This window comes from Leucoraja erinacea, chromosome 26 (assembly GCF_028641065.1).
Source record: "Leucoraja erinacea ecotype New England chromosome 26, Leri_hhj_1, whole genome shotgun sequence".
NCBI classification, from domain to species: domain Eukaryota; kingdom Metazoa; phylum Chordata; class Chondrichthyes; order Rajiformes; family Rajidae; genus Leucoraja; species Leucoraja erinaceus.
In genome coordinates this window covers 9,207,139-9,351,317 of record NC_073402.1, presented here as the reverse complement: position 1 = coordinate 9,351,317, position 144,179 = coordinate 9,207,139, and the positions used below count along the sequence as shown (strand labels likewise).

The following is a 144,179-nucleotide window of genomic DNA, read 5'->3' as shown; positions in this document are numbered from 1 at the left end:
GTTTTGCACACCGCTCTCTCTCATCTTGACAGCCAGAAGGGGGGCTACGTGAGGATGCTGTTCATAGACTTCAGTTCAGTCTTCAACACGATAGTCCCCACCAGACTGGCCGAGAAGCTACTGGAATTATGTGTGCCTGGGATACCTGGACTTTCTCACCACCAGGCCCCAGGTAGTCAAGATGGAGGGAATACATCGAAGTCCCTCATCTTGAGAACAGGATCGCCCCAGGGTTGCGTCATCAGCCCCCTATTGTACTCCCTGTACACACATGACTGTGTGGCTAGGTTCAGCTCCAACTCAATAATCAAGTTTGCTGATGACACTGTGGTGGTGGGCCTGATCTCAGACAACGATGAGAAGGCCTACCAGGAGGAGGTGGCTGATCTAGCACTCTGGTGCCAGGATAACAGCCTCCTCTTGAACATCAAAAAAAACGAAGGAGCTGATCGTGGACTTTAGGAGGGCACATCATCCGAGGACGTACACTCCATTGAGGAGAAATGGGGATACTGTGGATAGGGTGAACTGTTTTAAATATCTGGGAGTCCATATCTCTGAGGATATGACATGGACATCACACGCCACAGCACTCGTGAGTAAGGCAAGGCAGCGCCTTTACCACCTAAGGCAATTGAGGAAATTCAGAGTGTCTCCGAGGATCCTCCAGTGCTTCTACTCAGCGGTTGTGGAAAGCATCTTGTCCGAAAATATTAAAATCTGGTTTGGGAATTGCTCTGCCCAGGACAAGAAGGCTCTGCAGAGAGTAGTGCGTTCGGCCGAATGCACTATGGGAACTTCACTCGCTCCCCTGCAGGAACTATACATCAGGAGGTGCAACTCCAGAGCCAATAAAATCATGGGACACCCCTTCCACCCCTGCAATGGACTGTTCCAGCTGCTATGGTCAGGCAAATGCCTCCGTTGCCATGCTGTGAGAACGGAGAGGTTGAGAAGGAGTTTCTTCCCAGTGAGGCCATTAGGACTGTAAACTCCTATCTCACCAGGGACTAACTTTTATTGTACAACTATTGCTTTTTTTAAAAGTGCTGTTTTTTTACCCTATTTCCTTCCGCCCACAATATTTAATATGGAAAAGAATATGTGATTCTGTTCCATTCTGTTTGTAGTTTGTTTGGTTGTTTGTCTTTTTGCACAAAGTCCGCGAGCATTGCCACTTTTTATTTCACTGCACATCTCGTATGTGTATGTGATGAATAAACTTGACTTGACTTGACTTGAGAGACTGCACAACAGGAGGCGAGTACACTTTGCTTGGAAATGAGCATTATAAGGCCGCAACACTTTTTTAATTCCCAGGTACTTTTTTAATTTCAAAAATAAACTTCACTCAGAATTTTTTTTAATGTATACAACACAAAAACTGCAAAAAGTATTCAGATATTCTCAACGTCTATACAATTACTAGTGTCTTACTCAGTAGTGTTTGCACCTATCTTTAACCAAACAAAGCACTCTTGCCATTCATGTCTCTACTGGGGTGTTATGCCTTCCCCTGTTTGAGGTGTGTCCCCACCAGACTCTGCCCTTCAATGTCCAGCAGGGGAAGGACCCTAGACTGTGGACCACCCTCGCAGTGCCTTGGCGATGGCTGCACCGAGCTTCAGTGAGTCCCGCAGCACCTACTCCTGCAGTCTGGAATGGGCCAGTGGGCAACATTCCCTGACGGTCATCTCACTGTGCTGGGAGACCAACAGGTTTGAGACCGACCAGAGAGCATCTTTCTCTGAGTTGACGGTCTTCCAGCAGCACCCGATATCTGTCTCTGAATGTGTCCCAGGGAAAGGTCTGGCATGGATGATGATAGTTAATCCACCTTAAGGTCAATAAGGCCAATATCACAACCTTCATCTCACTTTGGGTCGTTACCTTGTTGCCTGGTTTGTTTTGGCCAGGTTGTTATCACAGACCAAATCCAATGGTGGAATGGGATAACAACTGTTGTCTGTGCTTCACTGGTTAATGCCATGATTTTCAGCGACTGTCCATGACTGATGATGGACATACATCACCAGCTCCCCACCACCATCACTCCCGGAATGGCACTCCTCCACAAACTATGCTTGGAATACACTAAATGCCAATCCCAATGACTAACCTGAAACTGTACACGGCTGAAATGCCAACCTGTCATATTAGAGCACACGGCAAAGACACAACATATTTGAACAGCATCTTCCGTTCACCCAACATCCACACTCAGAAAACACAGGGACATACACACACACACACAGGAGACACACACACACACACACACACACATACAGGAGACACACACACACAGGAGACACACACACACACACAGGGACATACACACACACACAGGAGACACACACACACACAGGAGAGACACACACACAGGAGACACACACACACACACACACACAGGAGACATACACACACACAGGAGAGACATATACACACACACATACACACACACACACACACACACACGGGGGACACACATGAGACACACACACACGCGCACACGTATACATATCCTGCACTGAATTGACTAAATTTACTTTTTTTAAAGTACCAGATTAGGCAACGGCATTTCAGGTTAATGAGGGATTTGGAATTGAGGAGGGTGAACAAATAATTCAATAAAATAAGTCCAGGGATGAAAGTAGTTGGTTCCATGGACAGACTGGAGAAGTTGGAGTTGTTCTCCTTGGAACAGCAGATTTGATTGTGCTGTTTTACTTACAATTTTCCCTCTGGGGATGAATAAAGTTCTATCGTATCGAATCGTAAAATCGTGAAGGCGATACAATATAGATAGGGAGAGACTGGCTCTCTGACAACAAGAGTTAGAGGACATAGAACAGAGGTGATTGACATTTCTCTGCCTATTTACATGGTTCAATTATATTTATGTTCATATCTATGTTTTATATCCCATAACCTGCGATTTCAAGCAAGTTTTACTTTCTGAGTGGAAGATGCATCAAGACAGTGTTTGATTGCGTACCTCTGAGATACAATCAGTGCAGCACTGCGGAGAGGTCTGTCCACAGTTTGTGCATAGCAAGCTCTCACTGGCTACAAGATAGCCTGGTTTAGTACTGTTAAATCAGCAATGAATATTGGCCAAGATGCCAGCAGAACTTCTCAGCTGATTTGCAAAAATAAAGTGCATTGATTGAAAAACAATTAAAACATTTCTACAATTTCACATTTTTATTATCGATGTTGGATTTTGCTAAAATTGCATCAGATCCTGCTGTGCATGTTGCTGAGACGTCACGTGGCCCAACTGAGCGGCTTTATAGTGGTCAGAGAGTCGACACACAACACAAGGGGAAGGCAGCTGCCTTTCCAACGCACACATGCAGTGTTCACCTCCTGCAGCACACTACATTATTGTGCACAGTACTGATCTTAGAAGCAAATATCTAAATAGATAACAAAATTGTGGTTCAGTCAGATTTTAGTTGAAATTCAAAAGTTTAACTTTGCCGTACTTTATATCACTGATGTAATCCCACTCATGGCCAGCTTTGATCTCCACAAAGCATTTTACAGCATAGAAACAGGCCCTTCGGCCCACTAGGTCCACACTGACCATCGATCACCAGTCCATGGTTATCCCACTTTCCCATCCACTCCCTATATACCAGGGGCAATTTGCAGCGACCAATTAACCAACGGATATATTCATGGTTTAGAAAAAGGGATAAAGTGTATCAGAGCCATATTTACTCGTGTAATCGAAATGGTAGATCTAAGGGGCTGTCCCACTTGGGCGACTTAATCCGCGAGTTAAGAAAAGTGTCTTCGACCTTCAATCTCGAGGGCACTCGCCTGGAAAGCCCCGAGCTGGATCGACCGACCGCACACACACACACACACACACACACACACACACACACACACACACACACACACACACACACACACACACACACACACACACACACACACACACACACACACACACACACACACACACACACACACACACACACACACACACACACACACACACACACACACACATCGCAAAGGCAGGGGTCAGGGAAAGTGGGGGAGCGCTGTCTGAAATTCACACCCGTGATGAAGAGGAAGGTAAAAGGCGGCAGCACAGTAACGGAAAGTCCTTTAGAGAGTGCGGAGGGGGAGGTGCGAGAAGGGAAGAGAGGGGGTGAGAAGGGGAGAGGAGGGGAGAGGAGGGAAGAGGAGGGAAGAGGAGGGGAGAGGAGTGGAGGGGAGTGGGTGGAGACACTTTTAAGAAGTATAATAATGTTTAGCGGGCATTTTACCTACCAGTCGGTTTTCCTTGGTCCTGAAAACTCCAATGAGCCAATCAAAATGCCCGTTCAGCGAAGGAGATTGCCTACGGCTGCCCTCGACTGCCTGTAACTACATAGCGACCCCACTCCAGTGCATTACGAGTTCAAAAGAACTATGCCGACCAAATTTTACTCACGGAAAATGTTTCAACATGCTGAAAACTTATTCGCGACCCAGCTGAGGCCACGAGTATACGGGAACTTCCCTCGAGCATGAAGGAGAGTTCAAGCGACCTCATATGACCTCCTAGGACCACGTGTTGACCATGCTGCGAGTTTGAAGGTCGAAGACACTCTTCTAAACTCGCACATTAGGTCGTCCAAGTGGGACAGCCTCTTTAGAGTTCCAGCATTGAAGCAGGCCCTCAGATCACCAGGTCCACAGCAACCATTGATCAACTGTTCACACTAGTTCTTTGCTATCCCACTGTCTCATCCACTAGGGGCAATTTACAGAGGCTAAATAGCATACAAACCCACATTGTGATGTGGGAGGAAACCGGAGCACCCGGAGAAAACCCATCCAGTCACAGGGAGAATGTGCAAACTCCTTAAAGATAGCACCCGAGGTAAGGATTGAACCTGGATCTCTGGTGCTGAGAGGCAGCAGCTCTGTCAGCTGCACCACTGTGCTGCCTCTTCTACATCCCAATACCATATTCACCAAACACAAATGCCAGATGTCTACCACAGCAACGTGGTGAACAATCAGGCAGCATGAATCACCGGACGTCTGGCCGACAGGGCAGTGTGAAACGGTGCAAGGGGCTCACACTACAAACACAGAGGGGCAGTTTAAAGTACATCAGCTGGGCCACATCATTGATCAGCTAGCCGCGTGCAAGAAATAAAAGAACTATCATGGGAAGAGTAGACAGACACGTCACTTGAAGCCAACAGCGGGAACATTGAGCACCTTCTGCCAATTGATGCTTCCTGCAAGGTACAATGAACTGGGTCAATTATGAGTAAATTCTTTAATGGACATTACGTAGGATCATTAAAGAGGGCCATTAAAGCAACTACGGGATGAAACAAGGCCACTAAACAAATCAATAAGGCCTGGAAGGTGCTCAGTAAACCACTCAAGACAACATTGAAGAAGCTTGTTAAACCCATTAAGGGGGCGTGGAAGGAGTTGGGTAAACTACTTGAAGACATGAAGAGGGTTTGTTAAACTGTCATTAGTATTGGAGACACCCATTAAACCATCACCAGGGTTTTGGTAGCTTTAAAGCACCTCTTCAGCAGAGCATTGGAGGGGAACCTCAAATCTACCCATAGGAATGATGGAGTCATGAAACCCAACAGGTCTATTAAACCCAACAGTGGGGCATTCTCCAGAGCCATTAAACTCATTCAGCAACACCTTAAGAGGGTCATTGACGGGACAACTTAATGGAGCGACAAAATAATCAGTAAATCCTTTAGACGGCCTATTTAGAAGGGATAATTAAGCAACAATATGGCAATAAACAGATGGATATTCATGGTCACTAATGTAGAATATATTCTGAAAGTCTTCTCGGAGTATGTATGAAGCGAGGGGGAAAGAAGAGTAACGCTGGGCTGATTATGAGTAAAGGGTCCGGTGTTTAGAGGCAGAAGGTATCACTGGAGAAAGAAATAGGAGCTGCCAAAATCTCAGTGGAAGGGGAGGTTGTGGAAATGATGGATGGGATGAAATCAATGAGAAAATGCTACAAAGGTCGGCTGTGCCTAAACGTCACCAGGAACTGTGGTTCGGAAGCATCTTGACCCACTCAGTGCAATGAGAGGGGGAGTTGCAAATACGCTTATCCAATACTTCTAACTCTCTCCGGATACAGGGAAAGTGGCAGAGGGCTGGGAAGTAGCAAACGTAGCAGCCTTTCTTCTGAAAGAGTCATCGGACGTGTCCGACAATTACACTTTAACAAATTGTGGGAAGTTTTTAAGAATAATAATCAAGGAAAACAGTGAAACGCACCTGGAAATCATTAGGTTTGATATTAGAGAGGCAGCGCAGACTTGTTACATGCACAAAAGGCACAAAGTGCTGGAGTAAAGGGCCTGTCCCACAGGCGATTTTTTCGGTGACTACAGGCGACTAGTCAGTCGCCACATGGTCACTTAGTGATGCCTGTATGATCATAGAAACATAGAAACATAGAAATTAGGTGCAGGAGTAGGCCATTCGGCCCTTCGAGCCTGCACCGCCATTCAATATGATCATGGCTGATCATCCAACTCAGTATCCCGTACCTGCCTTCTCTCCATACCCCCTGATCCCCTTAGCCACAAGGGCCACATCTAACTCCCTCTTAAAATATAGCCAATGAACTGGCCTCAACTACCCTCTGTGGCAGAGAGTTCCCGAGATTCACCACTCTCTGTGTGAAAAAAGTTCTTCTCATCTCGGTTTTAAAGGATTTCATCCTTAAGCTGTGACCCCTTGTCCTGGACTTCCCTAACATCGGGAACAATCTTCCTGCATCTAGCCTGTCCAACCCCTTAAGAATTTTGTAAGTTTCTATAAGATCCCCTTTCAATCTTCTAAATTGACCCCAAGTCTATCCAGTCTTTCTTCATAAGACAGTCCTGACATCCCAGGAATCAGTCTGGTGAACCTTCTCTGCACTCCCTCTATGGCAATAATGTCCTTCCTCAGATTTGGAGACCAAAACTGTACACAATACTCCAGGTGTGGTCTCACCAAGACCCTGTACAACTGCAGTAGAACCTCCCAGCCTATACTCAAATCCTTTTGAAAGAAAGTAACATACCATTTGCTTTCTTTACTGCCTGTCCGGCAATTACACTGGTGTACCATGACACCCAGGTTGTGGGAAGTTTTTAAGAATAATAATAATAGTCTGAAAACCGTTTTTGCCAAAAATGCACCTGGAATTCATTAGGTTATACTGATAAACATTTGAGGCACCCAGCCTATCCAAGTCACTTGTTCCTAGCATGCACAAACACTGCACAAAGTGCATCCGCAAACTTAGATATTGCCTGTTCCCACAGGCGATCATTTATATATTGTAAATAGCTGGGGTCCCAGCACGAGCCTTGCGGTACCCCACTAGTCACTGCCTGCCATTGTGAAAAGGACCCGTTTACTCCTACTGGCTTCCTGTTTGCCGCCTGTTCTCTATCCATCAATGATCGTGAGTTGTCTCCTCAAGTCGCCTAAAGAGTCGTAACGTTTTTCTTGTCGCCACTGGATTTTGAAATGTTCAAAACCTTTCGGCGACTGTGGGTTTGACGTAGCTTGTTGTCTCCTGACGCAGGTTATCGCCAGGTGACGCAGGATATCGCCAGGTGATACAGGATGTCGCCAGGTGACGCAGGATGATGCCAGGTGATGACTTTGGTGAATTTGATTGGCAACTACGACAGGTTGATACTGAAGTGGCGACTGAATTGTCTTCAGTTGCCGCTGACAGGGTCGTAGTTTGTCGTAGCTTGTCGTGGGTGGACGTAGGTTGACCGGCTATCGTAGGTTGTCGCCTGTGTGGTCATAGTTGTGGTCACAGGTGGACGTCCTAATGGGTCGCCGGTTGTCGGTAGCTTGCCGTAGCTTGCCGTCCACTAGGTTGTAGGTTGTTGTAGACATTGTCGTGGGGGGGGGAGGGGGTCCAGCCGCCGGTTTTTCGGCGAGCTGCTACAACTGTGACTGTCGCCAGCAGTTGCTGAAAAAAATCGTCTATGTGGGACAAGCCCTTAACTCAGTGCATTAGGGAGCATCCCTGGAGAACATGGACTGGTGAAATTTTGGGTCAGGACCCCTCGGCACCAATTAACCTCTGTCATTTATTGCTTTGTTATCCCTTTTCAGTAAGAAAGGCACGTTTTGTTCTTAAGCTCAAACTAATTAATGAATGAGCATAAATAGAGATTCTTAGTGCAGCATTCTTTAGTCTCATTTGTACACGTCTAAGGAACTCTGGTGGAGCTGGACTGAGTGGGCACTGTGTCCTCATCGCTAACACTGTGATGTAATTTATTACCTTACAAGCGTTTAGTAACAAAGCACAAAAATAATTCCCACCTAACCATCTTTCTCATGCCTTCTCCGCAAACACTAATTAGCTTGGTTTAGGAGTTTTCCATGCAAACGATATCATTAGAGGGGTAATCTGATCATTATTACATTCAGAATTTTGGGAGCTTATCAGAACATAAAAAATAGAACAGTACAGTGCAGGTCCTGGCCATTCGGCCCACAATGTCCATACCGAACATAATATCAATTTATACTAAGCTCCGTATCTCTCATTCCCAGCCTATCTATGTTTAGTTTAATTTGGAGATATAGAATGGAAACAGGCCCTTTGGCACACAGAGTCCGCACCGACCGCCGATCACCACTACACTAGATCTATCCTACAAACTAGGGATGATTTACAGAAGCCAATAAACCTGCAAACCTGCATGTCTTTGGAATGTGGAAAGAAAGTGGAGCAGTGGGAGAAAACCCATGTGGTTCTCCCACAGGGAGAACATGCAAACACTGCACAAACAGCACCCATGGTCAGGATCGAACCAGGGCCTCTGGTGCAGTAAGGCAGAAATTCTACCACTGTGCCACCCTAGTGCATTTATCCAAAAGCTTCTGAAATGCCACTATCATGTCTGCCTCCACCACCATCCCTGGCAGTGTGTTCCAAGCCCTCACCACTCTGTGTAAAGAACTTGTCCCACACATTGCCTTTAAATTAAAGCCGGATTTGCGGCTGTATCAGTGCAAGGTACATCATTCATTTCCAAGACCACGAGTGGGTAGAATGTGAGGGCGGGCAAGCACGAGTTCCTAATTCAGACCCCAGATAGACATAAAGTGCTGGAGTAAATCAGCCGGTCAGGCAGGGCCGGATTTAGATGAAGAGCGGCCCTAAGCTGTTCCACTTGTGAGACCCCGGGTCAGGCAGCATCTCTGGAGAAAAGGAATAGGTAACATTTCAGGTTGGAATCTTTCTGCAGATTGAAGAAGGTTGTCAGTCTGAAGAAGGGTCTGACCCGAAGCGTCACCTATTCCTTTTCTCCAGAGATGCTGACCAACCTGCTGGGTTACTCCAGCCCCTTGTGTCTATCTTCAGTACAAACCAGCATCATGCAGTTCTTTCCTACACAGGTGGGGCCCCCAGCCCTGGCTTTCTCCCTGGTCTCTTCCCCCAACCTGACACTAACAACCCACTACCGTCCTGTGTGTTGTTTAACACAAACACAAGATGCACAGAAGGCTCAGACACTAAAAAGAGGTGATAGGCATGGAGAATGAAGCAAAAGCAAGCTTACTCTTGCAAATCAGGCACAGTGCAACCATTGGATAGAAGGAATGGGTGACATCTCGACCCAAAATGTCACTATTCCTATCCAGAGATGCTGTCTGTACCACTGAGTTACTCCAGCATTTTGTGTCTATCTTCAGTGTAAACCAGCATCTGCAGTTCCTTCCTACACAGTGCAACCACTGTTGTACAATACCCTGGACACACTGGTCTATGTGCCTCCTGTGTATGTTCCAGTGGTCAGCTCTTTTGAGTTGGATTATTATTCACTGGCTTTCGACACTGGCTGAGACATTGTTCCTGTTTTAGTGCTTTTAATGTCTTTTAATTTTTACTGTTTTTATAGTCCTGTCGTCTTAATGGTTTTAGTAGTTTGTAATAACTTTTTGTTGACTTCCCATGTACAGCACTTTGTGGTAACTGATGTTGTCTAAAAGCGCTTTATAAATAAAGTTATTATTATTATTATTATTTGCAAGCCTTTATTAAATTCTGATGCACCAATTAGTCTTTTGGTCGTACATTTCCCTTCAAACATCCCCAGAAAGGAGAAGTATAAATGATACACAATTATGACAAAAGATCCTTCATCAACACTGACCCAAATTCAGCAAAGTATCTCAAATATTTCCTTGTGAGCACCAGTTGTACCAAGGCCTGTCTGAGAGGTTCTGCCAAACATTGTACTGGAACAGTTTGTAACCACTGTACACCACAGAAACTTTACTGAAACTATCCAGAAAGCATTTATGCATTAATTAGCCATTAGTTTTGTTGGGAACGCAATCGCAGAGCCAATGGCATTACTAATACGGAGAGGGTGTTCAGAGATTACCGTCTCACCGCCTGCGCAGATTTACAGCCCTGTTTACAGTCATTCTCCCTCTTTTGGCAACCTAACAACTTCCAGCTCCTGCACTTCACAGGCACAAGTCCCGCAATAGGTAATGGTGATCAATGGTGCCAAGTTTAAACCCTGATGTACCAATTAGTTTCTTGGTCATACAGTCCCTTCAAACACCCCAAGTAAGGAGAAGTATGTGTTAAGCAAATGATATTCAAACATCTTATGTCTCTACACTGATGCAAATTTCGTAAAGTATCCCTTAGATCCACTGAAGTAAGAAATCATCTTCAGCCTCTCATGGAATCATTTCCTCAACGTGAGTGTTTGCTGTTATAGACATCCCTTCTCCCTCCCTTCTTCCTGTCACCCAATGCCTTGCTAACTTCACGCCATCTGAATCTTCATCAGATCCATTCATTTGTGGGTTTTGTGGAAGAGTAAAGCAATGGCTGTGAGAGAATAGGTCCTTCGGCCCATCATGTCCACACTGTTCTCTAACAAATCCCACACTAATCCCATTTTATTCCCCCCCCCCCCCCCCCATAAATTCCCACCAACTCCACCCCAAATTCTACCACTCCCTACACATGACGGACAATTTACCGGGTAGTTATCCCACCAACCTGCACACCTTTAGGATGTGGTAATGGTTCAGGTGGCAAAACTAAAATACCGCAGAAACTGCAAGACTGAAATAAAACCAGGAAACTTTGTACATATTCAGAAGGTTGGGCAGCATTCATGGAGGGGAAAGTGGTTACCATCTTGAGTCAATGACTCACACAAGAACTGTTCTTACTAAATTGCACGGGAACTAGTATTTCCGCCCTCTCTTCACAGCATATCCTGCTGAGTCTTTATTTATGATTCAAATTTCCACTTTCAAAATTAAAACACAAAGTCACCCATGCACCCCGCACATTATTTTTACTTTAAGGTAAATTAGTTATTCCCTGGTGCTTATTTATACCTGGTAACACAGTGCAGTTTTTTGTTTGTTTTAAAAACAGCTGAATCAGTGCATCCCAACCAAGGAACGTTTATTCAGCAACTTTTGCACATTGTCCTTCCCTGTTTAGTTTTGTTTATGATTGTCACGTGTACTGAGGTACAGTGGAAAGCTTTTGTTGTGTGCTATCCAGTTAGCAGAAAGATAGTACATGAGCACTCTCCCGGCAGCCGTTGTCGGAGGCTGCCCAACATTTGGTCAAATCCCCAAGCCCTGAGCAACTTTTGAAGAGGTGGAGTTGGGATAAACATGGAACACAGAACAGTACAGGAACGGGCCTTTCAGCCCACAATATCTGTACCGAACATGATGCCAAGCTTGGGTCAGTTTAGTTTAGAGATAGTAGACCCCCTCGGTCATGACTGACCATGGGTGATGCATCCCGGTCGGATGCAAGCCTGGGCGATGTCACATGGAGGACAGGCTGTTCCCCCTCTCCACGTCGCTGATCGATCCAAAGGAACTGCAGGGTCGTTACAGTTTGGCACCAGCGCCATCGCAGGAGCTGCCAGAACGAGGTTGTAGACAACGACGAACTGCCTTAGGGGCTCCGACTCCGGATTTTCTTGAGGTTTACTCCTGGAGCCTTTTCCATGACTGGATATGGCTACAAGGCACTGGAGGTTTTAAATCAGAGTTTTCCCTCTCCTAGATGGACTGCCTTCCCAGGGTTGACGAGCCCCATCTGCCCGGGACTCATGAGGGCAGGAGCGTCTACCTCCCCGTGCAGGTCTATAGCACCTGCCCACTGCCCAAAGTTTAGAGATACAGCATGGAATTATGCCCTTTGGCCCACCGAGTCCACGCTGACCATTCACACTAGTTCTATGTTATACCGAGTTTCTCATCCACTCCCTACACATTAGGGGCAAATTAATTTGCAGAGGTTAATTAACTTACAAACCCATGTATCTTTGGGATGTGGGAGGAAGCCCATGCAGTCACGGGGAGTACATGCAAACTCCACATAGACAGCAGAGGCCAGGATGAAGCCCCGGTATCTGGTGCTGTGAGGTGGCAGCTCTACCTGCTGTACCACTGTTTTGCCCTTAAAGGTAAACTAATCCCAGCATATCCATGTGCCTATCTGAAAGCCTCTTACTCACTATTGTCGCAACTGCCTCCACCACCACCCCTGGCAGTGCGTTCCAGGTACCCACCAGGTACCCTCTCTGTAAAAAGCTCTGCTCCGCACATCTTCTTTGTACTTTGCTCCCTTCACCTTTATGCTGTGTGCTTTAGTCTTTGACATTTTCACCCCGGGGAACTGGTCGGAGATGTAGCTAGATTTACCAGAGCTTTGGGTTCAAGCTGTGATGGGCATGGCCTCCAAAGGTGAAGCAGATAAATTAACATTGTAATAAATAAGCGGTTTTCTGAACAAGGTGTAATCACCAGCTGCCGGTAAATCCATGTTAACTAACTCAGCGTGACCTGTAAACCCAAAGGGGCGCGTGGTTGTAAATTAACAGAGTTGCCATCTCAATTATAATTTTAATATCATTTTGCTGGTTCTCCTGTGGTGCCGTTCACAGGTCAATGACTATCTGAGCTGCCCACAGCGAATAGTGCCCTGCTGGTTAAACACAGCGCACAGTGAACAGGGCTGAATGAATGGCAGGGGTAATAACGTTAAATGGAGCCACAATGAGCTGCAGATGCTGGAGTCTGGAGCACAAAACCAACTGCTGGAGGCACGCTGAGGGCCAGGCAGCAATCCAAAGAAAGATGTTCTACCTGAAATGTCATCTGTTCATTTACCTCCACGGTGCTGCCTGACCTGCTGAGTTCCTCCAGCAGTGAGTTTTACGCAATAACATTGAAGTGTTCTGTGGGAAATGAGTCTAGTTTGGGATCTTCCTGCTCCTGGTGTAGGCATAGGATATTGTCCATAAACCATTTCTGATTCTGGTCTGAAGGGTTGCCTGTCCATTCTCTCTCTGCCCAACTCATTGTGTTCCTCCAGCACTTTTTACTCCAGATTCCAACATCTGCAGTTCCTTGTTTATCCATCCCGGTTCCCATTGCTTCATATTCCATCTCCTCCCAGATTCCTCAGACTTCCCTCAGGATGGGTGGAATCAATTCATAGCTCGGCCCCAAATTGTGCCTGCAGTGGAATGCAGAACACCTCACAGTGTTGCCTGCAACAGGGAGGAGGCAGGGAGCGCTTCACTCCCCTGTTCCTGAACCGACATCTCAGCTATCCTGGCAGAAGCAACCCAGTATGTTCAGGGGTGGAAATCAGAGGACAAGAACAAAATGTAAAGAGGGAACAAACAAAGAAAATGAAAGTTAAAAAGAAAGAGAGAGAATGGGGAAACCTGGGCAAGAGAGTAAAGCAGTAGAGCAATCTGAGAGGTAACCACCAGTAGCTTTAATGGCTGCGGGATAATCTCGCCAGCCGGGGGCTTTGACTTTGACTCTGATTCGGGGGGGGGGGTGAATTCTGCTGATAAGTTTTTTTGGCCTTCCATTATGTGATGGATGTGTTATGTAAAATGTATTCCTGGGTCTTTGTGTGTCTGAGAAACGGCATTTCGTTTGGTTCTAGGGATATAGGGGTCCAATACAAATAAATTCAGACTCTTGATTCTGATTCTGACTCTGATTCCCAATCTGCTGATTCTGATTCGATTCTGCTGATTCCGATTCTTCTGATTCTGATTATACTAATTCAGCTGATTCTGATTCTGCTGATTCCCAATCTGCAGATTCCGATTCTGCTGATTCTGATTATACTAATTCAGCTGATTCCGATTGCTGATTGTTTCTGCTGATTCTGATTATACCAATTCAGCTGATTCCGATTCTACTGATTAAGATTTTGCTGATTCCCATTTTGCTGCTTCTCATTCTGCTGATTCCAATTGTACTAATTCTGCTGATTCTGATTCTGCTGGAATCCATGAACTGTGAATCTGGGACATTTGTGTTTCAAAACTATGTTGTTGTTCTGTAAGTTTCCAGTTCTGATGAAAAGATAGAGACACAAGAAACTGCTGATGCTGGAACCTTGAGCAAAACTCAATGTGCTGGAGGAACTCAGCTTGTGGAGGACATGGACAGGCAACATTGTGGCTCGGTCCCCTTCGCACTGATTGTAGTGGGGGGGAGAAAGCTGGAAAAGAGAGGAGAGGGAAGGGGTGGGACAGAATAGTGATAGGTGAATACAGGTTGGGCAAGGGGGAGGGGGGAGTTGGCAGAGTAGTTGGGTGGAGGTGAGAAGGGTGGAGATAATAACCAAGGTGAGAGGTGAGAAATGAGAAAGGCAAAAGGGTGCAGATGGTGAGAGATAGGCTGGGGTGACAAGAGATGGCTGCAGGAAAGGTGAGCGGGAGGAGTGAGGGTCATGGAAGATGGCTATCTGGTGGCGAGGCGATGCGAGTGCTCTCCGCTTGCTCGGGAGACTGCGAAGGCAAGGTGTGGACAGTGACAATGGCTGTGACTTCCTCATTGAAAAGCCTTATAAAAATGATGAGAGGCAGAGATAATGCAAGTAGCCACAGTCTTGTCCCCGTGGTAGGGGAGTCTAAAACTAGAGGAGATGTGTTTGAGGCAAGAGGGGAAATATTTACTTTTTTTTCCCCACACAGAGGGTGATGCATACACGGAACCAACTGCCACAAGAAGTGGTGGAGGAGGGTATAATTACAACATTTGTACAGGTACGTGGATATGAAAGGTTAGGAAGGAGCAGGCAAATGGGACTGGATCGATTAGGTCCAGCATAGGCACATGGTCAACATAGACACGTTGGGCTGAAGGGCCTGTTTCCGTGCTGCAAGACCACGTAACAATTGGAGCTGGAACAGAGTTAGACTGGGTGGGAGGCTGCTGTACACAGGGCAGCTCCCCGAGAACCTGCCCAATATATAGTGCCAGGGACCAGCCACCACCCTTCACAGGCACCTGCAACCACCCCCACCCATACCCACAGCTTAGTGTTCCCAACACTACCCTCTCCCAGTGACAAAACTCCCCAGAAGGCAGCAGAAGACCATCAACTCAGACCCAGGGTCAATACAGCCCCACACCACCAGGGTCCCAAACCTCCAACCCAAACCAACAGCCGAGTCCCTGCAAAAGACCGGTCTTGTTGCCCTTCTCCTTGCCCACTGGGAGCCATGCACAGGGGTTCCCAAACGCCTGCTTCATCCATGTCCATTGACACACCTGCCATCTCCTGCAGCCAAACACAAACTGCTTGGGGAACTCAGCGAGTCGAGCAGCATCTGTGAAGGCAGAGAGGTGGTCTTGATGCTTGGTCTCGACCCCAAACGTCGATCATCACTTTACCTTCACAGATGCTGCTCGGCCCGCTCAGTTCTTCCCCAGGCAGTTTGTATGTTGTTGCAGATTCTGGCATCTGCAGTCTCTTGTGTGTCCACTTCCACATCCGGCTCCACACCAAACTTCAATTCACGACTTCACTCTGGACCAATATTTGTATCAGCAACCATGCCGAGATCTAACGGAGCAGCTCCCAGCTCCCCAGCCGGGATACATCGGAAAAACTACTGGCCGAGTTGTGGGCAGTGATGAAAGGCGCTGAAGTAGAGTAGTGGGGATGGTTGAAACCTTTACTGGAATTTACCTTGCACTACATTCCATTTATCAGGTGTTTGCACACTGTGGACAGCTCGATTGTAATCATGTATAGTCTTTCTATTGACTGGATAACATGCAACAAAAAAACTTTTCACTGTACCTCGCTACCACGGAAACTAAACTGAGAAATGTGTGACGAGCTGAGATGTCTGCCTGGAGATGAATGGGACTGTTTCTCTTGTGCGTCTATTCCCCTCAACAGAGGGTCACAACGCAGGGAGCAAAGATGCAATGAGTCTGTTGGAAGATGAGCGGATGGATGAAGCAAAGCCCGTTTGGGAGTGGGAGTGTGGCGAGGTCTGGTCCTCGGTCCCACCCTGGGGCTGACAGCTAGCTACCTCTTCGCCACAGCTGGGATATGGTCGCCCTGAGCCGTGAGCTGCGGGCCCACAGTTCCAGCGCTGGGAGGGGGGAGGTTTGAGAGCTGATGAGTTGTTTAGAACAGGATAGAACAGGTGCAGGCCCTTCGGCCCACAATGTCCGTACCTACCACGATGCCAAACTAATCCACTCTGTCTGCACAAGATCCATGCCCCCTCCATGTCCATTCTCAAACAGTACGAGCAGAATGGGCCACATGTTATCCCCAGTATTATACATTTTCTCTAATCCTATAAAGAGTAGCAAGTCGTGGAGACAGTCAGCAACCCCGGTGGCTCTAAGCCTGAGCAGCCGTGGGCATGAGACGGGGGTTGGGGGGCATTCTTACCATGACTCCAACCCCCCCCCCCCCCCCCCCCCCCCCCCCCCCCCCCCCCCCCATCACTGAACGTGTAACTATACTCCTGAGGTCTGGTAGGTCCACACTCAGCAGCTCCTAATCCCTATCCCCACACTCCTTTCCCCAAACTCAGACACGCTCTGCCACCCGCCTCTTCCCATTCAACACTCCCCACACATCCATCCTCGTCCCCGAACCTCGCCATCAGAACAACCTCACCTCTTCTCATCTGTTCCAGAAAAGGTCTTGGGTTGTGCCCGCCCACCGACACAGCCCCACCAGTAACCCACCCCACTCCCATTCCCCTCTCACTGTATCTCATAGATTCATATGTTCATCAATTATGGGTGCACGATTAGGCTATTCGGCCCATCAAGTCTACTCCGCCATTCAATCATGGTTGATCCATCTCTCCCTCTCAGCCCCATTCTCCTGCTTTCTCCCAATGAGTCCAGTACTAATCAAGAATCTATCAATCCCCTCCTTAAAAATATCCATTGACTTGGCCTCTACATCCATCTGTGGCAATGAATTCCACAGATTCACTGCCCTCTGACTGTATCTCCCCACCCTTCACTCCCACATAACCCACGTCTCAATCCCACTTCCCTCACATCATCAACTCACCACATCCCCTACTCCTCCCGCCAAACTGTCCCATATCAGCAATTATCCCCACACCCTAACTCCCCATTAATAACCTCCCGTGCCTGCAACTCCACCACCCAGTCACACAACCACACACACACACACACACACCACTGCTCCCTCGCCCAGCCTGGGTACTGGCTTCACGGTGAATACAGCCCTCCGCCCCACCCCCGTGTCTTTGAAAGATTCCTGGCTCATTCTGTCCTCTACAACTTGACAACTGCCCAAAGGCCGTTGATAAACCAGGGGGAGGGTGGAGTGGGGAGCTCAGAATCTGGACATGGCTGAGAATCACGGGTGGGTCTTGCGGCGAGGATGGAACGGGGACTGGGGGGTGACTGGGTGGGAGAGCGGGTATGGGGCAGGTTAAATGATTGAGAGTCAGCTGGAGATAATCCTGCCCTTCAGGCCAGAGGTCATGCCTGATAATCCCCTCCTGCCCCAGCATCCATAACCCCTGAAGACCATCCGTGTTCAGGTGGTGAAGACCAACCACGTTATTCCCTTTATTGTTCATGTATCTGTACACTGTGTTTGGCTCAAGATTCAAGAGAGTTTATTGTCATGTGTCCCAGATGGGACAATGAAATTCTTGCTTTGCTTCAGCACAACTGAATATAGTAGGCATAAATAAATACAGAACAGATCAGTGTGACCATAAACTATTGAATATATATATATATATATATATTCATATATATATATACACACACACACACACATATATAAATAAGCAGATAAAGATAAAGTGCAATAGGCTATTAATGTTCAGAGTTTTGTTTGAGTTGAGTTTAATAGCCTGATGGCTGTGGGGAAGTAGTTATTCCTGAACCTGGATGTTGCAGATTTCAGGCTCCTGTACCTTCTACCTGAAGGCAGTGGGGAGATGAGTGTGTGGCCAGGATGTTGTGGGTCCTTGATGATGCTGGCAGCTTTTTGAGGCAGCGACTGCGATAGATCACCTCGATGGTAGGGAGGTCAGAGCCGATGATGGACTGGGCAGTGTCTACAACTTTTTGCAGCCTTTTCAGCTCCTGGGCGCTCAAGTTGCCGAACCAAGCCACTATGCAACTGGTCAGTATGCTCTCTACTGTGCACCTGTAGAAGTTCGAAAGATTCCTCCTTGACATACCAACTCTCCATAATCTTCTCAGGAAGTAGAGACGATGATGAGCTTTCTTTATAATTGCATCAGTGTTCTTGGACCAGGAGAGATCTTCAGAGATGTGCACGCCCAGGAATTTGAAGCTCTTGACCCTCTCCACCATCTCACTGCTTGTATATGTTGATATATACGGGACTGTGGGTCCCCATCCTACCCCTACCAAAGTCCACAATCAGTTCATTGGTTTTGCTGGTGTTGAGGGCCAGGTTATTATGCTGGCACCGTTTGGTCAATCGGTCGATCTCACTTCTATACTCTGACTCATCTCCATCAGTGATACGTCTCACAACAGTGGTGTCCTCAGCGAACTTGATGATGGAGTTGCACTATGACCGGCTGCACAGTCATGAGTATAGAGTGAGCACAGTCCCGCGGACTGGTTAGCACGCAACAAAAGCTTCGGAACAAGGTGACTATTAACTCAACTAAACTAAACTGTAAATGATACCCATTTCCAACTTCCCCTCTGCTTTACTCTGGTCGGTGCCACAGCACCAAGCCAGTGAACTGGTCCCAGAGGGCGGCAGGTGAAGCTCAGAGATCACCAGGCCACTAGAACGGGGCAGCGAGAGATCCAGTCTCATCTACATTCAGAGAGCATTCACTGGCTGTAATGGATAAAAGACTGGTGGAGGAACTCAGCGGGTCGGGGAGTATCCGTGGAGGCATAACGTTTCTGGTCGAGCCGCACGATCGCCGCTCCGGCCTCCACAGGTGCTGGCCGGCCCCCTGAGTTCCTCCGGCAACTTTTTTTGACACTTCTTGAAACACGAAACTACAGATGCTGGTTAGTGCACAAAATGACACGACGTACTGGAGTAACTCAGCAGGTCAGGTAGCATCTATGTCGCCTTTGTGGCAGCCATCTGCCTATCAACCCCCCCCCACCCCACGCTATGCTTTGTCATTCCTCTCCCAGCTTCCCCCCACCCCCAATAAATCAGTCTGAAGGGTTTCCACCCAAAACGTCACATATCCATGTTCTCCAGAGATGCTGCCTGATTTGCTGAGTTTCTCCAGCACTTAGAAACATAGAAACATAGAAATTAGGTGCAGGAGTAGGCCATTCGGCCCTTCGAGCCTGCACCGCCATTCAATATGATCATGGCTGATCATCCAACTCGGTATCCCGTACCTGCCTTCTCTCCATACCCCCTGATCCCCTTAGCCACAAGGGCCACATCTAACTCCCTCTTAAATATAGCCAATGAACTGGCCTCAACTACCCTCTGTGGCAGAGAGTTCCAGAGATTCACCACTCTCTGTGTGAAAAAAGTTCTTCTCATCTCGGTTTTAAAGGATTTCCCCTTTATCCTTAAGCTGTGACCCCTTGTCCTGGACTTCCCTAACATCGGGAACAATCTTCCTGCATCTAGCCTGTCCAACCCCTCAAGAATTTTGTAAGTTTCTATAAGATCCCCTCTCAATCTCCTAAATTCTAGAGAGTATACACCAAGTCTATCCAGTTTTTCTTCATAAGACAGTCCTGACATCCCAGGAATCAGTCTGGTGAACCGTCTCTGCACTCCCGTTGTGTCCGTTTGTAGATACAAAGTGCTGGAATAACCCAGCGAGTCAAGCAGCATCTGTGGAGGAAAAGGAGGGGTGAAGCTTCGGGTCGGGACCAGTCTCCGATGCCCCTTTGTGTTTGGTGTCTGGTTCGGAATGCCCGGTGCCGGCGCATTGGTGAAATGCCCGGTGCCGGCGCATTGGTGAAATGCCGACCCTGAAACGGGGTAGTGAGCGCACGGGGGTGCAATGAACCAGGTCGTGGGGACTCTGCCCGGTTCTGTACCAAGTCAACGAACGCCGCACAACCGCTGCCTGTCTCAATGGAGACCGGAGGTAGACAAAATTGCTGAAGAAACTCGGCTGGAGAAAGTCTGAAGAAGGGTTTCGGCCTGAAACGTTGCCTTCGCTCCACCCGCTGAGTTTCTCCAGCTATTTTGTCTACCTACGATTCTCCAGCATCTGCAGTTCCTTCTTGACCATCAATGGAGACCGGTCTGTGCGCGAATTCACAAAGCCCGTGGACACTTCCTCCATTTACACCTGGGCATGCCCGGCCCTGGCACTACCTTGACGGCCAAACTCCGCGTGTCAATACGATGTTTTGGCCGACGCTTCACCTCGCTACCATCACACACGGGTAGAGGAGATAGCGCTGGGGATATGACGGCGTCCCTGAGCCTGTTGAACTCAGCGGTCGGGACACTGGAGTAGTTCCCAACAGCTGAGCACTAATGTGACATAAATTACATCGTCCAGCTTGCAAACAGAACAGTGAGATGCTGGATTTATCGCCCCGCACAGTTACAACGAGGGGATTCAAGCGTCTGAATTATCACACGTGAATGTGTGAAATACTTGAAACGCTCTTCTTAATGTCTTGGGACCTTTACTTATAAACACAGGCAACTCGCGAAAAAAGTTGCTCATTAAACTTCCGAGTTTGAAACTCGTGTGATGCGGAAGGCTTCAGTCGGCGACGTGTCCCGAGTGAAGTCCCTCTCGTTGCCGGTGAACATGGACAAGTTTACAACAAGCCCCGGTACTCCACGCCGCACAGGCTGCCGCCCTCGACGGCGTTGCCACCGCGACCTACAATGTCACTCTTTACAAGCGCACTTAAAATGCTTCAATAATCATCTAAACAAACAAACCCTTGCTTTCCCTCTCTCTCCAACCCTCCCCCTCCCTCGTTCTCTCACCAGTCTGACCGTCCTCTGATTACATTTGATCGTTAACCTTCTCGATCTATTCTACATTTTCATAGAAACATAGAAATTAGGTGCAGGAGTAGGCCATTCGGCCCTTCGAGCCTGCACCGCCATTCAATATGATCATGGCTGATCATCCAACTCAGTATCCCGTACCTGCCTTCTCTCCATACCCTCTGATCCCCTTGGCCACAAGGGCCACATCTAACTCCCTCTTAAATATAGCCAATGAATTGGCCTCAACTACCCTCTGTGGCAGAGAGTTCCAGAGATTCACCACTCTCTGTGTGAAAAAGGTTCTCCTCATCTCGGTTTTAAAGGATTTCCCCCTTATCCTTAAGCTGTGACCCCTTGTCCTGGACTTCCCCAACATCGGGAACAATCTTCCTGCATCTAGCCTGTCCAACCCCTTAAGACGTTTGTAAGTTTATATAAGATCCCCTCTCAATCTCCTAAATTTTAGAGAGTATAAACCAAGTCTATCCAGTCTTTCTTCATAAGACAGTCCTGACATCCCAGGAATCAGTCTGGTGAACCGTCTCTGCACTCCCTCTATGGCAATAAGTTCCTTGAACTACATCCCATTTGATGGCTCGTTTTCACACCTTAGATTTCCTTATCTCTGTGTCTCCCCTCTCCCCCGACTCTTAGTCCGAAGAAGGGTCTCCACCCGAAACGTCACCCATTCCTTCTCTCCAGAGATGCTGCCCGTCCCGCTGAGTTACTCCAGCAACGTGTGTCTATCTTCGGTGTAAACCAGCACCTGCAGTTCCTTCCTACACAATCTGTAATTCACATTTGTGATCATTTAGATGCACTGGGCGAAATAACAGCAAGAGGGGTAAACATTTTTTTTTGCAACGCCGGCACGGTTTACACACGTTATACTGTACATCGAATAATACAAGTGTCCTTACTCTTGTAAACATCTCGTCACGCTGCACTCGTATAAACACTTCAACTTTACACAATACCAGCACAGTTTGCAACATACATGGAATGAAAACCCACTTCCCAAAGTATAGCAAACAAGATTGCAATCAATTGGAAATATGTTCCATAGACAGTGTGATGTATTTGTCTCAGTGCCCCGAGTACTTACATAAAGGCGTGATAAATGAACGCCCATCCGCGGGGTCTCTCCAACACATTGTACAGACAATTCTGCAGCTTCCTGTAGCGGGCATTCCGCTTGTTGCCGTGTTTGAGGGGCAGTGGTCTGCCGAGCAGCCCGAAGCGGGCACTGTGTGCCCCATCCCCGGGCGCCGCTGCCAGTCCCAGCCTCTCGCCGTCCCCGGGTGTCCCCGCTAACCGGAGCCGGCTACCGTGGAGGCGCTCGGCGGGGCTGCCCAGCGACCCTTCCCGGCTCTGGGGGAGACTGCTCTCCACCGCTGTCAGTCCCACGAACTCCACCCGTTTCTCGTCCGGCATGCCGCCGTTATCCGCGTGGTTCCGGGGCATGTCTCCCAGCCCGGGGAGAGGGGAAGCGGCGGGACACACAGCGCCGGACGGAGCCTGTGTGAGAGGGATGGGGAAGAGAGAGGGGAGGGGGGTAGGGAGGGGGCTGCGGAGTGTGCCGTGGAGTGCTGGGGTCGGGGAGAGAGTTTAACGGGACATGCCGCCGAGTTTGTAGAGAGTGCAGGGAGCTGTGGATCAGGCGCCGTGGATCCGCTACCTCCCGCCTCCGTCCAGACGCGCGGCTGCTGCCATCTCCGCCCCACACAACCCGGCTCTCGCCAGCGACCCGCCCCCTCGCCGCCCAGATGTGACGGCCGCTCGGCAGCGCAGCTGGCACGGCTCCGAGCGCCAGAGGGGGGGAGCATGCCGGCTGGGACGGGTCGGCCCCGCTCTCCACGAAGTTGATGGGGTGAAGTTAGTAAATAGAACATGATGCTAACTCAACTAATCCTCGCTGCCTGCACATGACCCATTCCCCGCATACCCATGTGCCTATCTAAATGCCTCTTCAACACTATTATCATATCTGCCTCCACCACCACCCCTGGCAGCGCGTTCCGGGCACCCACCACCCTCTGTGTGAAAAGAAAAAACTTGTCCCGCAATCTTCTTTAAACGTTGCCCCTCTCACCTTATAATAATGCCCTCTAGTCTTTGACATCTCCACCCTGACTATCTACACCATCTATCTATGTCCCTCATTATTGTAAATACATCTATCGTCTCCCCTCAGCCTCCGACGCTCCAGAGAAAAACGATCCACATTTGTCCAGTCTCTACTTCTAGCTAATACCCTCTGATTCAGGTCACATTCTCATAACCTCATCTGCACCTTCTCCAAATATCCACACCTCCGGGCAGATTTTAGTCTGAGTATTTGAACAAGGGGGGGGGGGGGGGGGGGTATTTAATCAAGGGGAAGAAGGAGGGGGGGGGGGGGGGGGGGGGGGGTCTGTCAAGACCACCATTTATTGCCTGTCCCGAACAGCCCCCGAGAAGGCAGTGACCATCCCGGCGCGGCTCACACCCGGGTGGAGAAAGGGTGTGTAGTGGAACTCTGAGCCTGCACGCACAACGTGACCGCTGCAACTTAGAAACATAGAAACATAGAAAATAAGTGCAGGAGGAGGCCATTCGAGCCAGCACCGCCATTCGAGCCAGCACCGCCATTCATTGTGATCATGGCTGATCGTCCCCAATCAATAACCCGTGCCTGCCTTCTCCCCACATCCCTTGATTCCACTAGCCCCTAGAGCTCTATCTAACTCTCTCTTAAATCCATCCAGTGATTTGGCCTCCACTGCCCTCTGTGGCAGGGAATTCCACAAATTCACAACTTTCTGGGTGAAAAAGTTTTTTCTCACCTCAGTCTTAAATGGCCTCCCCTTTATTCTAAGACTGTGGCCCCTGGTTCTGGACTCGCCCAACATTGGGAACATTTTTCCTGCATCTAGCTTGTCCGGTCCTTTTATAGTTTTTGTATGTTTCTATAAGATATCCCCTCATCCGTCTAAACTCCAGTGAATACAAGCCTAGTCTTTTCAATCTGTCCTCATATGACAGTCCCGCCATCCCAGGGATCAATCTCGTGAACCTACGCTGCACTGCCCCTATCACAACTCATGCTTAGACTTGGGCTGACATAAGCTGTTCACGAATTCACAAGCCTTCCCCCTCCCTCTCTCTCCGTTAAACTCTTGGATGTTACCTATTTTCAGGTGAGTATGTTTAAAAAAACAGAAAGTGCTGAGTTGGAACTAGCAGCAGGCCAGGCAGCTTGTAAGAATTATTGAGGTTTCAAGTCTACGAGCAAGGCAGAACTGTAAAAGAGAGAAACTGAGACACAATTAACTGCAGAAATAAAGATCTGCAGATGATGGTTTATGCCAAAGAAATACACAAAGTGCTGGAGTAACTCAGCGGGTCAGGCAGCATCTGTGGAGAACATGTGATCAGGTGGGTCGTTTCACAGAGTGCTGGAGTAACTCAGCGGGTCAGGCAGCATCTGTGGAGAACATCGCCCCCACCCTTACCTTCAGTCTGAAGAAGGGTCCCGGCCCGAAACGTCACCCAATCTTTTTCTCCGGAGATGCTGCCTGACCCGCTGAGTTTACTCCAGCACTTTGTCTACCCGAGGAACTGCAGCTGCCGGCATGTTGTCCAAAACACAGTGCTGCAAGAACGTAGCGGGCCAGGCGACGTTTCAGTTTCATTTTTTTCTGTCTGATTTCAGTCTGAAGAAAGGCCCCGACTTGAAACGTCGTCTTTCCATTCCCTCCACAGATGCTGCCTGACCCGCTGAGATCCTCCAGCACTTCGTATGTTTGCCCTTTGCCTGTTTTACCCGTTGCCACAATTGCGACGTCTGCGTGACTCTGTCCCCTCTGGCCGGTCTATTCTCTCTCCTCGGGTGCTGCCCGACCAGCTGGGACACGCTAGAGGCAGGAAACACGTTCCCGGTGTTGGGGGAGTCCAGAACAAGGGGCCACAGTTTAAGAATAAGGAGTAAGCCATTTAGAACGGAGATGAGGAAACACTTTTTCACACAAAGAGTGGTGAGTGTGGAATTCCCTGCCTCAGAGGCCGATTCTCTGGATACTGTCAAGAGAGAGCTAGATAGAGAGGCCTCTTAAAGATAGCGGAGTCAGGGGATATGGGGAGAAAGCAGAAACGGGTACTGGTTGAGGATGATCAGCCGTGACCACATTGAATGGCGGTGCTGGCTCGAAGGATCGAATGGCCTACTCCTGCACCTACTGTCTATTGAGTCTACCACATTCACTGTTGTATTTCAGATTTGCATCGTGTGCAGTTCTTGTTTGGAGTTTCAGTGTGTGATGTTACTCTGTACCCGAGTCCCAGGACCACGGTTCAGCTGCTGTTCTCCCCCACACACCCCTCCCCTTCTCCCACCCCGGTTACACTGAGCGAGTCCCACCTGTCCGCTGTCCGCTGTCCGCCCCCCGCTGTCCGCCCCTCGGCCTGGGGTGCAGTGTTAGTGGAGAGAGACGGTGAGATGGAACTATTCCCCGCGGGGGGAGGTTTTCTAGACAGGGGGTGGGGGGAGGTGTCTAGAGGGGGGGGGGGGGGGGGGGGGGGGGGGCAAATGTAGTATCATCGCGTTCCTTCGGCTTTAAATTTTATTTTAAAACCTCTTCTAAAATCAATTTAAATATTCGTGTCTGTTAGAGACACACAAAAACGGGTGTTTTAAGTTGGGGGTAGACAAAAATACTGGGGTAACTCAGCGGGTGAGGCAGCATCTATGGAGCGTATCTATGGAGGCAGCATCTATGGAGCATCTTCGCTCCATAGATGCTGCCTCACCCGCTGAGTTACCCCAGCATTTTTGTCTACCTTCGATTTTCCAGCATCTGCAGTTCCGTCTTAAATGTTTTAAGTTGGGCTTCGCGACGTGTGTGCTCCTCTCCAGTATCTGTCACCCCTACCCCCTCCCCGTCCCCTGCCACTTTCCTCCCTCTAGCTTCTCAATTCGCAACTCTTTAATCCTGCCGCACCCCTTCTACTTTTATCTCTGGCCTGTATTCCAACCATCTAAAGAAAAGCCATGACCCGAAACATCACCTATTCCTTTTCCACAGAGGCGCTGTCTGACCCGCTGAGTTACTCCATTGTTTTGTTACTCCATCTTTGGCTTAAACCGGCATTTGTAGTTTCTTTCTACATATACCTATCATGCCACCCCCCCCCCCCCCCCCCCCCCCCCCCCCCCCCCCCCCCCTCTTTGTCCTGCCTCTCCTCTGTTCCAGCTTTCTTATCCCCCTACAATCAGTCTGAAGAAGGATGCCGACCTGTAACATCATCTATCTTGCTGAGTTTCAGGTTTCTGGGGGTCAACATCTCTGATGACGTCTCATGAACACATAATACCTCAACACTGGTCAAGAAGCTCACCAGCGTCTCTTCTTCCTGAGGAGACTAAAGAAGGTCCATCTGTCTCCTCAGATGCTGGTGAACTTCTACCGCTGCACCATCGAGAGCATCCTTACCAACTGTATCACAGTATGGTATGGCAACTGCTCTGTCTCCGACTGGAAAGCATTGCAGAGGGTGGTGAAAATTGCCCAACGCATCACCGGTTCCTCACTCCCCTCCATTGAGTCTGTCCAAAGCAAGCGATGTCTGTGAAGGGCGCTCAGCATCGCCAAGTACTGCTCTCACCCCAGCCACAGACTGTTTACCCCCCCCCCCCCCCCCCCCCCCCCCCCCCCCCCCCCCCCCCCACACTCCTTCCTTGCCCCTACTGCTACTGTTTGTACATATTTTACTGTTCCATTATTCTATGTTCGCTCTTCTGGGTGAGATGCTAACTGCATTTCGTTGTCTCTGTACTGTACACTGCACAATGACAATAAAGATTGAATCTGAATCTGAATCTGAGTTGCTCCAGCACCGTGTGTCCCGTTGGAGTGCAGGTAAACTAATGTTTGTTGGGAAGGAGCTATTCTTGGACCTGGTGGTCACTGTTTTCAGGCTCCTGTACATTCTCCTGATGGGAGGACTGAAATGAGAGCATGGCCAGGGTGGTATGGGTCTTTAATAATGCCAGCTGCCTTCATGAGGCAGCATCTCCTATAGATCCCTTTGATGGTGAGGAGGTCAGTACCTGTGATGGACTGAGCTTGATAATCCACCTAAACTGTCTAGTTGGATTCCAACTGATGACCTACTCATGAGTCCCCATTACTCACCTGCTATATTTCAACCATCAGAACTTCACATTTAGCCTACTCTTGACATCACTTTATTCTATATTTAATGCAACCAAATCACTCACTGTGTAACTCAATCCCCAGCATTTATTATTCTATATGTAATTCAACCTAACTCAATCAGATATCAAGCTGTAATTCACTCTGGTTTCTACATTGTTTTCCACGAACCTCTCCGTTAAATTCCAAACCATAATTAGATATCCTCTAGTCCAAACATAAACCATCCACACTCTTCAATTCGATTTCAGTCAATAGATCCAGATTGTTATTGATTGATTGAAAGATACAGCCTGGAAACAGTCCCTTCAGCCCACTGAGTCCCACATCCACCATCGATCACCTTTTCACACTAGCTCTATGTTCTCCCACTTTCTCATTCACTCCCTGCACGCTCAGGACAATTTACAGATCAGATTCAGATTCAGATTCAACTTTTATTGTCATGTGCAGTGTACAGTACAGAGACACTAAAATGCAGTTAGTATCTTTCTTGAAGAGTGACATAGAATATGAGGACAATTACTCTACAAACTTGCAGGTCTTTGGGACTTGGGAGGAAACCGAGGTGATCACAGGGAGAACATGCAAACTCCACACAGACGACAACACCTGAGGTCAGGACTCAGGAGCTGTGAGGCAGCAGCTCTAACAACTGCTTATCCAGACCTGGGTATCAATAACTCTTGACGCGAGTCAGCTGATTCCTTGTATAAACCAAAATCTGTGTATCCGTTAGAGTTAATTTTAACTGTCTGAGTCCCTCCTTTAGATTCCATTTTACATCCTGCTCTGTCCTGCTTTGAAGTGAGCAAAGACTTGATTAGATTCTGAAACAGCTACTGTAAATGATGGTCTGTCCACATTAATGAAGGAATTTCTATCACTGCTTGGGAATGTAAAATATCCTAATGCAATGTAATGAGATGAGCGAGTGACCAAGTGGACCTGAGTTGTAAGTCAGGTTTGTGCATCTGATGGAAGATTTACAGGAGTCCAAGGTTAAATTTTAGGTGACTCATACAAAACTCATCTTTAGTCTTGTGGTCTATTGCGGTCAAATAACCTTATTGGATTTGCAAGCACTTTCAATTTTAAGGAAGCTGTACGATATTTAATTGCATAAAATAATTCAATAAATATGTAATATTACAAAAAAAAAACAGGGCAGCCTCAATCGTTCTAGCCCTAACACAGAGTGAAACTTGATACACTAAAAATATTGGAGTAACTCAGCGGGTCAGGCAGCATCTCTGGAGAAAAGGAATAGGTGACAGTTCGAGTCAAGACCCGCTGAGTTACTCCAACATTTTGTGTCTATCGTTGGTGTAAACGAGCATCCTTCCTCCACAGAATAAAACTTGGTCATTGTGTGAGTGTGCCACTGGGACGTTGAAACGAGACCAAGATCTCAGACTCAGGGAGAGAGCTGTCATTGCTGAGATTTATCACTCTTTATGTTTTCAATATGAGTCACACTCTTCGGAATACTATTTTACTATTTAAAGGATGCGGATTAAGATAGATGAGTGAGAGGGAACTGTTACTATTTTTATATAACATGGTGTGTCAGACTGATTGAGGACTGCGTTTATACAGAGTGTGCAGGAGTCACTAGGAAGAAGTGCTCGGTCACTACAGTACACACTGTAAATCTCTCACCGAGACGGGTGTCAGAAACAGAAGACATTAATGAGTGAGATTTAATGGGATGAAATCATCTTTGTTTTTTCACTGCAATGGAGACGAGAATAATTAGTGGTGAATTCACCATTTTTCAGGGCACGGAATAAGTCCTTTGGAAGAGAGCGTGTTGTCACGACTGCAGCACAGACAGACAGTGTGCCAGAGTCACTACAAGAGCAAAACTATTTATAGTGCATCGTCTAACAGATTAATCTCCTCTGTTCATTTATTCATTCATGAGATTTGGGCATTGTTGGACATTACTCTCCAACCTTAATTGTCCTTGAGAAGGGGATGGCGAGCTGCCCTTGAGAATATTACATTTAATCCATTCTAATGGAAACTGCACATCCAAAGTATTTCATCAGCTAAAAAGTGCTTTCGAACCTCAGTAGAAACTCTTTCTTCCTCTTTGCTCGGGTTCATCTGGTGAAGGCGCGCACTGGGTGTTTTCGGGAGGGAGTTTCCAGATTTGTCCCTGGCTTGATGGAGGAACGGTGATGCATTTCAAAGGGTTGTCTGGTGGGGAACTTAGTGTTGGGGACACTCCAAACATCTGCTGACCCATTCCATGTGGTGGTAGAGGACATGGGAAGAGGAAGTGCTTGGAAGAGCAGTCGATGCCACAGTTTGCTGGCGGAAGAGGGCATGTTAATGAAATGGACTGCTACAGCCTGTATTGTGCACCACAGAGTTATAGAGTCAAAGAGCCTTTGACAAAGAGCAATTGAGTCATCGACTCATAGAGCAATTGCCATAGTCATAGATCCATGGTCACAGTCATAGGGCCAAATTCATAGAGTGATAGAGCCATGGAGCTGTAGAGCCATAGTCATGGCCCCATTGTCACAGGGCCTTAGCGCATTAACTCATATAGCCTTTGAGCCAAAGAACCATGGATTTGAGCCATAGATCCATACAGCCAAGGAACAATAGCCATAGAGCCATATGACATTTTTACCCTGGGAAAAAGGTTCTGACTGTCTGCCTTATCTATGCCTCCCATAATTTTATATACTTTCGTCCAGTGCTTTCTAGAATTCTCTGGCACAAAATTTGAGGAACTCCACACCGGTACCCATTCTTTCTGATTGACAGATACCTTGAGAAGGTTGAAATAGACAAGCTTAATTCATAAACATTGAGCGTGGACATCAGGGGCGAGCAAGATATTGAATTGCACTGCCTAATCAGCGATGGTGATCAGCCAAGAGCACAGGCTAGAGATTGATTCTGGGAATATGCTGGTGCAGAGCAGAGCAACAAGTGCCTGTTTATGAGCATTCAAATTCATTGATCACTGCGTTAATCGGGGCCAAGTGGTTTCAGGAATTTAACCTCAATATTTATTGACAAAAACAGAGGAAGGGCCATTCTGGACCTTCCACTGATAAACAAGCCAAGGTGACTGTGTGGGAACGAACTGCAGATGCTGGTGTATACCGAGGAGAGACACATAATGCTGCAACAACTCAGCGGGTCAGGCAGCATCTCTGGAGAAAAGGAATAGGTGACATTTCTGGTTAGAACCCTTTGTCAGACTGAAAGATAAAGAAGGCCAGAACAAACAGGGCCGCAACCGATGATCTCAGTAAGGGTGGAATCCATAATGGCCCATTGTTGGCTGGGGAAATGTGCTAACAGCAGGGATACAAGGATGCTGGGAACTAGTAGAACGACTAGGGTGTGGGTGGGGGGAGAATAGGAGGGGAACAACGCAGGAATTACTTGAAATTACAGAAAGCAATGTTCATACCGCTGGGTTGTAAGCTGCCCAAGCAAAATATCAGCTGCTGTCCCTCCAATTTGCATGTGGCCTCACTCTGATGGCCCTGTTTTGTTTGGCCTTCTCTATCTTTCAATCTGAAGAAGGGTTCCGACTCAAATCGTCGCTGATTCCTTTCCTCTAGACATGCTGCCTGACCTGCTGAGTTACTCCAACATTTTTGGTCTATCATCTGGCCATGTGACTGGTGCCCCCATGGAAGAGTATTTTGGAAAAAGTGATCACAACTCCATAAGTTCTAAGATAGTTATGAATAAGGATAATTATCGACCTTGTGGGAATGTACTAAATGGGGATAAGGGAGATTACAGCATTACTAGGCAGGTGCTAAGGAGTACATTGGGAGCAGCTGTTATTGAGTAAGTCCATATCTGACATGTGTGAGCCATTTAAAGGCCAATCAGCCAAAATTCAGGACAGGCATGTTCCAGTCAAGAGGAGGGATATGGATGACAAAGTAAGTGGAGCTTGGATGACCAAAGAAGTTATAAATGTGGATAATACGAAAAATGTAAGGTTTGGGAATATGAATTCTGACAAGGCGTTTGAGGAATATAAAGTAAGCCGGAAAGAACACGTGGTCTATCAGGCCCAATAGGGGATATGAAATTTCATTGGTAAATTGGATTAAAGAAAATCCCATGGCTTTTTAGACGTACATTAAAAACAAGAGGCTAACCAGGGAGAAAGGATAAAGGAGGGAATTTGTGTTTGGAGTCTAGGGTTGTGGGCGAGGTACTAAAGAACTTTGCTTCAGGATTCACCAAGCAGAAGGACATGGAGGACACTGTGAAGAATCCTAATATGCAAGGTCAGTTTGAGATCAAGAAGGAGGTGTTGGGGCTCTTGAAGACCATTAAGGTGGATAAACCCCCAAGGCTTGAAGGGATGTATCCCATTATTGAGGGAGGCAAGAGAGCAGATTTCAGGGGCCTTGACGAAGATCTTTGCAATTTCCCCAGCTACGGGTGAGGTCCTGGAGGACTGGAGAGTAGGTAACGTTGTTCCTTTGATTAAGAAGGGAATTGGAGAATCCAGGGAATTATAGGCTGGTGAAACTCATGTCAGTCGTAGGGAAGCTTTTGGAGAGGTTTATAGGATTTACTCTCATTGAAAGAGAATGGGTTAATTAGGGATAGTCATCATAGCATTGTATGCAACAGGTTGTGTCTTACTAATGATCAAGATGTTGGCGTAGGTGATGAAGGTGATTGATGAGCATAGGGTATTGGATGTTGACCACGTGGATTTTTGATAAAGTCCCCCTTGGTAGGATGATCCAGAAAATTAAGCTGCACGGGATTATCAGTGACTTGGTCGTATGGATTCAGAATTGGCTTACTGATAGAAGACATTTAATTTAGCGAATGCAAAGTCCTTTAGCCAAGCAGTTGCCTCTTGATTTGCTGTAGGAAGGGTGACAAGTCCTCCTTTGAGTCTTTGTTGAGGGCATGCTTCAATGATGTGTTGCATTGTTTGCTGCTCTCCACAAGCACACCGTGGGGTTGGACTGCTGCCCCATTTGTGAAGGCTGGCCAAGCAGGGGCCATGTCCAGTCCTGAATCTATTCAGCGTCGTCCACTGCTTCCTTGGGAGATTGGTGCCAGGGACCGGTAGGGTGGGGTCTGACACCAGATGTTTATTTGGGACGTCCTTGGACTCCCATTCCTTTTTCCAAGCTGATTGGATGGTGAAATCAGCTGGTGGTGGGTTCTTCCAAATTGGTTGTCTAGATGGAAGTCGAGCAGTGGGTGGGTTGAAGATGTCCATGTGAATTGGCAGGTGAGGGGAGTTTTTGGTCTTTTGGAGCATCCTTTGAGTGAGGACTACTCGCCGGATGTGTGGAGGGGCTATGTTGGATAGGACAGGGAGCCAGGGGAGTGGTGTTGAGCAGATTGTTCCTGTGATGATCCTCATTGTTGAGTTCAATTGGGTGTCCACATGGTGTGTGTGGGATGACCTGGACCAAACAGGGGCACAATATTCGGCTGAAGAAAATGCAAGGGCTAGTGCTGAAATGGTCCTGCTCAGATAGATGTTTGGTTCTCTTGTGGCTTCTGCATTATGGAGGTGGAACACACTGGAGACCGTTTTTCCTGGGCTTGGTTTTAGGCGCCAGGTTTTGCAGTACTTGTCCAGTTTAGCAAGGTCTTCATTGAATGCCTGTTCCAATGTACCAAAATCTGGTGCTTGGAAGGCCAAACAGATGTCATCTGCATAGATGAATTTGCGGGATTTGGTGGTGGGTAGGTCATTTGTGTAAAGATTGAACAGGGTTGGGGCTAAGACTAGATAGAAGACAAAGGTACGATGGAAAGACAATATTCAGGCTGCAAGTCTGTGACCAGTGGAGAACCGCAGGGAACTGCGCTGGGACCACTGCTGTTTGTGATATATATTAATGACTTGGAAGTAAATGTAGATGGGTTGGTTAGTAAGTTTGCAGATGACATGAAGATTGCTGGATTATTGACTGTTGGGAAGACTGTCAAAATATACAGCCAGATATTGTGCGGCACGGTGGCGCAGTGGTAGAGTTGATGCCTTACAGCGAATGCAGCACCGGAGATCAGGGTTCTGACTACAGGTACTGTCTGTACGGAGTTTGTACGTTCTCCCCGTGACCTGCTTGGGTTTTCTCCAAGATCCTTGGTTTCCTCCCACACTCCAAAGACGTCCAGGTATGTAGGTTAATTGGCTTGGCAAATGTAAAAATTGTCTCTAGTGTGTGTCAGGTAGTGTTAATATGTGGGGATCGCTGGTCGGCGCAGACCGGGTGAGCCGAAGGGCCTGTTTCCGCGCTGTATCTCCAAAAAAATCAGCTGCAGAAATGGGCGGACAAATGGCAGAAGCAGTTTAATCCGCCAAGTGTTCGGTGTTGCAGGTTGGGCGGCTGGATCGAAGGGAAAATATACAATTAATGGCAAGACCCTGAACAGCATCACAGAGGGATCTTGGTGTCCAAGTCCATAACTCCCTGAAAATGGCAACACAAGTAGATAAAGTGGTAAAAAAAAGGCATATGGTATGCTTGCTATCATAGGTCAGGGCATTGAGTTTAAGCATCAGGAAGTCATGATGCAGTTTTATAGCACATCGGTTATGACACATTTGGAATGTTGTGTGTAGTTCTGTTCGCCCCAGTACAGGAACTATGTGGAGGCTTTGAAAAGGTGCAGAGGAGGTTTACCAGAATGGTGCCTGGATTTGAGGGTATTAGTACAAGGAAAGTTTGGACAAACTTAAAAACATAGAAACATAGAAATTAGGTGCAGGAGTAGGCCATTCAGCCCTTCGAGCCTGCACCGCCATTCAATATGATCATGGCTGATCATCCAACTCAGTATCCCATACCTGCCTTCTCTCCATACCCTCTGATCCCCTTAACCACATCTAACCCTCTTAAATATAGCCAATGAACTGGCCTCGACTACCCTCTGCGGCAGAGAGTTCCAGAGATTCACCACTCTCCGTGTGAAAAAAGTTCTTCTCATCTCGGTTTTAAAGGATTTCCCCCTTATCCTTAAGCTGTGACCCCTTGTCCTGGACTTCCCCAACATTGGGAGCAATCTTCCTGCATCTAGCCTGTCCAACCCCTTACGAATTTTGTAAGTTTCTATAAGATCCCCTCTCAATCTCCTAAATTGTAGAGAGTATAAACCAAGTCTATCCAGTCTTTCTTCATAAGACAGTCCTGACATCCCAGGAATCAGTCTGGTGAACCTTCTCTGCACTCCCTCTATGGCAATAATGTTCTTCCTCAGATTTGGAGACCAAAACTGTACGCAATACTCCAGGTGTGGTCTCACCAAGACCCTGTACAACTGCAGTAGAACCTCCCTGCTGCTATACTCAAATCATTTTGCTATGAAAGCTAACATACCATTCGCTTTTTTCACTGCTTGGATTACTTTATCTGGAATGTAATCTTTCTTGGATTATTGGATTCTTGGATTAATCAAACTTGGATTATTTTCTCTGGAATGTCGGGGTTTGAAGGAAGACCTGATAGATGTATATAAAATTATGAGAAGCAATAGGTAGACAATCCGAACTTTATTCCTAGCATGAAAATATTAAATACTAGAGGGCATGAGTTTAAGGTGAGAGACAAAGTTTAAAGGAGATATGCATGACAAGTTATTTACACAGAGGATGGATCAGGACTTTGTGTTCATCCCACCAAAATTAAAGCAGTTTTGGAGATATCCCCGCCGACAGACGTGGCTGGGATCCGGTGATTGTTGGGAATCTGTCTAGGAATATTACTTTAAATATCCACGTAGGTTTCTCTTTCATTTGTCGAACACGGTGAAGATGTTCAGAAATTTTATATGGGGAGATGCAGTGGTTCAGGAGAGAATCCAAAGAAATGGAAGTGCAAAGCCCTCATTCGCACAGTGCCTCAATATTATGTTCTTAAGGAAGAGGTAGATTTACAATGTGAGTCCAAACCTGGACCATCAATCATCTGGAATGGACAACTCATCCCCTTTTGCATCCTGGGGCATCAATAGGGATCTCTCTGCATCTTTCCCTTATAAAAAATCACAATTGAACCCAAACAAACCTTCCCTGTTGCAGAACCAGGATGTGATGCAACCAGTCAAAATGCTCTCTCCCGTACACCTGCAGAGGTTCAAGGGAGGATTCATTGACGTACCAAATGTCCTCAATCTTCTCAGAAGTAGAGTCTTTGATGGACTTTCTATATGATTGTTTCATTGGGGTGGAACGATGGAAGGAGGGAAGGATGATGGGCTCATCTCTGTGAAAGCTGCAAACAATGTCATCTGTAAAATATTTGCTTCCCTAAGTTGTAGTTGTTATTTTAAATAGAAGTCAATTTACAATTCTTGTATTCCAAATCCCGAAGATGTGATCAGAAGGGCGTAGGTCTTGAAGTGGTTGATTATTTTTACTGTCATAAATGGGCGACACAGTGGCACAGCAGTAGAGTTGCTGTCTTACAGCACCAGAGACCCGGGTTCGATCCTAACTGTGGGGTGCTGACTGTATAGAGTTTCGTATGTTCTCTCTGTGACCACGTGGGGTTTCTCCGGGAAGCTCCGGTTTCCTCCCAAACTCCAAAGATGTACAGGTTAGTATGTTAATTAGGTTTGGTAAAATAGTAAATAGTTTCCATTGGGTAGGATAGTTAGTGTGCAGGGATCGCTGGTTGGCACGGACTCGGTGGGCCGAAGGGCCTATTTCCATGCTGTATCTCTAAAGTCTAAAGTCCAAATCTCCTGTAGGGTGTGCCATCTTCCTTCTCTTTAGGCAGTCCCTGGGGATGGAGGATAACTGCGTTGTGTGGGTTCTGAGGCAACTTATGAGATCAGGTCCTGCAGACTCTGCCACAGTGAAGCAGGAAGTGCCTAAAAAGGGGGGGGGGAGGGGTGAAGGGGGGCAGTTTTTGGGAAGTGGGCTATGATTAATTATAAGGGAAAGATGCAGAGGGATCTCTGACCTCACTAACTAAATACCTTGGTGGTGGTCAGAGCGATCACATTGTCTCAGAGTTTGGGTGAATCTCTGTGAAAGCTGTTTATTAACTGCAAGTTAACTTCTTCATCAGAAGTCTTGGTTACTATCTGAGGGATTATTGTGGAGCTGATGATCTCCAAACCTTCTGAAAACTCTCTCCTGTTGCAACGGTCCACCTTGCTGATCGATATTTCCTCAAGCGTTTGTCACCTGCAATTGAACACATGACCTTCACTTCAGTTGCATCAGTATTGGAGACTGTAACCAGGGAGAATCTCTAATGGGTTCCCACCCACCAGCTATGGATAGATGTACCAACTTTAGGTGACGTTTCAGGTTGGAATCCTCTTCCTTCTTCAGAATTATATTATTTAAAAAATATTGTATTATATTCTTAAATTACGTTATATTATTACGGAATTATATTGTTAAAGAAATATTAGTCCAATGCATTACCTATTCTTTTCCTGCAGAGATGCTGCCTGACCAATTGAGTTACTCCAGCATTTTGTGTCTATCTTCAGTATAAACCAGCATCTGCAGTTCCTTGATAGACACAAAATGCTGGAGTAACTCAGCAGGTGAGGCAGCATCTATGGAGAGAAGGAATGGGCGACATTTTGGGTTGAGACCATTTTTCAGACGCATGAGCTTCACTTCAGTTGCATCAGTATTGGAAACTGTAACCAAGGGGAATCTGTAAAGGGTCTGAAAAAGGGTCTTGAAATATGCCCCTCGACCCAATGGCCAATGCTGACTGAGATGCCCCATCTATGCTAGACCCACCCACCCATGTTTGGCCTGTATCTCTCATCCTCCCACTCCAAGGAATAAGGTGCTAGCCTGCCCAGCCTCTCCCTATAGCTCAGACCCTCAAGTGCTGGAAAACCTTCAAAGGTGTAGAAGTTGGCCACTTGGTTTCTCAAGCCTGCCAGGTCTTTCAGTGTGATCATGCCTGATCTAATCTAGGCCTCGTGTCCTGGGCCCTCAATTCCCTCATCATTCAGAAAATTATCTACCCCTTCTTTACCCCCAATGATCCAGTCTCCCCAATGACTCTCTGGGGTGGCGAACTCTAGAGATTCACCACTTCTGCAAGAAAATATCCCTAAAGTCCACAAGACAGAGATGGGAGGCATACAGAGAGCGAGACAAGGTGTGCCCTACTACTGGTGTGGATTCATGGCTTTGAAACCAGAATAAAAGTGGAGACATGAGACTGTTCCTTATTTATGCAACAATCAGCCAGAACATTTTACAACAAATCACAATGAGGACATGAGTGCCTGTCCCAGTTTGCCTCTGATCTGAATCCTGTAACATTAAATAGTACGACCCCACTCTCTGACAAAGTCAACAGCGTAAACAAGCTGTGGCCCAAAACCAGCTAGAATTTAGCTTTACAGAACTGAGAGCATCGTGTGGTATGAGCTTGATATAATGTTCCAGCACGCATTTGGCTAGTTTGTGACTGGGGTTCCTTTTGTCACCTGCATCCAAAGTGAGTAACAGCAACACTCAAGAAATGCATGGATAGCACACTAGTGATGAAGAGGGATTGCTACTACTTGTGGGATAGGGTAGACAGTCAGGACATTTTTTTCCCAGGGTGTAAATGTCAAAGACTAGAGGGTATAGCTTTATGGTGCGAAGGGCAAAGTTTAAAGGAGATGCACGGGGCAAGTTTTTTACAATGAGAATGGTGGGTGTCTGGGGCGTCCTACCAGGGGTTGTGGTGGAGGTAGATACAATAGTGGTGTCTTATAGACTTTTGGATTAGCACAAGCGGACAAGGAGGGAATAGAGGGATATGGATTCTGTGCAGGCAGATATGAGTTGGTCTTGGCATTGTGTTTGGCACAGACGTGTGGCCTAAGGGTCTGTTCCTGTCCTGCACTGTTCTGTGTGAGTAACAAGAGACAGGATCCAGTGCAGTGGAACAGGAGTCCCAGCTCCTCTCAGCAGGTCCACCTGTAGATGGTGGCTGGAAACGACCGTGTAAGATGCACGTGAGGCAGAGAGCCAGTCACCCCGTGACTGAGGTTCTGAGACAGGTCATCGAAAAGAGGAGCAGGGTGGCACGGTGGTGCAGCGGTAGAGTTGTTGCCTTGCAGCGCCAGAGACCTGGGTTCGATCCTGGCCACAGGCGCTTTCTGTATGGAGTTTGTTATTGACCACATGGGTTTTCTCCGGGTGGTCCTGTTTCTTTCTACATTCCAAAGATGTACAGGTTTGTAGGTTAATTGGCTTCTGTACATTGTAAATGGCCCCCAGTGTGTAGGATAGTGCTAGTGTACAGGGTGATCGTTGGTCAGCACGGACTCGATGGGCTGAAGGGCCTGTTTCTATGCTGTATCTCTACAGTCTCAGGAATGATCCACGAGGAAATGAAAGCAATGTAGCCGTTGGTGGGGGGACATGGATATTGGTGAGTTGCTCCCACAGCCACATGTGTTTCCTCACCACTTGCCTCCACCATCATGTTATCCAATGTGGTTTCCAGCCTCGTTACCAGGTCTCCCAGTTTGGGGCCCAACCAGGATCTCATGTACCTACACTCCATCCACTACACCTGCAACAGTTCTCCCTCCATGCCCCACGATCCCCACTCTCCGCCATGCACCAGTACCTTTCAGCCCTCGCTCAGTCCCTCCAGCAGATGCAGGCCTCACTCACTCAGACCAGACACCGATCTCAGCACCACCTCATCTGCCAGACCCATGCCTTCAATCAATGCCTATTCACCTACTGACCTCCATCCAGGATCACAAGCTCACTGCCTCCAGACCAGGACCCCACCAAATCTCCATGACCCGGCCACAATCAGTTGGGCCGAAGGGCCTGTTTCCACACTGCATCTCTAAACTAAACTAAATTAAACCATAGTCAGGTTGAATCAGTGGGTAGGCCTGGGGGTAGACGTTAAGAATAAGGGGTAGGCCATTTAGGACTGAGATGGTGCAAGACCTTTTCACCCAGAGATTTGTGAATCTGTGGAATTCTCTTCCACATAAGGCAGTGGAGGGAAAGAGTTAGATAGTTGAAGAAGGATCTCGACCCAAAACATCACCAATTCCTTCTCTCCCGAGATGCTGCCTCACCCGCTGAGTTACTGCACCATTCCGAAATGGTGTCCGATTAGGAAAAGTGGAGATGCAACGAGACCTGGGTGTCATGGTACACCAGTCATTGAAAGTAGGCATGCAGGTGCAGCAGGCAGTGAAGAAAGCAAATGGTTTGTTAGCTTTCATAGCAAAAGGATTTGAGTTTTGGAGCAGGGAGGTTCTACTGCAGTTGTACAGGGTCTTGGTGAGACCACACCTGGAGTATTGCGTACAGTTTTGGTCTCCAAATCTGAGGAAGGACATTATTGCCATTGAGGGAGTGCAGAGAAGGTTCACCAGACTGATTCCTGGGATGACACGACTTTCATATGATGAAAGACTGGATAGACTCGGCTTATACTTGCTAGAATTTAGGAGATTGAGGGGGGGATCTTATAGAAACTTACAAAATTCTTAAGGGGTTGGACAGGTTAGATGCAGGAAGATTGTTCCCGATGTTGGGGAAGTCCAGGACAAGGGGTCACAGCTTAAGGATAAGGGGGAAATCCTTTAAGACCGAGATGAGAAAAACATTTTTCACACAGAGAGTGGTGAATCTCTGGAACTCTCTGCCACAGAGGATAGTTGAGGCCAGTTCATTGGCTATATTTAAGAGAGAGTTAGATGTGGCCCTTGTGGCTAAAGGGATCAGGGGGTATGGAGAGAAGGCAGGTATGGGATACTGAGTTGGATGATCAGCCATGATCATATTGAATGGGGGTGCAGGCTCGAAGGGCTGAATGGCCTACTCCTGCACCTATTTTTTATGTATCTATGTATTTTGTGTCTACATTAGATATAGCTCTTGGGGTTAATGGAATCAAGGGATATGGGGAGAAAGCAGAAACGGGATACTGATTTTGGATGATCAGCCATGATCATATTGAATGGCAGTGCTGGCTAAAAGGGCGGAATGACCTACTCCTGCATCTATTTTCTATGTTTCTATAGATCACAGCTTGGTTTGGGAACAGCTCTGCTCAGGACCACAAGAAATGCAGAGAGTTGTGAATGTAGCCCAGTCTATCACACAAACCATTGATTCCATCTACACTACACAACTCTCCATCTACACTTCCCTGCCTCAGGAAAGCAGCAACATAATCAAAGACCACTCACCCCACGGACATTACTCCTCCTCCCCTCACTTGTTCAGGAAGAAGGTACAGAATGTTTGAAAGTGCTCACCACCAGTCTCAGGAACAGCTTCGTCCCCTCTGTTATCAGACTACTGAGCAGTCCTCCCATAAGCTAGGGTAGGCCCCGACTCACCAATCAACCTCATTGCAGACATTGGACATGTTCTCTGGAGCTGTTGCACTACAAGGCTGAGAAACTATATTCTGGAATCTGACATTTCTCACTTTGCTCCACCTATTGTACTGGAGTTTGGCTCGATTACATTCAGGTAGTGTAAGATCTGATTTGACTGGACAGCACGTAAACAAAAGCTTTTTACTATCCCTTGGTACACGTGACGGAATAAGCCCAGCCAGCATCGTGGAGGGCGTTGCAGAGACGGCGCTGGTGACATTCTCCTTGTGCTCTAAGATATCTCTAGGTAATGTAGGTCTCAGACAGCATGGAGGGCCCAGACTACAGGTCGAGCATGAGGGTAGACCAATGTTTGAAGCCATAGAGTCACAAAGACACGCAGCCCCCTCGAACCAACTTGTCCATGTAGACTAAGATACCTCCAAGCAAACACCATTTACCCGCGCTTGGCCCATATCCCTCTAAACTTTTCTTATCCATGTACAATACCTGTCCAATGTATTTTAAATGTTGCTATAAACGACCTCATGTGGCAGTTCCTCACATCCTTGGTGTGAGGAAGTTGCCCCTCAGGTTAAATCTTTCCCCTCTCACCTGAAACCTCTGTGCTTTGATTATAGATACCTCTACTCTTAGTGAAAGACTGTGTGCATTCGCCCTGTTTATTCCTGTCGTGGTTTTATACACCTCTATAAGGTCACCTCTCGGCCATGATCTTTAGACGCAGACACTGTGGGTGTAAAGCGCTGTCAGTTACAGGGCGGGTCGGGGGTTGCGTTGGCGAGACACTGTGAACATCAGCCTGGCCTGTCAGGTATGTGGTGACTGGTGGGTGCACAGACTCTCAATCCGTCCAGACCTTACCAGGGTTAAGGCTAACGCAGTCATGGACAGCGGGGACCAGGCTCGGAGGCAGGGCCAGTGGACCCAGGTGAGGAAGGAAGCGGAAGGGTCTCGACCCGAAACTTCACCCATTCTCTCTCTCCAGAGGTGCTGCCTGTCCCGCTGAGTTACTCCAGCATTGTGTCTATGCGCGATGTGGCGTCGCTCTCCGCTGGTCGCCGCGGGTATAACAGCCTGAATGCAAGATTACCCGGACAACTCTTGCACTGAGACGCAGGGAACTGGGGATACTGGGATCCCGAGCAAAACACAAAGTGCTGGAGGAACTCAGTGGGCCAGGCAGCATCTGTGGACGGAATGGACAGGGGGCGTTTCGGGTCTGGACTAACTGCTTCGGGCCCGGAGATAGACGCATTCCTTCTCTCCAGAGATACTGCCTGTCCCGCTGAGTTACTCCAGCATTTTGTGTCTATCTCTGCGATTTCCCCACTTGTGTCCCATGGATTCCCCGTCCTCACTGTCCCCATCTTGCGACGACCTAAAAGCCTCTTAAACGCCACTATATTGTATCTGCCTCCACCACCACCACCACCCCTGGCAGCACATTCCAGGCACCCACCACGCTCTGTGTAAAAGAACTTGGCCCGGTCTTCTCATCTCCTTTATATGTTGCCCCCTCTCACATCAAGCTTACGCCTTCTAGTCTCGGGCCTTTACACATTCGATGCAGATTCCACACTTGTAGTACCCCGCTCTGTGTGGACTGAAGAAGGGTCTGAAGAAAGGTCCCTACCCGAAACATCGCCCATGCTTTTTCACCAGAGATGCTGCCTGACCCGTTGAGTGACTCTGTGTAGACTATACCGTGCAGTGCACATCCTCTATTGTACAGCCGCAATCCATGTCCTGACTGAAAGCTTCCCTCCTGCACTGTGTAACCCCAGAGGGTGAGGGGTGGAAAAGTGATGGGTGGATACAGGCGAGTAGCAGCGATACCACGGGTGGAACTGCTTCACTAGCAAGAGAAACGTCCATCCACACGGCGAGGGGAGGGCCTTCGAACAGCAGGGGGGTGCGGAGGGTCGGTCGGCCGTTCCCCGCGCCGTGTCTCCTCACAGCGCCGTGTCCCCATGCAGATTCCCTATGCACTCTGTGGGTCCTTGTGTGGTCCTGCACTCTGCACATTCACTCCCTGTGTGTGGGCGGATTTGTCCTCCGGAATGTCATAATTTCTTTTTGAGAATGTCCCCAGTCAAGAATGTTTTATTGTCATGTGTCCCAGATAGAACAATGACATTCTTACTTGCTGCAGCACAACAGAATATGTAAACATAATACACTGTAAACAATATAATCAACGAGGAAAAAATCAGTTCAGTGAATATACATACACACGCGCAGATACAAATCAAACAAACAATAATAGTGCAATAATAACCATGATAGTCTACTAGCTCAGATCTTAATGGCGGTTGTAGCCTTTAATAGCCTAATGGCTGTAGGGAAGAAACTATCCCTGAACCGTATAGCCTGCTGTAAGTAGGGTTCAATGGGAAAGCCACAGGGAGCAGGATGGCGGGAACATGGACTTCCAACACACACAAGCCATCACTCATACTGTACATAGAATGGAGAGAGGTTGGTCTGGAAGTCCCGATGTGGAAGCAAGGAATTGGAGATGCTGGTTCATACACAATGTACAGGAGTAACTCAGCGGGTCAGGCAGCATCTCTGGAGAACATGGATGGGTGGCGTTTCGGGTCGGAACCCTTCAACAGACTCCCAACATTGGAACTGCCATCACTGGTTAAACATGGTATTAAAAATGCTCACACACGCACCAAGAGTTAAACTGAAGAGAGTACCTGTAGGGGTTTATGGAATAAACGGATGAAGAGGTGTGGGTCTGGGGTTTCTCTCGCGAGGTGTTGCCTTGTCCTCAGGCCCAGTGAAAGCTCACCTGTGCCACCCAGAAAATCCACCTCTGCACCCACCTAGGAATGCCCTCCCCTCTGCTCCACCTCTCCCTCAGCCAGAAACCCTGTACGCAGCAGCGTTGAGCGGTCTAACGGGAAAGGTTTAGAGGGAAGATCGGCACAAAATGCTGGAGTAACTCAACAGGTCATGTAGCATCTCCGGACAGAAGAGATGGGTGACGTTTCGGGTCGACACCTTGCTTCAGACTAGACGCAGAGGAAAGGGAAACGATAGATATAGACGGTGATGCAGAGAGATATAGAACAAATGAACGAAATATATGCAAAAAAAGTAACGATGATAAAGGAAACAGGCTATTGTCAGCTGTTTGCTAGGTGAGAACGGGAACCTGGTGCGACTTGGGTGGGGGAGGGATGGAGAGAGAGAGAGGGGGGAATGCAGGGGTTACATGAAGTTAGAGAAATCAATAATTACACCACTGGGCTGCCCAAGCGAAATATGAGATGAGGGATATTGACAAAACGCAGGTAGATGCCAGTAGCTCTTGGTCAGCATGGATGAGTAGGGCTGAAGGGCCTGTTTCTGTGCTCTATGGCTCTATTTTTGAGCCGCAATTCATGCAAGAACTGTGTAAGGTACAGGTAAAAGCCATTGTGAGACCAGTGAGTGCAGCCTTGTGCTCCAGTGAGACACATGGCAGGAGGCCTCTGCAGATACTCACCCTTCTGCTCTGCGCTCATGCGTGAGGTTCAACAGGTCGGGGCTGCAACCACGCAGAGATGGCGCAGTGTGCAGCAGAAATGAATCGAGTTGAATTGAATTGAGAGATAGAATGTGTAATCAGGCCTTTTGTCCCACCAAGTCCAGGCTGACCATCGATCACCCGTTCACACCAATTCTATGTTATCCCACTTTCTCATCCACTCCCGACACACCAGAGGCAACTTCCAGAGACCAATTAACCTACAAATCCACACGTCTTTGGGATGAAACCGGAGGAAACCCACAGTGTCACAGGGAGAACGTGCAAACTCCACACCGACAGCAGCCGAAGTCAGGATCAAACCCGGGTCTCTGATGCCGTGAGGCAGCGGCTCTACCGGGTCTGTTAGAAATTAACTTCCAAAGGATATATGTGGAGGGAGACACGACAGGGGGAAGGCGAGCGAATTGTAGACCGACCATCAGCTCAATGAGCTTAAGAAGTTTCCTAGGACCTGTTGGAAGCAGGGAATGTGTAGTGGAGGGAGAGGAGGAGCGAATCAGCTATCCGTTCTCTTCTCTCTCCACTCTTCTCTGCCATCTATCATTTCCTTTATCCACTTTCCCCATTTATATTTTCCTTCCCTATGCAGACTGACCGTTTCTCTCCCCCTCTCGGGCCTCTCTTGCCTTGACCCATCTCCTCTCTTTCACTTTCTGCCGATTTATAGCCACAACCTCGATCTATTTCCAGCTGCAGCCTGTTTCTAATCCACAGGCAACCACATTCCATACCCCTTTATGCTCATGTTCTTAGTTCTAATTTACACCAGTCTCTACCATCATACTCCCAACATACTAAACATCTGTCGCTCAGACCTTCATCTGTGATTCCAATTCAACAAATTAATGTAATAGTGATTATTATCCTCATTATTTACTGACAGTTTAATCTCTAAATGTAAACTATGTACAGCTTGAGATACCAGCGCTTGAGTTCTGGACACACACTATTAACTGTTTTTTTTTACATGATTAGGATTTTAATACAAATGGAATCTTTAACGAAGGGTCTCGACATGAAACATCACCCATTCCTTCTATTCAGAGATGCTGCCTGTCCCACTGAGTTACTCGAGTATTTTGTGTCTATCTTAAGTCAACATTTTTGTCATTTTAAGGACCTTGGGAATATTCTGAAGATAGACATTTTAGCTTATTGACACAATATCAATATATCAGGCTAATTGCACTTACATTAAATTTCATGGAGTGAGTAAATAAATCCACAGTTTGGGCAGCAAAGTGGCTCAGCAGTAGAGCTGCTGCCTTACAGCACCAGAGACCCATGTTTAATCCTGACCTCGGGTGCTGTCTGTGTGGAGTTTGCACATTCTCCCTGCGACCACATGGTTTTGTTCCGGTTGCTCTGGTTTCCTCCACATTCCAAACATAAATTAATTGGCCTCTGTAAATTGCCCCCTAGTGTGTAGGATTCGAAAGTGGGATAACATAGAACTGGTGTGAAATGATGGTTGATGGTTGACGTTGACTTGGTGGGCAAAAGGGCTTGTTTCCACACTGTATCGCGAAACTAAACTAGACAGCACAAACAATGAAAACCATGAAACACTGTGCAGAAAGGGACAATTTAAAATTAGGCACTCCTCAAAAGCTATTTATCCAGATCTCATCGCTTGGCTTAAAACACCACTTCTTCCTTAGTGTATGTGTCAAGCGGTTACACTGTTTACAACTTCCCTTAATTCATTCTAATGTCACCATTAAGTCAAAAAAATCCTGCCAAGGATCAATTCAAATAGCAAATTCTAGCCCTTCCCTCATTTTAGTGCCTTTGCCAGGTTATAGTGCATTGACTGGGCCCAGTCCATTGAAAGGACCCAATATGTTGATAGGACCTGATGTATTAATAGATCACAATCTATTAATACACACCAGTGTAATGATAGGTCCTAGTCTATTGATGTTCTTATAGGTCCTGGTGTATTAATAGATACAATCTATTGATAGGTCCTAGTCTATTGTTAAGTCCCCGTCCATTGCGAGGTCCTGATATATTTATCAGTCCCAGTGCATTAATAGACCACTATCTATTTATAGGCCTCTAGTCCAGTTATAATGTGAGGAAGAAAACCTGAGATGGGCTCCTGACTTGTGTGCACATCCTTGAAATGTTTCTGAAGAGCAGGGACATTGAAGATTGGCCTAAATGAAAATGACTGAAAAATAGTTATTTGAACAATGAAAAATAATAAACAAGCTTAACGGGTAGAAATGACTTTAAAAGATTCATGCTATGTAAAAGAAAGATGAAGAAGGAACCAACTCTTTATCGGCCCTCATGGTGACAATCTCCTGCATCAGCCTTCCCTGGGATGAGGCTGAAGGGACATGATGCAGTGGGCTTCATGGCCCCAGGCTCAGATGCAGAGCTGCACCCAGGACCCAGAGCAGCATCCTCTTCCTGAACTTCCACACGCACGAACATTCCCTCCCGCTCCCTCCAGTAAGCTCATGGCCCTTCCATCAGCAGGTGGGCAGACCAACCCAGTCCCAGGTTTTGGGGATAATCAGATGGTCAAATTGCTCAGTATAGGTAAGGACACGATCACTTCAAAACTGTTGACTATTATCATTATTAATAAAAAAGTGTCTCAGCAACTCAATGGTTTGCTGAGGCATTGGAGAACATGAACAGGTGGTTTTCATTTGGGTTATGGTGGGGGGAGAAATCTGGAAGAGTGGAGGGACAGGACAAAGGTAAATACAAATGAGGGGGGGGGGGGGTAGTTAGTTGGTCAAAGGCCAGAGATGAAAAGACAAAAGGTTTAAGGATAAAAGAAGCATGAAGAGTGAAGCCAGAGGAAGGAATACAGGTGGAAAGGGAGGAGAAAAATGGATGAGAGTCTAGGTGGGGCACTGGGAAGAGACTGACAGGGAGAGCTGGATACAGTGGCTTACAAAAGTATTCATACCCCTTGATCTTTTCCACATGTTTTCAAGTTAAAACCACAAACGTAAATGTATTTTATTGGGATTTTATGTGATAGGCCAACACAAAGTGGCGCATAATTGCGAAGTGGAAGGAAAATGATACATGGTTTTCAAATTTTTTTTACAAATAAAAAACTGAAAAGTGTGGCGTGCAAAAGTATTCAGCCCCCTTTACTCTGATACCCCTAAATAAAATCCAGTGCAACCAATTGCCTTCAGAAGTCACCTAATTAGTAAATAGAGTCCACTTGTGTGTAATCTAATCTCAGTATAAATACAGCTGTTCTGTGAAGGCCTCAGAGGTTTGTTAGAGAACATTAGTGAACAAACAGCATCATGAAGCCCAAGGAACACACCAGACAGGTCAGGGATAAAGTTGTGGAGAAGTTTAAAGCAGGGTTAGGTTATAAAAAAATATCCCAAGCTTTGAACATCTCACGGAGCACTGTTCAATCCATCATCCGAAAATGGAAAGAGTATGGCACAACTGCAAACCTACCAAGACATGGCCGTCCACCTAAACTGACAGGCTGGGCAAGGAGAGCATTGATCAGAGAAGCAGCCAAGAGGCCCATGGTAACTCTGGAGGAGCTGCAGAGATCCACAGCTCAGGTGGGAGAATCTGTCCACAGGACAACTATTAGTCGTGCACTCCACAAATCGGGCCTTTATGGAAGAGTGGCAAGAAGAAAGCCATTGTTGAAAAAAAGCCATAAAAAGTCCCGTTTGCAGTTTGCCACAAGCCATGTGGGGGACACAGCAAACATGTGGAGGAAGGTGCTCTGGTCAGATGAGACCAAAATTGAAGTTTTTGGCCTAAATGCAAAACGCTACGTGTGGCAGAAAACTAACACTGCACATCACCCTGAACACACCATCCCCACTGTGAAACATGGTGGTGGCAGCATCATGCTATGGGGATGCTTTTCTTCAGCAGGGACAGGGAAGCTGGTCAGAGTTGATGGGAAGATGGATGGAGCCAAATACAGGGCAATCTTGGAAGAAAACCTGTTAGAGTCTGCAAAAGACTTGAGACTGGGGCGGAGGTTCACCTTCCAGCAGGACAACGACCATAAACATACAGCCAGAGCTACAATGGAATGGTTTAGATCAAAGCATATTCATGTGTTAGAATGGCCCAGTCAAAGTCCAGACCTAAATCCAATTGAGAATCTCTGGCAAGACTTGAAAATTGCTGTTCACAGACGCTCTCCACCCAATCTGACTGAGCTTGAGCTATTTTGCAAAGAAGAATGGACAAAAATTTCAGTCTCTAGATGTGCAAAGCTGGTAGAGACATACCCCAAAAGACTTGCAGCTGTAATTGCAGCGAAAGGTGGTTCTACAAAGTATTGACTCAGGGGGGCTGAATACTTTTGCACGCCACACTTTTCAGTTTTTTATTTGTAAAAAAAATTGAAAACCATGTATCATTTTCCTTCCACTTCACAATTATGCAACACTTTGTGTTGGTCTATCACATAAAATCCCAATAAAACACATTTACGTTTGTGGTTGTAACGTGACAAAATGTGGAAAAGTTCAAGGGGTATGAAAACTTTTGCAAGCCACTGTAGTTACATTATTGTCCCAGGTGGTTGGTTGGGTATCTGGTCACAAAAGATGCCTGGAATGCACTGCTAGGGGTGGTGGTAGAGCCATATATGATAATGGCATTTGAGGCTTTATATATAGGCACACAGATATGGAAGGAATGAGAGGGATATGAATCATGTGCAGACCGATGAGGGTGGTGAATCTGTGATATTCATTGCCACAAATGGCTGTGGAGGCCAAGACATTGGGCGTTTTTAAAGCAGACATTGGTAGGTTCTTGATTAGTAAGGATGTCAAAGGTTACAGGGAGATGGCAGGAGAATGAGGTTGCAAGGGAAAAGTAGATCAGCCATGATTGAATGGCAGAGTAGACTCAATGGGCTAAATGGCCTAATTCCGCTCCTGTGTCTTATGGTAGTCTTAGTTATCTTGGCACCATTTTCATCACATACATTATGGGGTCAATGGGTGGACTCTTGTGCTGTGCTGTTCAATGTTCCATGTACTCCCTCTCTAATCGAACACTTCTCATTCTGCCAATTTGTTTGAATATTTGAGCCCTTTGATGGGAGATGATCCACTCAGTTTGACCCTGTATGTGAAGGTCTCAACCAACCTTGTACACTCATCCCCAGCATAATCAGTTTTGATGCGTTCTTTGGCTTTTGGTCCAGGATACCAGCCATCGTTTATCATCCTGTTCCTGACAATATTTTTCAACATTGCATTTTAGCATAGTTTAGAGATAAAGTGTGGAAATAGGCCCTTCGGCCCACCAAATCTGCACCGGCCAGCGATCGCCCCGTACACTTACTTTATCCTACACACTAGATACAATTTATAATTTTACTTAAGCCAATTAACCTACAAACCTGTATGTCTTTGGAGTGTGGGAGGAAATCGGAGATGCCAGAGAAAACCCACGCAGGTCCCGGGAGAACATACAAACTTTTTACATACAGCATAGAGTCATAGAGTGATACAATGTGGAAACGGGTCCTGTGGCCCAACTTGCCCACACCGGCCAACTTGTCCCAGATACACTAGTCGCACCTGCCTGCTTTTGGTGCATATCCCTCCAAACTTGTCCTATCCATGTACATGTCCAAATGTTTCTTAAACGTTGCAATCGTACCTGCCTTAACTACATCCTCTGGCAACTCGTTCCATACATGCACCACCCTTCGCCTTCACCTTCAACCTATGTCCTCTGGCCCTCGATTCCCCCACTCTGGGCAAGAGACTGCATCTAACTTGGCAAATCGTGCCGCTCAATTTCCAATAAATTACTTTCAGTTCTACCCATTTTGTTTCAACAGGATTTGAGCTCACATGCCTAGTCTCACAGAAATGGTCGAATACACATTTGATTAATTGATATACAATAGTTCCCCCCTTACCATCACTGGCATGGCTTTCAGCAGCGATGATTCTATGGCCCACGCCTCTCTTCACCCCTAGCGTTTCCAACCCACATCAAGGATCGTGTTCCCTTTGTCCTTGCCTTCCATGTATCCAACACAAAAATGCAAGACAATAGGAGGCAGGGGTACACCACGAGGCCCCTCAAGCCTGCCCCGCTGTTTAATGTGATCATGGCTGATTTGTACTGGCCTCTATTCCGCTTCTTCCCCAAGGCCCTCATTCTCCAGCTTAAGTTGATCTGATGGTCCGGCCTCCAGCACCCATTCAAGGGGAAAATTCCAGAAATTCACTAACCTCTGAGAGAAAAAAATGTTTACACACCTCAGTTTTAAAAGACAAGTCCCTTCCTTTGTAACTACCGACATGTTCCCTTTATTCACTGCACCCAGCAGTGAAAACAAAGCAACATTGACCCTGTCAAGCCCTCGTGATCTTATATGCATGAACAAGGTCATCCCACATTCTTCTAAACTCCAAGGAATTCAGGGATACAGTCCCACTCTTTCAATGTTTCTCTGGATCAAGGAATTGTTCAAAATTCCAAGCAATACATCTCAATATTAATACCTGGATCAACTTCTCATAAATGCTGTGTAATACGGTAAACACCTTTTCAATACTACCATGGCTGTTCTATGCTGTTGACTCCACACTGCCTGATGACTGATGCAAGATTTCATATTAGTTTCAGATATAATAATCCAATTTTATTATTGAATAATAAACAATGAGTTTATTGAATAGTTCAATCAACGTATTTATTGAATAACTCATTATTCAATGAACTATTCACATTAAATTTAAGAAGGAGCTGCAGATGCTGGAAAAAAAAAATCGAAAAAATGCTGGAGAAACTCAGCGGGTGAGGCAGCATCTATGGAGAAAAGCAGTAGGCGATGTTTTGGGCCGAGACCCTTCTTCAGACGGAAGGGTCTTGACCCAAAACATCACCTATACCTTTTCTCCATAGATGCTGCATCACTCGCTGGGTTTCTCCGGCATTTATTGTCTACTATAGTCGACATTAATACCACTCCCCATGTATCATCAGCTATGGAGCCTGACACAGGGGGTTATTCTATTTTTTTAAACCCAATGTAATTGGAAGAATATAGCTTAGATGGCCGAGAGACATTCAGCTCCAGGGAAAGATTAGATAGACTTGGATTGGTTTCTGTGGAACATCAGAGGTTGAGAGGGGACTTAATAGAAGTATATAAATTATGATGCATAGATAGGGGTAGACAGTCAGAACCTTTATTATATTATCGACCAGTGGCCCTAACACCCATTGTAATGAAGTGTTTTGAGCGACTAGTTATGCAGCACATCAAAAATAGTCTACCTGCCGACCTAGACCCACTGCAGTTCGCCTACAGAGCCAACCGATCCACAGAGGACGCAGTCTCAACAACACTGAACCTCGTATTGTCACATCTCGATCGGAAAAATACCTATGCCAGGATCCTCTTCATAGACTTCAGCTCTGCTTTCAATACAATCATTCCGCAGCAGCTGGTGGAGAAGTTGGAGCTATTGGGGGTTGATGCTGGCACATGCAACTGGGTCCTGAACTTTCTGTCGCAACGGCAGCAGACAGTCAGGGTGGGCAGTAGGACATCAAAAACCATAGCCGTGAGCACTGGCTCACCCCAAGGCTGTGTCCTAAGCCCCCTTCTGTTTAGTCTGCTGACACACGACTGTACTGCCAGACTCAATAACAACTTCATCAACAAGTTCACTGATGACACAACAGTGGTGGGTCTCATCAGTGACAATGATGAATCGGCGTACAGGATGGAGGTGGAGCTGCTCACAGGTTGGTGCAAATCCCACAACCTCATTCTTAACGTGGGAAAAACTAAGGAGATGGTGGTTGACTTCAGGAGGGCGGGGAAACAACACCATACACCTCTGCACATCGACGGAGCTGATGTGGAAAGGGTCAGCAGCATGAAGTTCCTAGGACTACATCTGTCTGATGACCTGACGTCCACGGCCAACACCACAGCTCTGGTCAAAAGAGCCCAGCGGCGACTTCACCCTCTCCGAAGACTACGTAAAGCAGGCCTCCCCACTACACACCTACGGACTTTTTATAGGGGGACTGTCGAGAGCACATTGACCTACGGCATCACTTCCTGGTTCGGGAGCTGCAAGGCGTAGGAACGGCACCAACTAGACAGGATAGTGAAGACCGCCAGCAGGATTATTGGTGCTCCACTCCCCTTCCTGCTGGACATACACAGGAAGAGATGTATCAGCAGAGCCATCTCCATCATCAAAGACCCATACCACCCATCGCATGACATTTTCTCCATCCTGCCATCTGGGAAGAGGTACAGGAGCATTAGCTGCAAAACCAGCAGGATGCTCCTCAGCTTCTTCCCACAGGCTATAAGACTGCTAAATGGACTTTGCCCCCTGCCAAGTATCGCGCACAAACCCCCACACTGTAGCAGAGCCACTGTTGTGCCGCTGCCCGTCGGAATGCCTGTTGAATGTTTAGTAGAGTGTTAAATTTGTTCATGATACATGTATTTTTTATTTTTTATTTTTATTTCTATTTATTTTTCATGCACACTGAATGGACACTGGTTGAGTAACGTTTTTTTGTTTCCTCTGGGTATGCGAATACTCAGGAAATGACAATAAAGATATACAATACAATACAATACAATTTACACAGAGTGTAGTGGGTGCCTGGAACACAATGCCAGGGGTGGTGGTGGAAGCAAATATAATAGTGGTGTGTAAGAGGTTTTTAGATAGGTACATGGAAGTGCAGGAAATAAGGGACATAGATCATGTGCAAGCAGATGAATCACTTTAACTTGGCATCATGTTTGACACATAGTGGGCAAAGGGCCCATTCCTACGCTGCATTGTTTTATGCTCTATTCTGTTTGAAATTTGGGATTTTGTAATTTATTTTTGCCACTATTTGACCCAATGCCTTGTTGTACACTGACTATCGAGGCCCAGTTATATGTGCAGAGTTAGCATGGCTCCAAAACCTACTGGACACATGGTGGCACCACTTCCCAAGCTGAGGAAAGCATTTACCCAAAGTCAACCAAGATCTTGCTCCAAAGCATTATCCAGAAACTCTAAAGCAGGGGTGGGGAACCTTTTCATGTTGGAATGCCGCATTAAGTTAGCTGTAATCTAATAAAGCCGCATCCAAGAAACTTCAATTAGATATACTTTAAAATGCACATTATTTTGTTAAAATAGCCCTCGTGACTTACTAATGTTTTAATTGTGGCCGTCAGCCGGGGAGGATTATTTTGTTGAATCTTCTTTTAATCTTTGGTATTTTGAATACATTCATTTTAAGATTAAAATAAAAATAATAAAAGACGAACAAAAACATTAATAAAAATAAAAGGATTTGTTCTACAAAATTTGGATTAATTCAAAAGGCCGCACTTAATGGCCTAAGCCGCAGGTTCCCCCCCCCCCCCCCCCCGCTCTAGACTAATGGATTATTGCGAAACAGAGTCTGTATTTATCTGGCACCTTTAATGCAGGTATAGGTCTCAACAGGCCCCTGACAAATCTGCATTGATGGGTATTCTGCTTGAAAGTCCCTCAGTTTTGTAATTAAGCAGGGAGCTGCATATTCACTACTGCACAAAACAAGAGTCAGGGAGAGTATACTTACCTCAGAAGTTTAAAGAAAGGCACATTTGGAATATATCAATATTTTTCAGTTAAAGTGAGAAGCACCAGGAACACAACATGGACTTCTGTAAATTATATTGACATAGGTTGGCATGAGTGTTGGGCACAAGACCAGCTGAGATTACACACTTGGAAAAGGTGGTCAAAATGAAGATGAGTGGCAGCTACCCTTTCTATACGAACAAGTAACTGAATCCCAGAGTTAATGAGTCACAAGAAACTGCAGTCTTGAGCAAAACACAAAGTGCTGGAGAAACTCAGCGGGGCAGGCAACGTCTGTAGAGGGAATGGATAGGCGACATTTTGGATCGGGATCATTCTTCAGTTAGTTCTCCCAGGTGATCAGCAGCTGACGCTAACAGAATCTGTAGGATGGGAACATGCTAGTGACACAGATGACCTGGGATACTCTGGGTGTTTAACGGATGGCACATATTACATGCTTTTGCATTTCAATCCTTCTGTGACATTGGTCAATGCCAAAAATGAAACTTACCTACTTTTTATGGTCAATGAGGTCACAGCACCCAGGGATCAATAACGTGCCTTACTACCTGCACTGGACACATGTATTGAAATTAATGAACCTGCATTTATACAACTATAACCTCAGGGCATCTCAAAACCATTACGATCAAATATATACTTTGCAAGTCTAATTCCTACTATAATGCTGGGTCACGTAGCATTCATAATGTAAAGTCCCTCACTTAGAAGTCATTAAATCTTGTAAGACATGAAAGTTCATGTTCTTGGATCAGAATTAGGCCATTCTGTCCATCGAGTCCACTCTGCCATTCAATCATGGCTGATCTATCTTTCCCTCTGAACCCCATTCTCCTGCCTTCTCCCCATAACCCGTGACAGCCGTAATAATCAAAAATCTATCAATCTCTGCCTTAAAAATATCCATTGACGTGGCCTCCACAGCCTTCTGTGGCAATGAATTCCACCGATTTACCATTCTCAGACTAAAGAAATTCCTTCTCATCTCCTTCCTAAAGGCATGCACTTTTATTCTGAGGCTTTGGCCTCTGGACCTAGTCTCCTAGTGGAAACATCCTCTCCACATCCACTCTATCCAGGCCTTTCACTGTTCAGTAAGTTTCAATGAGATTTCCCCCCTCATCCTTCTACACTCTAACGAGTACAGGCCCAGTGCCGTCAAATGCTCATCATTATACAAGTTGGCAATGTGGAAGAGTAGAGAGAACTGCAGCGAATTTTAAATTACTCCAGCATTGGTCCCTCGATGATTAGATGTAAAAGTGTCCTGAGCTGTAAGCTTCTTTGACCTGCACTTCATCAACATTCAAATAAAGCTTGATACGAGTGTTTATAACAAAGGTTTTTATTTCTAAAGATTTATAAAGTAAAAGTGGGAGAATATCAAAGACTCTGGATATCAGAAAATTCTTAAGACAATTTCAAACAACAAATGCATTCGGTGTATTACACACATGTTGGAGAAGTGCTAGACATTGTAGCAGAGGGCCTGATGTACAATATTTCCAAATGGAAAAGACACTCAACCATTTTAGGGGAGGAGCAGCAACAATGTCTACACCTTTCCAACTTTCAATGAACACAAAACTCTTTAAAGGAAGGATATGGGAGCTCACCAGAGATAATGACTTGTGCGTATATCTTGATATCCTAGCAGGATGAATGCAGGCAGGCAAGTATGCTAACAAAGATGGGGTACATTGAATATGAATAATTCCCAGAGAGGAGGGAGAGAAAGGAGAAGCAATCAGGAGTGGGGTAGAGTGGGTTTCCTCATGGTAAACACTACCTTGGAAATACAAAGATCATTGCCTATTCTATGATGCATCACAAATGGTCCTTGTATGGTCCTACCCTAATACGGCAGTATCATCATGACCACTGCCTAACTCGATTCAGAATCCCTGCATCTTCATTGACCCAACAGATTTTTTTTTTTTTTTTAAACTCAAGTAACAATAATACAAAAAAACTAACCAGAGTTCCCATGGGACCACCCAAAGTACATGTTCCAAACAAGTACACATTTTCAGGGATTAACAATTTTCTGCAATAAAAACACACATCGTGGGCAAGGGTGTATTTGGTTCCACCTCAAGCACTGTTAGGATTTCTTTGGGGAAAAGCTCTTCAAGCTTTGTTCCAGTATTAGTGTTACCATTTCCCAAATGTGCGAGGTGTAATGGATGGGCAATCTCAGCATTTTTCTCAGTCCTGCGCCATTGACCTGGGAGGGAATGGATAGTCAATGCTAAGTCAGACCGTTTCATCACAACATGCTGGATAGAAAATAAACCCAGCTGCCACAGGAGCAGCGTTTATGTAGCTTGCTCCATTGCTCAGATGTCACAACAGATACCATCTTCATGGCCTTATACCACAGTTAGCAGGAGTGATGGTAGACACACTCAAAATTACAAAGGAATTTGGTAGGAAGAAATGTCCCCATGGGCAGGTAAGTAGAGATGAAAGATGTACAGTTAAAACCCTGTGTGTAAGGGAAGAATAATTTTGTGTGCTACAATCTGGGAGTTACTACCCAAAAGATGGTGGAAACAGATTTAATACTTTTGCAAACAGAAAAAGGACTGGAAAAGCAAAGAGGTTACAGAGCTATGACTGACAGATAAGGAAACTGGACAACAAATCAGGCCAGCCATGATCTCATCACGTGCTAGAGCAGATTTAGGAAGTCAAGCAGCCTGCCCCCAATTTAAAAGTAGTCATATTAGAGTACAGGAGGCCATTCAGTAGCAGTTCTATGCAAGAGCAATCCAGCCAATCCCACTGTCACAAAATGCTGGAGTAACTCAGCAGGACAGGCATCATCTCTGGAAAGATAGAAGGAATGGGTGACGTTTCAGGTCGAGACCCTAACTGGATAGTTTTCCCAAAGAGCCAGCATCAGCCAGATGAACTGAATAGCTTCCATCTACACAATTCTATAAAGGAATTAGTACCATTAGAAAACGAATGAGCGCTGACCCCTGCTGGGCAGAATGAATAGAGAAGGATGCCGTTAAATGACATGAGGCTGACTTTGATCCTGCAATCCACACAGTAACTGTTTGCATGGATTACTGATCGTGTTCAATCCTTCAAACAGGTATTTTCACCTCTACCGATTTAAAATCCACATATGAAGAGTAACGATTTATAGGGCTATTGGCCAAATTCATGCAACTAGGACCAACCCAATATGCCAACTTGGTCGGCATGGATGAAGTGGGCTGAAGGGACTGTTTCTGTGCTGTATAGCTCTATGACTAAACATACTGGTCTCTCAGTACCATTACCAGAGGCAACCAGTGGTTGTAGGGATTGGGAAGGAAAAGAGTTGAGATCAAAGGTATCAGTCGAGATCTTACTGAAGAACAGAGGTTAACCGATCTTCTCTTGCTTCCATTTCAATAACAGGAACGGACTACAGCACAGTTAACAGGAAATAATTTTGATATAATAAACAGGCTATTGAAAGGACTAAGGGTCCCCTATAGAGTAGCCAACCGTGTTCTTGGCGAGGGAACACGTTTGGTAATATAGTAATTCAATTTGTTAACCTACATAAGTAGCAACGTTGGGAAGATGCATTTCATTTTGGAACTAGTAAAAAATCAAGTGAGGCAAACTTCCTAAGTAATGGAGAAACTGATGAAACAATATTGACAAGACCCAGTTCACAGGGAGGAAAATAGTGCAGCATTTACTCTTTGAACATTGTCAAATGACTCAATGCTACATCAAGAGGGAGGTGTTGTGTTCTATTAGAGTCAATAACTGCAAACACTTAGCCAATCTCCCGGAACAAGGGCTGTATTCCTGTAATTTAGAAGATTAATGTGTGCTTTGAATAACATTTTCAAAGATCTGATGGGATAAGGAGGGTAAAAAACAATAATTGCTGGGTCATTCTTATTTCTGTGGGAGTAAAGGGAAACATAAGAGGCAGGCAGGAAATATTTACCTACACAGGAAGGTGAAAGTAATCTGGAATTCTCTTCATCAATTGGCAATTCTTGCCTGGAGGTTAAATTTGAGATTGATAGGATTTTGTTAACCAAAGACTTATATAGGGAAAAGACTGGGCTATACAGAGCCATAGATACACTGTGATCTCATTGAATGACAGAAGAGTTCCAAGGGATTTATTTATGGACTTCTCTGGTTTCTAACTTTTGACTAAAAGAGCACCTACCCCTCACTGACTGCAGTTCTAAGTGGTTGTCCATCATTTACCACAGCTAACCAGGGCTGAGTAAAAAAAAATGCTGGCCATATCACGAGAGTGGATATAACACTGCATAGGAACATTTAAAACGCTGATTCAATGCTCAGCAACATAGCTTACGCCAAGTTGCATTACAATCCAGTTACAGCACCATATTGAAGTTTCTGTTTCTAGTCTGCAAAGCAGAAAAGGAGACATTGAAGCACTACAGAAAACATCCACGGGCCTCAACGTTGGTGCCACAGGTCTCATGAGAAAAGCCGAGCAAAACTAGATCTTAAGCAAAACACAAAGTGCTGGAGGAACCTAGCAGATCAGGCAGCATCTGTGGAGGGAATGAAAAGGCGAAGTTGCGGGTCGGGATCCTTCTGAAAAATTGCCTGTTCATTCTCTCCACAGTTGCTGCCTGTCCAGTGGAGTTCCTCCAGCACTGTTTTGCTCAAGGTTTCAGCATCTTTAGTTCCTGGTGTCTCCAGAAACTAGATCTGCCGAGTTTAAAACAGAGAAGATCAAGAGAACCACATGATAGTAAATGCGACAATAAAAAGTAGAATTCCAAACAACACTGTAAAAGATCCACAATACATGACTTCCAGTGGATGGAAGGCAACTGTGGTACTGCCACCGAGTCATTTATGCAAAGGTCAACACAAGGGTTTTCATGAAGAGTGACAATGGCAGAAATCTGGAATTATTATATTGCACGATAAGAGGTGGATGCAGGGTAAAGTTTAATATTTATTGCTGGTTAGATGAGAGGATCTCCCTCATCCATATTACCTTGCAGTATACAGGCCAAATGCCATGGGAGGAACCAGGAATCTCCTTCAACGTGATGTGGAGGGAAATTACTAAACAGCACGCTGCCAAACTGGGAGCCTCAGCATGTAATGAGGGTCCTCACACAAATAGATACCCTCTTATGTCAGGTATAAACCAGCACGTGACCAACCCACGCAGCTTTACAGCATAACGCAGTTCACTGGTCACTTAGATCCAAGCAGTCGTTACTTTAACACTAATTTCAAGTAAGGTTATAAATGAGGAAAATTAATTTCATTTTCACCAATAGCTGAAAGACTTGAAGTTATTAAGATGCATTCTGAAAATAAAATGTAATATTTGACTAAATGTATATGTGCCAAACCCAAGTGTCATAAGTAAATTACCTTGCAGGAAATTGAACCTGATACTATAAACACATCCTAATGATCCATTCTCCAGTTTTCATCAATGTGCATGTAGACATTTTTTAATTTGTCACCGATAGAGAATATTAGTTTATAAATGTGTTACTACAAAACTCTGGATGAGACTGTCCCTTGGTAAGTGAGCCAAGAAATAAATCTGGCTACCCTGCTCACATTTATAAGCAATTGTTGCATTTCTTTATATAATAAAAAAGCCGAGGCACAACACTGTACAAGTCAACGACAGAACAGCAATAATCTCAGTGATGGTACTGGATAATCAGCACGGACAAGAACTCCCTTCCTCTCTACTCTTGTATTTGCACTTACAAAGGTCTACTTGGAAGGAGTTTATTGCATTTTATATATGTACAATTAATTTTACTTAACACAATGCAATGGTGAAAAAAACTTTAAAAAATCAATTTCTATCCCAATTATTTAGTGGCTGTACTATTTATACAATGGCTTCTGTGGCAGTTGCTCTCCGCTCTCCATCACTTGAGACTATTCTGTGACCTCGGCCGTCTGTCCATCTACAGTCTGGTTGGTGGATTGGATGAACATAGGCTGGGTGATATCCTGTCCGGCTGGCATGGTGACCTGCTGAATCTGGTACAGCTGCTGCAATGAACAAGACAAAAGACACACATTTACATTGCAGTCTCTCACAGATGAAGCGGAAACTTCGTACAAAGCAAACGTGCACATCAGGTTCAGGGCCTCCTCCACCTGCAGTGTATACAGAACATATGGCAAGGAGTGTGTAAGATGGAACTGCTGATGCTGGTTTACACCGGAGATAGGCACAAAATGCTAGAGTAACACAGCAGGTCGGGCAGCATCTCTGGAGGAAAGGAATAGATGATGTTTTGGGCTAAATCCCTTCTTCAGACTGAGAATCAGGGGAGAGTTCAAGTGAGTTTATTGTCATGTGTCCCTGATAGGACAATGAAATTCTTGCTTTGCTTCAGCACACAGAACATAGTAGGCATTTACTACAAAACAGATCAATGTGTCCATATACTATAATATAAATATATACCCACAAGAATAAATAACACGATAAAGTGCAAATAACAGATAATTGGTTATTAATAATCAGAGTTTTGTCAGAGCCAGGTTGAGGGAAACTAGAGGTATGAAAAGGACCCAAGCACAATGAACGAACAGGAATAGATTTCCAAACCAGGTCTGTGCCAGACTTGGAAGGGAACCCGGTGGGTGGCATTGTTCAAATGTTCTCTAGTCCATCTTGGGGGCCTTTAGGCAGGGATGATATAAGTAACTGCAGTGCAGTTTGTGGACAAAGCAGACTGCAGCTACTGTGCGCTGGTGGTGGAGAGAATGTATAATTATTGGTTGGGCAGCATCTCTGGAGAGAAGGAATGCTTGACGTTTCGGGTCGAGATCCTTCCTCAGACTCGTTCATCAGGGTCTCGATCCAAAACGCCACCTCTCCAGAGATGCTGCCTGTCCCCCTGAGTTTCTCCAACATTTTGTGTCTATCTTCGGTTTAATTCAGAATTTGTAGTTCCTTCCATTCTATATTTAGTGGTTGCTGGGGTGCCAATCAACAAGGTGGCTTCAAATTTCTAATGAGTTTCTTAGTAAGTGATGAAGTTGTACTTCTCCAGGCAAGGAGAGATTATACAGTCTTACTGAACGGCTTTGACCATCAGGAAGTGAGTCTCTTTTTACAGGATACCAGCCTCTGACCTACTCATGTAGTCTCTGTATGTGTCTGGCTGGTGTCAAGTTCCTGGTGAATGGTGACCCACACCACGTTGATGGTCGGAGACCCAGCCAGAGCAATGCTAATCAGTATCAAGAGCAGGTGATTAAATTCTCTCTTAATTGGAGACTTATTATGCCCCTGTCCCAGTTAGGAAATCTGAAAGGAAACCTCTGGAGACTTTGCGCCCCACCCAAGGTTTCCGTGCGGTTCCCCGGAGGTTGCAGGTGGTTGCCGGAGGTTACAGGTAGTGGAAGCAGGCAGGGAGACCGACAAAAACCACCGGGAACCGCACGGAAACCTTGGGTGGGGCACAAAGTCTCCAGAGGTTTCCGTTCAGGTTTCCTAAGTGGGACAGGGGCATTAGTCTCAATTGATTTTCTCCTTCATTATCTTTTTGCTCATCCTATATTGGTTTTAATGTTTTCTCCCCCAATCTAATCATATTATACATCTCTTTTCTTTCCATCCTTTACTTTGGTTGAGAAGATTAATAGAATACGACTCAGAGAATTGCAAAATATCCACTTAAATCACAGCGCACATTTTGTCTTTATAATAATAATAATAATAATAATAATCTTTTATTATCATTGCACACAAGCACAACGAGATTTGGTATGCAGCTTCCATCCGATGTCATAACTTAAATAACTAATAAAATTTAGATTTAGATACCCCGAGAACATGGTTTGTAAGAAGAACATTACAACAGTAAGATAGCCAAAGTCTCCAGAGGTTTCCTAAGTGGGACAGGGGCATTACTGCCTGGCATTTTCATGGCATGAATGTTACTTGCCACTCATCCTTCTGTGCTTGAACGCTATCCAGGTCTCGCGCATGCAGATATCGGCTATTTCATTTACAGAGGAGTTGCAAATGCTTGTCAACATTTGTGCAGTGAGCAAACATTCTCAGTTCTGTCCTGATGGTGGAATGAAGGTTGTTGACAAAGCAGCTTAACGTGGATGGATTTAAGGCAGTATGGGTCATTTCCAACAAAGACAACTAACTTCCTCTGTTAAGGGTACGACTGCAACCATTAGAGATACCACTGGCTTCAGTTTTACCAAGGCTCCTTGATCCCACTGTCAAACACTGCTTTGATGTCAAGGGCAGTCACTTGCACCTTGCTTCTGGAATTTAGCTCGTCCGCATTGAGGGCCCGAGTTTGGGCAGGTTAGGACTTTAATCAAGTTCAAGTTCAAGTGAGTTTATTGTCATGTGTCCCTGTATAGGACAATGAAATTCTTGCTTTCAAAACATAGTAGGCATTTACTACAAAACAGATAAGTGTGTCCATATACCAACACACACACACACATATATATATATATATACATATATACACACACACATGAATAAATAAACTGATAAAGTGCAAATAACAGAAAATGGGTTCATAATAATCAGTTTTGTCCGAGCCAGGTTTAATAGCCTGATTGCTGTGGGGAAGTAGCTATTCCTGAACCTGGTTGTTGCAGTCTTCAGGCTCCTGTACCTTCTACCTGAAGTTAGCAGGGAGATGAGTGTGTGGCCAGGATGGTGTGGGTCTTTTGATGATACTGCCAGCCTTTTTGAGGCAGCAACTGCGATAAATCCCCTCGATGGAAGGAAGGTCAGAGCCGATGATGGACTGGGCAGTGTTTACTACTTTAATCCTTGGAGCAAAGGAAATGGAGGAGTGTTCTTGTAGATAAGTATAAAATCATGAGGGGAATAGATAAAACCAATGCACAGAAGTATTTTAGCCAGAGTAGGGGAAATCAAGAACCAGGGAACATGGGTTTAAGGTGCAAGGGAAAAGATTTAATACGAACCCGAGGGCAATTTTGTCAAACAGAGGGTAGTGGGTATATCAATCAATCAATCAACCTTTATTGTCATATGGAATGAGCTGCCAGCGGAGTTAGTTGAGGCACGTACTAAAACAATATTCAAAAATACATTTGGACAGGTACATGGACAGGAAAGGTTTAGAGGGTTACACAAAAAAGCTGGAGAAACTCAGCGGGTGCAGCAGCATCTATGGAGCGAAGGAAATAGGCAACGTTTCGGGCCGAAACCCTTCTTCAGACTGATCGGGGGCGGGGGTGGGCGGGGACAAGAAAGGAAAAAGGAGGAGGAGCCCGAAGGCTGGGGGATGGGAGGAGACAGCAGGGGGACTGAGGAAGGGGAGGAGACAGCAAGGACTAACAAAATTGGGAGAATTTGATGTTCATGCCCCCAGGATGCAGACTCCCCAAACGGAATACGAGGTGCTGTTCCTCCAATTTCCGGTGCTGCTCGCTGTGGCCATGGAGGAGACCCAGGACAGAGAGGTCGGAGACGGAGTGGGAGGGGGAGTTGAAGTGCTGAGCCACCGGGAGGTCAGCTTGGTTATTGCGGACCGAGCGGAGGTGTTCGGCGAAACAATCGCCCAACCTCCGCTTGGTCTCACCGATATAGATCTGCTGACATCTAGAGCAGCGGACGCAATAGATGAGGTTGGAAGAGATGCAGGTAAACCTCTGTCGCACCTGGAATGATCGCTTGGGTCCTTGAACGGAGTCGAGGGGGGAAGGTAAAGGGACAAGTGTTGCATCTCTTGCAGTTGCAAGGGAAAGTGCCCGGGGAGGGGGTGGTACGAGAGGGAAGGGAAGAATTGACAAGGGAGTTATGGAGGGAGCGGTCTTTGCGGAAGGCAGATATGGGGGGAGATGGGAAGATGTGGCGAGTGGTGGGGTCACGTTGGAGGTGGCGAAACTGACGGAGGATTACTTTTTGTATGTGACGGCTGGTGGGGTGAAAGGTGAGGACTAGGGGGACTCGGCCCTTGTTGCGAGTGGGGGGATGGGGAGAGAGAGCAGTGTTGCGGGGTATGGAAGAGACCCTGGTGCGAGCCTCATTTATGGTGGAGGAGGGGAATCCCCGTTCCCTGAATAATGAGGACATTTCAGATGTCCTGGTGTGGAACGCCTCATCCGTGGAGCAGATGCGGCGTAGACGGAGGAATTGGGAGATGGGGATGGAGTCCTTACAGGAAGCAGGGTGGGAAGAAGTGTAGTCCAGATAGCCATGGGAGTCAGTGGGTTTATAGTGTATGTCGGTCAGAAGTCTATCACCTGCAATGGAGATAGTGAGGTCAAGGAATGGTAGGGAAGTGTCGGAAATGGTCCAGGTGTATTTGAGTGCCGGATGGAAGTTAGTGGTGAAGTGGATGAAGTCAGTCAGTTGTGTGCGGGTGCAGGAGGTGGCACCAAAGAAGTCGTCGATGTAGCGGAGGTAGAGGTCGGGGATGGGGCCCTGGTATGTATTGAACAAGGATTGCTCGACGTAACCTACCAATAGGCAGGCATAGCTGGGGCCCATGCGTGTGCCCATAGCTACGCCTTGTATTTGGAGGAAATGGGAGGAGTCGAACGTGAAGTTATTGAGGGTAAGGACCAGCTCCGCTAGGTGGAGGAGAGTGTCAGTGGCTGGGTATAGGTTGCTTCTCTGGTCGAGGAAGAACCGGAGGGCTTTGAGACCATCGTGGTGGGGGATGGAGGTATAGAGTGACTGGACGTCCATGGTGAAGATGAGGGGGTGAGGGCCTAGAGAATTGAATGCGCGGAGACGACGGAGAGTGTCTGAGGTTTAGAGGGATATGGGCCAAATGCGGGCAGGTGAGATTAGCATAGATGATGTATCTTGGTCGGCATGGGCACGTTGGGGCTTATTTCTGTGCTATATGAATGTGACTCTACTGGGACCAAGGCCGTGATAAGGACAGGAGCTGAATGGTTCAAGTAAAACCCAAACTGGGCTTTGGCACATGGATATTAGGCAAGCTAAAGTTGGGCACTAAACACGAAGATGGAGTAATGGCTCTCTGGTAGAGAGGGAAAAGCAGAGAGAGAAAAATCCTGAATGCTTTATGCGAGTGCATTAAGGATTTCTAGCACAGTCACTGTACACTATGTAGGGATTGAGGAATCCATTTACGCACAGAAACAGTACTAAGATAGCAACCCAATACAGTGCGAAAGGTGAACAGGTTTTGGAAATAATATTGCAGAGAAATTCCACAACCCTTCTTTAAAATGGTGACATGCAATCCTCCACATTTACCCAGGAGGTCAGGTTATCATTGCATCCGGAAAACATCGCCTCCCAGTGAATGACTACTCCAATGTTGTTTCCTTATGACCATGCGGGCATCTCTCCCAAATATTGGTGTTTATTGCCTGTCTTTAACAGCCCCGGAAGTTTTTAATGAGCCATACCCCAGAGAGGACGTGTGGTAAGATTGGGTATGAGAGAGAGAGAGAGTTATAGACTGGTTTTTGGATTTATAAACCTTTTGCAATCAAAGATTTAAATACAGCAAAGGAAAATTAAAATCATATTGTAAACCTGGAACTGTTGCACATGCAAGGGATTTGAACTGCTGCACGGTTAAGTTGGTGAATTGCTGTTGCTGGTCAACTGCAGGAATGCAATCCATGGAGGTCAAATCGTTCTTTGTCAATTATTTACATCTATTCCCCCACCCATGGTAAGCAGCTGCTGAATATTACCTTGAACAGCAGTTTGAAAGTTAGTGTTTTAATACTAATAAGCACAGCAATTCAAATAGTGATGGCAACAATGCATATTTAAGCCGGAAAATAGCCAGGATTTGGGATTCAGATGTAATTAAGATTCAATGGGAAGTACTTTCACAGGAGTCAGACATTGGAGAATTTGAGACTTGCAACTGGCAGCTCTTGAACATTCTCAGCTGGCACTCCACTGTTCGATAGATTCATACATACATGGATCAGCATGAAGACAGGCCCTTTTTGCCCACCAAGTCCACGCTGACCATCGACCACCCATTTACACTATTCTCATACTAATATAATCCAATTATGTTCTCTCCATATTGTTATTAATTCCCGCAGGTTCTACGACCCACCTACACACAAGGGGCAATTTTCAGAAGGCTATTAACCTACAAACCAGCACGTCTTTGGGATGTGGGAGGAAACCAGAGCACCTGGAGGAAACCCAGTCATAGGGAGAATGTGTTAACTTCACACAGACACCACCCTAGGTCACGATGGAACCGGGGTCTCTCTTGGTACAAGCCAACGGTTCTACCAGCTGCGTCACTGTGCTGCCCAGTTTCTGGGAATTAATATAACATGTTACTCTTTCATGCTGTCCTAATATATTTCTCGAGAACCACAGGGGTTGCCTTCGCTGTGAAACCTTAAATTGCAAAGATGCCAACAATTATCATTTCACTTCACCAAAGCAACATTCAATCCACTCCTCCAAGATATCTCTAGTCGATGGCCGCTTCTCCCTAAATCTAAGTTATTTTTTTACTGCTGGCAATACCACTATGCACTATGCACACTATTTCCTCGAGTTTACGAGATTATGAGGCCCGGAAGGAATGGTCCAGATTTCAGAAACGGCAGCTTTGTTCTGTAACTGGCAACATTTCAGTGCAGCGCTATCTTAGCGCGACTCTCAAGGGCATTTAAGGGCAGACTCTGCCAGTAATGCCTACATCCCAAATAATGAATGAAAAGTAACAAGCACTGCTGTCTTGAGTCAAGAGCTGCTGGTGTCATCTTTAATATTTGCTCTCATCTCTTTAAAAACTTTAAAAACACATTATCTCGATACAGCCAGATTGCCGTCAGTGGGCTGTTATCACATGGACAGATGTCCTTTTTCTTATATTACAAACACTACAACTTTAAGAGTTGTTATGTGTATTGCACTTTGGATTCTACCAAGCGTGTAAAATACAGTGTAGAGGTGCCAGTCTTCCCGTCTATTTGACTAAAATCAAGATTTATTGAAGAGACACAAAGCGCAGGAGTAAATCAGCAGGTCATAAAAGCATCTCTTGAGAAAAAGGCAGGGTGACGTTTCGTGGTCAGAACTCTTCTTCAGACATTAACTTGTAGTCTGTGGAATTCTCTGCCTCAGAAGGCAGTGGAGGCCAATTCTCTGGATGCATTTAAGAGAGAGATAGAACTCTTAAAGATAGCAGAGTCAGGGGATATGGTGAGAAGGCAGGAAGGGGGTACTGAATGTAGATGGTCAGCCATGATCTCAGTGTATGGCGGTGCTGGCTGGAAAGGCAGAATGGCCGACTCCGGCACCTATTGTCTATTGTATCAGGAAGCAATGGGAAAACAAAACTCTTCCAAATCTGTCAGTCTCAGGTGATGTACCGTTTGTTGTTTGCTGCAGAATATCCAGGATCAATAAACGAGTAATACGTTAGATGAACCCCAAAACATCCTGCACTATGACATTTCTTTAGTTGGCTTATCAGTGCCTCAGACCCCTCTATCTAGCATGACAGATGCCTACAGGGGAAACATAGTGGACTGTAGTTTAGTTCAGATACAGCATGGAAACAGGCTCTTCAGCCCACGGCGACCACCGATCACCTCTTCACACTAGTTGTATGTCATCCCACTCCCTACAACAGGGGCAATTTACAGAGGCCAATTAACATACAAACCGGTACAAACGCCACAGACAGCACCTGAGGTGAGGATTAAACGTGGGTCTCTGGTGCTGCGAGGCAGCAGCACTACCACTGTGCTATTGTGATGCCCTATTTATGGACAGTTTGCTCATGCAGTTTCCAAATGCCACAGCAATCCCATCGTAGTCGTTTATTCAAATGCCTTACCAACTATGCACCTGAAAACACAAAATCAACTCAACAACCTATTTCACAACTCTTTCACAAGGAAGAGTAGGGGCAAACTCTAGCAGGAAGCAGTTCACGGCCTGGTCAATTGATAAGCTCACACTACCAACCGCAAATCGTGATTCATAACTTGCACTGCAAATAGTAAGTTCCTTTGTTCATGACAATTACTGTCCCAGTACAACAGCTCTAATCCGGTCACATATCAGGCAATGACCTCACAAATCATTCTTACAATGAGTATTAGGCAACTGCACAAGAGGACATGCATTAACAGATTGTTAAAGCACAAAAGCAATGCAGTCAGTCATTTTTAGAACATTGCAGATCTTTTCTAATTCATATTAACTTTTAGAGAAAGTTGCAAAGACTAGCTATGAATCTTGATGTGCAAAAGAAATAGGTTTATGATACTTCAGGAAAATTCAATCTTAAAACGTGAGATTATAAGCATTGCTAGAATCCTGCTAGAATGGTGCAGCTGGTAGAGCTGCTGCCTCATGGTGCAAGGCACCTGGGCTCGATCCTGACCGTGCATGCTGTCTTCCTGGTGTTTGTACGTTGTCCCATGTGGATTTCTTCCGGATGCTCCGGTTTCATCCCACATCCCAAATATGTGCGGGTTCGTAGGTTAATTGGCTTCTGTGAAATTACCCTTAATATGTAAGGAGTGGATGTGAAAATGGAAATAACATAGAACTGGGTGTGACTGGGTAAACGATGGTCGGCGTGGATCAGTGGGCCTGTTTCCATGCTGTATCACTACATTAAAATTCTAGATATACAAGTTCTAGATATACTGAAAACATGGTGCTGGACACATATTTCTGATACAACTCCTGGAAATAAAGTTTCAGATTAAATCTGATCAATATCAGCGTACCTGTCCATCGGTAAACTGGTTGTATTGCTGTTGTTGCTGCTGCTGACCCTGTTGAACCTCTGCTTGACTAACCTAAAATACAAGGGAGAAACATGTGCCAAAGTCAGATACAAGTACAAAAGAGCAAGTTTACATTTGTGTTTCCACTTCTAGCTATTCACTAGATCTCTCGATCGAACCTCGTGTTTCTGCAGCATAACTCAGAGGTGACCTAATTCCACTCTCAACAGCGAGCGGGTCATCTGCACAAACAGGTTATCTATCTAGTTCTAATTCCCCTGTGGGGTAACACCTAGAAATGCACACCTACTGACTACAAGGGCAGGCATTCATCGACGTAACCACCTTAGAGCTGAGCATTTCAGCCATCGGAAGGAATGTGTATTTTCTTTGTTTCTTTCGAGCTAAGGGGAGGGATCAGTATAACACACCAATAGTCCCGTGATCGGGAAACTCAACCTCAGCAATTCACAGTTTATGAACTGTTATATTGACCTTCAAGTCAGGCCCATTAACTTAAGCACGAGTTAGGAAATCATTAATTGCCAAGAAATTCTCAATTGCTCTTGCTTTCCTGCGAGCGCAAGCAAGTCCGGGAGAAACCAATTTAGATTATAATGTTCAATGAAGCAAACAGCAAGATTTACCGATGCATATTCAGTGCAGGCAAATAGAAATGTAATACAATCGTTACACAGTTCCTATCAATTACTAAATCTTCTGTTCATAATCAAAAGCTTTTCATCCCAAATAATCAATAATCTTGCAAGCTTCTCTGGGATTAGGCAAACTGTTTTGTTCCTCAAAATACCAACAAGTACATGATCGCAAGTCCAGGACTCCACTGGAAAAGTGAAAACAGGGTTGTTTTAAGTAGCAGTGGTGATGGGGATAGCATAACCACTATAAAAGGAGTGTCTGTTAAGGGCCTGTCACACTTACCCGATTTTTTTTCAGCGACTGCCGGCACCCGTCATAGTCGCAGCAGGTCACCGACAATTTTCAACGTGTTGAAAATCCAGCGGCGACCAGATAAAGGTACGACTCTTTGGGCGACTACTCACGACCATACAGGCATCACCCCGCGACATGTCGCGGGGTGACGGCCTGTATGGTCGTGAGTAGTCGCCCAAAGAGTATTCCCCTCTTTATTTTGGTTCTCTGCAATGGCTGTCCTGCATTCACAGCTTTTACCTCACTTTCTCTCTTCTCTCACTCCATACCGACTAAACTGTTTACTTTATTAACAGCACGTCACCAGGGCAACTCTGACCTCACCCCCTCAGAGATATTCCTTTGGTCTTATCTGTTCCTCCTTCACCCTGGACACTAGTCAGAATTGACAAAAGTTTTTCGCTTTATTAATTGTCAACACTAAACAGTGACTATGTCTCTTTTAGTGATGCTGCTTGACCTGCCGAGTGTTTCCAGCATTTTACATTTTTAATTTTAGGTTTCTAGCCTGTGTGTTGAATAATAAAATGTATCCCAAAGAGCAGCCACACACACCAGCTCTCTATTCACTATTGAGAAACCTGGGTGATTTTCAGGGTGGGAACATTTGTCAAGAATGTTCCTCTCTTGTCAACAGTCGACTGCTGTATATTTAAGGTGAGGAGTTTAGGGGAGGGGAAAAGAGGGACGAGTTTTTCAACGCAGCGAGTAGTTGATACGTGGAACGCTTTGTCAGGGGAGGTGTGAAGGCAGCTGCAATCGCGATTTCAAAAAGCCTTCCAGCTAGGCAATTGAATAGCCAAGGCATAGAAGGCCATGGACCCAATGCAAGGAAATGGGATTAATAAGGCGGCATGGTGGCGCAGCAGTAGAGTTGCTGCCTTACAGTGCCAGAGACCCGGTTCGATCCTCACGACGGGTGCTGTCTGTTAGGAGTATGCACGTTCTCTCTGTGCCGAGTGGGTTTTCTCCGAGAGCTCCGGTTTCCTCCAGCACTCCAAAGGCTTGCATTAGCGTCAGTGCGCGCGGTTCGCTGGTTAACACGGATTCGGTCGGCCGAAGGGCCTGTTTCCGCGCTATATCTCTAAACTAAACCAGGATGAGGATCATGGTCAGTGTGGATGTGGTGGGCTGAAGGGTCCATTTCCGACATGCAGGATTTTCTGACTCTACTTACTATAGGAAAATTAGCTTTCAGCTCTCTGTGTCTATATGATCCTTGGCTTGGCTTCACAGAGCCATGGAGACGTCAAACAATCACTCCAATAACGATACCGAGAACGACACTGTTCAAAGTTTATGAATGGTGATCACGCCTTTAATCATGTTGTCACCTTTATTTCAGAAATAGAGGACATTAATAGTTACCTTGAATAGTCTGGCAATAAGGTTACTGCCAGCAATAAAAGCACTAAAACGGACTTTCTGCCTTGGGCTATCATTTTCTACCTTTGCTATGAGTGAAACAAAATATTCTCAGCAACCCCCGGCTTTGGAATCCATTCTCACGACACACCAGAGGTCTGTGTGTAAACTGGAAAATATGCCAACACTTTCATCCGCAAATTTATTTTTAAAGAGCATATCCAGCAAACCTTCAGCAATGTAGATGGAAGGAACTGCAGATGCTGGTTTACCGGGAAAGGACAAAAAGGCTAGAGTAACTAAGCATATCAGGCAGCATCCCTGGAGACCATGGGTAGCTGACATTTTGTTGCGGGACCCTTCTTCAGACTGATTGCAGGGGTGGGAGGAAAGAAAACTAGAGACTGTAGAGGCAGGACAAAGTGTGGCAGATCATAGGCGGACACAGGCAAGGGTTGGTTTGGCAGATGGTTGAACAAAGGACAGAGATGAACACACACTGGGTGTGAGACAAGAGGATTGGAGTTGCAATTGTACAACTAGAGGATTGACGAGGTGCAAATTGTTTAGGAATGTTGGTGGAGAGAGCAGAGAGGGGTCCAAGGTCAGCAGGAATTATGTTAATAGTTGTGTTGCAGGGATCATAAGGCTCGAATCATAGAGTGATACATTGTGGAACCAGGCCCTTTGGCCCACCTTGCCCACACCGGCCAACAATGTGCCAGCTACACTAGCCCCACTTGCCTGCGCTTGGTCCATGTCCCACCAAACCCGTCCTATCCATGTACCTATCTAACTGTTTCTTAAACAATGGGAAGTCCCAGCCTCAACTACCTCCTCTGGCAGCTTGTTTCATACACCCACCACCTTTTATGTGAAAAAGTTACCCCTCGGATTCCTGTTAAATCTTTTCCCCTTCACCTTGAACCTATGTCATCTGGCCCTCGATTCCCCGAATCTGGGCAAAAGACTCTGTGCATCTATCCGATCTATTCCTCTCATGATTTTGTATACGTCTATAAGATCTCCCCTCATCCTCCTGCGCTCCATGGAGACCCAGCCTGCTCAACCTCTCCCGATAGCTCACACTCTATCGAGAGTCTTGGCAACATCCTCTTAAATCTTTTCTGAACCCTTTCAAGCTTGACAATTTCTTTCCTATAACATAGGACCAGAACGGAACACAATATTCTAAATGCGGTCTCACCAACGTATTATACAACTGCAACATGACTTCCCAACCTCTATACTCAATACTTTGACTGATGAAGGCCAAAGTGTTAAAAGCCTTTATGACCACCTTATCTACCTGCGACTCGCACCTGTACTCCTAGATCCATCTGCTCCTGTACTCCTAGATCCATGCACCTGTACTCCTAGATCCATCTGCTCTACAACACTACCCACAGGCCTACCGTTTACTGTGTAGGTCCTGCCCTTGTTCAATGTCCCAAAATTCAACACCTCACACTTTACTGTATAAATTCCATCAACCATTCCTCTGCCCACCTGGCCAATCGATCCAGATCCTGTTGCAATATTTCACAACCACCTTCACTATCTGCAAAGCCATTAACTTTTGTATCATCAGCAAACTTGCCCTGTATGTTCTCATCTAAATCATTGATGTAGATGACAAACAGTAACCGGGCCCAGCACCGAACCCTGAGGCACACCACTAGTCACAGGCTTTCAGTCTGAGAAGCAACCTTCCCACCATCACCCTCTGCTTCCTTGCATGGAGCCAATTTGCTATCCATTCATGCTAGAGTCCAGGACAGTCTCTGCAACAATGTAGGATGGTGTTTACAATCAGCTCCAACAACTGAACACATAACTGTAACAGAACATCCAATGTTCGGTCTTGCAGCCTAGGATGGGCTCTAAGACATGCTCACCTGTTGTGGATTGCCTGGGGCAAGGGTCTGGATCTGTCCTTGTACCACTTGCGCTCCAGATACAGGCTGAGCCAAGCGAATATACTGCAGCTGTCCAGCATTCAACTGCACCTGAGGATAACAGCAGAAGTAAACTTACAAAAGTAAAGATTATGAACAATTCAAGTTGTTTCTTTATATCAAATGCTAAAATCTCCAGCCACACCTTTTGACCTTTGGTTTAAGTTGCGAGCAGCAACTTCACCAAAGCAACGTGCAGAATATTATTTTGTTACATTCCAGGATCATTATAGAGTCTAATAAAGCAGTAGTCAAACATTAACGGCAACTATAATTCTTTACTAGCCTGTCACCAATTAATCTACAATCTCATAAAGGTGTACATTTTCCTCATAACTTTCATTACTAAAGATAGTGACTTGCTTGCAGTGATTTAGTTTATGAAAATATCTCAAGACGCAAGACCTCCTGTCTAAATGGTACATTTATGATGCATCCTATTCCATGGGCAGTAACGTTTGTGGTCCCTTGACAGCAACCGCAGGGCAGATAGATCTTGGTTTAATCCCATACGACGGCCATTGATGTATGAACATTGTCCATAAGCAGCTTGGAGAATGGTCAACATTGGGAATCATAGCTGCTTTAATCTGCCAAGATCAATTTTGGAATCCCAACCATTGCGTTTGGTGAATAAAATAGAAGCAGATTCTACTTTAAAAATGATAGAATCTAGAAAATGTGAGAATGCTCAAGGAGCTCGGTATTCAAAAAAACCCTACACTAGTGAGAAGGCAAATACATTCTTTGCCTCGATTACACAGGGATTAAAGGTCAAAATGGTTGAAAAGGCGATGAAAGAAAAGGGAAACTAGTTTTAAAATGTTGCCTATCTCATTTAGTCCCTTTTTTTGCCTTTGGCCCATGTCACTCCAAACCTTTCCCATCCATGTATATGTCTAATGCCTTTTAAACATTGCAACTGTACCCACCCCCGCTAGTTCCTTTGGAACTTGTCACAGACCCAGTGGCGTTTGGGAAAAAGTTCCTCATCAGTCCCTTAAATTATTCCCCTCGCACCTCAATCCTAGCCATCTAGTTTTTTGACTCCCTTACCCTGAGAAAAAGAGATTGAGCATTCATCTTACGCCACAAGGTGCTGGAGTAACTCAGCAGGTCAGGCCTCTTATGCATTCATCTTATCTATGCCCGTGATTTCATATACCTTTACATTCCTACTTGGTGACTGAGTGGTAACCGTAGTTATACAAGAAAAACAGGCCTATCTCATCGCTCTTTATAACTCAAGCCCTCCAGTCACGGCAACATTCCTGTGAATCTTTTCTGCACCTTTTCAAATGTAATGACATTCCTTCTGTAGCTCGGTATTCAGAACCGCACACACTGCTCCAAGTGCAGTTACACCAACATATTACACAGTTTTAATGTGATTGAAAGGTGTTGATTTTCAGAAATACCTGGGTGTACTAGTGGACGAATCACTGGAAATTATAATGCCAAAATGCTGGGGTAGCAAGCAATATGGAAGGCAAATAGAGTGTTTGTGTTTACTGCATGAGATATCATGTACAAAGATTAAAATACATCTTACTGCAATTACAGCGCCCCAGAAGCCTGCACCTGGAATGCAATGCACAGGTTTGGTTAGCCCACCTACAGAAGGATATATTTTAATTGATGGAGCATAACGAAGATTCACAAAATTGTTTGTTGGGATAGGGGTTATCGCCCTCAGAGGGATTGAGGTTTTACTCTCAAATCGAGAATGAGGTGGTCTCATCAAACACACACAACATTCATATAGGACCAGAGTAGACGTGGGGTGGTGACATCTCTTCAGGCTAGTGTCATGAATTAAGGGTTAAATAGTTTGTAAATAACAGATGAAAACATTTATGACTGAGAAGTTTGCTTAACCAATAGCAGAGCAAAATTCCCTTTACAAGAAGTGTACAGATTTAGTTACAGAATATATTCAGGACAGAGGGTGAAGGTAAGGGATTCAAAAAATGTGGGGTTTGTATTAGAAAGAGGGAAAGGTTTAAAATCAGCATTGATCCTGAATGGTGAGGCAGTTGAAAGCTCACACGACCAACCTAGAGTAATGCTGTCAATATTGATATCCAAAAGATAGTTTACATTGAACGCCATCCACATGCATTCGTTAGATTAACTGATAATTACAGTGCGATCCTGAAAATACACAATGGGCTGGAGGAACAAATCTTATAAATCTTACTGAGATTCAGAGCGATGGACAAGAGAATCGGTTATAAGGAGAGGCATTGCCTCAGGACAACTTTCACACTACCAGGATTTCCAAGAGGCATTTGCTAAAAGACGACTGCACAAGAAACACCTCTCATCTGCGACTCCATCAATGCTCCACAGAACTTTAACCTTCAATTCAATACAATCACAACATTTAGATTCTTCTAAATTTCAATGAGTGCACGTTGAACCTGCTCAATCATTCCCCAGATATAAACCTACATCCAGCAATCTTCTCTGCTCCAATACAGGTGTGTCTCTCTTTAATGAGGACCAAAACTGTACACCGGAGGCCAGGTGTGACCAGGCCAATGCACTGCAGAGTCATAAGAGTTCTCTACTCCCACACCCTTGCCATAAAGGTCAAATTCCATTTGCCTTCCTACTTCCTGTAGCTGCGGCCAACAGGTGTTTCACGAATGAGAGCACCCTGACAGTCATGTTCCATTTGATTAATATCATGCTTTTCCATTTTTTGGTATCAAAGTGAATAATCTAATTTCCCCAGCTCTCCAGATTTTTGTCGCATTTTGATTTTGCTTGGATGTCACTACTAATTGTAACATATATCATTCACCCTCAATTGATATGACCAGAATTAAAGGGGAATGGCTGCCCTGAAGGATTTGAATGAATAAGGTTAGTATATGAAACTAAGTATGTAACCTTCCCTTTATTTTATTTATAATATCCATAATGTTTGGAACAAAGACCCATCATTTATTTATCATTACTCCACAATTTGAGATTTGTAATAGAATTTTAAAAATCGCATGTGGGTAAAGTGCTCATTGTCAGATTTTATTAACAGGTCCCTCTTCATCCACCCTTCATCCTCAAAGTATCCCAATGTTTGTCAAACATTATTTCCTTAAAATTAAGTTATATTCTCTCTTCTTTATAACACTATCATTTTGTAGATAACCTGCTTCTTATAATGGATTATCAATGGTGTACAAGGTTAATGGCGCTGTTGTTTATCTTGCTTTTTGTCATTGTTCTTTTGGAAAGGAACGTTACATCTGCAGTTTTTCCAAGCTGCATCAACCATGCCAGATTCTGGGAAACATTGGAAAATCACAACTAACGTAAGAACAATCTCTGCAGGCACTTCTTTCAAGACCATAGTTCAATTTTCCACAATCAATATCTATTGATTTGAGTTTGTTCCATCTTTTCTCCCACCTTTTTTCATATACTTGAAGACAGGTGACAATAAATTATGCAAAGTCTCATTTCCTTATTTTCCATTATTAATTCCTGTGACATCTAAGGAATGAATGTTTCCTTTGGCTACCTTCATTTTTATATATTTGCACAAACTCCTTTTGTCTGTTTTATGTTTCTTACTGTTGATTGATTTTCTTCTTCATTATCTATTTACTCATCCTTTATTGGTTTTAATGTTTTCTCCCCAATCTAATCATATTATACATCTTTCTTTCCATCTTTAACTTTGGTTGAGAAGATTAAAAGAATATGACTCCTCAGCGAATTGCAAAATATCCCCTTAAATCACAGCGCACATTTTGTCTTTATATTTTCCAATTCACCTTAGCCAACTCAATCTTCACACCAGAGTGAAAAGATTTGAACTTAAGACATTAATTTCAGACTCAAAAAACTATGGAGCAATAAACAGCTGGAGGAACTCAATGGGTCAAGCAGAATCTGTTGTGGCAAAGGGATTGCTGGCGTTTCACGTCGAGACGCTGCAAGAGGATGAAAGGAAAAAAATACTTGCTACGGGAAAAGCAAGAAGGAAAAGTGGACAAAGGGAGAAATGGGGTGGACTGGAAGGAGTGGGAAAGGGGCAGGGGAGAATGGAGGTGACTTGACATTTCAGAGTCAAGTTTCTCACTGTCAAACTGTTTCTCACTGCATCTTATCATGAAATAATCATACTTCCTCAGGATCCTTCACTGAGAGTTCATTAATCCATCCTGTATCATTACACATGTCCAGGTTTAATTTATCCAGTCCTCTGCTTAGTTTCACAGTATATCTTTTGAAACTGTTCAGAATACGCCATCAACTTCTCTTCAACACCCCAATTGCAAATTTAGGTTGTCCAATCTATACAAGGATTAAAATTTTGATTATTGCAGTACCAGTCTTTGAAGCCCCCATTTCCCAATTTATATTCTGGGCTATAGGCTAGCCTCTGCTCGGGAGTCTACAGAGCAGTTAACTGGTTTTACTTCCCATGTTATTAGTCAACCAATTCTGCATCTATACTTTCAACTCAAGATATTTTCTCACACTGGTCCTGTGTTAATAAGATGCTCAGATCATTTCTGTTGTTTATTCTTCAGAAAGATCACATTGCTTGCTTTACCATTTGTTCAATATAACATTTTGTTCCACCTGTGTGGGAATGAACTGCAGTTGCTGGTTTACACCGAGGATAAGACACAAAATGCTGGAGTAAGTCAGCAGGTTAGGCAGCACCTCTGGAGAAAAGGAATAGGTGACGTTTCAGGGTGAGACCTTTCTGAAGAAGTGTCTCAACCTGAAACGTTACCTTTTTTTTTTCTCCACAGATACTGCCTGACCCGCTGAGTGACTGTAGCATTTTGTGTCTATTTCGTTCCAACTGTTGCTTTGTTAGTAGAAGAATTACTTCTGCAATCAAAAGGTTATAGGTTCAAATTGCATTTGAGACTGAAGAAAAAAGTCTAGCTGGAACACTTGGAAAGTCTGAAGAAGGGTCTCGACCCGAAAGGTCACCTATTCCTTCGTTCCATAGATGCTGCCTCACCCGCTGAGTTTCTCCAGCATTTTTGTCTACCTTAGATTTTTCCAGCATCCGCAGTTCCTTCTTAAACAGGGAGTGCCACACTGACAGAGGCTCAAGATTTAGCTGGTCTGGTCATCTCCTTCATGAGGATTTAAAATAACCCATGAGATTATTCCAAAGAATACCAGGGAACTATCCTTATGTCCCATCCAAAACTTCCCTCAAATAACCTGGTGACTGACGTTGTTCGAGGGAGCACTCCACAGGTTGGCTACATCACCACCATGTTTACACTCTTTGAAAAGTGTTTCTATCATTGTAAAGATTATTCAAATGTCTACTCTTAGTAAGTATTAAAATATAACTTCCTCATTTTACATTGTAATAAAGCTTTTTAATCTTTATTTTCTGTCAGAATTTACACATCCAAAATATATGTATTGCTTATTTCTTCTAGAGATTGTAAAGAATTTCCATTTATTTTTTTCATGCATTCCCGCAAGGGAGCTCAGTCAAAAACCTCAGAATGGCAGGAAAGTGGGGGTGGCGTTGAGAGTGAGGTTAGAACCCAGAAGAATAAACTATTCTGTCTACTGTTGCATCTCCTTCACCACTCTGGAAAATGACTAAAAGGTGCTTTCAGGCTTTGGGGCACCACCAAGTGACAGTGGAGAGCAGAATCTCATCCACATTCTCCTGTCATCCACAGCCTATCGCAAAACCTTCGTCCTGCTGTGCACATTTGGGGAAACAAAGAGTTTCCACAAATCATTTTATTTGACAACGTTACAAGTGGTTCCAAGGAGCTGTGCATACTGGTATCTGCTGGATCTCGCCGGTGTTGGTGATGATCTGCTGCATGACCTGCATGGTTTGCACCGAGTTGGTCTGAGCTGCCTGCGTTTGGTTCTGTGCAGGAACAAGCTGCACCTGCTGTCCATCGCCAACCTGCATCGTCACTGGGGCACTCTGCAACAAAGCAAAGCAGCAATTACTTTTCTGCTCAAAACCATGCACAACTTAGGAAGCAGTTTTAAAGTTTCTGTGTTCCCACAACATGTGCTATGACAGTGATACAAAATCTCCATGAAATATGCTCTGGACATTCCCACTGTGAACCTGGCCTGTTCTCCATCCCAGACACTCCATGCAAACACATGCATCATGTATCACTCTGGTTCAGTGTCAGCAGTGGTTCAGACCCTGAAGGTGATAGAATGCACGTTTAAGCCAAGTTACAGAAGCATTGGCACGAAAGTCAAGGCTGATATTCCAATGAAATACCCAAGGAAGTACTGTGCTGTTAGAGAGGATGAGATACCTAACCAAGGGCCCAGCTAATCTCAGGAGAATGCAAGCTTCCATGGAGTAGTGAGCAATCTTCATCTCTCAACCAAAAATCACTTGAGTGCATTGTGGTTATTGTCACTTTTTTGTGTGAGAGCTTGGTACAACTAACCACACTTACTAACGTTAAAGGCAGCACCAAGGCACAGCTGGGAGAGCTACTGCATCACAGCTTCCGGAAACCTGTGTTCAACCCTGACCTCAGGTGCTGTCCGTATGGAGTTTCCTCCCACGTCCCCAAAATGTGTGGGGTTTGTAGGTTAATTGGCCCTCTGTAAATTGCCGCTAATGTGTAGGGAGTCTATGAGAATGTGGGATAACATAGAACTAGTGTGAACGGTTGATCGATGGTCGGAGTGGACTCGGTGAGTCGAAGGGCCTGTATCCATGCTGTATCTTGTAAACAATCAATTCCTACATATTTAAAAGGTGGTTGAATGAGATGCAATTACTACATTTAAGAGACATTGAGACATACTTTTAACTAGACAAGGCACTGAAGGATACAATCGCAAATGCTGGGCAATGTACTCTGCATGTACTCGTTAGAATTTAGAAGATTGAGGAGGGATCTTATAAAAAATTACAAAATTCTTAAGGGGTTGGACAGGTTAGATGCAGGAAGATTATTCCCGATGTTGGGGAAGTCCAGAACAAGGACAGTTTAAGGATAAGGGGGAAGTCCAAAACAAGCACAGTTTAAGGATAAGGGGAAAGTCTTTTAGGACCGAGATGAGAAAAACATTTTTCATGCTGAGAGTGGTGAATCTCTGGAATTCTCTGCCACAGAAGGCAGTTGAGGCCAGTTCATTGGCTATATTTAAGAGGGAGTTAGATGTGGCACTTGTGGCTAAAGGGATCAGGGGGTATGGGGAGAAGGCAGGTACGGGATACTGAGTTGGATGATCAGCCATGATCATATTGAATGGCGGTGCAGGCTCGAAGGGCCGAATGGCCTACTCCTGCACCTATTTTTTATGTTTCTATGTACATGGGCAAGAAACTGTGGGGTCCTTTTTTCTTGTTGTACAATTGTTTGATAATGCTGCAAACCATTTTCCACACAAAAAATACAAACAAAATCTATAAACAGAATTATTTTCAAATCTGTGGGGATCTGGCAGGTAGCCACTGGAATTCAGGGCTTTGTTTTCATACATCAGCTGAGATAAAACATTGGCCAGGACTGGTTAGACCCTGCACCCATCAGCATGCACAGGTTCCATTTGAGCAGACTGGATTGTCCTGAAGTGCCGAGGGCTTTTGACAATCAGTGAATAGAGCAAAACTGCATTTAGTAATTAATCTGACAATGCAATTGACAAGGGGGCCAGAGGTAAAATGAGAGCATATCATCATCGGGATAAATCCTTGAAAACACCAACACTGCTGGCATGGACACAAAGTGTTGGAGGAACTCAGCATCTCTGGAGAACATGGACAGGTGATGTTTCAGACCAGGACCCTTCTTCACTCTGCTTCACCTTCTCCAGAGATGCTGCCTGACTCGCTGAGTGACCCCAGCACTGTGGGTCCTTTTTTGTAAACCGGCTTCTGTAGTTCTTTGTTTCTACACTGCAGGCATATTGATTTGAATGGGTTTGTTATAGTTCTGACAGTAGTGATATCCAAGTCTACCGACACGACGAGCAGAGATCAGGCCTTTTTGCGCAATTCTACTTGAAGGCAATAAAGGAGTTTTACATGCACAGGTTGGAAGCCCAGTCAGGCAATCTAATTTGACCAGATATACTCAAAAACAAAGTACTAGAGATGGTGAAAATTTGATTTTTAAATAAATTGATGGATGCGGGATTAGTAAAGGAATAGGGTATCAAAGCAAAGCGATGGCCAAATCCTATTTGCATATTTTTGTTCTTAAAACAGAAAATGCTGAAAATATTTAAATCAGGCAGCATCTCTGGAGAGATGCTCATCAAAAAAGGCCACTGAACTGAAACAAGGTTTTAATGAAACATCATCAAGGCAAGATATTAACACCATTTGTCTCTCTGCGGGTGCTGCCTGACCTGCTGTGCATTTCAGCATGCTCTGGTTTTATGTCAATAAGCAACTTGGTTCCAAGTCAAACATACAGTAGGATTTGCATTTATTTGCTGGCTCTGTCATCCACTGGCTGTAAAATTCTTCACTTTTGCAAGATTACCAAAATGTAATTGAAAATAATGTTACTGTTTCTTCAAATTAGAAGATTTAAATTTGGTAATGCTTTCCCCAAAGTGCTGATTACTGTTGATTAGATTGTATGGACATGCCTGCGTGGTTCTGGTATTAGCTGAGAGTTCTGAGATATGACTCCATTGTAAAACCAGGACTAACAAGGGTCCTGAAAGCATCTGTACTTTCTCCAATATGTGCAGCTTGGCACGTAATCTTAAGGAACAGTCTGCTAAAAGGCGTTGGAAATTCTGCTGCTCTTTTTTTACACTTCGAGGCACATTGCTTCACCGCATTGCCAAGGTGGTCATTAATTGGTGGGTTGTCAATCTAACATAGACAACCAGAAATACACATTTTTGCTTTTAGAGCTATCGCCCCATCAGCCTAAATCTCAGTCCAATATCATACACTACATTGAACAATATGGCAGCAGCATTTTGCATGCATATGCATTTCCATTCACAGGATCAATTTCAGAATAAATTTTATTGCACAAGACATTAGGGCAGGTAATCAAACGTTAAGAGTGCACGTTCTAAGGAGCGTCTTGAAGAGAGATAGAGTTTAGGAAAGGAATTCAAGATGCGAGATAAGCAGAGAATTCACGTGTGAATTCACAATTTTTGTGATGTGAACAAAAAGACAAGTCCTTGCACAAACACCGAGTACACGTGCTGCGTCCCCACTGTCACAAATTACCGTGATTGCTGTTGCTGCCGTCTGCGACTGTGCGACCTGCACTTGCTGCAGTTGTTGGACAGTGGCTCCCTGCACCTGTAGATGCAACATTTCCAATTACACAATGCTGCAATTCCAATGCACGCTACCAGCATATCTAATCAGTAACACACGGCATAGTGTTCTGTTCTATTAGAGCAGGGGTCGGAAACCTTGTTGAGCATAGAGGCCGGGTCCCATGTCTGTGAGCGGTTGGAGGGCCGCATCTGTCGCCATAGTTAATAACCTTTGACATATTTATATATTTAAGAAATGTGATGCCTGCTGAACATAGGAATTAGTTTGAGACACTGGTATTGAAACAATCCTCATGATCAACTTCGCGTTTATTGTCACTTAACCAATTAAATTTGAAATTTGTTACCGTATTTCCTGGCGACGAAGATGCACCCCCATTTTAAGTTGCTAAATTTTGAAAAAAGGTTGGTGGGACAGGATCAGGGGTTTGTTTTAGTCAGTAGAAAGGCAGATGTAAAACTCCTTCAAGGAGGCAATGAGGACGGGGAGCCTCCATCTTCGCCCGTCCCACAATGCGCTGTACGGTTCAGGTCTGCGGAACGGGGACTTCCTGGCTCAGGGAGATCACATAATGGAGGGGGGGTAGAGAAAGGGGGAGAGAGAGAGGGGGGGAGAGAGGGAGGGAGCATGCCCAGAACGGAGCATCCAGCCTTCGGCCCAGTTGCTACCCTCCAACCACCACCTCCACCAGTTGCGCCTGTGCCAAAGGACACCATGGCTAGCTGGCGGGCCGACAGAAGGCGCTGAGGTGGAGGCCGGTTCCGCTGTATGGTCCCGCTCGCAACCGCCCGAGCTACTGAGTGAATGAATGTGTTGTATGATCCCCGATCCCCACCTTCTCAACGCTCCTGCCTTCCCCGCAACTTTACCACTGGCGACCCAGCCAAGTTTGCTAATTTGTGCAGCCCAGGCAGCGCTGACCCGGGCCAGACTCCCCACATGCTGTGAAAAGGAACTCTCCTCTCCTCTCCTCCCCCCCCCGCCCCCGTCCCCATGAGAGTAGCATTGCTCGGCCAGCCTCTTCAATAGATGGTCATTGGCCCTGCTACCCAGCGGAAAGCTTCTCCATCTTCCCGCCTTAGGGACCGGACCCGAGTCCTGGTAGAATGTCGCCATCAGCAAAGTGTCTGCAAGAGTGACACTGGACCCAGCCACCCAGCCAGGAATGTAAATCAGCTGCCAGCAATGCGGGATAGCGCTCGGCGGCTCCGCCACTGCGGCCGCCAGCACAGGCCTCCTTGCGTCCTTGCGTCCTGGTGCCGCGGACTTGTGCCCAGGAGGTACCGGAGAAGACGTACGTCTGCGGGCCGGATGGTTACAGAAAAAAAAAAAACACGCCTGCGGGCCGGGTGATTTCGGGTTACAAGATGCATTCGGCCCTGGGGCCGTAAGTTGCCGACCCCTGTATTAGAGCAAGGATCAAGTGGCATATGCTGATGTAACATGCTGCCGTGACCTGTAAATTACTGGGCTTACTATAAGGGGCGTTGCAAAAAATTAACATTTAGAGTTCTTTGCATGTGGCAGTATTATGAATTGAAAAAATGAAGAGCTACCAAAATTAAATTATGAACCATATTTTGGAAGACATATTGAGCCAAAGAAAAATGTTGTGCATTCATATACTTGCTATGGTTTTAACCTCAATTTTACAGTATATTCAAATGGCAAAGAGAGTTCCTGCTGCTCAGTGAAAAACACAGACAATTAAACTTGCTCTTTGCTGGGCTCCAAAGTTTAGTAAATAGAATGAATCCAAGGTCTTAGATCAAGCCAGAGAATCAAAGGTCACTGAATCTCCCTTGAGACAAGAACTTACATTTAATATTCATGAATAAAGACGCTATGGGTTCTTGGTGAGCTGAGGAATTCGATTATAAGTGGGAAGATTTTGGATACCAAAAAGTCTTATGCTGCTCCTTGAAGCCTCCGTGCTTCCTACCTGGCCCTGCTGTGCCTGTCCAATGATGATCTGACTTGGCTGAATGGCTGAGCCACCAGAAGCCTGAGCTTGTTGTTGCCCCTGTACCTGCACTGTGGTGGGCTGCTGGGCCAACGTGAAATAGTACTGCACTTGCTCAGAGCTTGGAACTGCCTGGCGGACTTCCTCCTGTGAGACAAAAAAACAAAAAAGTACACTTGATTGATGCAAGAATATTTGCTACCATCGTTCAAGACATTGCCATTGAAATGAAAGGCATTTTATTCTACAATTAAATATAAAATTAAGCATATTACTAACTGTCCTTTTCAGCTAGACAATCTCACATACCTGAAGGTGGTAGTGGGATATGGCAGCGATACCCACATCATGGATTATGCCCCCAATATGGTGCACAAGCACCAAGCGCTAGAGTAACTCAACGGGTCAGGTGGCATCTCTGGAAAACATGGTCAGGTGATATTTTGGGACCCTTCTTCAGACATCAGGATGTGAAGGGCCTCAATGTAAAATGTCAACTATCCTTGTCCTTCATAGATGCTGCCTAGCCCACTGAGTTACTCCAGCCCTTTGTGTTTTATTCTGGATGCCAGCATCTGCAGTTTTGTGCATTTCCAAGAGCATCAGCAGATCAAACCAGCCATTCCTCATTCTCCAACAAACAGATCTTGGCTTCATCACGTGGTAACTGGCTGGCATTAAGCATTGGATTCTCTCCCAGGCAGTACCGAATAGGGAAAATGGTGGCTCAGAGGCAGAATAACTGTGTGCTCGCTGGATACTGTTTACTCTTCACTCACCTGCTTCCAGGCCGTTTGTGCGTTTTCCTTCTTGTGATATTGCCAGCACACAGTGATATGATAGTGCACACTCTCTTCCTGCCAACTCCACCCACACCAGCAGGTGCCTGTGTTAATCCTGAAATGTGATTTTAACGCATGCAGATGTCCTTTAAATCCTTTAGATGTTCAAGGTTATTTTGGTGCCCACTTGCAAGATCAAAACCACTAGTTAATATAGTTCCTCCTTTGAGGGAGATCCAGAGAATGAACACACAGTGCAGGAGGAATCTGGTTTTGATTATTGGTCTCTTAATTTTCAGCCTTTTGCAGCATTTGAATGCTTTTATTGGTAATCAATTAAGCCATTTATGCATATTGTGTCATCAGTTTTAACAGATACTTCCAACATGGACAGGCTTTCTCCCTACCCCGTTATGCTTGGTGCTTCTGTCAGTGGAAGATAACAGACCCCCTACCAGATAGAGTACAATCCATGTGTGCTCTTTGATGGCTTGTTGCTGCTCAGTCTGTGGCAGAATGAGCAAACATCCTTCTCCCAGCTCGCTCAGCTCACAGCTGAGAGTGTAGGATGTTTACACACTAGACCACAGTGTCGGGAGGGTGATTCCTCTGCACCAATATTAAAGCTTCAAATGAGAGCGAGAAGAAAGGAGATTACACAACCGGAAACAAAAAACAGTGCATGCAGTTCAGTGAATGAAAGGAAAGGCACTCAAGGCATTCAATGGCACTCGTTTCCAGGCAAAGGAACACTGACACAAATTTCTTAACCTCAGTAGATTGATTCATCCCACTTTTCATGCAATTACACCAGTTTCTGTTATGGTTTGAATTTCTAGTATTTTTTTGCCGGTACTTCACAAAAACAATATCACAGATGGGATTAAAAAGATACATAATTTTTGCCAAAATTCTGATGTATTCATGCCACTATAATTGTTTATAACATTCAGCGCACAAACACCCCTGGAAGCAGTAGCCTTCCCTCTGACCATGGCTAAGAAATCATGCCCCCCCCACTACAAAGATTTGAACTTTTTTTTTTTTTTTTTTTTAAAATAAATTGTGATCGTCAGTATTTTATAAAAAGATACAGCATGGAAACAGGCACCGACAATTGATCACACATTCATACTAGTTCCACTTTATCCTACTTTTGCATCCACTCCCTACACACTAGGGGCAATTTACAGAAACTGATTAACCTACAACCTCACGTCTTTGGGATATGGGAGGAAACCGGAGCACCCGGAGGAAACCTGTGAGAACGTGCAAGTCCACACAGGCAGCATCAAGGTCAGGATTGACCCTGGATCTCTGATGCTGTGAGGCAGCAGGTCTACCAGCTGTGCCACCCTGTGCCCTTGGCGGGTATGCATGTGGTAAGCTGCAGGACCTGTATAACGCAGGATCGTCAGAAATGCCTAATAATGCTCTCAAATAGATAAGGATCCCATAACATTTCAAAGGGGAGCAAAGTCCCATGACACAATTTCAAACGTGATCAGTGCCCTGGTCATGTTTATCCTACAACTAACATCACAGAAGCATGTTGATTATTACCACACAGCTGCCATAGAGTTTGCGATATATAAACTGGATGCCATATTTTAGACACTGCCACACTGACTACAGAGCAAAGTGCTCCATTAGCTGCAAAACATTTAAATACATATAGTGCCCGCCATAATGTTTGACAAAGACCCATCATTTATTTATTTGCCTCTGCGCTATACAATTTGAGATTTGTAATAGGAAAAAAAAATCACATGTGGTTAAAGTGCACATTGTCGGATTTTAATAAAGGCCATTTTTATACATTTCGGTTTCACCATGTAGAAAATACAGCTGTGTTTATGCATAGTCCCCCTGTTTCAGGACACCATAATGTTTGGGACATAAACATCGTGTCTTTGTCCCAAACATTATGGAGGGCACTGAAAATCCATGCTGACTTGGACCGATCCTGTTCCTGCTATCCAAATGCTATCCTATTACATCTTTGATGATTGACTCCAGCATCTTCCCCACCACCGATGTCAGGCTAATCGGTCTTTAATTCCCTGCTTTCTCTCTCCCTTCTTTCTAGAAAAGTGGGATAACATTAACTACCCTCTAATCCACAGGAACTGATCCAGAATCTTTTGAACATTGGAAAATGATCATCAATGTGTCCACGATTTCTAGAGCAACCCCCTTGAATACCATGGGATGGAGACCATCAGGCCCTAGGGATTTATCAACCTTCAGTCCCATCAGTCTACCCAAGACCATTTCCTTACTAATGTGAATTTCCTTCAGTTCCTCCATCACCCTAGGTCCTCTGTCCCCTAGTACAGCTGGGAGATTATTTGTGTCTTCCATAATGAAGACAGAACCAAAGTACCTGTTCATCTCGTCTGCTGTTTCCTTGTTCCCCATAATAAATTCACCTGTTTTTCTCTTCGAGGGACCCACATTTGTCTTAACTATTTTTTTTCTGTTCACATACCTCAAGAGACTTTTATTATCCTCCTTTATATTCATGGCTAGCTTACCTTCATACTTCATCTCTTCTTCCCGTATTGCCTTTTTAGTTACCTTCTGTTGATCTTTAAAAGTTGCCCAATCCTCTGGCTTCCCGCTCATCTTTGCTATGTTATACATCTTCTCTTTTATTTTTATATTGTCCTTGACTTCACTTGTCAGCCACGGTCTCCTCTTACTCCCCTTAGAATCTTTCTTCCTCTTTGGAATGAAATGATCCTGCATCTTCCGGATTATTCCCAGAAACACCTGTTCCACCGCCATCCTTTGGAGCATCTGAAGCTACAAAAAATGCCACAGAAATTTAAGTCTGACTTCCTTCAATTCATGAATTTCCCTGAAGCCTGCTTGCTAAAAAATAACTTCAAGTAGACAACCTCACATTTTCTTCTGTTGCAAACACTTTCGTTATTCAACAAACCCCAAGCAGCCAACAAATGTGCAGGCAGGCAGATGTTAGGTGTCTACATGCAAGCTGCGGCAACAGGCAAACCCTGTACTGCATCTCACATCAGCAAATGGGTGTTACAGCAGTCTGGCTGCAGCATGCCCACCACTGTCTCGCCTGGAATCAGTTCCCAGCACGGGCCAGTGAGTCTGTCTCTGAACAGCAACATGCCCTACAAATATCAGTAATCACTGGGAAGATCGGCAGCACCAGCGAGCCAATTAGTCTGAAGGGTCTCAACGGAATGCAAGTTGGTGGCGACTCTTTTCAGAGGAGGATCTACAATCGTACTATATGATCACTCTGCACTTTCAAATTTATTTTATAACTATATTCTGCATAATCCCCTTTGCTCTACTTATTGTACTTGAGTTTGAATGTATTTATGTATAGTATTATCTAACCAGATTATATAGCATTCAAAACAAATCTTTTCAAAATACCTTTGTACACGTGAAACCAATCGAAACATCGCCTGTCCATTCCCTCCACAGATACTGCCTGAACCCACCCTCCCCGAGTTCCTCCAGCACTATGTGTTTTGCTCAATTCCAGTATCGGCAGTTCAGTGCGCCTTGATCCAGACTTCTGTTCACTGAACTGATGCACAGGTTGATACCCTGCACTTCTGATTTTGTACCTTAGTGTCAAAGCATGCGAAAGATGCTGTCATTCTACAGTTACCATTTCTTTCAACCTCATCTTCAGATAGGTCAAGTGCACGACCATCAAGATTCATATTATACGCCAGCAAATGAAAATTTGGCAAGAAACCACAAGCCATTCATCCGTACATCCCCATTAGATACACTGCTGTCATCGTATTGTGGGACATACACACAGTCTTGGACCTCATTAGAATCTAACAGATCTTGTTTTCAAAATAAAAGCTTGTCGAGCAACGTATCAACAATATTAAGAACATGCTGCAACATCTGGAGAAGTATTACAAAAGAGTTGATGAGCTCTGGGGAAAAAATAACCAAATTGGCATGCCAATAACGAATAGGATAAGACTGTTACAAATGTTCCCACATACAAAGTACTGAGAAAAGGGAAGGAAGATTGGTTCAGGGAGTGGCAATGATTGAGATGACTGGAGTGGTGTAGACAGAAAATGCCCTTAAGGTGGAGATCAATCAGATGCAATGAAAATAAATTCCCACGAGGGGGAAACCTGTGTGGCAATTCTTGCCAAAGCAACCTGGATAATCAAAACAATAAGGGTGAGTTAGAACAGAAACAAAATAAAGCATAAGACGACATCAGATTGATAACTCAAGTTCAAAACAGATTAATTAAAGAAAGTGTCAGAGGGAGTTTCCACTCTGACTCCATGATAAGTCGTCCTCGATGGAAAAAGAGGAAGTTCATGGCACATCTAATATTTAATATCTCCATGGGACTATAGAGCAAAACTAAATAGTTTCTATTGATAGAAGGTTAAGAATCAGACAATATAAAACAAAATAATCATATTTTAACAGCAATTTAAAAGGAAGTTATTATCGCAAGAATTGAAAATATTCCAGTGCTACGAGAAGTCAATATATAGGATTATCGAGAAACTGCAGATGCTGGAATCTTGAGTAAAAGAATGTGCTGAAGGAACTCAACGGGTCAGGAAACATCAGTGGAAGGAATGGATGGGAAATGCTTCGATTCAGGACACTTCTGAGCAGTTGCCCCCTCAATGGCTTAATATCTCTTAGTTATTTAATTTTGTGATCTAGTGAGACAGTGCAACCAAGTATGCACAAATGTAGAGTTAGAGAAATGGCAGATATGGCGTGTGACTCATTTCACATCAGCAACATTTTATTTTGCAAATCCTGTGTTTACGGTCAGGCAAGAAAAACAGAAAGATAACCAAATTTGAGGAAGGACATTCTTGCTATTGAGGGGGTGCAGCGTAGGTTCCCGAGGTTAATTCCTGGGATGGCGGGACTATCAAATAATGAAAGATTGGAGCGACTGGGCTTATATTCACTGGAATTTAGAAGGATGAGAGGGTATCTTACGGAAACATATAAAATTATTAAGGGATTGGACTCGCTGGATGCAGGAAATATGCTCCAGATGTTGGGGGAGTCCAGAACCAGGGGCCGCAGTTTAAGAATAAGTGGTAGGCCATTTAGAACTGAGATGAGGAAAAAATTCACACAGTGTTGCGAATTTGTGGAATTTTCTGCCTCAGAAGGCAGGGGAGGCCAATTCACTGGATGCATTCAAAACAGAGATAGATAGAGCTCTTAGGGCTAGGGGAATCAGGGGGTATGGGGAGAAGGCAGGAAAGGGGGTACTGATTGTGGATGATCAGCCACGATCACATTGAATGGCAATGCAGGCTCGAAGGGCCGAATGGACTACTCCTGCACCTATTGTCTATGTATCTATAACCAGCAGTGTAGGCGAATCTTCTGAACTTGTGGTAGTGAACCACAGGCGCCATTTATTATACATTGGTGCTCAGTGCCACATTTCTACTTTTGGCAAATTATTAGAACTGAAGTATTAGAGAGAACTGCTGAGGTGTTGAATCATGATATGTAGTGGAGTCTGTGGGCCCAAGTACTGGCACCCAATTTAATAGGCGTGAACAACAAAACTCAGTTCTGTTGTTCACAAAACGCCCCACACTCTGTCTATGCTCAAAGGAATCTTATCTAGAACTGGAAACTGACAACAAGTAGAACATTACAGTAACAATTAATGGATAGCAAATGCACCTGAATTATGGAGCAAAGCCCTACACATGGATCACTGATACGTTGGTATACAGGCGTTTACCATTGAACACACACACACACACTCCTTGCAATGAGAATCTTAGCTGTATCTGGAAGCAAGCAGAACACAAAGTGTTGGAATAACTCAGTGTTTAAGAAGGAACTGCAGATGCTGGAAAAATCGAAGGGAGATAAAAATGCTGGAGAAACTCAGCAACTGAGGCAGCATCTCTGGAGCGAAGGAAAATTTGACATTTTGGGTCGAGACCTTTCTTCAGACTCAGTGGGTCAGGCGAGAGAATTGGGGAGAATGGGGGGAGGACACAAAATGCTGGAGTAACTCAACGGGACAGGCAGCATCTCTGGAGAAAAGGTATGAGCGACATTTCAGGTTGGGGCCGTTCTCAGACTCATTCTCCCATTCAGATTTCAAAATGAAATATGTAGAATCAACTCATCAGCTAGACTAGTGATACAAATGCCAAACACTGTAAAAGCCCCCACATATAGAGGTGTACAAAGTGAACTAGTGTCGGCACTGGGAAATGAGGTGAGGTAGTGGAGGAGAAAGGGAAAAGACAAATGCTTATTGAACCTGTGCTAAGTTGGAGTTTTTCACTATTGGACCTCGGAAATAGTCAGCTTTTCTGTAGATGACAAAGGTCGGGAAGCAGGTTCTGCGGCCAGGTAACTCCTGAGCACCAAGGATTCACTGAAGCAATCAGCAGCCAACAGCTGCAAACATCTGACTGAAAGCCCTTCAATTGCTGCACAGCTTCCAGTCAAGGATGTTTACAACAGTATCAACTGCCAGTAACCACCTCCATCAAGACCAATAAACCAAGATGTAGACCTAGAATCACTAAATTGCATTTGATCAGAACAAATCCAGAACTGATCAATCTGATGCTCCGGTTTCCTCCCTCATCCCAAGGACTTGCGGGTTTGTCGGCCTCTGTGAATTGCCTCCTGGGTGTGGGGACTGGATGCGAAACCGGGATATCATAGAACTAGTGTGAATGGGTGATCGATGGTCAACGTGGATCTAGTGGGCCAAAGAGCATGGCTCCATGCTACTTCTCTAAACTAACCCATTGCAGAGAATAGTTAAGACCAATATTGGACCCTTGAATACTGAAGCGGGTGAATTTAGGTGGGCGAGAGAAAACAGGCAAATATAGACAAATTAGCCTGACATCAGTGGTGGGGAAGATGCTGGAGTCAATTATAAAAGACAAAAAAGCGGAATATTTGGAGATGAGGAAAAACTTTTTCACCCAGAGAGTTGTGAATCTGTGGAATTCGCTGCCTCAGAAGGCAGTGGAGGCCAATTCTCTGGATGCTTTCAAGAGAGTTAGATGGAGCTCTTAAAGATAGGGTGAGATCAGGGCGTATGGTGAGATGGCAGGAACAGGGGACTGAATGTGGATGATCAGCCATGATCACAGTGAATGGCGGTGCTGGCTCAAAGGGCCGAGTGGCCTACTCCTGCACCTATTGTCTATTGTGAGGCAGCGAACAAGGCAACCACTGTTAGACATCCACCAAAGTCATTCAATGACCCAGCAGTTATAAATAACCCAGCAGTTTCAGGGACCAGAACCACAAAACCACCTTAAAAGATAGTTCCAGATTTCTGTGGTAGCTAGGTCTAGAAAGTTATGCCGTTAATCACAGCAGAAAGCAAGAGTGGCCAAACTACAGCTTGCAAGCTGCATGTGAGTCTTTTTTTACAGATCAAGTGCTGCTCTCAGAGATTAGTGGCAAACATGATAGGTTCCTCAGGAAGTGTAGGGTGCTAGAATGCACAGTGCACTTTGCTCTCCAATCTCAGCAGAATTGCGAGAACATACTCAGCATGAGGTTTCACAAGAACACGACTTCAGATGACATTTGGCCATTTTGCTGAATGTGTTTGTGATTTCCCTGGAGAACGTTTCCGAGGAGGTTAGGGCCTGTGAATTACAGGATGTATTCATAAGATTTAACTTGTCAGTAGCCCTACATTTATGAGGTACTAACAATGGCGTCATCGAAATGCAGGAAATGCAGCCCAGGCAAAAGAATACATTAAGCAAGATTTTACATTCACTGTTGAAGATGGAAAACTGCTGTGCCCTATTTGCAAAATACTGCTTACCAAATGCAACACTAGTAAACTGAAACATCACCATGAAACAAATGATAACTTCAGGAGGAGGAAAATAAAACTACCTTAAAAACACACCAAACAGCCAACAGGTTTCTGAATGAAGTTGTAGAACAACAGAAGCCACTTTTGTTAGTTCACAAAATATTCTTTGTGCTGAATGCTGTTATTCTAACACAGAGTTTATTAAGAAGAGATGAAATTTTATATCTGAATGACAAAGAACTTTAGAAATGAATGAAGTTTTTGTAGAACATTAGAGAACCTACCAAAGGCATGCTAATGTCATGAGCTGGATGCAAAATGATTGCATTCTTTGATGTTTGGGCTCGCTCTCCAGGAACCCACTCAAAGAAAAAACACATATTGGCCAGCTATATATCCACAGATTAAACAGCGAGAGAAGAAATTATGGACCTCGTGTTGCTGATAGATCAAACAACGGTGCTGATATAAAGAAAGCAGCTATGTAACACCGGAAAGCAGCACTGCACAGGCAGCCTTCCAGCTTTGCTGTGGGTGAATTATCCACAAAGGTAGGACAAAAGATTCTTTGATTCTTGTAACAATACTGAATTTCTTCCAGCTCATTATATCTTTCACCAAGACTAAATACAAAAATAATCTGAGAAATCAGCAATTTCTTCTGATCAAATGGGAACAGAAAGAAAAAATAGAATTGAAGACAAATCAGGCTTCTCACAATACTCCATTGTAACGGTGGTATCTGCCAGCAATGTCCTAAACGTATTGTTGGAAATTTCAGCAATGTCCTTACAGAAACCTCGTTGATGAATAATGGATGCAGAGTCTAATAATATTTACTAATATTTTCTCACATCTGGAAATGCATAATTGAGCACCTGAGGGATGGATAAGATTAGATGTTATTGAAACAGTCTTTAGCTTTCCAAAGTTTTAGTTCCATAAATAGTAGAGTCATACAGCATGGAAATAGGCCCTGCGGCCCAACTTGCACATGCTGACCAAGATGCCCCATCTACACCTGTCCCAGCTTCCTGCGTAAGGCCCATATCCCTCTAAACCTTTCCTATCCATGTACTTGTCCAAATGGCTTTTAAATGTTGTTGCCTTCACCAACTACCTCCTCTAGCAGCTTGTTCCCTATAACCACCACCATCTGTATTAAAAAGTTGTCCCTCAGCGTCCTATTAAACCTTTCCCCTCTCACCTTAAATTTATGTCCTCTGGTTCTTGATTCCCCAGCTGTGAGCAAAAGACACTCTACATTCACTCTATCTATTCCCCTCGTGACCTTACACACCTTTGTAAGATATCCCCCCCCCCCCCCCCCCCCCCTCCCCTCATTCTCCTGCGCTCCAAGGAATAAAGACCTAGCCTGCTCAACATCTTCAAATAGATCAGGCCCTTAAGTCCTGGCAACATCCTTGTAAATCTTCTCTATACTCTTTCCAGTTCAACAACATTATTTCTACAGCAGAGTGATCAGAACTGAGCACAATACTCGAAATGTGACCTCACCAATGTCTTGTACAACTGTACCATAACCTCCCAACTTCTCAACTCAATATGGGAGGCACGGTGGCATAGTGGTAGAGCTATCGCCTTACAATGCCAGAGACCCGGGTTCGATCCCGACTACGGGTGTTTGTTTGTACGGAGTTTGTACGTTCTCCCCATGACCCGTGTGGGTTTTCTCCGAGATCTTCGGCCCCCAGTGCGTGTCTAGTAGTGTTAATGTGCAGGGACCGCTGGTCGGTGCTGCCTTGATGGGCCAAAGGGCCTGTTTCCGCACTGTATCTTTAAACTAAACTAATATCCTGACTGGTGAAAGCCAATGCACCAAAACTCTTCCTGATCATCCTATCTACCCATGTGCCACTTTCAAGGAAAACCTAGCACTTATCTACATTAAACTCCATCAACCATTCCTTCGTCCACATGCCAAAGATCATGATCCTGTTGTGATTTTTAATAACCATCTTCATTATCTGTGCTACCACCCACTTTAGTGTAATGTACAAACTTACTAATCATGCCTTTTAAGTTCTCATCAAAATCATTAATATAAACCACAAACTGCAAAGGACCGAGCACCAATCACTGATGCACACCACTTGTCACAGGCCTCCAGTACAATAAAATAACCTTCCACTATCATCTCCCATGAAGACAATTCTCTGTCCAGTCAGCTAGTTCTCCCCGAGCTAAAGACAGTAATCATATTGATCATCTCAAAAGAGTACACACATGACCAAAAAGCGAAATAGAAGTTGATAAAGTCAAGGTATACAGAAATGACAAGGAATGGTTGACGATTTTCAATGCAGTTATGAAGAGCTACAGAAAAGGGAGATTAAGATTTGTGGCACCAAGTGCTGTGAAAATACCAAAATAGCTGCAGAAATAACTATCATAGAAACAGAAACAGTGGAATCTTGGGAGAATCAGATTAAAGATAGTGCTTAAAATCATTCAAATTCTGGAAGTTTCACGAAAGAAGTCACGCCATTCAGTGCTGCTAATTTCATGTTGGCCCATCAAGTAAGTCTGCTTTGCCATTCAACCATGGCTGATCTATCTTTCCCTCAACACTGTTCTCCTTCCTTCTCCCCATAACCTTTGACATCCTTACCAATTAAGAATTTGTCAATCTCTACTCAATGACTGCCTCCACAGCTGTGAATTCCACAGGTTCACCACCCTTAAATTCCTGCTCATCTCCTTTCTAACGGTACGTCATTTTATTCTATTCGCTAAGCATCAAGGATGCCCCCCTTCATCCTTCTAAACTCCAGCGAGTACAGACTTGGTGCTGTCAAAATATGTTAACACAATTATCCCTGGGATCATTCTCATAAATTTCCTCTGGACCCTCTCTAATGCCAGCACATCCCTCCTCAGATAAGGGCCCCAGCGCTCACATATGCTTTCCAGTTGAAATGCAATATATTGATTTGACCCATTTTACCTAACAATATGTCATGCGAACCTCATAAAATTAACCCACATCTCCGCTATGACAAAATATCAACCAGTTTACCAAACACCAACTAATAGGAAAGATACTCAACTGGCATCCGTCTCCAGCATTAATTAGCTATAATGAATTAGCTATACATGTTTGGTATTTCTCTTTTTATAATGTGAAATATTACTAATAAAAATATAAAAGATGACTCAATTTTCTGAATATTAGCACATGCAGCACCAATAAGTTTGGCTAGCTCAGCATGCAAAGTGTAAAGCTAGATAGAATGTGATAAAATAACATTAAGATGTGGAGTACTGCATAGCAGTCTTAAACAAGTATGCAATCAAGATTTAATTAAAAACTCATCGCTGTGCACAGGCTGAATCTTTAAGTGCTATGTGACACTGGTATTCTTACAATCTCGTTAAAATCAAAATCTCTCCTCCGCAATGGACTGTTTCAGTTCAATACCACAAATCAGTCAGGCAATAAACAACAAGCCGCAACTCCCTTTCTGGACCGCCACGGCAAGAACATGTGCGAGAAAGCAGCTCGTTTCACACAATCGGTAATGCTGGAGTTTCTTAGGGAAGCCAGCGGCCTGAAACAAGGGTATTCAGAGACTTTTAGTGACAAGGTAACATAAACATCTAACTGAAAGCCGTACTTATCACATCAAGCTTTCAGTTAAAGATGTTTACATGACCTCTGCACTAGCTTGCATGTTATGTCCCAAGGAGCAAACGGACAGCACGGTTTTAAAACCAAACAGTTGAACGTATTAGATTTACATATTTCTTCTAAATGCCCTTCTTAGTCTACACCCACTGAAATAGAGACAGCATCTGAAACACAGAGAGCCAGTCAGTACCTGGTGTGAAAGCCCACTGACTGTCAGGCACACTGAAGGACTGCATGGCCACGGATTTATAGCTTGTGTTCCTTTCAGCGAGATTTACTTTGTTTGAAGCACACTGTGCATAAGAAAAATAAAAGCCGCACGACTAAAGCAAACACACTGTGGACTTTGTTTGGAACAGATCCTCTTAAACTTATTAGGATCTTAAGAACATTGCAAGTGACTGGCAAGGACTTTATGAAACTGCTAAATTCTAATCAGCTGTTAAATAACATTAATAAGGTTTGTGAAAAAATAAAAACATGGTCCACATTACTAACTTTTTGTTTATAACTTCAGAAAACAGTCAAACAGAACAAACCATTTTCCAAAACAAAATAAATGAAAATGAACAAACATAAATAATTCTAGTTTTAGTTTTACACTTTTAGTCATCTCAGAATGTTGCATTTAACAAAAAGTTTAAGATATTTTAAAGGATTTGCTCACTCACTCCGTGGCCAGGACAATGTTCTGCATTATTGAAGAAAACACTGATATTTATAACAGTCCGCTGTGTGAGCATGACACCATGGCATTGCCACAATACTTTACACTATCACCTGATGTACTGGGACAGCATTTTCCAGCCAGTGCTAACATCCATAGTGTCATACTGGACAAAAGGGATATGCAGCTAATACTAATAGACTTGGAGCAGAGTAGTTGGAGAACAAGTGCAGATTTGATTTCTAGTGACCAACAATATTCTTATTTTAATTCCTTACCTGCCGTTTTGGTGGCTTGAGCTCATCCCGAGGGACAATATCAATTAGAAAATCAAACTGATCGAACTTTGTGATAGCCATGGCGATATCGTTCCTCTGTTAGAAGAGAATCATGAAAAGCATGTCAGAAAACACACCACCATACAAACAGATCAGTGCGATGACAATATGCTGGGAGGGAAGGAGAGATCTCTCAACAAGCACGGTTCATTTGGAGTGAGTGAAGGGGAGGGGAAGGGAGGAGAGGAGAAAGGATAAAGGTGATGTAAGGCACAGGATTATCATACAGAACATCTCCAGTCTGTGTTTCACCTCATTTTCAGATCAAAGCACAAATTACTTCTGGTCTCTGGAATACAGCCCAATTTGTGTTAGGCCAATGGAGTGCAGTTTGAAGGTTTGCAGGGGAATTCTAGCTGCATAATATGGTAGGAACGATCTGTTTAGTTTCTATAAGCAGATATCAGCAGGGTAGCAACCAGGCTGACACCATCCTGTACAGCATCATCACACTAATACATTTTATTTTTAAGTGATGTGTAAATCCAACGTCACCTGGGTCAAAATATCTCCATGTATTCAATACATACACAGCATTAAAACTATTGTCACTTAAATCTTTCTGCATCCAAAGAATGACAGCTCCCAAAAACATGGAATCCCTGACCATCTTAATTAAAAGTGCAAATACAAACATTCTCTTCCCACGGGCCTCTCCCTAAACACGGCAGTGAGTAAATCAGAAACTGTGGATTGTATGCAGAACTATACTCTAATCTGATTTAGCCTTTAGAGATACAGCACGGAAACAGGGCCTTCAGCCCACCGAGTCCGCGCCGACCAGCAATCTCTCCTACACATTAGGGACAATTCACAATTTTACTCAAGCCAAATTAACCTACAAAGCTGTACATTTTGGGAGTTTGGGAGGAAACCGGAGCACCCGGAGGAAACCCACGTAATCACAGAAAGTACAGACTCCGTACAGATACCACCAGTAGGCAGGATCGAACCTGGGTCTCTGGCGCTGTAAGACAGCAGTTTTAACGCTGCGCCACTATGCCGTCCACGATTACTCAAACTCGTTCACAGCAGCTGAGGAGTTGCTGCAGCATCTCCGGGCAAACAGTGGAGTGAGGAACGGACAACAAACTGTTCCTATTTTGTGAACTATGAGAGTAAAATGGACCCATTTGCTTCAGATTAACTGGTCCAATCATTATCCTATGCTTAATTTACATGGCTCAAAAGACTCCTGTCACAGTAAATTATATGCCAAAGGTGCTACCAGAACACTACCACTCGATGGCTCCCCACACCCATGGAATCATACTTTGCCTATACTCTCGCTATCCAACAAGAAAAGATCAAAACTTTCAAGTTCCTTGCACCTTTTTTCATTGCTTTCTCCAGGGCATCAACAGGAATTACCTGTTCAGATTTCTGCCATTACTGCACATTCATTGAGAGCAGGAGTGTTTGACAACAAAGCTGGACACATGTTCTTGCTCTCCTTGAGCTTAAAACAAATGCTTTCTATAAAGTTAAGCACAGTTGCCAGTTGCAATTAAGCTTTATTGCAAGCTCAAGTACAAAGGTGTCAGAAGGAGTTTTAAACTTGTACCTTAAACAGTATAAATTTCAACCAGACGCTCTGTATTATATTCCTTCCCAATAAAAAAAATGCACACCAAACTGCTCAAACTTTTATCTTGCTTATAACTGTTAACTCCTTTCCAAGGGACAGCCTGAACCCAGGCTCAATAGCTGCACTGTTTTCATTCAAAGAAAGGAATGCTGTTAAGATTAATACCACTTAAGTAATTTTTAATGAAAATGTACAAACAGCATCTGAAATAAGAAAATTGTGCTTTTAAGAATTCTGTCAGAGCTTCACACTATTCTGACTGTTTGGAAATGCAGGACATGCACTTCTATTTAAACATATTCCCCTTCTTTTCCCTACCTGGGTGCACTATGTGCGATTCTGGTTCCATCGCAAGGATGTGATTAAGCTAGAAAGGATGCAGAAAAAATTGATAGGAAAGTTCCCAAGACTGGACAATTTTGGTAATAAAGAGATTGGATAGGTTGGGACGGCTTTACCTGAAGTAAAAAGCTGAGGGGTGATTTTATGGAGCGTTGCAAAATTATGAAGGGCATAGATAAGCGTCGATGGTCACAGCCTTTCTCCACCAGAGGAGGGGAAATCTAAAACCAGAGGGCATATGTGCAAGATGAGAGGAGAAACATTTAAACGGGACATGAGGGGCTAGTTTTTCCTCCATAGAGAAGGTGCTATATGGAATAAGCTGCCAGTGGCAAGTATAATTAAAATTATAAAAGTAATATCATTTAAAGACACATGTAAAGTTAAATGAAGAGGGAATCTTTGGAAGGATATGGGCCCAATGGGTCTAGTTTAGATAGACATCTTTGTCAGCAAGAATGAGTTGGGTCAAAGGACCAGCTTCTGTACTGGAAACCTTGAATCTAGTTGATGTCTACATCCCGTCCTTGACAAGGTTAAGAGTGATCAGTTGAGGCATTCAGTTTTGGACAATCCTGTTGCTGGATCGTTACAATGAAAACAGAAAATACTGTAAATACTCATCAGCTGCATCCATGGGATGAGAAACAGAGTGAACAGTAAGTTGTAGACCCTTCACATTTTGATTTAACCCACAATCCCAAAACTAGCTTCCTACTCAGCAAAGAGTGTTCAGAATACCTGCAGAGTTCTACGCTTGTTATCTTCAGTATGTATCCATGCTCGTAAGGATAACTCAGTAATGAAAATCTGAGCTGCTTTAGCAAATAGCACTGGTGCTTCGGCACTGATCATCTGCAAAAGAGAAAGAGAGCATGCAGTGATTACATCTTAACAATTCCTCCTGTCATCTGCTCTTTTTGAAACAGGCTGATCAAAGTACTTACTGACTGCACAGTGCTAATGGATGACAGAGGCATAGGTCTATAAAACCCCCAGAGTCCAAATGCAAGTTTTACAACCAAAGATGTGGTAGCACTGGAGAGGATCTAGCAGCGATTTAAGGAAGTCGCCAGGAATGCACAAAGAAGCTAGGAGGAAGGTTGGAGGAAGCTTGCACTTTGAATGACTTTGTGTTATTATACAATTTAAAATGAAGCAACTGGTATTTTGGGGCGTGATGACAGATTTATAAAACAATCATTCAGAAAATAACATGCAAATGTTTAAAATTTCAAAACTCGTTTATGTTGACCCTTCACCAAGAATTGCAAACTAATACTCAAACTTATTTGGCGAACAGACATTAGGTAATCGCTTTAATAACTTTTAATACACAATTTACCTGCACACATTGCTGCTTCAACATTACAGTGCATAACTTTATTGATGCATTGCATTAGTATTGCTTGGCAGCTGAGGAAAGCCAACTGGTTCATCCTCCAGTTTCTAATGCAATCATTGATCACATATAATCTCCTCTCAATGAATTAATCTTGGTTACCCTCGATTGGGATTTATGCTGTCCTCAATATATTTTTCCCTCCAATAATTTGCTTGCTGACTGACTCGTTAGTCATCACTCAACCCATCCTTTATACTCCTTGAAATAATGGTATCACACTCACCCTCTTCCAGTCTGCCAGCACCTTGGCTATTGTCAGACTGAAATGGAAATGTTAGTGAGACTTTGCTATTCTCTTCCTTGTTTCATACAAGACAATATTTAGTTGGGCCTGACGATTTCTCTCCATCGAACCCCTTTAAAATGTCCCCTCTATTTTTAGCTTACCTAAAATTTCACACTTTCCCCTTAACTAAAACACATGTACCATCACAACAAATCTTACACGAAGACACATGCCAAGAATGTATATTTTTAATCACCTTGTGTCGGCTCCCATTTTGGTCTCTGAAAATCCTTCCTCTTCCTTTCATCACCCTCTGGCCCTTCATAATATGTTCTATTTTCTTCAATTTTGTTTTTATTTATGTTATCTCTATCTTATCATACTCTCATGCCTATACTAATTTCCTTTATTTCATTTTTGCACTTATGTTCCTTCATACTTTCCAACGTATGACTCGGTATCAGATAAAAGCTTATTTTTCAACATTATCTATCCTGCACAACATCCTGAGTGATCTAGACTGGTTCATTTTTATCACTATGAACATATTTAGTCAAAAACAAGATTTTGAAGGATTTAAAAACACATGGCAAGGCTTATTTATGATTTTTGTGATATACAGTGCATTCAGAAAATATTCAGACCCCTTCACTTTTTCCACATTTTGTTACGTTACTGTCCTATTCTAAAATGGATTAAATTCTTTATTTCATCATCAATCTATACACAATACCCCATAATAAGAAAGCAAAAAAAAGGTGTTTAGAAATGTTTGCAAAGTAATTAAAAATAAATAACTGAAATATTACATTTACATAAGTATTCTGACCTTTCACTCAGTACTTTGTTGAGACACCTTTGGCAGTGATTACAGCCTCAAGTCTTCTTGCATATGACACTACAAGCTTGGCACACCTGTATTTGGGTAATTTTTCCCATGCTTCTCTGCAGATCCTCTCAAGCTCTGTCAGGTTGGATGGGGAGCATCGATGCACAGGTATTTTCAGGTCCCTCCAGAGAAATTCGATCGGGTTCTAGTCCGGGCTCTGGCCTGGCCACACAAGGACATTCACAGGCTTGTCACAAAGCCACTCCTGCATTGTCTTGGCTGTGTGCTTTAGGGTCATTGTCCTGTTGGAAGGTGAACCTCTGCCCCAGTCTGCGGTCCTGAACGCTCTGGAGCAGGTTTTCTTCAAGGATCTCTCTGTACTTTGCTCCGTTCATCTTTCTCTCAATCCTGACTAGTCTCCCAGTTCCTGCCGCTGAAAAACATCCCCACCTGCCACCACATGCTGCCACCACCATGCTTCACCGTAGTTATGGAATTGGCCGGGTGATGAGCTGTGCCGGCTTCCTCCAGACGTGACACTAAGCATTCAGGCCAAAGAGTTCAATATTGGTTTCATCAGACCAGAGAATCTTGTTTAGGTGCCTTTTGGCAAACTCTAAGCGGGCTGTCATGTGCCTTTTACTGAGGAGTGGCTTCCGTCTGACCACTCTACCATAAAGGCCTGATTGGTGGAGTGCTGCAGATATAGTTGTCCTTCTGGAATTTTCTCCCATCTCCACAGAGGAACTCTGGAGCTCTGTCAGAGTGACCATCAGGTTCTTGGTCACCTCCTTGACCAAGGCCCTTCTCCCCCGATTGCTCAGTTTGGCCAGGCGGCCAGCTCTATGAAGAGTCCTAGTGGTTCCAAAGTTCTTCCATTTAAGAATGACGGAGGCCACTGTGCTCTTCGGGACCTGCAATGCTGCAGAAATTGTTTTATACCCTTCCCCAGATCTGTCTTGACAAAATCCTGTCTTGGAGGTCACCAGACAATTCCTTCGTCTTCATGCCTTGGTGTTTGCTCTGACATGCACTGTCAATTGCGGGACCTTATATAGACAGATGTGTGCCTTTCCAAATCATGTACAATCAATTTAATTTACCACTAGTGGACTTCAATCAAATATCCCAAGGATAATCAATGGAAACAGGATGCACCGAAGCTCAATTTTGAGTGTCATAGCAAAGGGTCTGAATACTTATGTAAATGTGATACTTTGGTTATTTCTTTTTAATTACGTCGCAAAAATGTCTAAATAACCGTTTTCGCTGTGTGTAGATTGAGGTATTGTGTGTAGATTGATGAATTTAATCCATTTTAGAATAAGGCTGTTACGTATCAAAATGTGGTAAAAGTGAAGGAGTTTGAATGCTTTCTGAATGCACTGTACCTTAATGATCTAAACTTAAAACGCAGCAGACAAGATCATGCCTTGTAGGTTTTGGAATGGCAGCCGCGTTAGTTGATGCAGGACACTCAGGGATTGAGGTTCTGAACAATTGTAACTTCCCTCAGTACACTAAATGAGGAAGACCTTCCAGAAATTCAAAGATAGGTGGTTGAGCTATCTTGCTTGAAAAGGATGTTGCCCAGTGCTTTTGTGGCATGAACGTTGCTTGTCTGACTCTTGCTTCTTCCTTCCAAGTGATGCCATACACTTTGCTTGCAAATTGGACATAGCGTGCAATAGTGAGTGAATATTCACACTTGTAACCCATCATTTTAGCACACATTTGCTCATTTAACTCCACTGATATTTTACTAAGGCTCCGCTCTATGATCTTTGCTCTTGAGTTGGTCTCTTCACTGTCCGGTCTCCGAGCCAGGTCAAAAATAGGGATAATGAGAATTTCAAAACTAATACCAATGCGCGTCTGTTAACAAGGTGGCAGCATTCTTATTCTCGCTGTTATTTTCACTTGACCGACAACCGCCACACACCTCCACAGCCTGTGTGCCACAGGACTGGCTGTAGCGCCCAGGTCGGCTCGCTTGCCCCAGGTCTGACTGTGACACCCAGGACGGGTGTGTGCCCCGCGAATGGCTGCAGTTCCCAGGTCAGCTCGCTTTCCCCAGGTCTGGCTGTTGCGCCCAGGGCGGCTGCGTGTCCCGAGAATGGGCTGCAGTTCACAGGTCAGTTCGCTTGGGTTCAGGTTATGGTTCTGGATCCGAGCCGTAGGTTGCTGTGTTAGACCGCTCCCCATCCATCCCATGTTTCAAAAGCAATTTGGCCCAAGGCTATATTTCTTGGCTAACAATCTAGCCTTCGGCCTCCAACACACAGGGACATATTCAGGCCTTATTTTAAGTAAAAAATAGCGTCTTCATTGCCGGGAAATACGGTATTTTAAATAAAATACAATGAAAAAAAGTAAAGCACAACTAAATTTAAATTCAGACATTGGAAACCACATCTCAGATTGTTCAACTGGACCTGGATTGGTAGTTCAGTAATATAACTGCAACCACACCATTTAGTTATATACAGGTATAGTTAAAAGCATTTTGGACTCATTACTTTTCTAAAGTTTGTTTGAACATAATGATCAAGTTCATCAAATTACCACCTTTATCTTTGATACCAAATATTCATGTTCCCATCTTCCACTGGCTATCATATGTTTCAGTCTAAAGACATCTCCGATGGATGTTTACAGCATTGTATGCTCTCAGTCTCCCACAGGTCTGTTTGTAGATCTACATCAGGCGACAGTACAGTCTTTAAAACTGGGCGCTCTGGATGTTCGCGACACCAAATAACCTACAAAGGTATCAGGTTTCATTCCACCTTGGACTTCAGTTTAAGGTCACAAATTATCTTTGATGTGTCATAATAATCTCAAATGCTTCTTGGACCAGTTTTCTATTAATGACTTTTTCCACAGGCAAGTACTACACTCTGCAGTGAGAAAAAGGGAGTCTGATTTACAGCTATAAAAGGATCAAAAGGGCATAAATGGAGGAGTCAGGAATTAGGAAGTCTTTCACACTGTTATGCTGTGAGCAAAGTTTTAATTAGCAGACTTTTTACATTAATTTCTGTTTAACTTCACCATCAGAGTGGATAGATTTGTTTATACACATTGCTAGAATTTTAAAAAGTTATTTTGTTAATAAAACTACAAAATTATTGGATCGTTGTTTAATAATCAGAACAAACACTTTTGTGAGTTTTGAAGATAATTAATAATCGCAAGCCACTGCATTATTTCTTAATGATGAAGCACTTTGAGCTGCAAGGATTTAAATCCCAGTCATACAAGATTCTGATTTGGTTGGTCAGATACTAAATTAAACAGAAAGGAAACAGAAATAGACCAAGAGATAAAATTATAACTCAACTCTTATACAGCTGCTCCTACGATGGGGATACGTTATGATAAACCCATCGTAAATCGAAAATATCTCGTCAAATACACATGCATACAATGTGATCACGTGACCGGAAATGATCATCGTAAACTCAAAATATTATCGTCAATCGGGATACGTACGTCTGATCTATCTGTCTGATCTGATCTGATCCGATCTGTCTATCTATCTATCTATCCTGAACTAAAACTCTCATCTTGTCTTCTTCCAGTTTGTGTTGTATTTACATTTGAGCAAAAAAGGTACCTAATAGTGCTATGATTTTTTGCCATCTTACTCACCATTCTCCTGTGCTACAAGCGCATCAAGTTTTGTTCCGATCGTTGGAATATTACAAAAGTTATGAAGGTGTAAAAATCGTAAGATCAGCAGTTTGGTCTTCTCTCCCGTTAGTCGCCAGGACGGCAATGCCCCTTCCGGCACTTGCTGTCAATCACCGAAGCAAGGAGAATAAAACCCTGGAGGCCGGGCTAAGTCCATGAGCTGTCCAGAGGCCCGTGGCTGCTGACAGCCTCCGCCTGAAGCAGCCCCCTCCCCGCCTGCAGGACGTTCCCCACCCCCGACAGCCCCCATCTGAAGCCGCCCCACTACCCCGGCTGCAAGATGCGCCCCACCTCTCCCCAACCGGCTCCGAAAGCCCGCGCCTGAAGCTATCCCCCTCCCTCAGTTGCAGGACGCTCCCCTCTCCCCCCATCAGCCCATGTCGTCCCCCTCCACTGGCCACACCCCCGGACCCGGCTGCCCCCCCCCCCCCCCCCCCCCCCCCCCCCCCCCCCCCCCCCCCCACCCCCCCCCCCCCCACCGGCACCCGCATGAAGCCGTCTCGTCCACAGCTGCATGATGCTCCCCACCTGAAGCCGGTGGGGAGTGGCAGTGATAGGCCACGACAGCGGCAGGGGTAGGCCACGGCAGCTGTCCTCCCCTGGCCCCCGACAGGCCTCAGCATGAATCCGCCCCCATCACCCTGCCGCAAGACGCTGCCCCCCGCTACCGGCCGTCCCCCTCTCCCTGATGCTCCCCCCACCCGCACATGTTCTGACAGCCCCGCCTGAAGCCCCCCCCCCCCCCCCAGGCCATTGACAGTCCCAGTCCCCGCCTGAAGCCGTCCCCGACTAAAGGGCGCTTCCGCCAGCCCCCGCCTGAAGCCGCCCCACTCCCCTGGCTACAGGATGCTCCCGCCGGTCCCCGTCTGAAGCAGTCCCGTCCCCAACAGCAGGATGCTCTCCCAGCAGACCCCGCCTAAAGCCGGTGGGGAGCGGCAGCGGTAGGCCACAGCACCGGGTTTCCCCCCCCCCCCCCCCCCCCAGCCCCCGACCTTATTACGAATGCTCCTTGCATTGAGCCACAAAGCCTTCAGGCTTGTTTTTACAACACTCTTACCCCTTATACAATTATGTTGAAAAGTGGCCCTTTTTGATTTTTGCCCTGGTTTTGTCTGCCTGCCACTTTTACTTTTCACCTTGCTACCTATAGCTTCTACCCTCATTTTACACCCCTCTGTCTCTACGCTCACACATTTAAGAAACCCTTTCCCTTTAACTTCATCCTCCACTATCCCATTCGACACCCCACCCCCCTTATTCAGTTTAAAACCACCTGTGTAGCAGTGGCAAACCTGCCTGCCAGAATGCTGGTCCCACACCTGTTAAGATGCAATCCGTCCATTTTGTACAGTTCCCCCTTACCCCAAAACAGATCCCAGTGATCTAAGAATCTAAATCCCTGCCCCGTGCACCAGTTCCTCAGCCACACGTTCAGGTCCCGTATCTCCCTGTTCCTGCTCTCGCCAGCACGAGGAACCTGGGTGAAAGCATTTCAACCACTGTGGGGTTGCAACCGGTTAATTGGTATTGGTGATCGGTAGCCCAAGCGTTTGTTTTGGTGGGGGTGTGTGTGCACAGGTGTAGATAGTTTCCCATTCCTAAAATATGCTACTTAGAGTGAAACAGTGTCCCAACGCAACCTTCATTTTTAGATATTATTACAGCACAAACTGCCATGGTACCTTCACATCTTCATCAAGCTTCATAATCTTCTTGATACGAGCCAAGGGAAGATCCTGCATCTTGAAATCATTCTGTTGGGTCAGATAATGAAACAAAGGACAGAAAGAGTGGTTTAAAAACACAATGCAAGAGCTTCACAACAAACATCCAAAATACATGTGTTCCAGCAAATTACCTCTGTTACTTCTAGATAACTCGGGAAAGGTGGCCTGTGCTCAAATGATAATCAATAACTATGGACCATTCCAAATTTATTCTTAATTGCACAGACACCTCCAAAATAAGGCCAGTCTTATTTCTGGAATGTTTTCACGTTTTGGATTGAGATTACGATTACGCGAATCTGGGCTGGTATCACAATCGATGTTGGAATATTTTAGCTCTTTTTACAATCTGCCATACATTAAAAAGCCCTCCTCAATTCATTTTAAAATGGTGCCGTGTAAGGCAAGGATTTATTTTATAATGAAGGGAAATCACACCACACCTCTTTGGAACTGAAAAGCAGTATTAGGGCTTGGTAAACAATTGAGAGACTTTCAGATAGGGAATAGTTTGTTTTTTTAAACGTCAAAAATCAAATTAAGAATTATTAGGCATGCTAAAATGAAGTTGAAACATGAGCAGAGATGAGTATCGACAAATTAAAACATTTTTGTTTAAAAGACGGAATTCAAAGAAAAAATACAAAGTAGGGGAACAACTTAAAACCAACTTTTCATGTAATTCTGTCTGCCCAAGTATTGAGATCTTCGTTTGTACAGCAAATTAAACTAAGCCTTGTTTTTTGTCTTGCTTTGAGGAAAGTGTACACTAAACCAGAGCAGCACAAGATGGGAAAAGTACCAAGGCCAATTTAATTTATTCTTGAGCACCGGAGGAAATGACTGCAGTAATGCTCAACTAAATGTTCACTCTGACAAGGTGCATTTATATAGGGTCTTAATGGAGCAAAGTGCCCTAAGGCACTTCACAGGAGAACTTACACATAAAATGTGACATTAAGCCACAAAAGGAGAAATTAGGGTAGATGTTTAGAAGGTCGAAAGGCAGAAATGTCTGCCTTTAACTTGCACACTATTGTGTATCAGAAGCAGTGACCTTAAAACAACAGGCCCACAACTAGCCCAATCGCAGAGTACACTGGTGTCAAGCAAGACATCACGCTAGCCTCAACACTTGTCTCAGTCTTTCATGTAGCAACACAGCACCTCATTTCCAGCAAGCTTCCCGCTGAAATGGAGCCAATCTATGGGACAAATGTCAACATCTGCAACTCAAGGGTCATCCACCCACCTGCTACTGCTCTACCACAAATTCAACCAACAAAGATCCACAAGACTACCCTGGAATGCCTCACCTCAGCAGCCACTCTCACCAAGAACAGAAATCCACCACTTTCAGTTCACCCATAGAGCATTTAACCATTGGAGGAAAAGATCAGGAACTCAAACCAGCAGAAAGATCAGGGGCTCAGGTCAACAATATTCTCTGTTCCCAACTACAGCAGTTGTACCAATAATGTCATGCTTGCAGAACCAAATCTCCCTGCATAATAAGTGACTCAATGTTAAATGTCCTTTTCCAGATCAACAAAAGCCAAATTCGTACTCCGTTTGCACCATTGGACAGATCTAACTGGTCCTGAAACAGACACACCAAATCGTAAGTGCAGCTCCTACCAAAATATTTAGGCACTGCAGTTATCTCCTGCCCACCTGATACAGAACTTGTGGAACCCACATTGGCCTCACCAGCTATCTAAAATCTCTCAGAACTGGGATAGAAGCCATCCTTAAACTGTAAGAAAAACTGGGAAATGTATTGAAGGGTCCTGAGGCATTTAACTGGAACACCTTCAAACAAAATGTGAAAATAAACCACAAGGAGATATTGGAGCAGATGGCCAGAAGATCAAAATATTCTTTTTTTGGAGCAAAGAGACAGGAGATAAATTCATAAATTAGCACCTAAGCAGCTGAAGGCAAAGCCAACAATGGTGCTTAAAATTAAGAGAGTATGAGTTAATGCACTTTGGTGAGGTTTGTAGGATGTACATGGCTGGCAAGGGAAAGGAAGCATATTGATGAAAATAGCAAGTATTTTTAAAATTAATAATACTTAACTAAGAATCAAAGAACAATGAACATGGTATTGAAGGGCGAAAGGGATATGGTGCGTTAGCTGATTGTTAGAGAGAATGAAAGGCAAAGGGCCTGCGAATGCATGGGTCTCAGCTACCTGGAGAAACTGAGAACTTAAGTGAAATTAGATAACAAAGAAGAGGAAGAAATAGCCCATGTTGGCAATCATTCTGAGAACAAGAGAACTGGATTGTTGAAGAACCACATGTAAAGCATATGTTTTATTTAAAACAATTAAATCTTAACCTTTCAATTAAATATTAGCAGACACTGAAGCATTCAGCACAATTTGGAAAAGAGACGATATTTGACAAACCAGATCTATCCTTTGTGTTTACAAAATAATTATTAAACAGAGATCTGACGCACATTATCTGCTTGATATGAAAACATATTCTCAGGTACAATGGGAGTGACTGTGCGAAAAATTAAGTCCAATTGCGTCACTGATGATATTACAAGATGGACAACTAATTAGCTGTACATTGGATGCAGATACTGATTGTAAATGAAACAACCTCATTGGGGTCAAGTCATTAGTGGGTTTGTCACAGGTTCTGGTGCTCCTCTGTAGGTGCGGTGATTAAAATAATTAGTCAAGGAGTAAGAATCACAAAATAATTAGAGATTACAACTGGAGTGGCAAATGTCCTCCACTATTAATAATTGCACAATTATGACTATAGCTGAAAATAACATTTATGATTGGTCAGGAATGGCTACCTAGAGAGATCAGATGCTAACTGGCTGGGGCAATAATAAACGGGATCCTGGATTGTATTGCCAAATGTTCATGGGAAATCTGGGACCTCAGCCGAGTCATACATAGAAATATGGTAACTGGTTTTCTCTCAACTCCAGATGCTTATCAGAAAGGGCAAAAAGAACAAGGCCCAACCTACGTCATTGAATTTTGCTGACAAACCCAACTGGAGAGCCACTGACCTTGAGAGGGCCTGATATAGCCACTTGCATTGTTGAGGATGTAGATGAAGTAGAGTCATAAATGAAATGTAGTGATACAGCAAAGAAAAAGACCCTCCAGCCTATTAATTCTACTACCATGACACCCTAATCCCATCTCTAATTTTAATTTTCCCCTCATTCACATCAACTGTACCCCAGATTCTACCGTTAATCAACACACTAGGGGCTACTTCCAGTGACCAATTAACTGACCAACCAGTACATTTTTGGGAAGTAGCAAGAAACTGGAGCATCCATGCAGTCCAATGAGTGCATGCAAAATCCACAAAGAAAGCACTGGAGGTCAAGATCAAACCCATGTCACTGGTGCTGAGAGGAAACAGCTTCACTCGTTGAACCACTGCTTCCCTTATTTCAAGTGGTGAAATGAGGGAGATTGACCATGGACACTGGTCTAAAGACTGGTATCAGTCTCATCCTGAACACATGCCGCAGCCTATAACACCACAAGTGCCGCAACTGCATTCCTTCCCACACTAGCGCACTGTCCAATTTTGACGGCTTATAAAGGCCAGCTTAATATTTTAAGGAATTTTGTCTCATACATATTTACTATACATTTGACCCATGGAAAAAATGTTTTTCTTTTAGCAGTGATCATTGACAAAGCCAACAAGCGACGAGGCATACCGGTGTTAAGTTGCGTATCTCTTCCATGACACGTGGCCAAAACGTCTGCAGCAGATGTTGGGCTTCGCTGTTGCCACCTCCTTGAGCGGCTGTACTGAACGAACCATCTGCAGTGGCAGACATTCCTAAAAAAAGAAAAAAGATTTCCATTCATATGGTGCTTGCCATGGTAATACAGTGGTGTTAATCGTGGTGTAAATAATAGGCAACAGACACAGGCGAACTTCATTGAAGATAGACACAAAGTGCTGGAGTAACCCAGCAGGACAGGCAGCATCTCTGGATAGAAAGATTGAGTGACGTTTCAGGTTGAACCATTCTTCATATGGAGACAGAGAGATATAGAAGGGCAAGGTGTTAAAACGAGACATCAAAGGGAATGAAGTTCACGGAAAATGTAGAATAGATCATTGTTAGTTAGGGGAAGCTGACAATGAAGCAAACAAAGATAAAATTTAATAAAGACAGACAGACTGGGTGGAGAACAAGAATGGGGAAGAGATGGAGAGGGAAAGTTTCATTACTCTTCTTTGAAATATTATTGCAGCATCTTTTATATTTATCTGAGAAAGCAGTCTTTAGTTTAACCACTTAATTGAAATAAAGTAACTACAACTGTGCAGTACTGTGCTGGGGAGACGTATAAGCAAATTGGTAGGGAGAGCTATTAGCACACTGCTAGGTTCAAAAGAGATTCAAAATGTGTGCACTGATGGGATAATATGAATAAGAATAGCTTTAAATAAATATTTTCATTTTGCTGAGTAACTTTAATAAGAGATCTGCAGTTTCAATACCAAACCTATTTTCTCACTATGCACATTGGAAGAACACAACATAATTGGAAATAGATGGAGTCTGCTTCACCTTTTAACAAGATCGATTTTTTAAAATGCCGCTAGGTTTGTCCTCCACATATCCCATATTTCTGAAAGTAAAACTATTAAAATATTTTTGGGGATGTGTTTATTGCAGGGAAAGGTCCTTGGTACATATACAGCAGACAGGTGGTCATTGTTGATGTCCATCAGTCCATAAGGTCAGAAATGGGGATGCGTCCCGATGTTTGAATAAATTTCAATTATGCACACAACTCCGCAGTAAATGAAACCGCACGTCTTCATGGGGCAAGATCGAAACAATCCTCACACTCGATGACATTTGTGCCACACAATTTCCAGGCAAATACCATGACCAATAAAAGGCAATTTAGTTTTATGGTCTTACTATAGAGATTCATAAAGTCATACAGCAGTACAAATTTGTCCATGCCAATCTAGATGCCCCTTCTACACTAGTCCCACTTTCCCAGGTTTGGCCCAGACCCCTCTAAACCTTTCCTACCCATGTACCTGTTGAAACATCTTTTAAATGTTGTTGAAATCAGATGCTAAATTCCCAACACTGCAAAGTCTTTCCACCATTTACAAGGAGAACAGCACAACCTGCAGCTGCTTCCTAACTCCATGACTTGGGAGTGCACTGTATCCTCAACGGCAGACCAGGCAGACAAAGTTATCTTGAACTGAACATCTGTGAAGGCGGATGAAGGCTACAACAGATCTATCAGCTCCAATCGTCTTGGTTCTCTTGTCATTGGAATTAGTTGATTGATTTGTGAAGGACCGTGCGCTTCTTGGGAGTGCAACATCAAGTGCACGTTAAACAAACACACGCACAGGCATCTTCGTTCTGTTAGCTGCAAACCAGGATTGGACTCATAAGCCACCTGAGAGTCCATAAAAACAACAGAATGTAGACCATTATCCTCGACATCGAGGTATAGCCACGACGGCAATCCATTCATCAAAATCTGGAAATCCCAACCCTGTGGTATGAACGCTGTGGTAGCACCTTCATCAGAAATGCTGAAGTGGTTCCAGCCAAGGCTCACCACCACTTTCAAATGCTAACCAAAGAGTGGTAACCAGATCCCACAAGTGAAGGAATTGCCATGTTGTCTCGGAAGGATTTTATGAAAATTCTCCCTGTTCCTTGACGGATCTTACTCTTATTCTAAAAGGCTAGTTAGAGATGGAGAAACTCAGCAGGTCAAGGAGCACCTCCAGAAATGCTTCTCGACCCACTGAGTTATGCTAGCTAATTGTGTCCTTTTGTATAAAACAACATCTGCAGTTCCATTTCTACACCTTAATCTTATTCTTGCCAGTTTCTGGAGGATCCATCAAAATCCTCCCCAAGAACAAATTGAATTCAGCGCAAAATACATTTATTGATGCCTGCTGTGCACAATCCTTTGGAGATATGTTGAGAAAATGTTTGCATTCATCATATTTAAATTTGATATTCCTTATCATCTTCAATTACAATTAAGACAATATGGAATATCAGATTTAAATTGAAAAAGCCAAGATCCAATTTTTGATTAGTTTAGAGAAAAAGCCTGAAAACAAGCCCTTCAATCCACCGATCATCGATCACCCATTCACGCTAGTTACATGTTATCCCACTTTCTCATCCAGATGTTATCCCACTTTCTCATACACATTAGGGGCAATTGTTAAAGAGGCCCTGTAACCTACAAGCCCACACATTTTGTCAGGCTCAAATCCATGGCGCGAGCAAATTTTTTACACTGACAAATTGCAAATCTGAGAAGAATGCAAAGGAGCGACAATTGGTCTCAATGTCAATGTCTGAAGAAGGGTCTCGACCCGAAACGTCATGCATTCTTTCTCTACAGAGATGTTGCCCGTCCCGCTGAGTTGCTCCAGCATTTTGTGTCTACCTTCAATGTCTTCAGGGCAAGACTGTAGTCCTTCAGCTGTCCAGCTTAGCAACTTAGCAAAATGGAATTGAAGGTTTACCCTTGAACTGGCAATTCTAATTGAAGTGCCATCTCTTAGAATTTTTAAACGTCCCTGGTTACTAATTTAATTGCCACTTTGAACTCTGAAAGTGTTGCACAAGCTCAGTTCACCCAACCATTCAGCACAGGGTAATGAATTATTTCCAAGAGCAACATCCTTCTGAAAACAAGGAAAGTTTTTTCTGAAAATATTTATATTAACTCAACTTGCTTGCTCATGCAAATGGTCACAATTCACTGAACTTGGAAATAATTATAAATCGCCTGATTTGCACTTGTTTTTAGTCAACTTCTAATCTAGATCAGTGAAGATTTCAAAATTCACAAAATATCACGTTACTCAGCTTTGCCCAAAACATAATGCCCAGTAGCATTAGATAGGCGTGGTATCGCTGTCCGTAAAATTGGCAACATACACCTGAATCATTCGTGAATTCATGGTCAATAATCCCCAAAGTGATCAAATGACCTGCCACAAACATCTAGGCTCTCCGTATTTTAGTAAAGTTGAAGTCTGGTGACTGCAGCAAGTTTGACTGATTATACCTTAACAACAGTGGATGAGGAACATTTCTATTTTAAGATGACAAGATGCAAGTGTGTCTAATTTCTGGTTAGTCTAATATAACAAAGCAACTCAATTTTAAAACAACATGGGAATCATATTCTCATAATAAGAAAATAGTTACTTAACAACTGTCAATTAAAACACTGCAATAAGTAGAAGCTAAATTGAGAGGCTGGGTTAACATTCAAGACCATTGGTTTTGAAACAATTTATTTTTGTGGCACTAGGATGTTGCGTGTGAAGGTTACTTCAAAATGCAAAGCTTAAACAAAAACAATGAATCAAAGTTTCCAGAATCTCCTTGTCATACACAAAGGAGTGGTTCCCTTTGAGATGTACAAACACTACCCACTATTTAAGTTGAAAAGTAATGGCTAGTTTTAAAAGTACCCCAACAGTTGAAAGTACGTGCAAGTAATTCATCTCTTAATATTGTGAATGCAGGAGACTCCATCGGAGTTGGGCAATAGGATCTAGATCTCAAATCGTGTCACTAAAATGTTTCTCAGCCCTTACTTGCAATGGTTCAAAGATCTTGCTAAGTGATTATTAAATTAAGGTTTAAAAAAAAGAATTCAACCGCTGCTTTTAATGAGAACAATCCATCCATAGACATTTGTGAGCTAACTAAAGCAGATGCAATATTGTACAAAGCTGGTAATTGATAGGTGGATGCAGGCGGAAGTTTGAAGTTCGATGGAAGGTCGAAGAGCAGGAGAGAAGCAAGAATGTTGCAGACCAGGAGCGTTTTTGCACATTCTACCAGCTACAGAATTCTCATTCCTCCATTACTGGGATTTCAGCAATATTTATCATAGATATATTCAGTGTAGGAAAGGGTAAGGCAGATTAGCAGTAAGCCAGAATAATAGTGGAAACCAAGTCAGTTAAAAGAGAATGCCATCAAAAGCAACTTATTTGCATCACCAACAATGCTCAGCATTATGCAGTAAACAGCACAATATTGGAGTTAATCTTTAATACACAAATGATGCTCTAATACATCTATGATGCACGAACCCATTCCTATAACATGCAGGCCAACAAGTCTCATCTGAAGTCTCAACAGCCACACTAAGTTTTTTAAGTTAAGAAATTTGTCAAGATACGTGAATCCTTGGCATGGTTTGCACCCTCATTAATTCAGGAAGCATCATACACGCCCCAGTCAACATCAGTGGTGCTGAAAAAGAGACGGTCAAGGGCTTCATGTTTCTTGCCATAAAAAACACCAACATTTTGGATAAAACCCTCTGAAGCTACAGCCAAGAGCGTAGAGCAAGGCCTCTACTTGCTCAGAAGATTAAAGAAGTTCAGCTCCAATGATTCTCACCAACTTCTACAGATCCGCTGTAGAAAGATGTCAGTTTGCATCACAGCCTGGTTTGAGATTAGCTGCGCCCATGACCACAAGGAATTGAAGAGAGTGGTGGATGTAGCATAGCACCACACCGCAACCCCCCCCCCCCCCCCCCCCCGCCCAATTTCATCTACACTTTACACTGCCTCGGGAAAACAGTCTCATCACCATCGGTGGTCACTCGAAACGAATATGCCGACCCTCTCCATAAGGTCGTCTACTTGTGGGTCTGCAGATGTCTGTGGAGGCAGATCTGCGAACCACATACCTTGGTGCAACGTGGGCAGTGGAGACTGGCGATGGTTGATAGTTGTCGAGCCCCCTTCTCTCTCTCCTTACGGTGCTGTCACTTTGTTTCTGTGACATGGCATAGTTCCATTTCATGACGTGCCGCTCCTTCCTGCACGGATTTCCTCCAGGAGCGCCTGTCCAGTGCAATGTGCTCCCAGTTGCTTGATGCGATGTGGAATTTCTTCAGACTGTTCTTGATGTTGTCCTTGAAGCATTTCTTTGGCCCGCCAGGGGCTCGCCGACATTCCTTCAATTGAGAGTACAGGATTTGCTTCAGGAGACGTGTGTTGGACATGCAGATGACATGGCCAGTCTATCGAAGTTGGTGCTGCATTATTATGGTGGTGATGCTGGTCATGTTGCCTTCCTCCAAAACGCTGATGTTGGTGCGTTTGTCCTCCCAGCTGATCCTCAGAATCTTTTGTAAGGATCTTTGGTGGTATTGTTCCAGGGCTAACAAGAGCCTGCTGTAGGTGGTCCATGACTCGGCCCTTGTTTTCTTGGAAATCCAGAATCATTGTAAACAGCGAACAACTTTGTTAGACAGCATATCCCACAATCATCGGGTTGTTACCCATGTTGAGTTCCTATTCATCCAAAAGACTTGCCATACCTTGTGATGGGATGTTCACTCTGTCTGACAAGGAATTTATTCAATACAGTGTGCCAAGCAGATAACATTTAGGACTGCATAAAGAGGTTTTCAGTTACACATTGCTAAATTGTAACTTCATATAAATTTATACCAACACATTAAAGATCTTGTCCCATACAACAAGCTAATCAACAGCCCTCTGGGTCAAACATAATGCTGATATAATGAAAAGGACAGACCGGAAAGCGATGGTGACATTTAAACTGACAAGATACTTGGCTTTTCAGGAAAAGAATTAGTGAATCAAATTTTCCACCCCCGAATCATTTAAATAAATTTCATATTTTTAAATAGTTATATACATTAGGAATAATCAATACCACACCCCATTTCACAAATACAATAATTTTGGATCCTAACATTGCGAAGTTAGGATTCAAAATGTATATAATACCAAATATATAATATTTATTTCTTCAATGTCACATCCAGTTAATTCAATCGATCAGACAAATCTTGGACTTTAATTGCTATTACACTTTGACAGTTACATTTTCACATCAGCTCATTCCACACATTTTCTAAAAGAACCTATTTTAGTGCTAATTGTAACTTGTTTTATAATGTGGACTGATTCCTTTGGTCTTTAGTGGAAATGGGGCAAGTTGTGTTTAAGACTTTCATCTCTATGCTTGATGCCGAAGTGAAATGTCTTGCAATAATGCAGTACCTTTTGTCGCAAAGTACTTCACACATGAATTACTTTAAATGCTGACCCCCGTCAGAACCAACTCATCATAAACCAAGTATTTTCCTTCCCCATGTGTTCATGTGATAGGAGCTGAATTAGGTAATTCTATCCATCAAGTCAACTCCGCTATTCAATCAAGGCTGATCTATCTCTCCCTCCTAACCCCATTCTCTTGTCTTCTACACATAACCTCCGATACCCGTACTAATCAAGAATCTATCTCTGCCTTAAAAATATTCACTGACTTGGCCTCCACAACCTTCTGAGGCAAAGAATTCCACTGTTGGCTGGCCTGCCTTATTATGTTTTTTTTTTACTATTTATTTAGGAATTCCTAATATTCACAGGATTTTGCTTTGGTACAATGGCAAACTTCCTGCTTTATACAAAGAGCACAGTTGATCTGTAATTGATCACAAAACCACAAAAAGTCATTTGTACCAGAATTAAAACTACTAGGTCAGTTGGCGGTGAGATTTATTCATATACAAGATGAAAGTGTCACTATCAAGGTCAAAATTAAATAGCCACACCTGATGGCAACAAGCCATCATTTTAAACCACTGAAGTCCTTCTGAAGGTCCTCCATGGATATTACTGGAGAGGGAGATCCACAATTTCCATAAATAAATAGCAAAAAAAAACCCAAGCCAGTCTCAATTGTAGAAGTCTTAGGATTTTGGAAAACAGAGGAAACTACAATGTATTCAAGCAGGAACTGCAGATGCTGGAGGATTGAAGATACACAAAAATGCTGGAGAAACTCAGCGGGTGCAGCAGCATCTATGGAGCGGGGAAATAGGCAACGTTTCAGGCCGAAACCCTTCTTCAGACTGAAGAAGGGTTTCGGCCCGAAACTACAATGTACGTTGGTGATGTTACACACTGCAGTGGTGGCTGAGGGAATGAACATTTAGAATATCAAACTAGGTGCCAAAGGATTTCCTCTTAGAGCTGCAATCATCCAAGTGGGAATATTCAATAGGTCCCCGGTCCATGTTTGATGGTGTGGAGATCACTTGGTGTGGATGACCAGTGTCTGACAAAGCCACTGGCATTTAGTGATGGGTCTACCTTTCTTGTTGGAGATGCTCACTACTTGCCAGTTGCCCCAGTGATGTTAGCTCCAGCACGCAAACAACCACTGCATTAGGTGAACACAACGGCATCCGGCCAAATCAACAAAGCTGATCAAGATGATAGGAACCAGGATAGTCCTGTGAGGAAGTCATACAGTGACGTCCTGGGCCTCGTGTGACTGAATTCTAATGTTCACAAATATCTTATTATGGGCAATTATAGTTTCAACCAATGGAGAATTGATCCCATTGATACCAAAGATAGACACAAAATGCTGGAGTAACTCAGCGGGACAGGCAGCATCTCTGGAGAGAAGAAATCGCTGATGTTTCGGCCCTTCTTCATACTCAGTGATACCATACTGGGATAAATACTGCCTTACAGTCATTGTTACCTTGCATCTGGTATGCAGCTCTTTTGTCCATGTTTGGACTAAGGTGACAAGAAGTCTTAAACACATAATCTCCCCTACTGAACGAGAGACAGAAGTGCTATTCACCTCACCAAGCCGATACTTGTTCTAGTATTTCGTAGCGTTCACATTCTGATTTCAATGCTACGCATTTAACACTGATAAACCAATAAAATTAAATATTCTCAGAACATTCTGAATATTTCAGTCACCATCAGTAATAACTGCTATTCTTACCCTTTACATACTGGGTAAAGATATCAATAAAAATGATTACATTTGAAGGAAGGATTCATATTGTAAGAACAGGTAGGAAGAATTAATCAATGTCACACACCCAAAGATTAAAATCTGAAAGCACACTCCATTTTTACAGCATAATAACTTTAATAAGCGTATGTGTATATTCACAATATTTAACGTTATAACATTCAGTGCCTCTATGTACACAATACCAGGAAGAACACACTAGTTAGGCTGTGACCCTGGAAGATCACGCAAGGCAGTTACACTTCAGTACATGGAAAATTCCCCCACCTACTTCAATAAAACAGCATGAATCTTTGCTCCCAAAACACTGATTAACCTGCAATAACTGACAAAACTGGTTTAATATTTGGAAGGAATGGGACCGTTTCAATTGCCCCGGCAAGAAAAGAGATCTGATGTCCAAATCATGACATACTATAGCAACCAATATACATAATACAGAATATTCTACGGAAAAGAATTTAAGTTATCTACTGCAAGTATTGGCACATTTTATCCCTTCTCTTTCTTACAAAGCATTATGTAAAATAAGATAAAATCTGGATTTTTAAAAAATGTTGGAGTAACTCAGCATATCAGGCAGCATCTCCCACAGGACCTGGATAGATAGGTCATGGACCTTGGACATTTTTGGATATTGTTTTTTTACTACAGTTGATTGAAAAACAATGAACACAACTACACCATGCTTTAAACTTCACTTGTATGCGATTTCTGGACACCATCAATATCTCTACATACGGGCCAGCTGACTGTTCACACTACAGAAGGCATTCCTTCAGTACTGTAGGCACTACTAACATGACAACAGTTTTATTTTGCAAAGGTTAATGTATATTTGGTAACATTGCTTGCCGAGCAAGCAATACGAGGTGGGTTCAGCAATTTTGAGTTGGATCAAACAAGGGCACTTGTGTACAACAAAAGGAACACCACTGCTCAAGTAAAAATTGGGAAAGCCAAACTGTTTTCATCCAGAGGCCTGGAGGTTTCTGAGATAAGTTGAAAGATACTTGAACTAATTTGGTACATTCAAGACCATGCCATTAATATTAGTAGATACAGTTGATCCAAAATAATTCATGTTGGGATTAATGATCCATTCTCCATCTTTCCCAAAAAGATTTAACTGCAACACAAGCGGATGTCAGTGAGAATTAGACTGCCATCCAAATCCAACCTAGTAGCATCAACACACAACCAAAGATTATACATTCCTAGATGGCAAAAAGTAGACTTCAAGGATTGCCATTTTAAAATGTACAGCACACTTGCGTTATAGTGGAAGAACCATGGACAACATGCTCCATTGAAGGTCTTTACACTTAAGAAACTTAATGTAAAGTTGACCAAATGGGTCCAAGAGACATTGCTCATAACATCTAACCCTAGACAATGATTGATTTTGTTAATGGGTGGATGAACAATTGAAATTAACTTTTTAAACCATTTGCAACAAAATATGGCAATGTAATTTATTCTGGCTCCGTTCTCACCTTCTCGTGGTGTGCATGAAGCAGATGGCATTGCATCATGCGAGAAACAAAAAAGGACAAACCTGGATTTGTTTTGTGACCGTCACAATTGCCCGTTGTGACCATGTTCCAAAGTTATCACAATGATTTACCACACGCCATGTTATCGATCGCAGTCATTCTGCCAAATTGCAGCCCATTTCAAAATCGTGAGGAAAATTAAAAGAAAAATGGGAAAACCTTGTTGAAATAATTATAAATACTTAACTAGTGCCACAGAATATTTTCATACCCTGGACCGGTTTCCATCCAATGGATTATCACACCCTCTGAAAAGCTATTAAGACAACTGTATCTCAAGGTCACTTTCTTTCAGTTCCAGGCCCAGTTACACCAACATCCAGCACACTTCATCAAACCCCTCATTACAGAAACAAAACTAATTGATATTGTAATGCTTTTCAGATGAGAATCCTAATGGACTTCCGGACAAATTGAAAGGCGAGTGTTTTTTTCCCACTGTCCAAGCTATGTACCCTTCGGAATTTTAGTAGTTACTTTGAGAGGCACTGGCTGACTGAGCTATTCAAGTCAACATTCCAGTGACCTTCATTCACTATTCTCAAGCTAAACAAAAATCCAGGAGGGGGTACTTGACTGCATACCTTCTTTTTTCATGCCATCCATTTAAACTTCAAGTCTCTTCTCTTGCAGATAACTGCTACAACTGTATCCCAATAATAAAGTGAAATCGAAGGATCGGCATCAAAAATCACCACCAATGATTTAACATGAATTGTTAAAGGCTACAAGATTTTGGTTGGCGAGAGTACCGAATTTATTAAACAACTTGGTTCACTATTTCAAATTGAATTTAGCATCCAGTGTTGGGACTTTGTGCGAAAAAACAGCTGAACTTGGCACTCTTGTCTGCACACACTTTACAATTTTATCCAACCGAATGCAAGCACAGGAGCGACATAAACTACTTTTAAAGCAATTTTAGTTGGGAAACCCAATCGGATTCTTTGGAGGCAGAGGGAGGAAATAAGTTTTCAAAAGTAAGCCACAGGCAACTTATTCTCCCACCCAAACAAGTGGACTTCGATACTGTTTAATGCTGGGTTTTTTACACTATAAATAAATGAGATCAAAGTAAAATTCTTCCAAAGAGAACTTGGTGAAAACAAACATTTGTACTTCTCCTTTAATAATCAGTGTCTATTCACTGGTCATTCCAGAGGGCTGAATCAAAATCTTCGATTCTTTAGATCAGGTTTGCAAAGAAAAAAGGAACGCTGAAGGACACCGCAAAAATGTTTGCATGGAGTAATATACAAGTGGGATCGTTTTCCTTTTCATCGCGGGATTTTTCGGAGGGAAATCCGCCACCATGCAGAACCTGCCGCAATTTCTATTAACTCAATCTGACAGAAGAAAAAAATGTGAAACTTACCCTAAGGTCCAGGCTTACGGTATGATTTTCCCTCTGCTGCTCCGGAGGGAGGGGGTGGGAAAGGAGCAATGGAAGACTCTCCTCGGCTCCGAAAAAGGAGGCCAACAATCAAAAGCGCCTCCAATTCAGAGAATCCCAAAGGAAGCTCCAGTACAATGCAGGCAGGACACATTGCAGAGGGTAAACCTTGCTGTTCTGAACCCCGTAAAGCAACGCAATCGCCATTTTTCTTTGTCTTTCACTTGACCCCTGTCTCAGTGATAAACTCTCTACAACAAACCTGCAGCCTTTCCCCCACTGGCAAGTGAAAGCTGAAACTCAGCCCAACCTGCTGCCGCCCGCTGGCCCGCCCCCTGCGCACGCCCGCCTCCCCATTGGGCCACGGCCGCAGCCTTCCCCCCGAACGCGCACCCCGATTGGACGAGCGCGACATCAATCAGGTGGCGATTTGACACTTCCGGCTTCAGGTTCGGTTGCCCTGCACTAGGGGTCAGAGGAGTAGGAGAGGCCTGGACACACAGCGCGACCAACAAAAGCATTTTATGTACAAAAATAACACGTATGCTTGTAACAAAGCTCGCGGAGTTTTGCAATGCAACCAATCCGTAAGCATTGGTCTTATTTGCCGATGCATTTATACGCTTGCCCTTGGGAGTATCTTTTGGTGTACAGGCTTGGATCGCAGTGCCCACCCCGCCTTCCAACCTTGCTTTGTTTTTCTTCGATTTAATAGCAATGCGGCTTTATTTCTGCAAACTTTCCGCCGCTTTTCCTTTCACTAAAACACGTCCCGCCCCAGCAGCGTCGCCATAGGTCTGAACCGTCCGGCAAACATTCCATTCGAACAACGCCGTGCTCCATTGGCCAAAGCGCACTGTCGATCACGCCAACAATTGGCGTCATTCCGAAGAATCCTTTCCATTGACAATTGCAGTCAGATTCCTTCCCAAATGTCCAGCAAGACTCTCAAAGTTAGCGTTCCTCGAATCTAAACTTATCCTGCAAAGTTTGGGCAAATCTCGAGCATTGCCCAAACAGTGTGCTCTGCAACACAAGTGATTAATCTTAGCCTACACTTTGCGGTTGACTTCCTGAATGCATATTTGAGCAACAGTCAACACCAGCATCAGGGCCAAATCGGACAACTACAGGCACCATTCCAGCACCTATAATGCACATTCCAAGATGCCTCGTGAAAAATTTCAGACTAAATCCACAAGATAGTGCGGTCATAATTAAAAGTTTGATCACAAGATATGGATTTTAAGGCATGCATTAAAGTAAGAAAGTGAGAAGAGAATTGGAAAGATGTGGATTAGGATTTTTTTGGGCACAATTCTGCATTCAGGTAGAATTATTATATTTCAGATAGGCACTTAAAACTGGAAAGGAATGGAAAGATAAGATCCTAGTGTGTGCAAGTGGCATTTGTGATGAGCAAAGATGTTGGTATGGCCGTGGTGGGCCAAAGGGTTGTTTCTGTGCTGTATGAATGCGATCCAATTTTAAACACTAGTGGTTTAGCAGCTACTGGACGGGTGGAGTAGAGCAATAAAGATAATAAGAGATGAGGAAGAAATTGAACAGATCTGGAAGAAGAACTGAGTATTTGAAAAAAACAAAACAATTAAGGCATTATGGTACTGGAAATCAATGTAATTTAAGAATTTTAGATTACCTCTGTCCTGCAGAGTGGACCAAGGAAAGGTTTAGAGGGATATGGCCCAAACGCAGGCAGGTGGGACTATGCAGATGAGGCATCTTGACTGGCATGGATAAGTTGGGCCAAAGGGCCTGTTTCGATGCTGTATGACTGAGTTAATCCAAGAGGTAATAAAGACATAGTTGAGTATTTCAGCAAGGTTGAGTAATAAAGGCAAGGTTGAGTATTTCAGCACCAGATTAGCAAAGAAAATGACATTTATGGTAATGTGTAGAGTGAATACAGATATTTTTGACCATGTGTGACACCATTCATCTTAATCTTAAGTCCAGAAGGTTGCAAAGAGTCCTCAGTTCATTGGACCTCCAGGGAAAGGAAATGGGGTTGGTACTTTGGGAATAAAAGTTACGATGGAGTCTGAAGATAATGGCCAGTCTTCCCAATAATTTGTTGTTACATGCATTGTAGTGGTGCACAGTCAAGTGTCATAATTTGATATTATCAAGGAAGAGTTGAAAAAAGGTACACAATATGCTTACTTTCGCCAGTAGAAACGTCATAAACAAGTTACAAGTTTATAAAACACTGGTTAGCCCACATTTGGTGTATCGCATGCAGCTCTGCTTGCCACACTATAAGGAGGATGTAACTGTGCTGGAGGGAACAAAAATGAGGTTGACTAGGGTAGTGCCTGGACTGGAGTTGTCAGAGAGATTAGTTCAACTGGGTTTGTTTACCGTGGAGTGGAAAAGGCCAAGGGGTGACCTGATAGAGGTGTACAAAATTATGAGAAGGATAAATAGAGTACATAATAAGAACTTTTTAGAATATATGGAATTTCAACCATGCTGCCCGAGAAGATGGTGGAAGCAGGTATCCCCACAATATTTTGGCTAAGGCATAAAAGGCTAGGGACCAAATGCAGGTAAATGGCTATAACATACCAGGCTCATATCTTTGAGATATGAGAGGGACACCTAGAGGAAACCCACCCCATCACAGAGAGAACATGTAAACTCCACAAGGACAGCAGTAGTCAGAGTGCTCCCAGTCTGGAACTGTGAGGGAGCTATACAGGTCTGTACAGGTACAGACCTGTATCTGTTCATCCCATGCCAGCCTGAAAATTATCCATTTACCTGAAACATTTACCTGTGATAATGAGGAACTGAGGATCCTAGTTTACCAAAGATAGATACAAAATGCTGGAGTAACTCGGTGGGTCAGACAGCATCGCTGGAAAACATGGATAGGTAGCATGTAAAATGGATAGGTCTGAAGAAGGATCCCAACCCAAAACATTACCTATCCATGTTCTCCCAAGATCAGGCTGAGTTACTCTAGCATTTTGTCTTTCTTTGTTTACCCAAAATATGTTTTCTGTTACTTAGATAATACTCTGCCCAAACCAATATATTACCCCTATACCACGAGTGGAATTTTCTTTTGAAACAGCTTACAGAAACCTTCCAGAAATTCAAATCCACTATTTCTAGTTCCCCTTGGTTCACCTTGTTCATTACATTCTCAAATAACTAATTAATTGGTCAAACGTCATTTCCCTTACATAAAACTATGCTGACACACTTCATTGTATTATGATTTTCTAAATGTCCTGCAGCTAACTAATAAAAATGCATTCCAGCATTTTCCCCAATCATACCAGATTGTAAAGAGGCTTTTCAAACCAGTCAGGACCAGCTCTGTGCAAGAGTAATCCAATATTTCTATTCCCCTCTTCCCTGCAAGTTCTTTCCTTTCAGATAGTTATGCAGCTCCCTTCTGACCGCACAACTGAATCTGCATTGGCTATCATCCAGTCAGTGGATTCTATACACTAACCACTTGCCGTGTAAATATGAACTCCATGTCACTATCAGTCTTTTGTCAAATACCTTGATTCCACACCTCCTCATTCCTGACCCTCCATAAATACACAGTATCACTATTCACAACCTCTCCTGTTCCAGCGAGAAAAAAACATTTCCAAACTATTAATATCACTGAAGTCTCTTACCCCATAATAATTTTGGTCAAACTTTTCTTCACCTTCTCTACAATAAGAGTCATACAGCATGGAAATAGGCTCTTTACCTCGATTTTTCCATGATGACCAATATGCCTCCTGCACTCCAAGGAACAAAGTCCTAGCCTGCCCAATCACCCCCTATTATTCAGGCTCTCAAGTCCTGACAGCATCCTCATAAATCTTCACTGCACCTTTCCCAGCTTCATGCATCTTTCTTATAGCATCCAATCTTGATTATGATCAGAACCGAGCACAATGGTCAAAGTAGGTTATATCATGAAGATACAAGAAACTGGGGATGATGGAATCTTGAGCAAATTAAATAAAACGGCTGAAGGAACACTGCTCCTCAGGCCGTATCTGTATGGAGAAATGGATAGATGACGTAAGTCTGAAGAAGGATCCCGACCCAAAACATCGCCTGTCCATTTCCCGCCACAGATGCTGCCTGGCCCGCTGTGCTCCGCTAACAGTTTTGTTTCGCTCAGTGTTGTATCATGACCCCCCTGCTCTTAATATATCAGTGCCCTCCATAATATTTGGGAGAAAGACCCATCATTTATTTATTTGCCTCTGTACTCCATAATTTGAGATTTATAATAGAAAAAAAAAAAAATCACATGTGGTTAAAGTGCACATTGTCAAATTTTATTAAAGGTTATTTTTATACATTTTGGTTTCACCATGTAGAAATTACAGCTGTGTTTATACATAGTCCCCCCCATTTCAGGGCATCATAATGTTTGGAACACATGGCTTCACAGGCGTATGTAATTGCTCAGGTGTGTTTATTTCCCACCATAATGCAGATATAAGAGAGCTCTTAGCACCTAGCCTTTCCTCCAGTCTTTCCATCACCTTTGGAAACTTGTATTGCTGTTTATCAACATGAGGACCAAAATTGTGCCAATGAAAGTCAAAGAAGCCATTATGTGACTGAGAAATAAGAATAAAACTGTTAGAGACATCAGCTAAACCATAGGCTTACCAAAATCAACTGTTTGGATCATTAAGAAGAAAGAGAGCACTGGTGAGCTTACTAATCACAAAGGGACTGGCAGGCCAAGGAAGACTCCACAGCTGATGACAGAAGAATTTTCTCTATAACATATAGAAAAATTCCCAAACACATGTCCAACAGATCAGAAACACTCTTCAGGTGTGGATTTGTCACTGTCCGCAGAAGACTTCATGAACAGAAATATAGAGGTTACAAGATGCAAACCACTGGTTAGCTGCAAAAATAGGATGGCCAGGTTACAGTTTGCCAAGTACTTAAAAGAGTTCTGGAAAAAGGTCTTGTGGACAGATGAGACGAAGATTAACTTATATCAGAGTGATGGCACAAGCAAAGTATGGAGGATAGATCCAAAGCATACCACTTCATCTGTGAAACACAGTGGTGGGGGTGTTATGGCCTGGGCATGTATGGCTGCTGAAGGTACTGACTTACTTATCTTCATTTATGATAGAACTGCTGATGGTAGTAGCATAATGAATTCTGAAGTGTATAGACACATCCTATCTGCTCAAGTTCAAGCAAATGCCTCAAAACTCATTGGCCGGCGGTTCATTCTATGGCAAGACAATGATCCCAAACATACTGCTAAATCAACAAAGGAGTTTTTCAAAGCTAAAAAATGGTAAATTCTTGAGTGGGCAAGTCAATCACCCGATCTGAACCCAATTGAGCATGCCTTTTATATGCTGAAGAGAAAACTGAAGGGGACTAGCCCCCAAAATAAGCATTAGCTAAAGATGGCTGCAATACAGGCCTGGCAGAGCATCACCAAAGAAGACACCCAGCAACTGGTGATGTCCATGAATCACAGACTTCAAGCAGTCATTGCATGCAAAGGATAAGCAACAAAATACTAAACATGACTACTTTCATTTACATGACATTGCTGTGTCCCAAACATTATGGTGCCCTGAAATGGGGGGGGACTATGTACAAACACTGCTGTAATTTCTACATGGTGAAACCAAAATGTAGAAAAATGACCTTTATTAAAATCTGACAATGTGCACTTTAACCACATGTGATTTTTTTTCTATTACAATCTCAAATTGTGGAGTACAGAGGCGCATTATGGAGGGCACTATATATATATATATCCTCATGCCTTCAGCCTTTTATGTTTCCCTCAGGATTATTACAGTCTTCTCCAAAAGTTCAACACCATCTGAGTAATTAAAAATAGTTATTTTCACAACCAACTGTAAATCAGTTGCTTTAACAAAGGCAATGGCCCAAGTATTGACCTACTGTACACTTCCTTCCATTAGAATGAAACAATTTTTCAATAAAGCGCCTGGGCATGATCACATTGAATGGCGGTGCTGGCTCGAAGGGCTGAATGGCCTACTCCCGCACCTATTGTCTATTGCCTCCTGTTGCTTTATTAATTTTCTTTCCACATTGCTCACCCTTGTTTATTCATTGGCTTTCAATCTTGATTAGAAGCCTATTTAATAGTAAAGCTTCTTTTAGAAGTTCATACTTATTGATATCAACTACATTTTCCTGTTTCTGAAACTTCAGAACTCAGAACTGAATACTCATTAGAGTAGGATGTCCTCATCTTTCTCCGAAACTACAACCTGCTCATTTGTGTCTACCTGGCAGTCGAAAGTTTCTTCTCTGGCGATAGACCTATAAAATGCTGGACTAGCTCAGCAGGTCAGGCAGCATCTATGGAGAAAATGACAAGATGACGCTTCGGGTCAAGACGCTTCTTCAGACCCAGTCAAGAGGAATAGGTGACTTTTCACCTATTCCTTTTCTCCAGATGATGCTGCCCAACCTGCTGAGTTAGTCTGGCATTTTGTGTCTATCATTGGTATAAATCAGCATCTGCAGTTCCTTCCTACACGTTCCTTCACTGGCTGCAGTCTCGAGTTGTGAGGTGACCACTCCTCATAGAAACTGTCCATGAAACACTCAGCCTCATGGATGTACCACAATGAGGTCAACTGTTGGACCATAATAAGGTCAATGCCAAAATCCAGCTGGTAAACATCCTGCAACAAGGGGTTACAGCAATGGAGATGCTCCTGTTTCTTCTCCATTTATTTGAACAAATAAAAAAAAATGTATCCGTCTCGAGAGAGAACTAAGATTACTTTTTTTTTTTGCTTAAACCAGTTGCTTGTGTTAACTCCCAGGGCTCCAACCCCTAGGTATCCTTTATTCCATATGGATCTGACTCCCATGGTCCCATTTACGGAGTTATTCTGCTTTCTGAGTTCTTTCCAGAGAAAGAAAATTCAGAATATAGAAGATACACCCAAGGCGTTGGAGTAACTCAGCAGAACAGGCAGCATCTCTGGATAGAAGGAATGGGTGACATTTTGGGTCAAGGTCCTTCTTCAGTCTGACAGTCAGGAGAGAGGAAGACCAGAGATAAGGAAGTGTACAGTGTGAAAAGGAGACATAAAAGAGGACGAAATTCAAGGAAAATGTAGAATAGATCATTGTTAGCTAATGGAAGTGACAACAAAGCATACAAAGGTAAAATTTAATCAGGACAGTGAGACTGGTCGGAGAACTAGAATGGGGGAGTGATGGAGAGAGAGGGACAGCAAGTGTTACTTGAAGTTAGAGAAGTCAATATTGCCGAATCAAGCTGAATATGAGGTGCTGCTCCTCCAATTTGTGTTGGGTCTCACGCGGAAAGTGGAGGCAGTCCAAGACAGAAAGGTCAGTATGGGAATGGGAGGGGGAGTTAAAGTGTTTAGCAATCGGGAGATCATGTTGTTTTCTGTGGACTGAGTGGAGGTGTTCAGTGAAACGACCACTGAATATAGAACAGTATAGCACAAAAACAGCTCCTCAGCCCACAATGTATGTGCCGTACATGATGCCAAGACTATCACTGACCTACATGCACATAATCCACATCCCTCCACTCCCTGCATAACCTTATGCATATTTAAAATTCTCATAAATGCCACTATCGTACCTGCCATCACCACCACCCCTGGCAGCATGCTCCAGGCACTCACTAAAATATGTTAAAAAACTTGTCTCGCACGTCTCCTTCAAACTTTGCCCTACATAGCCTGAAAACTATGAGCTCTTTCTTTGATTTTTCCATCCTGGGAAAAAGGTTCCGACTGTCTACCATATCTATGCCTCTCATAATTTTATATACATCTATCAGGTCTCTGCACAACCTCCAGCGTTCCAGAGAAAATAAATTCAAGCCTGTCCAACCTTTCCCTGTAGCTAATACCTCCTAATCCAGGCATCATTCTGGTGAACCTTTGCACTCTTTACAAAGCCTCGAGTTATCCTTCCTCTAATAGGGTGACCACAACTGCATGCAATACTCCAATCCTCCCCCACCCTCAACTTCATCCAGGTACCCCAGCAATCCTTCTAAATGAAACAGAGGTTTACATGTACCTCCTCTAACTTAATCTGGTGTTCCTGATATGAGCTCCTGTACATCGACGAGACCAAGTATAGAATCGGAGATTGTTTCGCCGAACGCTTACACTTAGTCCACCAAGGCCTACTGGATCTCCCTGGTGCTAATTACTAAATCCCTTCCCATTCTGATCTTACTACCCTGGGCTTCCTCCATCGCCAGAATGAGGCCACACGCAAATTGGACGAACAGCATCTCATATTCCACTTGGGCAGCATGATGTATATTCCTGTCCTCATTGGCAATGAAGCCTAATCAATACACAGGTGAATGAGACAAGGTTGAAGGGTTATAGCATAGACTTCAGCCACAATGACAAGTGAATAATTCAGCACAACCAACGCTCGACATCCCAACCATTACTGAAGACCGTCCACCAAATTTGATTTACATGATGTCCAGAAAAATCTGAGCAAGCTGCATTTGGTAATAGTAATGATGATTTTTTTTTGGATCCTCATAGAATTCTAGCTGGAGATATGGAGACTTGTTATCTACAGCCACAATGCCAAGCTTTTCAAGCATCTAAACAATGACGTGGAAAAGGCTAGTGCCAGGAAAACAATCCAAGGACTGAAGCAAGTTGACAAAGTGTCAACAATATTATCAAGTACCATATTCATAAAATGCTGCAATGCTGTTGATTGTGTTTTGCCAGGACTGTATGGCTCCACATCTCAATTCAGCAACCATGGGCAAGAAAACCCAAACACTACAAGGTAACTGCGAGATATTAAGGCAGCACTTGAGGGAAACCTCTCCATTGTCATACGAATCGTAAAGGAAGATGTTTTTGGTCTGTGCACACGAATCATCTCAATTTCAGGACATTAACACAAGAGTCTCATTCTTTGTGTCCAAGGCCAACCATTTATTTTTACTAATAGTTTCAATAACTTTCTCCATAACTGGGGAGAGCAATGTCCACTTGTGACAGCGGGAGAGCATTTCCTCTATACAAAACTGTTGTTGCCAGCGAACAATTAGAACATTTGAATCAGATAGATAATCATATAGCCAAACAGCTGAATTTGTGTTTAAGAGGGAACCAGATGCTGGAGAACAGGTTACACAAAAAAGCTTGAAAGACTCAGGGTGCAGCAGCATCTATGGAGCGAAGGAAATAGGCAACGTTTCGGGCCGAAAACCCTTCTTCAACACAGCAGCTGAATTTGTGTGCTCTGCGATTCAATTACCCACTATTTTTACATCCATGCTCCATCTCTTCTTCAATGGAAATAGGAGGGATTGATCCAGGCCCCCCAATTTTATACACTCACCAGCCATTACAGTTCAAAAGAAAACAACTCAAACTTTTCCAATATTTTACCATCAACTAACATGTTCCAAAACTGACAACCTTCTCATAAACAAAACATAAAGTGTTGAAATGACTCAGAGGGCCAGGCAGCATCAGTGGAGGGAATGGATAGGCTGTGTTTTGTATCAGGACCCTTCTTCAGACAATATAAAGAAAGATCCCAACCCAAAACATCACCTATCCATTCCCTCCACAGATGCTGCCTGGCCCACTGAGTTACTCCAGCATTTTGTGTTTTGCTCAAGATTCCACCGTCTGCAGTTCCTTGTGTCTTAACTTTCTCATATATACCCTTTGCACTCTCTCTAGTCAATTTTAATATTTCCTGGTGAGCAGAACTGTATTTAATACTTGCATTTTGGCCCCACTCATATTGGCAATCATGTTAGCTTAATCTCCCTGCTCTTAAACTCTACACCTTACCTAAAAATGGAAGGACATTTTGAATAATGCTGGTCCCTACTTTAAGGATCTGCAAAGGTACATTCCAAGATCCTTTTATTCTTCCACATTCAATTACCCTCCTTTGATTGTATATTCTGTGATCTAATTACATCAACAAAATGCATTAAATTCCATTTGCCATTTTTCTGTCCAACTGACCCAAACATCTAAACTTCCTTCCTTAATATCAAGCCCATGGGCACTTTTTTTTTTATCATCTGCCAACTTTTTATCTCATATAAGTCTAATTGATTATATACTACAAAATAAAAAGGAACCAGGCACCAAATTATTTGGCACTTACAGGTCTCAATGATTCAAACCAACAATTGTCAGTGCGACAAGTAGCTAAGAAACACCAACTCAAAGGTCGGAAAGGGAAATAGATTTCACAGTAGCAACAGAAACCAAAAGGGATTCTAGAGACACTGGGCAGAGATGGCTAGAACAACAATGAACATTAATATCCAATTTAAGAGGAGAACAGAGACAGCCACAGACATAGTTTTGCATGTCCTTAAGGACAAGTAGAGGATCTGCAATATCTGGATGAGGCAACACCACCACAAGCAGATCAAACTAAATCCAATAGAAATGTCAGTGTGGCCAATACTAGTACAGCAGCATCACTACATGGATGAGAGATACATGGAATTGCAATTGCTGGAATGTTGGAATGGGACCCTTCTTTAGACAGCCAGATACGAGCAAAACACAGTAGTGTAATCTGAAGGAGGGTCCCGACCTGAAATGTTGTCTGTCCATTCCATCCACAGATGCTGCCTGACCCCCCCCCCCCCCCCCCCCCCCCCCCCGAGTTCCTCCAGCACTTTGGGTTTTACTTCATGATTAAGGGCATCTCCAATCCCGCTCAAGAATCGCAGCCCCATCCAGGACAAAGCAGCCCATTTGATTGGGATCCCATTATCCACATTAAACATTCTTTGTTTGGCTTAGTTGTGTGCACCATCAACAAAACGCACCAAAGTTACTCACTCCAGCTGCTCTAACCACACATATCACACCACTGTGACCTCTACCACCAAAACAGACTAGAGCTTGAAGCTAATGTGATCATAATTGCAGATTCCTCTTCAAGTTGTGTTCAAGAAGCGGAATCTGGGAGTAGTTGACGATGACATTGGGAGTTTTAAAAATAAATTGGATCAATGCAAGATTAGTATAAATGTGTGCTTGATGGTCAGCGCAGACTACTTGCACAGAAGGGCTCATTTCCATGTTGTTGATACATAGACAATAGGTGCAGGAGTAGGCCATTCAATGTGATCATGGCTGATCATTCACAATCAGTACCCCGTTGCTGCCTTCTCTCCATATCCCTTGATTCCTCCAGCCCTAGGAGCTCTATTTAACTCTCTTTTGAATGCATCCATTGAATCGGCCGCCACTGCCTTCTGAAGCAGAGAATTCCACAAATTCACAACTCTGAGATGAGGAAAATGTTTTTGGCCTATGCCTTATTCTTAAACTGTGGCCCCTGGTTCTGGACTCTCCCAACATAAGGAACACGTTTCCTGTAACTAGCATGTCCAATCCCTTAATAATTTTATATGTTTCTATATGAGATCCCCTCTCATCCTAAATTCCAGTGAATATAAGCCCAGTCACTCCAATCTTTCAACATATGACAATCCCGCCATCCCGAGAATTAACCTGGTGAACCTACGTTGCACTCCCTCAATATTAAGAATGTCCTTCCTCAAATTAGGAGACCAAAGCTGCACACAATACTCCAGGTGTGGTCTCACCAGGGCCCTGTACACTGCAGAAGGACCTCTTTGCTCCTATGCTCCTCCTCTAGTTATGAAGGCCAATATGCCATTAGCTTTCTTCACTGCCTGCTGTACCTGCATGCGTATTATCTCTCCAACTCAAATGAAAATGAAAGTTGTTGTGGTATTAGCTGGAAATTTTTGATTGAATGGTGTAGGGAAATTATTAAATCTTCAAACTAGAACAACAGAATCCTTCTTTAAGGTTGCTTCTCAGACTGAAGGCTAGTGACTAGTGGTGTGCCTCAGGGTTCCATTACTGTTTGTCATCTACATCAATGATTTGGTTGAGAACATTCAGGGCAAGATTAGGAAGTTTGCTGATGATACAAAAGTTAGAAGTTTTGAAGATAGTGAAGGTGGTTGTGAAAGATTGCAGCACCATCGGGATCAATTGGCCAGGTGGGCAGAGGAATGGTTGATGGAATTTAATAAAGAAGTGTGAGGTGTTGCATTTTGGGACATTGAACAAGGGCAGGACCTATACAGTAAATGGTAGGCTTCTGGGTAGTGTTGTAGAGCAGATGGATCCAGGAGTACAGGTGCATGGTTCCTTGAAGGTCGAGTCGCAAGTAGATAAGGTGGTCAAAAAAGCTTTTGGCACTTTGGCCTTCATCAGTCAGAGTATTGAGTATAGAAGTTGGGAGGTCATGTTGCAGTTGTATTAGACGTTGGTGAAACCGCATTTAGAATATTGTGTTCAGTTCTGGGCACCATGTTATAGGAAAGATATTGTCAAGCTTGAAAGGGTTCAGAAAAGATTTACGAGGATGTTGCCAGGACTAGAGGGTGTGAGCTATCGGAAGAGGTTGAGCAGGCTGGGTCTCTATTCCATGGAGCGCAGGAGGATGAGGGGAGATCTTATAGAGCAGGAGTTCCCAACCTTTTTCTCCCCGTTTACCCCTGGCAACTTTAATAACATATAACAATGTCATTTCACTTATTTATGAACAACTAATGATGAACAGAACCAGAACCAAACACAGCCAGTCAATGAGAAAAAAAATATGTACAAGTCCAGAATCAAAACATTTACCCCCTGGGTAGGCAAAATTTACCCCCAGGGGGTAACCCTTGTTATAGAGGTATACAAAATTATGATAGGAACAGATCGGGTAGATGCAGTCTTTTGCCCAGAGTAGGGGAATCGAGGACCAGAGGACGTAGGTTCAAGGTGAAGGGGGAAAGATTTAATAGGAATCCGAAGGGTAACATTTTCACACAAAGGGTGGTGGGTGTATGGAACAAGCTGCCAGAGGTGGTAGTTGAGGCTGGGGCTATCCCATTGTTTAAGAAACAGTTAAACAGGTACATGGATAGGACACGTTTGGAGGGATTTGGACCAAGTGGGGCTAGTGTAGCTGGGACATTGGTGGCCAGTGTAGGCGAATTGGGTCGAAGGACCTGTTTCCACACTGTATCACTCTAAGACTCTATTAACATAATTGGTAAATAAATGTGGACAGTACCCAGATAGAGCTCAGACTGACAGATAAGGGTAAAAACGGGGGCCCATATACAGCTAAATGATTTAGAACTGAAATAAAGTGGGTGAGAGTGAAGACTTGCGAAGATCCAACCCAAGTTCCAATAAATCCATGCCCAGCCAGCCCAGCTCCTGGCACCATCTCCATAGGCGTACCCTGAGCCCTGCACCTTTGCATCAACCCAATCCGAGCTGCTGGTAACTGGGAGAGGGGCCGGTTGCAACCCAACTTGATGGCCGCACCGCCCCGCCTCCCGCGCTCGCTGATTGGCGGAAAGGCTAGTGCGCGCCAATAATTGTACAGACGGAGGCCAGTGATTGGCCGGGCTACGCGCCCATCCAGGCCCGGGAGCAGGTTAGTGTGAGGCGCGCGGCTCCCGGGCCGAGGCCGATGGCGTTGAGGCGGCTCTGGCGCCACGGGGAGACGGGGGCTGGGCTGGGCTGGAGCTGGCGGACTGGCAGTGGGAGCCTCTGGTCCCGGGCCGGCGGCCAGGCGCCGGGCAGCTCACGGGGGCTGCGGCCCGCGAACCAATAGCGGCCGTAGCCCTCAGACCAATCACACCTCTGACCCGTGTCCACCAATGAGAGCGGCGGCAGACGCGGGCTCAAGATGGCGCCGCCGCCCAGCACCGCCGTCTCCTCTCTCTCTCCCGCGGGCCCGACCCGCAGCCGCGCCTGGCAGTCCGCAGCCGCCACACTCACCCGCTGCTCCCTGGCCCACCGCCCGAACTCGCCTACTTCCAGCCGGCAGCCGCCGCTCCTCTCTCTGTCACTCGCCTCCCCCCCGCTTGGAAATACCGATCCCAAACAAGATGGCTCCCGCACCGCTTCAGGGAGGAGAGAGCAGCTCATCTCGCGAGAGGTTGCCGGCAACTCCCGCTCTTAAAGGCGTTTGTTGGCGCATTAAAGGGATTGTTTGGCCAAAACTGGGTCATGCACAAGAGGGACGAAGAGCTTACTTTGTATGTCCTCTCATCTGGTCCATTTAGGGGAGTGGCAGTGGACTATTCAGGTTTAGATTAGCTTTATTACTACTGTCATATGTACCGTGATACAGTAAAAGCTGTAGTTTGAAGAAGGGTCTCGACCCTGAAACGTCACCCAAACTTCAATCCAGAGATGCTGCCTGATCCGCTGAGTTACTCCAGCATTTTGTGTCTACCTTCGATTTATACCAGCATCTGCAGTTCTTTCCTACACAATAAAAGTTTTTCCTGCCTCGTAGTACATCGAACAATCCCTGTTCCACGCGTACACTGGCCCTGTCTCTGCTACATTGACGATTACATCGGTGCTACCTCCTGCATGCATGCAGAACTCACGGACTTCGTTAAATTAACTATCAATTTCCATCCTGCACTCGAATTCACTTGGACCATCTCTGACATCTCACTTCCCTTTCTTGTTCTCAACGTCTCTATCACAGGTGATAGACTATCGATTGACGTCTGTTATGAACCCACTGACTGTCGCAGCTATTTAGACTACTTGGCTATTTAGACTACTTCTTCCCACCCTGCCTCCTGCAAAGACTCTATCCCCTACTCCCAATACCTCCGATTATGCCGCATCTGCACCCAAGATGAAGTGTTCCACACCAGTACATCAGAATTGGCCTCGTACTTTAGGGATCGGGGGTTCCCCACTTCCATCATAGATGAGGCCCTCACACGGTCTCCTCTGCATCCCGTAATTCTGCTCTTGCTCCCCCTTGCCACCCAGTCGCAACGGGCAGAGTACCCCTAGTCCTCACTTTTCATCCCCAGCTGTTGCATACAGCACAAAATCCTCTGACATTTTTGCCATTTTGGGTAGCTGTGTCCCAATAATCTTCTGCGCTCTGTGGACGACGCGCGGAAGAGCTCTCCTCTCCGCCTCCATGCAGCTGAGATACCACACAGAGATGCCATACGTTAATATGCTCTCTGTGGTGCAGCGGTAGAAGGTTGTCTGCAGCTGTTGGGGCAGAACAGTCTTTTTTAATGTCCTCAGGAAGAACAGTCGTTGCTGTGCCTTCTTGACCAGCGCAGCGGTGTTGGGGGACCATGTGAGGTCCTCTGAAATGTGAGTGCCCAGAAACTTAAAGCTGGACACTCTCTCCACACTGTCCCAGTAGATGGAGATAGGGGCGTATTCTCCATTATGTGACCTCCTGAAGTCAATAATCAGCTCCTTGGTCTTGGAGGTGTTTAATGACAAGTTGTTACGTGCGCACCAGTCCGCCAGGTTCTGCACCTCCGCTCTTGTTTCATCACCGTTGGTGATCAGCCCAATCACTGTTGTGTCGTCTGCAAACTTCACGATGGTGTTGGTGTCGAATGCAGGAACATAGTCGTGTGCGAAGAGGGAGTAGAGCATGGGGCTTAGTACACAGTACACAGCCCTGTGGTGTGCGGGTGCTCAGGGTGATAGTGGAGGACAGGGGCGGGCCCAGTCTCACGCCAATTGGAATCACGGACTATTCTCCCCTATGTGGAAGTTTGTAAGTGTCCTCGCAGTCATTCAGGAAAATGAAGAAGGTGGAACACAAACAAAATGCTGAGAGCCCTCAGCGGGTTGGGCAGCCTCTGGGGAGGGATCCTAGGTGTATCACCAACACGGCGTGCTCCAACCACATTTACACTTTGGCCGTGTAAGCACACCAACGTCTCTACTTCATCAGAAGGTTATGGTAGTTCGGCATGAATCTTGACGACTCATCAATTTCAGTAAGATTCAGATTTAAACTTTATTGTCATTGTGCAGTGTATAAGTACAGAGACAATGAAATGCAGTTTTGTTGCAGTCACTGCAGAAAGCATCCTGTCGGGATGCATCACAGCTTGGTGTGGGAACTGCCCTGTCCAAGACCGCAGCAAATTGTAGGGTTGTGGACGTAGGCCAGTCCATCACGCAGATCAGAATCAAGGACTATTCTCCCCCTGCCTGTTGGGCAGAAGACACAAAAGCTTGAAAGCACATGACACCAGATTCAAGAACAGCTTCCTCTCCGTGACCGGACTCCTGGTGGACCTCTCGTATGCTAGACATGAATACTAATCTTCTAATCTAATGGAGGAGCTTAGCAGTTTGTGTGCACTCAGCGAACATTGTGCAGCTACAGACCTGTTGGTTTGGGCCCAATGGGTGGTCAGGTAGTTACTGAGCTGCTGCCTGGAAGAAACTACCTTGGCATGATCTGGCCTTGATTTTCTTGCGGCACTGTTTCATTGGGCCCACATAAGAGATAAGTGGGCAAAATTAGAGCACATGGTATTGGGGGGTAGGGTGCTGACATGGATAAAAAATTGGTTGGCAGACAGGAAACAAAGAGTAGGGATTAACGGGTCCCTTTCAGAATGGCAGGCAGTGACGAGTGGGGTACCGCAAGGCTCAGTGCTGGGACCGCAGCTATTTACAATATACATTAATGTTCTAGATGAAGGGAGTCAAAGTAACATTAGCAAATTTGCAGATGACACAAAGCTGGGTGGTAGTGCGAACTGTGAAGAGATGCTATGAGGATGCAGGGAGACTTGGATAATGTTGAGTGCATGGGCAGATGCATGGCAGATGCAGTTTAATGTGGATAAATGTAAGATTATCCACTTTGGTGGCAAAAACAGGAAGGCAGATTATTATCTAAAGGGTCAAGTTGGGAAAAGGGGAAGTACAACAGGATCTGGGGGTCCTTGTTCATCAGTCACTGAACATAAGCAAGCAGGTACAGCAGGCAATGAAGAAAGCGAATGGCATGTTGGCGTTCATAACAAGAGGGGTTGAGTACAGGAGCAAAGAGGTCCTTCTGCAGTTGTACAGGGCCCTAGTGAGACCACACCTGGAGTATCGTGTGCAGTTTTGATCTCCAAATTCGAGGAAGGACTTTCTTGTTATTGAGGGAGTGCAGCGTAGATTCACCGGGTTAATTCCCGGGATTGCGGGACTGTCATATGTTGATAGAATGGAGTGGCTGGGCTTGTATACTCTGCAATTTAGAAGAATGAGAGGGGATCTTATTGAAACATAATACTATTAAGGGATTGGACACGCTAGAGGCAAGAAACATGTTCCCGATGTTGGCAGAATCCAGAACCAGGGGCCACAGTTTAAGAATAAAGAGTGAGCCATTTAGAACGGAGATGAGGAAAAACGTTTTCACACAGTGAGTTAGATATGCCATTTATTGTCACTATACATGTACAATGAAATTAAAAGCTGCTCGTACTCAGTGCATACATATAATTTAGTACAAAAAACAAGAAACAGAAAAACAGAAGGGAGAAGGGGGGGGGAGGGGGATAGGTGCACAATTCTGCGGCGCTACATACATATATACAGATGGAAGTCCGGGTGTTGGGCTGTGAAGTCAGTGCATGTGTGAATTTGAATTAAGAGTAGTTATAATTTTCGGAAAACAACCATTTGTCCTGGATTTGATGCACCTATAGCGCCTTCCAGAGGGCAGCAGGTCAAACAGTCCAAACGCAGGATGGGATTCAGATTCAGATTCAGATTCAGATTCAATTTTAATTGTCATTGTCAGTGTACAGTACAGAGACAACGAAATGCAACGAAACGGGAGCTGTCTTTAATGATATTCTTTGCCCTGCTAAGGCAGCGGGAGGTGTAGATATCCATCAGGGAGGGGAGAGGGCAACCAATGATCTTCTGTGCTGTCCTAGTTACACTCTGAAGCCTCTCCCTGTCTGCCATGGTGCAGCTGCCATACCATGCTGTAATGCAGTATGTCAGCAGGCTCTCGATGGACGAGCGGTAGAAGGTCAGCAGCAGGTTAGAGTCCAGGTTGTGCTTCCCGAGGACCCTCAGGAAGTGCAGCCGCTGCTGAGCCTTCTTGATGACCACTGTCGTGTTGTCTGTCCAGGAGATATCAGCAGCGATATGGACGCCAAGAAACTGGAAGGTGTTGACCCTCTCCACACCACAGAGTTGTGAGTCTTTGGAATTTTCTGCCTCAGAAGGTGGTGGAGGCCGATTTTCTGGATGCTTTCAGGAGAGAGTTAGATAGAGCTGTTAAAGATAGGCAAAGCGGAAATGTACTTCAGTTGCTGCAGATGGTGCCCGGTCCTTCCTGACCAACATGCATGTGAAATTGCAGAACAGCAAGCTTAGCAATCCCACAACCTATGGATCAGGTCAATGCTCTATTGGCCTACCACAGTTTGGTGTGTACAGGGGTGGGCATTCATATCGCTAACAGGAAGAGAAGGCATTGAGATGATCACAATCCTGAGCAGTGCTGAGGCACAATGGGTGAGTGCTGCTGACAAGACTGCAGCCATATTTGGGCAGGTGTGTGGAATGGCTGATCTACAGTATCTCAGCTTCCTCCTGCATAAATGCCCGTCTGATTCACCCAGTCTGTGAATTACCAATTAATGGTGCATCACCACAAGCAGCAGGTAATAACCATCTTCTACAGGAGTTATAGACAATAGGTGCAGGAGTAGGCCATTCGGCCCTTTGAGCCAGCACCGCCATTCAATGTGACCATGGGTGATCATTCCCAATCAGTACCCCGTTCCTGCCTTCTCCCCATATCCCCTGGCTCCGCTATCTTTAAGAGCCCTATCTAGCTCTCTCTTGAAAGTATCCAGAGAACCCTCTGAGGCAGAGAATTCCACAGATTCACAACTCTCATGGACAACAGCCAAGTATATAACTAGTCAGTAATTAGATCTGAAAGGTTACATTTAAGAATATATTAGCATTAAATGGACTTAAACTGGATTTAATAAAAATATCCAAAATCCAATTGTATATAGGGGTGAGATATGTTTAAGCAAACAAGCATGTAGGTATGTGTGTGTGTGTGTGGATACCGTTGACAGCATTGGTTCCACGGGGCATAATTTCCAAGGCAAGTGAGGTTCTGTTTATTGGAGGTTAGGAATTAATTAGGTGGGGTGGAGCGAGGGAGAGTAACGGGCAGAATGATTTTGCAGGGAACAGGCTGAGTCAGCAGTAGGGAAGCAAAGAGGGAAGACGTACGTGTTAGATAAAGAGAGAGAGGGTGGAGGGGCAGAGTGGCAAAGCTCAAGAAAGGGAAAGCCCATCAGAGAGAGTGGGAAGGAGACAGGCAGAGGAAAGGGGAGAATACTGAAAAAAATGGAAGGGTCGGTGAAATTTTAATCAATACTGCTAAATTGATAATATCACTGATTTAATCTATTTTTACTGACTGCATCAGCTACGTTCCAGAGGATTGCTGGGGAGTAAGAATGAAGGATGCAGGGGAGAGAGAGATTGGTGAGACAGAGGAGTAATTATTAATTGCAGAATCAAAGCAGGAAGGAAGCAGAGGATGGTGGGTGTTGGCAAGAGGGTTGAGGAGTAGACTGTGGGGGAGAAACCCCAATGTTTTGTTCAGATGTGTGTGTGAGATGAGACAATACATCCTTGTGTGAGTAGACTGGTTGTTGGCAGATATTGGGCGTATGGAACGAGCTGCCAGAGGAGGTAGTTGGGGCAGGTACTATTGCAACGTTGAAAAAAAGAAACATTTAGACAGATACATGTATAGGATAGCTTTAGAGGGATATGGGCCAAATACAAGTGGGTTGGGCTAGTCTAGATGGGGCATGTGTTCGGTGTGGGCAAGTTGGTCCAAAGGCCCTGTTTCCAAGCTGTATCACTCTATTACTCACGGTGAAAGGTAACTCATGGTCAGGCTGTAAAACACTCAGCAGATGGATAGCACCTGCAGAAAGAGAAACAGTTAAAGTTTCAGATCAAAGGTCTATCTACAGAACTGGGAAAGTGCAAAACAAAAAGTTTTATGTTGCAGAGAACATCAGGGAGGGATGGGTACGACAAAGGGAGTCTCCCTGATAAGGTATGGTCTGCTTTACCGAAGTGATTCCACTGTTTCTGGGGCCGTCTGGTTGATAGATTAATGAGGTCAGTTAAAGGGAGAGCAAACAAACAACATTGTGAAGTGAAGGTCAGAGCAGTTGCTGAATCATAATCGAAAAGCTGGAAATGGCTAGCAGATAAATTAGTCTCCATGGAGAGAGAAATCTTAATATTACAGAAGGATGACCTAAAATAGAATGGACTAGTTCGGATAGAAACAGAAAAAATCACATCTGAAATTGATAAATTTGGTACTGGAAAGCTGCAAGATGCCCAGACAGAAGATGAAGTGCTGACGCAAGGAATGCAGATGCAGGAATCTTGAGCAATTCAAGAGTGTTTTGTCATATGTCCCAACAGAACAACAAAATGCTTACTTGCAGCAGCACAACAGAATATGTATGCATAGTACTCTGTAAACAATATAATATATGAAAAGAAGTTTAGTATATCTATATTATTAAAACTTTGTTCTTGACCGGTTTTGGCCATCTGTGCTGCGGTTTCCGAGAGTACGCCGCCACCTACGGCCGTCATTTTTGGCCACCTCGCTCAGAGCCCCCCTCCGCCGCCTGTGTGCCGAGGAATTTTCCTGTCGATGAAAATTGACGGAGATATTAATCTTTTTACAACATTCCTCATTCTCTCTGCTGCCCCCACTGGAGGGAGGGGGAGGGACTATAAAACCAGGAAGTGGTGTGCCTCAATCAGTCTCTGCAAGTGGTGTGCCTCAATCAGAGCTTTGAATGACACTGACAAATGTCTACAGCACTGTGAGTACCCTTAATTTGGTTTGAAAATGAAAATATGGTTAGAGGTAAAAAAAACTCTGCCTGCAAATGGTTTTTTGGGTTTGGGTTGAAGTAAAAAGGCACTCTCTCTTCCCCCCCCCCTCCCCTCCTCTCCCCCTCTCCCCCTCCTCCCTCCTCCTCTCCCCCTCTCCCCCCCCCCCCCCCCCCCCCCCCTCCCCCCCCCCCCCCTCCCTCCTCTCCCTCTCCTCCTCTCCCCCTCCTCCTCCTCCTCCTCCCCCCTCCTCCTCTCCTCCCCCCCCTCTCCCCTCTCCTCCCCCCTCCTCCTCCTCCCCCCCCTCCTCCTCCTCCCACCTCCTCCCCCCCCTCCTCCTCCCCCCCCCTCCTCCTCTCCCCCCCCTCCCCCCCCCCCCCCCCCTCCTCCCCCCCCTCCCCCCCCCCCCCTCCCCCCCCCTCCTCTCCCCCCCCCCCCCCCCCCCCTCCTCTCCCCCCCCTCTCCTCCTCTCCCCACCCCCCCCTCTTCCTCTCCCCCCCCCTCCTCTCCCCCCCCCCCCCCCCTCCTCCCCTCTCCCCCCCCTCCCATCCCCTCCCCCACCTTATGAGCCCTCCGCAGTCACCACTACGACGGCCAGATGTTCACGCCCTCTCGTCGGGATGATCGGAACTCCGACGTTGGAACAGAACATTCTCAAAGGAGTTTCTGAATCGGCCACTTCTTACTGGAGACCGCGGCTCCCAAAGTCCACTGGCCAAGCTGGGCGGAGATTTAACACTGGCGGCCCTCGGCAATGGGATCCCAGGACTCCGCGATGTTAAAGTCAAAGCTGCCCGCGGCTAGAAGCTCCGCAACCACAGCTCCACAATGTTAAGCAGCAGGCCCAACACTCTGGAGCTTCAACACGGCGATCCCCGCTGCTGAAGCTCTGGTCGGTCTCAGGCAGGAAAGGCCGCGCCAATCCAGATGGTAGACCGCGAGGGGGGGGGGGGGGTGGTGAAGAAGCGACTCGGAGAATCGATGCATCCTCGACCAGGAAGTGACTGAGAAACGGTTTCCCCCTTACCCTCCCCACCTCCCCCACGTAAAAAGACTAAGAAACATCCAAAAACATACTTTTAAACAGACTAAAAGTAACAAAAAGATGGTGCATATGTATGCATGAATGAATGTACGTATGACTATATATATATATATATATATATCATATCATATATATATATATATATATATATATATTCATACGTACATGGGCATTCAAGTTGTCGAACCAGGC

The 144,179-nt window shown here is 44.5% G+C and overlaps 2 protein-coding genes across 7 annotated transcripts in view; both read right to left on the bottom strand.

The window, feature by feature from the left end:
- LOC129709642 (potassium voltage-gated channel subfamily KQT member 4-like) overlaps positions 1–22,960 on the bottom strand; it is a 221,444-nt gene extending 198,484 nt beyond the window's left edge. The window contains exon 1 of the mRNA XM_055656124.1: positions 22,419–22,960. Coding sequence (XP_055512099.1) covers positions 22,419–22,777 — 359 coding nt within the window. The 5' untranslated portion in view covers positions 22,778–22,960. The remainder of the gene's footprint in view (positions 1–22,418) is intronic.
- A 32,387-nt stretch (positions 22,961–55,347) lies between these two features.
- On the bottom strand, positions 55,348–136,156 carry nfyc (nuclear transcription factor Y, gamma). Of its 6 annotated transcripts, none has more exons than XM_055656117.1 (12): positions 136,010–136,156; positions 111,048–111,172; positions 107,286–107,357; positions 100,189–100,302; positions 97,458–97,553; positions 87,604–87,831; positions 84,221–84,388; positions 82,222–82,296; positions 78,811–78,963; positions 72,963–73,073; positions 68,746–68,817; positions 55,348–60,060 (listed from the first exon to the last, which is right to left on the bottom strand). In XM_055656117.1, exons 2-12 carry the CDS (start codon positions 111,168–111,170, stop codon positions 59,944–59,946), a joined length of 1,329 nt encoding a protein of 442 aa, XP_055512092.1. In that variant the 5' UTR covers positions 111,171–111,172; positions 136,010–136,156; the 3' UTR covers positions 55,348–59,943. The 6 variants fall into 6 exon arrangements, with proteins under 6 accessions (XP_055512092.1, XP_055512094.1, XP_055512093.1 ...); XM_055656119.1 differs by having other exon boundaries at positions 84,308–84,388; XM_055656118.1 differs by lacking the exon at positions 136,010–136,156 and adding an exon at positions 122,136–122,438.
- Between the last annotated feature and the right edge of the window lie 8,023 nt (positions 136,157–144,179).

Coding starts and splice junctions, on each gene's coding strand:
- nfyc (XM_055656117.1), bottom strand. CDS start 111,170: ATGTCTGCCACTGCAGATGGTTCGTTCAGTACAGCCGCTCAAGGAGGT. Junction 97,554..100,188: donor ACAAGCGTAGAACTCTGCAG/GTATTCTGAACA, acceptor CTCTTCTAACAG/AGGAACGATATCGCCATGGC. Junction 68,818..72,962: donor CCCCAGGCAATCCACAACAG/GTGAGCATGTCT, acceptor CTTGTATTTTAG/GTTAGTCAAGCAGAGGTTCA.